The sequence below is a fragment of the Buteo buteo genome, chromosome 1 (genome assembly GCF_964188355.1).
Source record: "Buteo buteo chromosome 1, bButBut1.hap1.1, whole genome shotgun sequence".
Classification (NCBI taxonomy): Eukaryota; Metazoa; Chordata; class Aves; order Accipitriformes; family Accipitridae; genus Buteo; species Buteo buteo.
The window spans coordinates 30,830,042-30,974,220 of NC_134171.1; the positions used below are offsets into that span (position 1 = coordinate 30,830,042).

The window sequence follows — 144,179 nt, forward strand, 5'->3', positions numbered from 1 at the left end:
GTAAGCTTTGCTTCCTTATGTCCTTAGCATAAAAAGAGGCTCTTCTGCTCCCCTCCCCTTCCATTTCTGTTTCAGCAAGCTTTTTCTCTAACTTCCTAACACTTTTTTTCCATAGCAGTAGTGCGCTAGCCCTCAAGCTGGATGCAGCACAAGCCCATGATCTAACGTGATCCTTGTTCCCAAGAGCTTACAGTGTAGGTAAAGCAGAATTATGATACAAGAAACACACTTGGAGAGCATTTATAAAAAAAGCAAAATTCAAGTTCTCCTTCAATGAGGGATGACTGAAGTAAAAAGAATGGTATGTGGACAGATTTGGACCCTGCAATAACTCTGTCACTTTTTGCTGGCTCTCTCCTGAAGGCTCAAAAGAGAGGTCACTTACTGTTAACCAGGCTGTATTTTGCCATGTGGTCAGGCATGTCCTGGAGGCTATAGGTTTCAAGCTTTTCTTAGGAAAACATAGCTGTGAGCTTTGAAATTTGGGACCTTAAAGAAAGGAAATACAGGTGCGATAAGAAAAAATACGGTGAAATGCTGTAAATATTGAGGTTAGGACACATAAGGTTCATGATCACATGAGGAGAAAGATGGCTCTGCTCAAACCAGGTGCAATGGTTTCTGCCCTGTTTACAGGGAGTCACCGAATCCAGGCTCTTATCTTGGAACAAAAAAGACACCGAACCTACAGTTATTTAAAGACCTGTGTCATGAAAGCAGTAGGGAGATTAAAACAAACAGATTTTAAGCTTGTTGGCTTCTCACCTCCTTTTGAACCCCTCTGTTAAATTATGAGGCTCTATATTTTCCTTTCTTTAAAGTCTCTTTTCAGGTCCCTTTTTTGTTGTGTGAAAGACCCACACAGAGCAACAGGGGAAAACACGCCAGATAACGGATATACAAATAACACTATCTGAGGCACAGATATAAAACATTATCTTTTTATATCATTTCTCAGAATAACCTAAGCTTCATGCAGCACAGCGAGGTTTCTTAGAAGTCACAGGAGGCCCTGTGAGGGCGGCCAGGGGAGAAGAGCTACTTCTCCTGCTGTCCTCTCGCCATCCGGAGTAGGAATGAGGCCAGCGGGACTCCCAAGTCCTTCCTCTAGTTTCTGAGCTCCAGCAGCAACCCTACAATGACAGGCAAAGGAAAGAGAGATATATCACATGGTTTGGTATGCTTAATGGAGAGCTTATACAGCTAGTGTAAAAACATATCACAGAACAAAGGACTAAAAGGAATTAAATTTTCGCACCTATCTCTTTGGGCACCATATTCTGTGACCTTGGGGTGCTGCTTTTTTCATCCCCAGCATAATTTTCCAGACTATAACTTAGCTTGTTAAGTGTATAATCACCATGGCAATCACAAATAAAATTTTTTAACAGAACTAGTTCTGAACTGAGCTTTTTTTTTTTTCCAGCTTTGGTGCCTACATGTGCTGAGGTATGTTTTGCTTTTGAGACAGGGAAGGGGAGATGACAGCTCCTACACGGAAGGATTGTCTGTCGTGTTTACACTGCTATTCCTGTCTGCAGTTTACTTTACATTGGGGTGTAATAGCAACAGCCAAACTTAAAGGTCACTCTGCACAAAAAAATACAACAAAAAAGATCAACCCTACTCTGACGATCCCATGGTCTAAAAGCACAATGTAAACGGGACATGGGAGGAAGAAAGCATTACTCACAGCATATATGCATATTTATGGAGAACACATTTTTAAATTGGTGAAATGTCAAAACATGGTATTTCTTGCTCTAAGGTATATTTGACCCATATTTTGCAAAGTGGTTGGAAATGTGAGGTGTCTCTCTGTTGGAGTATCCACACAAAGACACCTTAAATAAAAATGTTTTTCACAAGGTAGCGATGGTCAGAGTAGCTTGAATATATCTACAGGTAAGCACCTGTAATAGCTCAGCCTGTCTCACCAGCTTTCTGATGTCTACCAGCAGTGAATATATTTCTCTCATGCCGGTTGCTACTGATGGTATTAACACTTTACTGAGCTAAGCAAAGTTCACCTTGTTTGGTCTGAGCTGTACTTACAGGCTGTTGCCAGCATGGATGTCAGTAATGTGAAAAAAAATCATATCCTAGCTTAGGAATAGTGCTGAAAACTCTACTGTAGATATAAGCCCAGATTAAAACAGTCTTTTTGCTAGCACAGTTTATCCTTGCTGGCAAAATAATACGACCTGAACTGACACAAAACCTCTTTTCTGAACATAAGCTGACCCACAGCAAGGAAGATGTACCGCTCTTAAAAAATAATTTTAAACATTTTCTAATATAACCCGGGTTTGGAGGCCAAATGCAGAAAGATATCTAGGTGCTTAACTCCATTAAAATTAGCTGGGAAAATTGTTTAGCATAGTTTCTATCTGCAAAGAAGCTAAAAGCGGCATGCCAAAGGTTATTTCTACAACAAGAAAACACCTTTAAACTAGAGATTGCAGAACACATACAAGCTTAAGGATATTCATTAGGAGACCTCAAATATTTTGACAACATATATTTTTGAGCTTGCAATATTCTTGCAGTATCTGCATAGGTTTCTCTGCACCCTGTTAAAGGCAGCATCAAGACTGGGTTTGCCTGATGGGAAAAATATCACAGGTACCTGTGTAACCTTAGCACAGTCCTGTCATCTCTTCTGCCTGTTCCCTCTCCTGCCCTGAGACTGCAGAAGCATTTTCCCTTCTCTGTCACTGCAAGTCGTGCCTCCTTCGGGCATGAATTTCTGGCAAAACCCCAATCCCCAAACCAGCATAAACCAGCAAACAGGGTGAGAAGAAGCAGCACTTGCACACTGACAACTTTAACCCCAGTTACATGAGGATTAGTGGGCTGAGTGGAAATGCCACATCTGCCGGTTTCTGAACGCAGACAAGCATTTCCTCAGTCTATGCTCCTGCAGCCGCTTCTGATTTGTCAGCCATTCACCAAAATTGCCCGGAGACCCCAAGAGGCAATAAACTCAAAACTAAGCAGGAATGACTGAAACAGAGAAATGAGAGTAATCGTGCACTGTGGCTAGGAAATCCTGGCTGAAGATATATCTGAGTTTATCTGATGACTCTCTGTTTTCAGTGTTCAAATGTAATTTAAATGGGGAAATTCAGGTACCTAAACATAATGCCTTTGGAGATGACGGCAGTTGCTGGAGTCATCTAAATGTGTTGGCAGCTTTGACACAGGATTTATGGCAGGATTTGTGCCCTGCTGGAGCAGCAGCTGCAAGCCAGACGGGCTTCTCAGAGCATCTAAAATGACATTAGACAGCTCTTCTTATATTTAGGCACCTGAATCTCTCTAAATGTTCCTTTCTTGGAAATAAGTCTTTTAAAATCCATTCAATGCTCCTTCTAAGTTACAGGAATGGTACAGTTGTGTAATCAAATACAGAACAGAAAATGACTGAAAGAAGGTGCCTCAGGCAGTCTTAACATCTCTTCTTGCAAGTATGCATCTTGACACAGTCCTTAGGATATCAGATGATAATTTTTCCTACAAAACCCATGTCACATTCAGGCTTCCAAAGGTAGATACTTATGCAAACCTTTCCATCTTTTAATTGCTGTGTACCTTTCAGACTCTGCAGCGAATATGAAATTATTAATTTCCTCATGGAAAATTATTAATGAATACCAATGAATACAGATTTACAGTGCCTTTCCCTAAAAAAATTACCTCAATTCCCATTTTACTGTGGTAGCTGTGATGTCAAAATCTTTAAAGTGAAAACAGGGACAGGTAGTGTGGACAAAGCACCTTGATGCTGCACCTGTGTTGTGTCCATACGGGTGTCTCTGAGAATACACTGGAGTTCATAGATTAACAGAAGGCTTGTCCGGTTAATGCTTCACAGTGGTAAGCTGCATGCTATCGTAACTTAATAAAGGTTTCAAAAGGTGTGTTATGTCACCTTATCCTAGAGAGTGATACTAAAAAAAGGGAATGATAAAGTTCAAGTCATTAAGTTTACATTTGCAGTGAAAGCAAATTAGGAGCTGGAAGACAAAATACTGCAATGTAAGAGATAGGATGGAGAGAAATGATTCAGGTGAGAGGAGGTGGGCAGGGAGAGGGAGGGACAGGAGGTTGATGGCTGTGGGAATGCTCACTTCCCATCTCTGCAGCCTGGACACGTTGGAGGACTTTGTGGTGACACACACTGAAATGGCACAGAGAGAACGTTTTTAAGTGCAGAACAGTACTGTGGTTTACCTCTGATTTGGTCCTGGAATCTCTGTTTCTAATATTAAAACGATTAGTCCTAAAAGCCTAGCCTTAGGTCCAAAATGTGTCTTATATTTAAAAGGTAGGGTGAGCCTCAGGGAAACTGGAGATGGTGGGGTGCAGTGTCTCAGTGGCAGCAATGAATTAGCAGAGAGGAGGAAGCCGAAGTGCCCGCTCCTGGTGAAACAGGAGATCCTGCCTGGGATGGATGCCCCGGCGTTGTCGCCGCTGCTGCCGGCACAGGGCACTGAGATGTTCTGCAAGACTCTGGGTGAACCCTGAGATGCCACAGACACTAGGTCCAGGGAGGATGGACAAGGTTAATACGCACAAGGCTTAAATCCTTTGTAGACTCAGTCCCTGTTTCTCTAGGGCAACATTGAACTGCCTCAACTGTAGCCCGTCCTTTTTGCCTGTAAACCACTGTCTCCTTCATGATAGGTCTTTCCAGTATCTTCAATGAATGAAATGGGTCCCGTGGGGTGAAAAGAAAGTGTTGCAGAGACCAAGCTATAAAGTATGTGCATAAAGGGAGTCAGATGAACGCTGTACAGGAACTCTTAATTTTCCTATTTCCTAATTTCTTCACTTAACTTTTTTGTAATGTGGTATTTGAAAGAAAAAAAAGCCATTTCCTATTTTTGCTCAAAAAAATTCCAGACAAACCACAGAAAAAAATTAATTCCATTATGCGACTTGGTCTTGACTCTTACCAGTGGGGTTGGGACCTTTTTAGATCCATAGCAAATCCTCCATCCTCTTTCTCTTTTTACATTAAGGTGAAGGATTTTGTCTGCCATCTGCACACTTCTGAGGCAGGAAAAGATTCAATTCCATGTCCAGGAGGGCAATAAGGTCTAATGGCCAGAGGATCCCTGTATCTCTCCCTGTCCTCAACCTTCCCTATGAATCCTGCACTGTCCCTGCCAGTGTCTGTCCCGTCTGTTGTTGTTTCTGATTAAATTGCTCTAATAATTTTTGTTGCATGTGTGAAGAAAGATTTTATGCCACATGTTGAGAAAAGACTATTTGTTAGATTTCTGTTTTCCTTACAATGTTACACTGTTGGCTTGGCGAAAGGCACACAGTGTTTGCTCCAGCAGCACATTTCCTGTGGCAAATTTAACATTGAATTAACAGGGGGCTAAATCCATACAGAGACTGAAGCTTCCCAATTCTCAGCGTTGCAATGACTGATCAAATCCCAGGCTTTTCCTGAGACCCAGAACAAGGGTCCAAACTGTTTCCACAGCCCATCGTGCTCTTAGGCTGTGATGGCAGCCTTGGGGTAGCCCTCCAGACCCTTGCAAGGAAGGGCCATCTCTTCTTGCTGACATTAGCACACTAGGACGTGTGAGGGCTGGAGACTTCACAGGGTGTCAGGGCCATTTACACCACCTGTAAGCGTGCATTAGCGAGAGGCAGACAGACACACCGCAGATTGTTCCTGGGAAAGTTCATGCTCTTTCTTGCTTTAAAAAAATGACAGTGGAGATACGTTTCTTTGTGGCTTTTATCAGACTCCCCTTTAGGTGCTTAAAGAGGAACTGAGCTCTTTAAAGCTACTGTACATGGTGTTTGGTACTTGCCTTTTGCTCTCCTGCCTTAGCAATTTTTCACTTGGTCATGTATTTCAGTGATTGCTGGGGCCCTCCAGGGCTACTGCCAAGAGGACCTAGGAGCTAAACCGCCTCCCAGTGCTTGCCTCAGTGTCACAATATATGTAAAACGATAGTCACAGCTGTGAAGTTTGGCACGTGTACCCCTGAGCAGTTGCGAGAACTGCACTTATTGCATCCTTGAGGTTAGGACCTGAGCCAGCTTCCTCACCAGGGGCTGCACCCTCACCACAGGGCTGCACATCCCTCGGTGGCAAATTACAGTCCTCTCGATGGAAGGGGCTGAGCAAAGCCTGCTCCAGCCACCCTTTGCTTGTGGATAGTGTGGGAGATGTGGACACACATCTCTCACCTAAAACAGGGTGGGGATTTGAAGCTAGCGCCTCACTGCCCCAGTGGTGCAGATAAAGTTACGTTCCTTGCTGTCATTTACGGGTCACTTAAATCTACCAAGACAAGGTAGGAGAAGCTCTGCAGAAAGTCTTGTTGGGAGTTCGCTGTGAACTAGGGCTAGTTCTCAGCAACTTCTGGCAATTTGTACATGGGCACTGGGAAATGTAGCACTGGCAAAAGCTGAATGTGGCTTTTGACATTCATCGGCAGGCTTCAAACTAGTAGATAAATACATTCGAAGATCCAGTGGCCAGAAATTGATGGTCAGCTTGGTAAGTCTTGAAATGTGTGAATTTTTAAAGGTGAAAGTGATAAACCACTAGAAAACCTTGCTGGAAGATCAGTGAAACCCATCATAAATTTTTATTTTTAATCAAGAGTACCTGTTTTCTGAAAGGGATGCTCTAGTTCAAACAAGAACTGACTTGAAAATGTCTGGTAGTTTGGTCTGGTAGGTTCCACAAGATGCCAGGCTGGATGATCACAACTGATCCTTGTTGCCCTGTGATTATTTGAGAAAGAGGCACTGGATACTTAGATATCTCTGGTAGGTTAGACCAGTTCTTCTTTGCAGCTTAAATGCTGTTGTGTGAACTCAGAGAGTGGTTTGAAGATAAGTATGTAATGTTGTGCTTATATCTTCCTGGAAATTCTTCAGCACTTCCTTTTGAATGTCCTTCCCTTAAGGTAGATAGCTATCAGCTACCACCAATTACAGGTAAATTTCCTTCAGTTCTTGCTAGTCGAAGTCCATCTCAATTAATGACAATAGATGAGAATTTCTCCTCTTGCCCCAACTCATCTGGCTTGTTTCCTCAAGCCCGTTTCCACTTTACTCAAACCTTGTTCTATAACATCCTTCTTCCTCCAAAAGGAAGTCACAAAAATTAATATTGAAGACCTCATGACTTTCTTTAGGCAAAAAAAATACAGACAGATTTCTAAATCTGATATGCTCCCCAGCTTTGTATTTCTTCCCTTAGATTGTAAAACTGAAATATCTCTGTGAGTAGAGGTGAATGTGTTATAGCTAAATTTGCTACAGACCAACTGATCAGGCATCCATGTGTCATCATATGAACCCGTGAGGAATTTCCTGAGTATGAAAGATACCATATCAACCCACATTTATTATTTTGGTGAAATATAAATGTGATATTTTTAGATGCCTTTTTTCAGTAATACAGTCCTGAAGTTTACTATATGAAATTCCATTTTTATTTGCAAGTGGGTAGCTAAAATAAGTTTTATTTTCCTTTTCTCTTTCCTCTTCAGCTTAAGTAATTGGTTATTACACATGCACAATCTGTGTTACTTAGCAGAATCGTACTGTATAATATTTGTAGTTCCATCTATAGAATTAAAGCAAAACCTGAGATCTTTGTGAGACCTTTTTCATGGCACTTATGGATAGCTGAACCATATTTGTTAATGTCCTGTTGAATTCCCCAAACAACACTTTCCTTCACATTAGAAACTGTCCTACCTATTTTCACATCAGTCAGCCAAGTTTTCTTATCTACGTGCAGTACAGTTCCAGGCCATGCAATAATTTCCAGAGACCTATGCAACACCTTTTCTCCATAGGAACGCTATTTACTTGAACCACATGGTTAGAAAACAAATTGTAGCGCATGTTAAAACACAGGTTAGGAACTAGATTAAACCCACTGTCCATCTAGTCCAAACCCCTGGCTTAAGAAATGGTCATCATGGCTTATTGAAAAACAGTGAAAATCTCCAGCAGGTAGCAATGGCGTAATCAGCTGATGACAGCAGTTCTATTTGGTGTTGGTATCCATTGCAATGCAGGACACAGAACAGGAAGGAATGCCTGAACCATTTGATTAGTTTCCTTGCACTCATGCAATCACATTCAGAAATGTATGAAGCTCCATCGTAAAACCAGTTTCCTCTTTCCCATCAACTCAGTTGCTGATGGATGCTGCTGGAGAGCCAATCTCGGCTGAGGATCAGCTTTCCTCACCTCTTTTAGCATCTTCACTAGCTGTGTCTGCCTTAGTGAGTTGGTCTGAAGCAACAGTACAGTTTGATGTGAATACTCTGATTGTTCCCATTTATTTTGTGTCAATTTGGTTCCTAAAGGCAACCAAAAGCATGAGAAGGAAATGATGCATGGGAAGGAACTTAAATGACAAACTGTGTTACAAATGTATTCTAATACTTGTGCATCATTTCTCCAAGGTAGACATATAAACTCCAGCATCATGAGATCCCCTAGGAGGTAAGTTCCTGTGACAGCTGATAGCCTGTGCTACAGCACAAGGACCAAGAGCCACACACACTTTACTTGCTGCTGACTACCAGACATCACCTCTTTATTGCAATTGGACTGTCTCTGTCACATTTGCCAACCAGACGTTGCGCCTAAGAGAATACCTGGTCTGCATCATGCTATATTGCTGTGTGGGGTAAAATGGCATGTAGGCACATTTTAAATCAACAAATTCCTGTTGGTTGTCCAGTGATGGGACAGGCTGGAGAGGCAGCCTGTTGTGTATGGCGAGATGATTGTGTGTTACGATTCCCAGTCCTCAGGCAACACAGCATGGATGAGACACACAGGGAACACTAGTAGGATGTCCCTGCTGTGCTCAGAGGCTCCATCCACTTCCTTGCAACACTGGAAGCAAGAGGAGATTCTTGACTTCTTCATCAGTGCAGACTCCAAAAGAAGGGATCCACATTGCCATGGAGGCCTGATCCCCATACTGGAGTGGGCACGAGGCAGGTACACGTGGGAGTCCATCCTGGAGGGAGCACTGCTGGAGCAGGAGGTGTTTCAGAGAGGAGAGAGGGAGGAGAGAGGCCAGGGAGACCAAGGTAGAAAAGGGCCCTGTTCCACCAGGGCTGGCAACAGCTCCTGCCCGCTTGGTGACAGACCAGCAAAAGCTTGGAGACGAGGTGTGAGGGGCAGCACTTCCCCTGTTTCTCAGTTTATAGCCCATGTTGCCCTTCCAAACCCCTTCCCTGACCTTAGGAGCTATGGACTACAGTGGCACCCAGTGGCACTGAGCTTTTCTGTCTGAGAATTTATATTTGACTGTAGGAGTTCCCCTGTTCAGATTTTCAGCCTTTGCTTAAAGCTACGTGCCCTCCTTGCCTGCGTGTGATGGCAGACTGGCAGGGAGCCAGGGCAGGTCGTGTGGCCCATGGGCTGGGTCTGCCCATGAGATGGGAAGGCCACTGTCATTCCCTGAACACCTTCAGTCTTTGCTTGTAGGACGGGTGCACAGCGTGTGGTCCAGGCAATTTTTGGGAAGCTAGTTCTTGATCTTTGCTTTACTGTTACAGTTTTCTTTCTTACCTGTTCCGCTTTCTTTCCTGCAGCTGGAGAACCTTTTGCTGTGTCTTTTAATATCCTTCACAGGTCTGACTCAGCTTGACTTTTGGCAATACTCCTTTTATTGAACGCAGATTTCTTTGCTGATCAAATGCTTTTGCAATATTTCTGAGCTCTCTGCTACTCTTAGTATGACTTCTGAGATGCTGACTCAGTTTGCTTAGTCTGGAGCCCTTCCTGAAAGATTTTCTTCTGCTCAGGATAAAAGTTGAAGATACTATGGCACATTTGGCTTAAATGCATTTCTTTCCATTTACGTCTTCTATTTCTTCAGTTGTTAGAATTCGTTTCATTACACAAAAGCACCCTTTAGACATTTAAAAACTTTTAAGTCTTCTACTGAATTTAAGCTGAATCAGGTTGTAATCACAAACTATTTTATAACCAGAGAATATAGAGGATACTTTATATTTTCTGACACCTTCTCTAAACACCTTTCCTAAGCAAAACATCAGGATCTCCCTGTAGCCCCTTCCCTCCCTTCCTTGCCCCATTGCAAGTGGTCGACGCTCCCCTCTGTTTCAATCCCCAGGGGTGTCCTGTGATTCCTCTTTGCTTTCCCCAGAAAATCCTGCCACAAAACCCGATGGAAAGCCTGCTGTCCTTCCCTCTGGCTGTAAACTGGGAGCATGTGATCTTTCATCTGTACATAGGAAACCATGTCTCTCCATAACATGTTTCCCAGTTGCATGGGCCAGCTGCAACCCACACTTGCATGCCGACCTGAACCCGCTGGCCTTGGAGCAATGAGCTACATGAACCATCTTTTTCCTCCCCACAGGTCTCCAACCCAAACATACCCTTATCCAGACTTTTCCTGCTTATTTCCTGTGGTCCAGTGCGGCAAGGCACGGCCTTTCCCACCCGAGGTGGGATTGGAGCTGGGGACGAGCGCTCCAGCTGTAAGACAATGCCAAGGGGGGCACAACATTTTTATCTTATTTCCTGATGCATCTACAAAGTCCCGATGGAAGATTGCGATTCTGAGGATGATGTCTCATCATTAGCAAATTAGATGCTGTAATCTGCTTCTAAATGAATCTTCTTAGGGGGCATTACTCAGGGTCAGATTAAAACTAAGTGAAGGAAAGACTGATTAAAATGTAAGGTGAGCTTCCGTTCCCCGCTTCTGGCGGGTGCAACACAAAACCCTTGAAAGGGCAGAGGTATTTTTAAACCACTTTTCTGTGGCCTGCCCCGGAACCGTCTCTAAATTATAATGCCTCACAGATCCCATGGTGATGTGCGTCTCCTCCTCTCCTCCGGGTGCCTGTCCCCAGGTCTGTAGGAGACCAGGTCTGCCCACGACCATGCCTAGAGAGGAAAAGACCGTCGCTACTGAAGGGGGACTTTAACGGCTGCTGTAGACACTTGTCCTGGGGCTGCAATCAGCAGCTAGAGTCCTTCCTGTACGTTTCTAGCCACCCTAGTGTTATCATGCAGGGTTGTGGGAACTTGGGCTAGCCAAGGATTTTGGTTACACTACTGGTGTTTCCCTTAAAATAAGGGATCCCAAGTTAGATGATGCATTGCTGAGGGAGGAAAAAACTTAATTCAAGGTCTTTCTGGTCTGCCTGTTCCTTTGTTCAGTCTTGCTCTGATTTCTGAGAGGGAAATAAACCAAACCAGCAAACAAGAGGCTGTGAGAGGCCAGTTGCACTTTACCAGAGACCCAGCTTATCTGGGGGCGTCTCATGGCTGCTTTTGTGCTCCCTGACCTAAATCAACCTTTATTTACCTTTTGTAATCTCAGATTAATTCTGACTGGATTCAGATGACTGGGATGCCATGCTGATGCCACTAGGGTAACATGAAGCTCTGCAAATAGGCCAATAAAAAAATACTTGCTTTAATTTTGACTGAAATAAATAACTTAGCGAGCCACTGTATTTCAAAGCTTTTCTATGGCAGATCAAAACTGTCCTGTTAATTAACTGCCATGTTAATTAATTAGACGTGCGTGAGCTCATGTTTAGCTGCAGCCAAATAGCAGCATATTTATTTTTCTCATGCTTTACAAATGGCATTAGCATTTCTGGTTTCTTGTCTCATATCCGCTGCCTCATTTCATGACTGAACATGAAGGGTGTTTATGACAAATAGTGCTTTAAACTATTCTGACATGCTCTCCTTTCTCCTCCCTCCCTGTCCGGTAGTACCAGGCTTGTGGGCTTCTTCTGGTCCATGCCCACCGTCCGTCCCACATGGCCCCAGCGCCGCTGGGATGGCCTCACTGTGTGTGCTGAAGGAGAGCTTCCCCGAATGCCTGAATACAGCCGCCTTTACCCAAGTTTATTACTCCAAGGCACCGATTCCCACCTGGTACTAAACTCTGTGCTTCGGTTTTCACTTCTTCCATTCCAGCCGCTAAAGCTCCTTGTAGTCTTGGTAACTGTAGGGGAGGTTGCCTTTCCTCACTGCCGGCCGGTCTGCATGGGGCTCTCCCAGCCGATTACCACTGCCTTATTTAAAGCCCTCCTAATCTAATTAGGTGTCTCTTGTGAACATACTAATGACAAAGGCCACACATCCAGAACTATTGTTTGATGCACAGAACAAAGCCCGTTTGGTGATTTTTCTGTTCAGGGCTTCTAATAGCCAAGCTCCACTTTTGCCGGGTGATACATTAGGTTTTCATGCCAGCGAGGCATGATCCAGCTCCTACTGGAGTCTATAAAAGGCCCCTGCTGACATTTGGCTGGGGCTCAAGACCTACATCTTTATCAGAAAGCTTTGTTGTCTGCCAGGTTTTTTTGAGCCTAATGCACAAATTCAGGCAAATGCTGGGACAACTGTGAGAAGCACACTAATGAAACCAGGCAGGTATATCAATAATCCAGCTTCAGTCTTTTTACCTGAATATTTGACACAACAGATTTTAGCCTTTTCTCTGAAATGTCTGAAAAACAGGTTTAAAATCTGGCTAATTTTCTAGACATCATGGCAGCATTACTATTTATTTCCAGGCTAGAGGATAATGTTGTTGCATTTAAGAAAAGACAAATTTCTGTGTTGTCTCTTGGTCTAAAATGAGGTGTTAGGAAACAAAAGCAAGATCTTACCAAAAAATGGTGATAGTTATTCAAGATTCAGTGTTTTCTTCTCGGAGTCTGCTGGAAGTATTTATCTCCACTGGGAAGTGCCTAACAGCTTCTGGTATTTCTGTTGCCTTTTTTTTGAGTGTGGATTTGAACTATATTAAAAGTTTATTGTGTCATAATCATGTACATAAAGTACATATAAGATGGGATCAAATATATAACTAGTAGGTGTAGAGGTGTGTGTTCATCACAAGCCTCTCTATAGCTCAATTTGAAGTGTGAAAAAACCAGCAGGGATATCAGCTATCAGGATAGGATGAGGACAGGTTCAGATGAGCCTGTGATCATGAAAATGGGGATAAATGGAGAGGGACAAAACCAGCTGAACTCAAAGAACAGAAAAGTAGTTCTTGTTAATAATATTAAACACGCAAAGACCACTAAAAACCTATCCACCAAACAAGGGGTGAGATTATAAGGGTCCAAGCTATTGTTAAAGGATAAATAAAGACAAAAGAGAAAAACTACTTCTTTCTTAGGAATACACATATAGGCAGACACATTCAAAATCTTAAGAGACAGTAGGAAATGCAGACTTTTGAAGGACACACTTTAGGAGGTCTGCAAACCAAGTCCAGGATGGGCAGTTATGTCCTGCCAGCTCTATGCAAAATGGCTAAGGCTTTGAAAAAAGCCCATTTTGGATACTTTTTTAATTGTATGTTTTTGTGAATATATGGAGGAAGGCAATCAGAGCATGCATAAAGCTTTCATGATCAGGTAATAAATGGTCCAGGATGAATTAATTAACTCTGGTAAATGATTGGAAGAAGTTACGGGTTGGTTTGCCTCTGATTTCTACTGGTATGAAGTAGGAATAACTGCATGAATGTCAGCAGGCTAAATTAGTGAGAATGGGAGAAGAATTAATGCCTCAAGAATGTTTCTCAGTTTCAATGTCCTACTACATTTCAGCAGTGCTTTGGGATCCAGTGAGATAAAATGTGCTGTACAAATGTAAATCTGTTTTATTATTAAGTGTCTGCTAATTTTATTCAGGGAAATAACCCTTGCTGCTCTGAGTTCAGCAGTGATTTGCATAATCTCAGGTAAGTGAATCAGAAACGTCTTTTAAGAAGGAGGCTAAACCCTAAAGATTTTAAAACTAGAAAGGACATTAAACTATTCAAACTCATCTGAATTGCCAGGTGCTTTTCTTTATATTTCATCTTTCCAGGGGCATCTTACTTCAGCTGGGTGAAAGGAATGGAGGAGAGGGAAAGATAAAAAACATCAACAAAACCCAAGCAGAATATTTGAAGGAGAAGTGGCATAAATGAAGATTGAAGAACTACAAAGTAAAAAAAAACACCTCTGAGAACAAGCATTGCTCACCGAGCTTTTTAGTATGTCACAGGGAAATTACATTTACAGTGTCATGGATAGATGGAGAAATTTTTTTTGAGGCCCCAAAAAATCCTTGAGCTCCATTCTAATGCCATCATTTTTGTTTTGGCATGTTTTCTGTTTTTTAGGGCATAAATACCCCTCAACCATCCTACCAGGTTCTGCCTCTTTCTCTGAGACATGGTGACTAACAGCAAGCACGAATGTGTGAGTGTCAGAACACTGAAAAGAATCCTTGAAATCAAGGACAGTACTCACCTTGACTTCAGCAAAGCCAGGATTTCATCCAAAGAGTAAGATTACTGAGCACAGCATAGCCCTTCATGTACCCTGGGTGTTCTTGCCATCAACTAATTGCTTTAGATTGGTTCCTGCAAATTTTACAAATGGCAAAGAGTGTCTATGAGAAGCTAGAAAGGAACTGTCTGGCTTCAAATTGTTCTTTGATGGTCTTTGAGCCAAAAAGAAAAGTGTTTGGGGTCTAGGTGAAGAAGGGTGTCCCTGTCTTGAGGCTCTAAGTATGCCTGGATGCTCTTTTGGGTTAGTTTTTCCATCTTTGACAAAGACCTTCTTGTCAACAAAATGCTGAACTTTCCTTTTTGCCAGTATTGTTTTAAAAGGCAAATGCTGGATACACTGGGAAGCTGTCTATTGTCACTTAGTCACAACAAGCCCATCTTAAAAACTTTAGACATCTTGCTTCCTTACCGCAACTGGAAAAATGTTCTGGGGCATCTGAGGATGAGAACTTGCTTTTTAATTCCCACTCCAAATTATTCATTGCCACTTTCCTCTGATCTGTCCTTGTGCCAGTGTTGCCATCTTACTTAAATACTTCTTAATTCTTTAATGACTACCTGGTGATTAGCCATTTAACAGATATATACAGAGCAATCATAACTGTATTCTAGTCTAAGCCACCCACAGTCTTTTATTCTGTTCTTGTGGAATAAGTACTCCACCTCTCTCCTCTTTTTAATGACCCTTCTTTGCCCTTGTCCCACCTGGAATTCACATTTTTGAGTACTGGCTTGTACAGAGTAGTGTAGATTGGGTCCTAACAGTCACTTGTACAACAGCATGAGCGTGTCTCCAACTACAAGAAATATTCAGCAGGTGCACCCCACAATTACAGCTGTATTTTTCTGTCTGCATCACACCAGTTGATCACATTCATCCTGTGACTGCCTAAATACCCAGGACTTTATTTTCCTCAATCTCTTTACCCTGAAAATTTTGGTTTTGTGTGCCCAGCCATTTCATCAGGGATGACATGAAGTGTAAGCATACAGTGCGTAGTCATTGACTTAGCTCCTTTCATACATGTCACCTGCCACTAATCTGAGTCTTAAGACTTGAATCCAGCCTAAGGAGAAGTTCATCATGGAATAGGGCATTTCCTTGTTGTGGCTGTACCTCTCATGAAGACGACACACAGTTCCCATTTCCTGGAGCCGAATGAGGAGGAATCACACACTAGAAGAAAGTTTCTGTGCTGGCTGTTCCAGACCTCCTTCCAGCCAGTGCAGAGGTCTCTCCCAATGTTTCTCCTGGGTTGCACAACAAATGCTGTCCATGGGGCTTCTTTGCAAGTCCTCCTTGATTATTTTGGCTCCTGCAGTGCTAAACATGTAGCTCCTCCAGAAAAATATCCACCTCCTGCACTTGCATGTATCCTCCCCCACTGAAAACCTCCTGTCCATCCAGCTCTGAGTAGTCTTGTCCCTTGCCTGTATTGTGGCTTTAGGTCTTAATGTAACTCAAAGAGGTCGTTTGTTATTGTGACTGAAAAAGTTCTGTTATGGGAAACCACAGAGGTCAGCCAGCCTTCATTTTTCACAAGGGCAAAATTGCAAATTCGGGCGAAGAACCACATCCCTTTCACTCAAAATGCTACTACCAAGCCACATGTACCTAGACAGGAACTGACGTGAGACCATGAAGAACTCAGTAAGTTGTAGCATCAGGCTGTACTGGTCATTTTAGAAGTTGTGCTGGCACTCAATCTGCCCTTGTGGAAGTCTGGGACTTTGGGCATGAAAGTTGTCACTAGACTAAGAAATAGGAAGAGGTTCTTGACTGTGAGACACTAGCAACGAGGATGTTGCTTGTACAGCTATCTCTAAATCCTGCTGCCTGATATTATGTTCACAAAGACTGGCCAAGTGCTTCATTTACTTTGCCAGTGTTCACATTGTTTAAAAACCTCATGCATGCAGAGGCTGCACGCTATCCCTGTTAAAATCCCAAGGCAGTACCCCTGGAACTGCAAGTGATAGATACTTGGTAGTTCAAATATGTTTGAGAAGATTTCCTGTTATCATTCTTCCTTGCTCCTGCTGTTCTGCTACCATGTTCTTACAACACAAGAGCTTTGGGTTCTTAAAAAATAAGGAAACCGTTATTATACTTTGGAAAACGTCCAGCATTGCTTCTAGGAATGTTATTTAGACTGAGCCTTAGGAGTCTAGTCCAGTCCTAGTGTAAGTCAAGGGAAAGTCAGATCTAGCTGATGAACCAATGCAAAACCAAGTTGGTAACTTGTAGTTAACAGCACACATGGTGAAGGTTGCAAAATGTTGATGAAGAAGATAAGCTTAAGTTTCTTCAGCATAAATCACAGTAAATGATAACCTAAGCAGGCCACGGCCACAGTCCAAAGCGCAAATCTCAAAGGAATAGTTGCTATCTGTTTTTTATAATGTCTTATTTACCCAGCCGTTATAAAGACAGTAATGATAAAAATGATAATGCCTTCCACCTGAAGCAATGCCAAGCATGAGTTTTAGGGAAGATAATGATCTTGATGGGAAGGCCATTTTGAAAGGAGCTGGTGGATGGAAAGGCCCATCTATGGGGTCTAAAGTACCTTCCAGATCAGAAATGAGTCCACTGGTGTGGACTTTATGTGATCAGATGTAGATGGCTGCAGTGAAAACATCTGTATCTGAGCTGGTTGTTAAGCATATTCATTGGAAGACAAGAAGCACTTCAGGTATATGATTCATTTAATCCTCAAGTAGTTGTAGATGTATACAATGCTTCTGATTAATTACTCCCTAAAAATCCTTCATTTTTCCTATTGCCTCTTAGGGGTTCCTAAACTGGCAGCCAGGAGGAACACATCTGTATTGTACATATAAAGATGATGAGTTTACCCTGGTGCCTGCAGCATATTGACAGTTCAGGAAACCTAGAATAGTTATTGCTGTTCCACAGATAATCTCCTGCAATATTTACCTAGTGAACAATAAGACCGTAGGACTTGCGCAGGATCTTGCCACTGTTTCTGCTTCTCCTGCAAAGGTACTGATGTGCTATAATTCATCAGGTACCATGACCTAATTTATTAGTGCATTTTACCCAACACACTTTCCTATCCTTCATCCAGACAGTAATGTAATTTTACACTGGAGCAAAGCAACAGACAATATGGGAAAGGCAAAAAGGAGTTTATGCTGCTTAAAATCAAAACAGATCAACAGTATTTTGCTTTTAAGACATCATGTGCATTCTTTCAAATGATCTCATGCTTCTTTAAAACAGCAAATTAAGTGTAATTTCAGATAGGGAAACAGGTTAAAGACATGATTTCCATAGTATGTCAGCTTGAGTACTGCATGGAGAAGAAGTACTGCACTGGAGTCACAGAAGCATATTCCTTAGCTGTGCTGCCAGTGTGAATCTACCATAAAACTTGCAGGAAAAGATCAAGTTACTTTGCCACAGCAGAAATCACAGAAATAGTTATGCTTTTCAGCAGACTACCGTCAACTGTTACACTGCAGTCCCAGAACACAGGTATTGTGGATATTGCCAATGCTTGGGATTTGCAGTGCCCCTTTGTACAGCAAGTAGCAAAGGGAAAAGAATAAACATCTCCTGCCAAAACCAATGTCACTGAGGCATAATGGGAAAGGTAATACACCACAAAAGAAATCCATACTGCAAACTACTGGCTATAGCTGAACAAGGGTCCAAATGGTACATCCACATACATGCTTTTGTCAAAGGGAAAAGGAAGCTGCTACTGTGAATAAAGCAAAGCTTAAGAAAACGAAATAGTAATGTTTCTTCTCTTTCATTTCTTACAGATGTGGCAGGTAATGAAAGATATTTGTCTTTGAGCAAAACTGTTGTTTCCTTTCCTTCCTCCTTTGGTTTCCTTTCCCCTGGATTTCCATCACATTTCAGGGTATTTTTCTTCAAAACACAGTGCTACTGGAGAAGTACCTCTTGAATCTCTATGTGTAGAAAGGGAAGTGTTTTTTTTCTACAAGTAGGATGGCACCACCTGAAAGCAAGGCCACTGACTAGCAGGGAGACGCTGTCCTTGCAAGAACAAAATTGCAAGGGAGTCTTGACATAACAGCTTCACTTCAGAAGAGAAGTGGTGAACAAACAGCTCTCCTATCAGCTGAACACCACTTTGTTGTCAGGGTGGGCCAGCAGCAGATGTAGGTGCTTGCAGACAGTGTGCATGGTGCCAAATCTTACCACAAAAAAAATAATCCAAACACAGAGAGAAAAATAATTACTATAAGGAAAAAGAAAAGATGTTGAGAGGATGCTATCTCTGAGTTCCCTGTACCTGCAAAGCAGAGACGTATGTTTTTTACTGATGGTGTGCCAGGTTACACAGGACAAACATTGCCTTTTCCCAAGCGTTGTGGAGACAGGAGGAGCCAAACCGACTCCAACAGCCTTAGCCCCAGGAGGAGGGGTCCATACTCACATGTCCAAAGGCAGGACCAGGGTCCCACCATGAGGATTTCTCCAGCTGGTCCGTCAGCCCCAGAAGGTGAGAACGGCCTTGTTTTCTGTGCTGTACATACTGAAGAAGCAACCCCAAAACTGAGGGTTCACAAATAATGCACTAAAAAAGGACAAACAAACACTGATCTACCAGTAGCTATAAAAACATAGGGTTCCTGTTATTTGTTATCCTCTTTTTTTCTGCTCTTTGAGGCTTACATTATATGCATGGCCCATATTTGAGCTTTTATCTACAGCCATTAAGACTGGAACTTTTCTTTTTTTACATGAATGCTGAGATTCTCACAAGAGCTGGGGAAAACATCAAATATCATGAGACATGTGAAAAACATCTTAAGTTGGCAGTACTGCACATAAAAAAAGACAGCGCTTGCCTTGAAGAGCTACAGTCCAAACACGAGACAAAGAGCAGTAGAAAGTAGCATTACCACAATTTTACAGATACAGCAAGATTAAGGAATAACTTGTCAAAGGTGAAACTGAGCCCAAATCTGCCGTGGCTCTTTAGAGCCTGAGTTATAGGGATACATTTCTTCTTCATTATACAGCCTTAATTGTCATAAGGAAAATAAAATATTTTGCATGTTGCCAGAGGATTATGTTTTCCTTCCTAAACCAGGCAAATTAGGCTATTGTTGTGACAAATCGTACTAACGGATTGCTTCAGCGGGCCATAAGCTTCACAGATAGAATTTGTTGTGTTATGGGATATTCGTATTTTTCAGTGAAACCACTGAAAACAATGTTATAGCACCCAGTGAAAGTAATTTTGAAATAGATTCAGTGAGTATTTCTCGGATTATTTGTGTGAGTGTATATATGTGTGCAAAAGCAAACAAAGCCACATGCCCCGCAAATCCTCGAAAGTGACAGACTGTGACCCTTCTCCTTGCATTGCTCTGCAGAATGTTATCTAAGCACTGACCAGAGCATGGCACATAATAAGCCCATCATTTTACCCATTGAAGTGACTGCATCATTTTCACTATGGGGTTAATTTGCTCCAGTTTGCCAGATTACTTTAATCAGAAACCTAGCCAGTTCTCAGCTGTAGTTTATTTTGACAGTCAATGACAACAGAGTGTTCCTTCAAGTTGTGGGAACATTGATTATGGTGGTTATAGAGATGAGATAAAGCTATATGTACTTGTTCTCTATTATTTAATGAGTCATTGAAATTAATAACTGTCGTGTTCTTATCTTGCATTACAGTTGAGAAACACACTGGTTGTAGCCAACAGTAAGTTGAAAAGCTGGTTGTTTTGTTAATGGATCTGTTGCACTTGTGAGCTGTACAGTCATCACTCAGTCCCCAGAATTTTACTGTCTTTGTGTTCTTTAAAAATTTCCCGATATCCAGAGGCTATTTTTTAATTACTTGATTATACCCTGTTTTAAGTTAATGGAAGTGCATGCATCTGTGTTAGTATTAACATAATTCAATTAATCTTATTTAAATTTATTTGCTGGTATTTGCATGGAATAATGAATTGACTAGCATGGCAGCATATGCAATCTTCATCAATGACTGACTGAAAAAATAAAACCAATACTGAAGTGAGGCCTTGAAGCTTTAATTTGTGTAAAATCTCTGAACATTTTATTGATCAATGATCTTACAATAAAACTATTGAATCAAACACAACCTAACACTAATTACACTGTAGCCCTTCACAGCACTTAGCACTCCGGTTTTTGTTGCAGGCTGACCCTCTTCCACTTAAGCTTTTATTTTAAGCATTGAATGATAAGTGTGTGAACTAAAACTATGTAATAATTCCTTTGTGCTGCTTTTTCTTTGTTCATGTTGGAAAATTGCGTCTGAGAGTTTGGGGGTGACCGTGTGACAGCCTCTGCTGGCAGGACATGGTGTATGAAACGCAGAGGACCCCCACTCCACCAGCAGCTTGGCCTGGGTGACACCAAATCTGCTTTGCTGACTTCATGCAGGGGAATTTGATGTTTTGAAAGAGGCCATTGCCATATCTTTCCTTCACGCACGGTCCTGCACAAGCAGGACTCATGGTTCCACGCTAGACTCCCTGATCAAAGCATGCGGGGAAAGACTTCTGAAGATAATGGAGCACTTTTAAGTCCTTTCTGAGGTTGGGTTTGTCTTTCTTTTTAGACTTAATGGCTAAGTACCTCTGAAAATTGTTTCTTTGGTTGCCATAGAAAAGTACCATAAAAAATCCCCCAGGGATAAATAGATATTTTCACACCAGTGTTCACCTGCCCTACCAATTTGCGCAGCCCAGAGCTGCTCCCGCCTCCCCATCGCCTGCACACAGAGCAATACTCTGGTCAGTCAGGAAATCTCGTCGCTACAAAGTAGGCCAAAGAATTCACTTCCCTCAAGGAGTCAATCTGATTGATTTTTCTTTCCGTCTCTATTGATTACAAACCTTAAAGAACATTGCTATTGTCATGGTTGCCTCAATAAGCGAAGATGGAAGGGAGACATAATAATAGTCTTCAGATATGTAAGAAGTAGCTGGAAGGAGGACAAAGCAAACTCTTCCTCTCATCTGGGGTGGTCAGGGCAAGAAGTTTAAGGGCTTAAATGGCAGCAAGAGTGTTTTACATTAGGCAAAAGGAAAACTGTTCCCAGTGATGAAACGTTGGAAGACATTGCTAAAGGAAGCAAGGGATCCCTAGAAATGTGCCTGGACAAACTTCTCTGACAAATTGCTTAGGGAAAGCTAAAACTGTCTTAGGACAGTGGGGTGGTGTAAATGACCTCTCAGGTTTTTTTCCAAGCCCTGGTGTCCAGTGGAAGACAGGCTACATCCTTGGACTCTGCTGAGGTTCCACTACAAGTTAATGTCAAAATGAACACGGCTCGCTTTCATCACCTGTGGCCAGATTTATTTTGCTGAGGTGTCACCACTGGTGGCAGTCAGGCAGCATGGCAGGCAGGCAAGGAGGTGGCTGTGAGAATTTTTACGGCCCCTTTTCCCTTCCCAGGGATAACTCCCTCGTTCCACAGCACCCACCCTTATGCCGTATGTTCCACATCCCACACACCCAAACCCAGGTTCATGCCCACTGCCAGCCCTCTAGAGCGGCAATGCCGCTTCCCTGCTTCCCATTGTGGTGGGCACCCTGGCATTTTGCCATCAACTTGCATGGACACAGGACAAGGAATCTAGTGGAAGTCATTACCTTTGTGGTCCGAAAGATAAGAGAAACCTTGCTTTCTGCACTGGACCATCCCAGCCCTCTGAGGCGGTACATGTGGCATCAGAACCGTCTCTGAATTTTTCATTCCACATTACAGCTGGGGAGACCTCAGCGCCTATGTGCTTGGTGGCATCGGTGCAGCTTCATGGACAACGTCATCTGGCAGCCAGGCGCCTGCTCCTTTCCCGACTGAGCACAGTGCTTTCCCACACCTGCAGCATCTGTGCTAATATTTTTCTGTGTTAGACCACGGGTTGGATGTTTTCATATTCAACGTGTCCTGGTTCTGGCAGTGAAAGTAGCTCAAACTGGGATGGTGTAGTGGCTGTTGTCAGACGTCTCAACGCTGTGTGTTGAAATGACATCTCGTCATCACATGCAGACAGGAAGCAGTAAGCAGGCGAGAGAGAAAATATAACAAAAAGGATTTCTCTGTCTGCCAAGGGAACAGTCCATGTGCAAAATCCTGGCTGCTGCAGAGGTAGACAGCAGTGTCAGAAATGACAGCTTTGGCTTTTTAGTGCCATGGTCTTACCTGAATTTTCATTATGTATCTATTAACTAATAACATAGAGGTGAATGCAAACATCACTTTAATATTTTCATAGCTTTCCACCAATTAATTTTTTCTAAATAGTATAGTATTTCTACATCTGCTTCTGCATTTATGCATCTAGGTTTTAGTTACCTCTATCACACTGGAAGCACATCATATTTTCTCTGTTTTTCAATGGATATGTTTTTTAAAAACTAGGTATGTTAAAAATGTGAATTAAAAATCACTCCTTTTTTTTACATTACAAGTGGAATAAAGATTGCCAACATCCTCCTCCATTTCTATTTCACCTCTGGATCTAAATTCACACATTCCTCTTTTGCTCTTAAAAAATTTCCATAAATTTACTTTGTGGCAGTTGTAGTAAACTGTAGCACTTTAGAGAAGACCTTCTGTGTTTTCTTTTAAGATGGATCCTGTTCCCAGTAAGATTTATGCATAAGCAAAAAAGAAACTCACGCTAGGTTTTTTGGTTAAAATTTTCCCCATATTTTAAGCACTAAACTGATCATAGCCTGAAAACTTCTGAAAAAATGAAAATCTCGTGAGTTTTATCCAACTTACAGCCTTCCAAAAAATGTTGCCATTTTTTGAAGCAGTGACTTTTGCAAAAAAAATTCTATGTAGAACTCCATTTTCCTTATGAAAAAGATTTGGATGTTATGCTTGTCACCTGCTTACCCAGTTCTTCAGGCACATTAGAAAATTATTCCCTTTAGTCAGAGATACTGAGGGTTTTGGAGAGGAATAAGCAAGCCCATTGCAGAAAACACTCTTTGGGGTAGGACTCAAGACTTCTCTCTGAGGAATGCTTTGTGGTGTTCTGTTGCTCTCTTCTGTATCTCCCTCATTTTATTTCAAGATCTATTTGAAGAGGGTTTTTTTTGTCCCAAATAGAAGATTTTTTTTCATACAGAATAGTTTGTGTGGGTATGCAGCTCTTTCAGTTACAGCTGGAAGACAGAAAATGCCATTTTGTTTTACACCGAGACATTTAGACACGACGAACACACCAAGCTGGTGTGGGGCCACGGACAATATCTGCAGCAGCAGCAGTGCAGCGCACTAGGGGTGAACTGCAAAGCAAATGAGTTCTGGTGCAGAGGACCTGATGTTCGTGATATACAAGTTAATGGAAGTTTGACTTCAGACTAGCTCTAGTCTGGTCCATTCCCCTTTTTGTGGGTGGAACCCCAAGGGGGTGCTCCTGATCTGCACCGTCCGGTTTAGGTTGATCCCAGAAGAACTCAGTTTGTGCTTTCCAGCACTGCTTCATAAAGGATGCTAAACTGGGATGTGCAGTTCAACAGCACCTTCCTGATCTGAGTGGAAACACTAGTGCAGCTGCACCCCGAGCTGCCTTGGTGTACACCTCAATGCAGGAGTAATGGGACCACCAGTAAAGTCCAGTGGCAAGTATAGGACATTTTATTCATGTAAGCTGTCCTGGCAAAAGTCCTCTTTCTTCCAAAATAAGCTATGACACTCTTACTAATGTTCGCTAATATGGTTGTCCTGGCTGTACAGCTATGTTAGTGACCCCTTTCTTACGCAGGTAAGGAGCGATCCTCAGTGAACACTGGTTTGGCTCCATCTCCAGCCTCCAGCAACACCCATGGGAAGCTGATACGAGGTAGGTGCCCAAGCACCTTTGTAGATCTCAGACATGCACCCTTTGGCTGGCATTAGGTGGTGGTTAGAGAATTGGAGTTGTGACCACCCTAAACCTGACCTTACCAGACCAGTGAAAAGTGAAATAAACTCCACATCTCCCACCTTCGTGGTGGCAACTCTCAGCAAGAAGCAGCAACTCTTTACATTGTGATTACTTGATCCTTTGTGTTCACTGGACTGTGGCTACATTTCATGGGGTCATCCACAATGGGAAACACCGGTATCAGCTAGTGAAAACTCTCAGCTGAGACTGAGGGGCAATTGCTACACCCACCAGTGAATTAAATCAAAATGCAATAAAACCAATTTCATTCCACATGGGAATGTCTACACAGGATTTTAACAAGGATTCACTCACTTTTCTCAGTTTACAGGTCTGGTGAATTTGGAGCAACGTAAACCCAACATCTGTATGAATGTATGCACACAGGCTTGCTCCCATCCTCTTCAGTAAGTGTGTAACCATACTAATTTCGTCCACTTTCTCTGGCAGTGGGGAAATGCAGCCATTCTGCTACAAATTAAATGAATCCTTCATAGATAAGACAGTCATTGCAGCTTCCTGCATGGAGCCCAAAATTTTCATCCTATTTAATAATCAGACACTGTAAAATGGCATTTTAAATGTACTCACAGCTTTCAAACATCTGGTGCGTACTGCTGATGTGCAGCAGATGACTAACTTGTATTTGTTTTGGAGCATAATGCCACAGCCTGACTATTTAAGAGAGAATATATGAGAAAGAACATCCCAAACAAAGGCTTATTGGTGAACTTACCTGCCACTGCCCTTTACTCATTTGTTGAAACAGTATTTGTACATTTGCATAGCTTGAGCTGCTCAGCAGCAATCAAAGCCATCAGTATCCTGCTATCATTAGTTTTTGCCTCGTTTATGCAAAAATCCATTTACATGGGTGAGCAACATGGATCTTACCTTTCCCTATATTTCAAAATTGATAGCAAAGGAAAGAAGGTTTTGTCAGAAGTGTTTAGTCATTTTGGAACCCAACAGCTATTTCTATAAGTTCTGGCTAAGCAATTTAAATATTTCTTTTTCAGTCTCAGTCTAAACTTGGGATTTCTGATGCTTTAGAGTTTCTGCAAAAATAGTAGTACTGCATCTTCTCCCTTTAATAACTTGTCTTCAGCAATGGTCAGTCTCATTACAAAAAGATATTATTTTAGTTTGACAAGATTTGTTTTCCATAAACCAATTTTGATTTGAAACAGTTTTATTTCTATCCTTAAAAATCAAGTCTTATACTCACAACTCAACATTTGTTTTGCTTCCAAATAGTTCTGATACGCTTGTAATATCCAGGCTTCCTGCTACAGGTTTTTAAAATACTGACATGCTATTGACTTTCTTCCAGTCTCCTGGGAACTACTGGAAGTTTTCCAGTATGCTGAAAATCACCATTTCTGCTCCTCGGTTCTCTTTAGTTAGCTGTCTTAAAAATCACAGGTGCAGGTTATCCAGACCTGCTGATTTTAAATGTTTAATCTTTGTAGATGCTGTTTAACATCTTCTAGCTCCATGCTTGGAATGACAGTCTGCAGAGAGAGCTGTGATATCACCACATTTAAAGTAGCACAAATTTGCACCCACACTGGACCAAAAGGCTTTATCAGAGGTAGCCCGGTTTTGAGATAAAAAGCTTAGCATTATTTCTGAGAGCTTAGACTGGGCTGGTACACTGATCTACAGCACACACATACGTCTCAAAATCTAGGTTGTCTTTCATTTTTGTAAATAAATAAGCCTTTTTGCTGTGAGAGCTGAAAGAAAATCCTGTGAATGTGAAATGGATGTGTGCCTGAAGCTGAAGGGAGCCTTGGGCAACTGCTTTGAGAAGCCAGAGGTATTTTAGTCCGTCGCAGTAAGATGTGAACTGCGATGTGATGGTGAGGGACACTAATCCTTATCTCAGCACAGACAATGAACTTGCTCTGGAAGAGGAGAGCCCACTTGACTTTTGTCAGAGTGTTAATATAACTACCCTGGTAGTACTTTCCATGAAGACAAGCCATATCAGAGTTATGACCCCAATGCACCTGACACAAAGGTCTGTCTCCTCTGGCACAGTCTCCAGCCACCTACCAGCAAAGCACTTTGAGCAGACACAGCTGAACAATTGCAAATGTCTTGAACTGGAGAGGGTACCTCACTGTCATATACCCTTTTTGATGGTGGTGTGATTCCACCTTCTCTTCCCGCTTGCCTTTGCAGGTATATTTTCCTCCAAGACGTGGTGAGGACATGGGTAACTTTGCACATGGTTGTCTTTGCCTCGCCAGTCAGAGTGGCCAGGTCCCTACTTGCAACATGACATGGGAGTCAGCATGTGTCCAGAATAAAAACCATATCCAGGCTTCTAGACAGAGCCAAACATCTTCTGTACTGCCCCTACTCAGACAAACACACTAACATTCCAGCATGTCGACAGTTAACACCCCCCTCCACCACACACAGAGTTTTATTTGCAAGCAAATAAGGGGAATTTAGTAAGTATATGGGTTTAAGCACTATTCTAGACAGTCAACACAGTGGTGACACCCCAATTTATGATGAGAAAAAAAATGACGGCTCTGGGTCACAGTTTAGGCAGTGCCAAATGTTACATACTGTTGATGCTATTCTAGCTTAATGTGGTTTACCTCAAATACTTAATGCTGGGCATTATGTATTGTGTACAAAAGGCCCAAAATGGCTCCTTTTAACATTCAACACAAGACATCTGACTTAAAATTCCCAGCATGCAGGTCTTGCCATAGCGTTTGTCTTTGAAGTGAAACAAAACTGTAGCTGATAGGGAATGTTTTGATGAAGCAGTTTCTCATGAGAAAATGCGGATTCATAAACATGGAAGATTTTCATGGAAACACATGGTGCAAGAAGATAGTTTAGGGCCAGGATAGAAATCCTGGGTCAGAGGGAGACTCCCACAACAGTTGAAGTGTTGGCTGGGACGGGAAGGATAAGTGTCTTTCAGGTACTATCCTCAAGTGTATCTTGGGTAACGAAATACACTCAGGCAGAGCCAGCACAGTCAAGTACTCATTCAGTGCTTGAAAATGGCAGTTAAAGTATTAGACAGGAAGTTTTTCAGCATAGAACTGTCTTTAGGTGTTGCTGATCAGCAGTGGGTAAATTTGTGGGTCTGACAACTAAATTCTGGTGAGAGTGAGTATTATTGAGGATTTCCTCAATAATAAGTTGTTGGCCCTACCCCGGCTAGGGAAACTTACCTTGTCAAGTAATGTTTGCCACCTGCAACAAAGCAGTAATGCATTCCTTGTCCACGTTTGCAAGTCATTCAACCACACATCATATCAAAGAGGCTGTATATCATGGAGGTGAGGACCATCATCAGGGATCAGTGGAGTGTGACTGAAGGTGTTCGCGGAGAGACCTAAAAATTAACATCATCAAAGATGCTGTGGGAAGGGGGTGGGAAGAAGCATATTATGATTTTGTCTTGCCGTGTCTTATCGAAGCAAGCTTCTCCGCCAGCCAGGCTCCCATCACGCATGCTGGTTCAGCCCATGAGCTGCTCAATTGTGGGGACGGAGGTAGCTGAGACCCAGAGGCATAGCCAGGACTGCACCACAGCAAATTAGTCCATTTGAGATGGCTGAATGACTTCTGTAGCAAAGCTTGGTTCTGTCCTGCCAGCTCTGGGTGCAGCCACAGCTAATGTGTGACTGCCCTCACCAAGCTAGCAAGCCCACAGATTTTCATCAAAGGACATCTGTGTAATGAGTCCCGTCTGATAAATGCTAAAACCATGGAAAAATCCATCTTCAAAGCTTTCCTCCAAGCCTTGTATCAAAGATAGTTGGAATAGGAAGCACCCAAGGCTGCATGTTTGTGGATTGATTCGAACAAGTCTCAGACTCCATAATAACAGGGATAAAACATATTAGTAACTTTTCTCACAGTTGGCTCCTATCCACATGGATCTTATTGCTGAACAAACTTCAAACAGGGGTACTAATAAAACAAAAATCATTCAAAAATCCCTCAGTCACAGCAAACTCCCATTTCCTGAGACATCTCTAATCCCTGAGATGTTCCAGAGCATCATTCCTAATTGGAGCAGCCTGAGTTGGCTCACAGTGAGGTCTCCAGGTGGGCAAAGGAGCTGATGCGGCTCCATGTCCAGCCGCACAAGACTTGTCCTGAATCTGAAAGATGGGCCCTTGGATGAGCTTAAAGCACTGAACTGCTTCTGGAGGTCAAAAAGTCAGTTCCCAGTTTCAGGAAGAGTTGACCCCTTTGGTCTCTGGGCCTTACAATTCAAGGGCAAAAGTATTGTCCTCTTGACAGCTTCCCTTCCTCTCTTCTTTCTGGGAGGATACTTGTTTAGAAACACAGTGTTTGTTTTCTCACCTCTTCAGACAAGGCAGTCAGCCTTTTCCTCTGGGTAAAGCCTCTAATTGCAAGCAGTTAACATCAATCATTGCAACTCTGTTAGACGTAACCTGCCCTTTACCGGGTGTTGGGAAGATCTGTCCCATTGTACCCTGTACCAGGTTGGAGTGTTGACTATCCATATAACCTCTTGCCTTGTTTATTTACATTACAGAAGGGAGTGAGTAATTCTGAAGACATTTCAAAGGTGAGGAATACCTCTTTTATTTGCTTAAGTCATGATTAATGCACTGCAATGTATCACTATCCAAAACAACTACACCTGAAAATACATATATAATTTGATATATGTTCATAATAAAGTGTATTTAACTACAAAGATATATATGTCTGATGGTATACTTGCTACTGGAAGAATGTCTGAGCCTTATTGCCACAGGCTCTGGAGATGCAGAAAATGCTGAGCAGTCCAGTGACATAATAGTGATTAATAATACCTGCATTTCTAAAGTATCTTTAACATACTTCAAAAAGGGTTGCTGGGAAGGCTCTTTCTTTGAAAATGAGGGCTCCTCTTCAGGCATGCAGACAGGAACAGAGAAGAACATGTCTAAAAACTTGGCACCCTGTGCATAAAATGTATTTATTTATAATAATCATAAATGGTATCAACAATAATTCTATTCAATTCACACAGGATCAAGTACAGAAATCGGATGTAGGAGATTTTGAAACAGCAAGAAAAATGAATGACAATAAGCTGTGTGTCTGTCAGAGACCTGAAGATGTTCCAAATAACAGAATCCTGGCAAACCTAGAACTCCCAAGGGGTCAAGCAATATTGATTTGGCTGAATTCATCAGTATAGGAAACCATGCTGTGAGTGTGTGTCTAGAACAGTTACAGAGCCTATAAACTTTTCTAAAAAGTCTTGAGTTCTCATGTCTGGACTGCACCTCTACAAACAAAGAATTACTGTGTTTTGGAAAGTTTTTCCCATGGAGGACGAAAGGCTTTTTGGTTGTGAAAACATTACAGATGTCCAGTTTGGTTATGCTTAAGGCTTGCAGTTTTCAATTTGCATAGCAATTTTTATGCCCAAGCTATTCTGAATTAATTTTGAGAGTAAGACTTTGTAAGGCTCTATATCAAACGTTGTTGCTGTTTTTAATTCAAATTACCGCTACCATGTTTTCTTCAGTTGCTAATTTACCAAAAGAATTAAGAGCCAACAAAGAAAAGCTATCAAGTTTCCCAAGCGAGATTTGATCTTTATGAGAAAATGCGTGCATAAGTTTCATTCTTATTAAACACTGTTGAGCATTCAAAGATAAAGAAAATTAGGCTATGTCTTCCTGATTTCAAATGTGTAACTCAGAGGCGAAGGGCGCTTTGAGGACATATCACACAGACACTGGATCTGGGAGCTTGACATTAATCGTATTTTTTATGTCATGCTTCACGCTTGCTGTATTGCTACATTATTTGCGTTATGCAGTAAGCCTCAGTCATAAACAAATATCTCTGAAAATCTGTATTGTGAAGGCTCAAGAACTGCTTGAAGACATAATTCATACTGCAACACTTAGATGCATCGGAAAACTGCTAGTAATTGCTGGAAACATTTTGAACTTTGCAGCAGTTTCACTTTTCTCCCACCTTTTCCTTCACAATCACATCCCTTCGATTGAAACTTATTATTTTACAGATGCCTGCAAAAAGCATTCTGCAAAACCATTATTATAAAGTTTTCCTCCAAAACTAGGTCTGCTGGAGACTCACAACATATGCAGAGGGAAAGTTAATAAATTACAGCATATCTGAATCCAAATATGACAGACAGTGCCAAAAGAAGCTGTGAATGCCTGGAAGGATCTTCCCCAGCACGTTATAATGCTGGACATGTTTGAATCAGAAGTTCAGTGGCTTTTCCAGACAAGTGGAGGAGAAAGGTAACTTCAAGTTTCTTTACAAAATTTCTGCAGGAAATAGATGCTGCAGAATCAAACTGCCCCAGATGTATGACAGCTTAATAGGCAGGAAAATGTAGGCATTTGGAAGCTAACCAAGCTTTTCTCAGGTCCCATGTTGGAACAAATGCCAGACTCGGGACTTGCTGCCTTACTGTCAAAACTGAGGGCCAGAGCCCAGCCTTTTGTAGCGTCACACAGATCTACCTGTGCTGAAGCTCTGAGAAGGCTTTTGGAAAGACTCTCTCCCACCTAGTTTCTAACTAGGAATTAGGAAAAGTCTTTCAAAACATGTTCTTTCTGGTGCAGGAGTTAAGAGAAAAATGAGGAAAGACCCTGCGTGGTTCACACGTACAAAGCAATTACTGCCACCTTTCCATGTATGCATCTATGTTCCTGGCAGCAGCCACCGGTCCTGCTCATTAAAAAGACCCCATAAAATTTAAATCAATTTGAGCAAATGAGATTCGAGCAATACGCCTGCCCACAGGCTCCACCATCACATCTGGAAGCATAGATGTAATTATTAGCTTCCTTTATTCCAACCTTGCACCAGGGGTATGAAAGGCCAGGACAAATGATCAGCAAGTCATTTACAGGACAGCACTGCTTTCCAAGCTCGAGTGAGCTTGTAGCAGCTCTTTGCAGGGTCACCAAACCTGGCAGAAACTCAGCTGTTTATGCTAATATTTGAGTTTGCAGCAGGATTCCCATGGGGAAGCTCCCGCAACTCTGTCCTATGATATTAACAATGAAACAATGCTGCCAAAGTGCATCAGCAAGAAAAGTAGCTGCTAGAATCGTTATTTCTATAATCTGACATCCATTTTAGTAAACTTTGTCTATCTAATGTGTCCAGTGAGATTTTGCAGAGGTTAAATCCTCGTCACACACAACAGTGGCCTTGGGTTTTGCTTGCAATTTAGAAAAATGGGGCTAATGTCATAGTTTCTTAATTAACAGCCTCCTAAAAATGCAAGCAGGAATTGCACCAGATACAGATCTATATTAATATGATCATAATATATATAATGTTACTAAATTAGTTTTTGTTATTTTCATTGGATTTGTGTGTTACCACTTTAAAATGTGTGCTGTGTGTTATTAGTATGCAACTTAATCTTTAGCACATTATCCATAAGATTTAAACACAATGCATGCTCTCTTAATTTTGGTTATAGCTTCTGTGACATTTATATTTACTTTCCCTTTTTCCTATGCTGATAAGTTAAAAATGCCCCCAAGCATTTTGCAGTTTGTCTGTGTGTTTGTTTCCATGGAATTACACATCTTGTGTTGCAAGGAAATATATTTATCTGGAGACTTAATAGCTGGGTTTTTTTTTTTATCTTGCAGATATCAATAAAACCAAATCTGTCTGTTTCCCTTTTACATTAAAAAAAAAAAAAAAAGTAATTCTCTTGCTGTTAATGAACACTATTAATGGTGTTTTCTGTCCCTCAATTTAATAGTCAGCTCCTGTGTTTACCACTCTTTCTTCACAGAACAAGGGCACAAAGCATCTCATATAGGGACAGCCTATGACAGATTGCCCCTTCGCTAATGGGGGCTCCAGATATATGACTGAAACATTTACATCAGCAATGGATTTCCTAGACCTAAATTTTTCCCACTTCAAAGCCTGAGGGTGACCAGATCAATTCACAAATATATCTTCCTTCTTTCATTTCCTTACTGTGTCATCATCACATGAAACTTTTACAGGGTTAGATCAGAAATAATTAGGAAATTCTTATTTATAATGGAGTATAGAAGCCCAAAAAAAAAAAAAAAGAAAAAAGATGAAAGAGACCAAAAAGAAACTGGGGGAAGTCCCCTCTGCTTAATAGATAGGAAACAGGTCAAACAAAGAAGGCAATTCATGTGTGTCTGGGAGAGATTTCCTAGGGTTAGCAGAGATGCAGATTTGCTAGGCATACTGGGAATAGAGGGATTTACTTTCTCCGATATATAGTCCAAGCCAGGATGGGGAGCAGTCTCTCACATTCAGTTCACAGCAGCATCCCACCCTGAATGCCTGCCGAGATGTTCATATTTATCAGGAGCTGAAATAACCTGGGAAAAGTCCTCATCACTTTCAGCTTTGAAAGTTACTATATGTCAGTGAAGCCGTGTGAAGAGAGAAAGGGCTGGAGAGGCAGATGGGAGGCTGGGAATGAGAAAGGAGAGGCTGGAATGAAAAAAAATCAGAATAAAGTGAGGCAGCAGGTGGAGGAGAGGAATGGGTAGGTCCTAGCCATCAGTAACGCGAAAGACTGAGCTCAGGTCTTGCCCCACCACAGAGCGCGGCTCTCCAGGACAGACCTGGGAAGAGACATCTTCCTGCAGCAGGAGCTGTGGACATGCAGATTAATGCAAGAGAGAGCTGAATGACCCTGTGAGCCTCCCCATGAGTCATGGGTAGTATTAAAGGTAGAGATCTAAGACTATAATTTTAGGCTTTGAATATTTGACTCTTTCTACAGCTAACCAAGCACAGTCATGTGCCTCTCATTTAGCTCATATCCAGTCTTTAATCAACACTGACTAGTGTCAGAGACATCAAAGTCCCCTATACTGCACCCTTCCCCTGGGTCACAGGTAATGCTCCAGTTCTTTAATACCATCCAGGGGAGGAATTCAACACTTAAGTTTTTTTGGGGGGGCTCTCATGTCTAAGCATCATGCTGAAGACAATACTTCCACAGGGGCTGAATTTTTGACCTGGGTCATCAATGGATCAATGGCTGAGAAATCCACACAATTTTTGGAGGATTTTAGCTAAATGCAGTTTAACCTTTCTGTGCTAGCCAAGTGTGAAAACTGCAGTGCTGATTACAGCAAGAGACACCGGTCATATGCTGTTTCTTTGTCTAGCAAACCCAAAAAGCAAGTTGCTTTTCAAAACTTTGTATTTTGCCACAGGCTTTATTCTCAGAGAACAATGTTATATTTGAAGAAATAGCAAAGTTATGTATAACTTACATATATATGCAATATGTGGCCCTTTAAAGGCATACTGTAAAGGAATTTAGGCCCAGCATGTAGTTTTGTAAAAGTAACTGGAGCACTGGTCTATTTACAAACTTAATATTCTACAAGGAAAAAACATTTGTTGCACATTTTCTGCATACTATTTCCACATGTAAAACTGAATGTCACTTCTGCGCTAATTCTGTTGGTTTAAGCTCCTAATCACAGCATTAGCTGGGTCCAAAATTTTTGCTGGAATAATGATGTCAAGGAGGAGTCAGTAATACACAGCTCTCAGCAAAACAGTCGTGCTCGGAAACGCTGCTGGGCTGGCAAAATTGTTCTTGGTATTGCTGTATTGCTGCTTCTGTTCAGAAAACTGTAACAAGCTCTAGTGGGAAATCACTTTATTTTGGTGCAAGCAGTGGTTCTTCATGAGGGTTTGCCAGAATTTCTCTACCAGAAAACCTCCACTTCTAGTGTAGACAAAGACTTCGCAGTCAATTCATTTTCTTTGCAGAGATGTCTTACAATTCTGCATTGTACTTGCATGTCTTGACTCTAATGACATTCTAGTTAAAAGTAAAAACATTCCCTGCTGCCTGGTTTGATTTAGCACAGAAATTAGATACAGTTTGTTTAAAAAAGAACTTTTAATTGTAGCTCAAAATAGAGTGAAATGGCATAAAAACTGATGTCACGGTCCAAAAATATGATTCTATTTTGAACATCTAAACGATATCTTGTCTTATAAGTGTTCAGCTTATCATAAAAGTAAAAGAGAATCAGAAGAACAGTGAAACTGCTCTTTTATAGATTGGGCAAAATCTATAATAATTTGCTTAACAAAAAGATGCCCTCTAAAGATATGCTTGCTGTTAAAATTGAGATACTGTTGCATACTTGGCTAAAAAGAGGTTAGGAAACATTTTCTTTTCTTATCCAGCTGCAGTCAATCAAATAGTGCGAGAAGGCTATGAATGAATACGAATTAAAGTTGTCTGTGGAAAACACAATGTACAAGTTGAGCCTTTTCAGAAACATCATACCTGAGACTGTACTGAAGTCTACCAGCAATTTGTGCACAAATGGTTCATTTCCATGGTCCCTCCAAGACAGGTTTACTCTGACGATGCTATTTAATGTAGTGACATCAGCATAAATAGGTCATACAACCCGGGGTAACTGCTTTCTGCTAATATCCCCTGCAAAGGGGATCATGCGGACAAGGCACAAGTAGCACTCGGTGAGCTGATCCAGATGTGAGAGCTTTGGGCGTACGTTGGAGAGCACTCAAAAGCTAGTGCCAGGAGGAAATCCCTTTCTGAAACACGTAATGCTGCCTGTCTGTTGTGCAGAGCTTCCTGAGGCCAGACCCTTGCTGCAGCTGTAGGAAAGGTAATCCTGTAGTATTTTTGACTGTTTGGGGAGCCATCTCCATCCCCTTCCCCTTCTCCTGTCCCAAAGTGCAGCCTGCTTGGGGATGCTCTGCACCTGCTGGCAGTAGATTCAGTGCAGATGAGCTGAGAAGAGAATTCCTTGTGTCTCCTTTAGTATGCCTGTGAAAACGGAGCTGCGATTTATCTCAAACATCTTTGGTAGAAGGAAATTAAAAAATCTATGTGGAACCACAGTCTAGCTGATGGAACTGAAAACTTTATCAGCAGCAGTGGACAGAATTTGTCAGCTCTAGGAGACTACGAAGACCTAGAAACAACTGCATGGGCTGCAGTCCATGATGCACCTCGCTGACAGCAACCCTGTTCTCCACCTCCCTTTTTTGTATTATAGCAATACTTCAGCTGGGCTAGTTCCCTGCCTGGATCCACGATGTGGCCACACACACCTTTGCCTAGCACAATGGTGGGGCAAGAGCCGAGCAAGAGTAAGTCACAGACAGGGCAGCACAACCACTTTGAGAATATGTGGTATTGGGCCATCACAGTGATGCAGGCATGCAGAAGGCTCTGGTACCCACTACTGCTGCTGGTCCAGCTTACAAACACCCAGCTACACCCCGCCTCACTGGGTGACAAGTACTCCTGGAGGATAAAGCATGGCAGTGTGCACCAGTAGAGGAATCCACCTACAAATACAGTTGCTGGGCTTGCTGACTCCATCGGGAAATACTCTTTGCTCCACACCACCGTTAATGGAAGGATGACCGTTCAGGCAAGGTATTAGTGGGAAGCTGAGTGGCAGGGCATCTGCAACCCGCAACCTTTGTGCTATGTTGGTTTTGATGCAAAGAAAGGAGCGGAGCTTCAGGGAGGCATGCATACCAGGCAGCTAACGAGACCCAAAGGCATACTGGAAATGAATGTGGCACGCACTGGAGATGCTCAGTAACTGCTTTGGGAGGCCAATACCTAGCTCTTACGGTGCCCTCATTAGCCACAGAGCACAAAGTATTTTTCAAAGGAGGTCAGTACACTTTATAGCTGGAGATGCTGGGGCACAGAGAAATTTCACTGAAGTTCTCCAGTGGGTCAGTGCAAGGAGGATCCCAAATCCCAGTGCCATACGGTAGCTGAAGACATGTTTTTCCCGCTGAGCAAGGAGACCTGCAGATGTGTTTAAGGCTGTGCCATTCACAGCTAAAAATGTAGCTGGTAGTGATGCAAGATCTAGACAGATCTGTGCTCGTGACTGACTCTGCATGTCTAAATATTTTGTTAGTACTGCTTTGGATTTATTTACAGAGGAAACTCCTCATTGATTGTATTTGTCCACCTTATTGTGTTTTAGGCGTCTAAAGGAAATGACTGTTAACCTTTGAGACTAAACAGCATATGCAACTTTCACATAGTTGTCTAGATTCCCTCTAGGGAGGAGAAAGACATCTCCAGGGGATGATTCATCCCACCTGCATCAGGTTGGGGGACTCTCACTCCAGAGGTGCCTGCATTTCTGCACTGGGTATAGACAGCATCTAGTGACCTAGCTTAGACCCAGATGAATCTTAGCCTCAGCTGGCTCATTTCAATAGGTATCCTACTGTCATTAAAGAACAAAGAGAAGCAAAACTCCATCAGCTGTCAATCAGTAACATTTTATCCAATGTAGCTGACCACACTGCAGTATGACATGAATACAAAATGTATGGACATTCGACATGCTGATCCAGGACCCTGTTACCGCTTTGAACATAGGCTGCAGTTTTCTATTTTATCGGTGGCTGACAGTATCGGCCAAACATTAACCCAAGGGCTGTGATGTGTTGCTAGTTCTGGATACCTCCAGTGTTTGTTTGCAGAAGGATTTCTGAAGTGTTTGGAAAGGAACTTGAGATGCTAATGTTCTTCCAGGCTTTCAAGGGTCAAAATGATACATGTTTCATCATATGATCGTGTTAGAGAAACTGTGAAAGAAGATGAAAGAAGAATTCTAAATATTATTTACACTTGCTGCATATTTCTGCTTATCAGCTGTACAGTGGTTGTGCAGTGAGAATTATTAACATGGCATCAAGGTTCTACAGATAATAATGCCCCAAGATTTAACCCCAGGTTGAGACTCTGACTCAGATTCAGCAAACACCACCTGTTAAATTTGCCTTTGAAAGGAGCTACCCTACCGTGTTATTTTGACTTCTTGTCACTGTCATAAATCCAGTGCACATTGTCATAGACTAATGAGTGGACGTTTGCCACAGCCACATCCTAATTGCTGTACTAATTTCATCCCCAAAGCCCCAAACAAATGATCCGCTTCTGACACATGAACTCAAGCAAAAGCTGGGAGGGAAGAGCTGCCCGCTCTCTGAGGTGTAGCGAGATAAGCAAGCTGTTCCTGGGCTGACATCTGTGTTAACAATGGGCCATATGTGGGCTGTACAGAGAGGGCTGGTAACACGTCAGAGATCATGCATTTAACAGATTGTACCTATAACTGACATCTTGTATAACATTTAATATACGGATAAATAAAGGCGGCGGCGGCAGCAGCAGCCCGGACTGGGCACAGAACAATCGGCCAGCTGATGTGAGGCAAGGGAAATAGCTCCGAGATAACCAAGACATCCACTCCTAGGAGGAGCCGTCTGCTGCCTTGCATTGTTTAAACTGCCCTGGCTATTTAGGTGTCCATCTACAATGGGGAAATCACCTGCAAGTACCTTCACACCCGGCTTCAGATAGAGGCATCGGGGCATTTACTTCGGTATTTAAAGGCCGGCTCCTGTAGAATAAGAGGGTTTGCTTTTGTGAGGTGCTGGCTTTGGCAGCAAGCCAGCGTGAGTTCCTTCTCACTGCTCGTTCTCATCGCTTTTCCTCCTTCAGTTTGGCAGTAGACCTGTTTGCAAAGCCACACAGTAAACCAGATCATGGACTAGATTAGGGGTGAAAAATAACCTTTTCTGCGGTTCCTCAAAATAGCTGTGGCAGCAAAACAAAGAGCGAGCAAGTTAAAGTGCCACAGCAGGGAACAGAATTAGGGAGAGAAGGGTCAGGACCTTCCTAAGCCTATTTCACGGCCAGTCTCTCGCAAACCGATGTGACAAACGCAGGCCTGAATGACACAGGGGTAGTTCAGGATGGAGGCAGACACAGAAACCACGCTATCAGCTGTGAAAGCCGAGTCCCAGTGGAAGCACATCCCCTCAGCAAGAAAGGCCGTATGCCTAGAGGGCTAACGGGCTCGTAAGCTGCAAAACTGACATTTACATGTGTATTATTTCCAACAAGGAGCAGATGGCAAAGGGACGCACCGTAATTTCTTATGTGAACCCCAAAGAATCCCAAATCTCAGTTTTCGTTGGACACTTTCCTGTCCCAAACCAGTCCTGTGTGCTGTCAGGTGACAAAGCCTCCCTCCCCAAAGGCAGCTGTCTATCAGTGGGGGATGGCTCTATGGGCAGTTAATTAAGGAACCTGAGACAGGGAAGAGAGGTTTTGAGATATAAACGTCTGTAAGATTTAAAACAGGCAGAATTGAAGGCAGGGCTTTTCCACTGCAGGCACAAAGAGCTGGTGAGCTCTGAGAACGCACCTTGGTGCAGCTGCTGGAGGTCACCTCCTAATAGCAGAGTCCTCTGAGCATGGGAACATGTACACAAGGCAGAGCCTGGCTTTATGCAGGGTCAGCAACTGGGATTAGGGGTTTGCCAGCAGTGCTCTTGAATTCGGAAGCAGAAACAACGCACAAGAGGGAACTAGATGAACACACCAGGATAAAAACAGATACAGTCTTTAGAATATACTTTTTTACACTGATGCAGATGTTTATATTGCATATCAGACAGCTATGTACAGAAAAATGTACACAAACATCTAGGTAAACATTGCACACCTGAGAAATGCATCATTTCAATATCAACTCCCTAAAAGAACTGAGATAAAATAGGAAGAGGGTCCCAGAAACCATACACTGAAATTCATTTGACTGAATTTGAGCATACTGAACTGATATGGCCCTACTAAATCTGCTTAAACTCAGAACAGGAGGAGAAAAAAGGAGAAGTAGCCATCCTGTTTAACAGAATATTGCCTCTTCAGGTCCAAATTCGCAAGCCTGCTAAAGCTAGCTGATTTCATGAATATCAGCAGGCTTTACAACACCTGTCTCACAGGGACAAATACCATTTTTACTCCCGGGCATCTTCATGAACTGATTTTTTCTTTCTGGTTATCCAGCCTGGACAAACTAATAAGTCATCAAAATGTAAATTCATCAAGGTGCAATCCCAGGCCTTCCCAGGATGCTGGGCAGCCAGCATCCATTGGGGAGGTGGTTGAAAGTATCTGCAAAAGCTCACTTATGCTATGTAACAGGCTACATATGGAAATTTCCAAAGGTGACTGCACTATCCCAGTTTGAAAACTCTTATCAAAAAGACTGAAAAAACATCTACAGGTGAAAAAAATAGAGGATCGGATGATAAATGTGATGGGTATGACCTTCCTAATGGGGAGGCACCTTTCACTGCCCCTTACTCTCCCAGTGGTGTGTATGTTTTTCCTGCCGTCTGTCAGCACTGTGGGCTCGGGGATTATAATATACACTGCATTCACAAACATACGTAGCTGAAAAAAAAGCCCCAAAGGCCTCTGGCAGTACGAGATAGCTGTATGAAAATGGAATAAGACTGATAGGAAAATAATCTCTTAGTGACTTCTTGGTTACCAAGAACTGTGAAGACAGATTGTAATAAAAACGTAAATATGTACATACCTGCTGTGCGGTCCCCTAAAACACCGCAGCATTGCCTTGGTAAGGGTTAGCTACCCCATACAGAAGGGCAACAACATCTACAGCATTTTAATTTAGTAGGGGTTACTCAAAAAGTTGCCGGGGCAGAAAGGACAGGCAATGCAAAAGCTGTTAGCTCTGTGGATACTTCATCCATCTGCTGCAAAGTGCAAGCCTTGCTTTACCAAAGTTGGGAGTTACCCACTCAAAGATGGAGATGCTAACTAAAAAGTGCCCTGCTCTCTAAGAAGTTCAGTTGCCCACAGCCACCCTGGGAATTGAACAAAACTGAGCAGAAACTGAGATAAGCTTTGCGGAAAAGCAGCTAGGGAGACCAGGCTTCTTGGTCTTTCTCTGAAGAATAGTAAATGGATCACATGTGCAGCCTGTTTACTATTTTAAGAACTGTCTTCTCTGAAGTGCTTTGACTCCAATAAATAACAGTTGCTTTTAAGGCCGGACACTGATATCCTTGTTCCAGACGAGGTGGCAGGGTTGTGACAAATCCGCCTTGCACTGTACAAGGAGACGGGCAGAGCAGGCACTGAGGATGGGACCGGGAGAGAGCTGGAGACTCATATGATGCTCCCCTGACAAAGGCTGAGCGCTCCAGGCCAGACATGTGAGAGAAGCACTGGCAGGAGGAGTCAAGAGAGGCCGCTCACCCATGAGGCACAACCCAGGTTAGCAACAAGTTTTAAAGCTGAAGGAAGGGGAACCGACACATTTCCGCAAACTACGCAAAGGTGTAAACAAAATGGGACCTAAAGAACTTTGAAGATGGCTTGCAAGGCTACAAAGGATCCAAGCAATTTCTGACACACCTAAGTAACGAAAAATTAAAATAGGTTAAAGAAAGATACTGTGAGAAGCGATGCGACAAACAAGACATGACAAAACAAACACGCTTTTCAGTTTATCTACTCAGGGAACACAGGCAAGACAAGCACCCTGTTCTCCACATCACACTTTTGACATATGTAATCTCAGTCAGGAGGGTTCTTTTGCTTTTGTTAGTTTTCTTCTTATTTGATCCTCAAATTCATACGCAAAATAGTGCAGTTGAACAAAAATGCCAAAAGAGTCAACTGGGTCTCATGTGGTTTTAATCACCTCAGAAGAAAAACGCCTGACAAAACCCCTCTCTAGCCATTTCTTTAGATTTCAGATACGGCAAAGCACTGTAAGAAAACACAGAAGGACTCTTTATGCACTGTAAAGCAAAGTTAGTTCTTGTCATGAGATGCAGAGCCTGGATATGTTTTCAGTAACCGTGACATTATTATCCTGTTGGGAGCAGGCAGAAGGGGCAAGGACGAGGCTCTCCAGGTCTGGAGCCCAGAGCTGCCATGCGTGGGAAGGCCAGGGAAGAGTGGGAAGGGCAGCAAGGTGGGAAAGGAGGACGCTTTTGAGGAAGCCACATCAGCTGTTTCTCCACAATTATTTTGATATGTTAAACTCTTTCAAAAAAAGCCCCCAGCAACAAAATGAAATAAGACAAAACAACACTTGAAAAGACCTAAGTTGCTGCATGGAGTCAGCTCTCAACAGTGGCCTGTGCAAATAAAGCTGCGAGCGATAAAGGCAAGAACCGTACTTGGCAGTTCATAAAGACAAATCTCTTTTCTTAGTAAGATTGCAGGCTATAAGCTAACAAAAAATGCTATCAAGAAGATTAGAGCCTTTATTTTCCACTTAAGCTTATACTGATAAGACAGTTTTTACAATAGTGTGCTATGCATGTGATAATACAAGATGTCTTTAAAAACAGCATATATTTCAAGCTTCAATGATGATTATATCTAGGCTCTTGACATTCGATGCTGGAAAACTCTTTAATTAACTAGGGTGGCAATGCTGATTGAAGATCATGGGCACAATGGGATTTAGTGACTATTTTACAAAATTGGATTAAAAGGGAATAAGAGATACCTCCCACTTTAGTAAGACTGAATGGATTCAGTTTGAAGGCTCATATTCCAGGAGGAATGAGATAAAGGTGTCCACTTTTGCTGCATTTATTTTAGTGTCATCCCTGCTAAAAATACCGGAAGTTTCTTCAGTTAAACTGCATGGAAGACGTTATAATCCTACCATCTACAGATCAAGTCTTAAGACATATGCCTATCAAATACTACCAGTTTTCTCCACTTACCCACCCCTACACGTCAGTGTGAGGATGTAGAAGATTGGACATTAATAAAACGAAATGCAATGTGACGTCCTGAAATCTCAAGGCTTCTAGAAAACAGGTCCAGCTGGATTACACCTTGCCATACGAACAGTTTAGACCAGCAGATTTCACATGTATTTTTTTTTTATTAATAAACAAGAGGCTCAGAAAATTCACAGCTACGGCTTTGTCGATTAAAATTAAGATACAGCAGAGTGCTGAGTACATATTTTTTGCACGGTGGTCATATGAGATTCCTGACAGCCACTCTTCAGAAAGGCTGTTTTAGATGAATGCACAAGGCAGAAATTTAACCACTTTTCACTTTAAAAAGCTTAACAAACTTTTATGCCAATGATTAGATAGCTTTTACAACAACAACAGTAAATCGATACGTGTTTCAAACTCTCATAATTTCTCAAAGCCTTCGGGAATCACAGAGGAGTTAATTCTGGAGCTGTCTGGCTTGCTGGGGCTGCCAGTTTACATGGAACAGCAATGCCCCAGACTAAGATCTATCAATCTGCAATTTAGAAAAAGGAAAGTATAACCTTATAGAAGAAGTCGTTATCACAGGGTTATCGGGAGGCATTCTAGTTGGCATTGATTGGCTGTATCAGAAGGGTATTTTCCTCTCTTCTCATTAGATATGTCATGCCATAGATAAAATAGATCCCACGGATTATTTCTGATGTAAAGATTTAAAATAAGAAGGTTTTCATAGCCCTGAGAAATAAACTGCTTGAAACCATCAAACTAGCTAATTTCCAACGCCATTTTCATTCAGATGCAGAAATAACCTAAGTCCTTCGTTAGGGCACCTGTTGTTCAGTGACATTAGCTTAATCTTACCAATATTATTGATTTATTCAATGTTTACTCCAGTAAGCAGTCCCATGGATGTGTAAAAGCAATCTTTTGAATTGACTGTTCAAAGGAGCTGGTCCATAAATGTTAAATCACTTCAAGGATTTCAAGCTGAAGGTAGCTTTCCAAATCCAGGGTTTCACATATTTCTCCAAGCCTACCATTCTCATCTCCAAATCTGTATCCATTGTCTCCAAAGGCTGTAGATCCTCTCTCTTTTTGTTCCCTCCGCCTAAAACGTCAACCTACTGCGAGTTGGTTCCAGCAGACGATGAGGAGAGATGGCATTACCTGTCCTAACATACTGCCACAATACCGCAGTGATGACTGAAGAGAGGAACATGTGAGGCTGGCTGCACATGCAGAGAAGACCCTTTCTGGCTTAAGCTCGCATATTTTGGACAAAGGTAGAAAAAAGACCTAAGAGAATCCTCCACTGCTTAAGAACCTTCCTTTTTCTTCTATAATGCAAACAGAATATGGACGAGAGAACTTACAGGATTCAGTGCAATACATTGGACAGAGGTGGAAGGGGCAACTGCATTTATCATTATGATTATTAAAAATAAATGAAGTGGCAAGGTTAAAACCAATTCACCTTTGTTTCCCACTTACGGTAGCTATTTATAGCCAGGCAAAGTACACGGAGAATATTGTTGCCGCTCTGATTTTGAGATGTCTAACATTCAGCTAATGCTTGTGAAAATGAGGCACATGATGCAGGGCCCTGCGGAGTTTGGCTTCATGTGATCAGGGATGTGCAGGACATAAAGGCAGGCCACTAACTGAAAGAGCACTAATCAAGAAGAACAGGGAGAAACCTGTCACAATAACAACGTCACATGTTCCTTGATAATGTTTCAGTGGAAATTTTTCGTAGCATATTGTGCGCAACCTTTGCATCTTTAAGAAATTAAACTGTAAATGCTCCAAGTGTTTACAGAAAAAATTTCCAACTCCCTTTTTTCTCCTACAAAAACAAAACCCAAAGACACCTGGAAAATCTGGAGTGCACTAAAAAATTAAGTATTTCAGCTATTTTTTTCCTCTACCTAGAATTAATTTGATGAGGCTAGCACCTAGTGAGAAATATGATTTAAAAACGATGTTTGATTTTGAAATTGTTGGTGTGCTAACAAAAATGTATTCCGTTTTGCAGCAGAGGAAGGATTCACCCATCAAAAGAGACTGGCTGTCAGAGATGAAAGAGAGTAAAGAAATGGAGAGAGCCATTTTAAACATATAAGACAAGACTTTCATCTCATGCTGGACCATATGGGACAGTGCTATTAACCTTGGAAAAAAACTGACAGGAATGAAAAAGAAAAGAAGATGAAGGAAAAAAAAAAGGAATAATTTACCTTCAATAACTTTTCTGATCTGTACCGACATGTTTCAAAAAGTCTACATCTATGCTTTTCCTCGGGTGAAGGTTTTGCCACGTGTCCCCTACATCTTTCTGTCCATCCAGAAGTGTTGGGACGGGTTTTCTGACAGTCTGTGTGTCCTTCCCCCACCTGCCAGCTAGGGTGCTGCCTGTGGATACCTGGGCAGAGCGCAGCTGGTGAACGCACGGATGACTCCTTTGCCTGGGTCACCCACCCACCTTTCTTTCACCTCAGCAGCGTGACGCTGACTGACAAAGCAGTGTTAAAGACAGACGTTTCTGTAGTTTGTATTATTTCTGCCCAAAGATCTGTAGTTTGTATTATTTCTGCCCAAAGAGCAGTTCCACTCCAGCTCTGCAGCTACAGAAGCGAGCGCTCCAGGATCCTCCTTGTCAATTGTCTCATCGGTGCTTAAAAAACTCCCTCTGTGGGATTCCACAATCTCTTCTCCGCAATGCATTTGTAGACTAAATTCTCCTTACTCTTTGCAAGTGCTTTGCTAACATTTAAGCTATTTCTTTTTTTTTTTTTTTCTGAGAACTAAATGGATTACTTTTTATCTTGCCCTTGAGGGACATGAAAAACAATTGCTCACAATCCTCTTTGTGAGAACGTTGTCCATGTTTAAGCTCCCTGTCAGCTTTCTCCTTCCCATACCGAGCCAGCCAGTTCTTTCAATCCTTCCTTTTGTGTCACACTTCTAAGTCTCACTTCTGGTGCTCTGACTGACCCTTAAGAGGTGGCAGCCCAGAGAGCGGGCACGGTTTGCGGCCTCGGGGGTGCGAGCCAGGGCAGAGGCGTGACCTTTGGGGCACCTAGAACCTGCTGTGACACCTCCAGGAGCTACCGGTGGGGATGTGAGAGCCAGCCAAACGCCTTTGCACCTGCCCTTGGAGGGATGCTCCCTCTCCTCCCAGGCCCCGTGCCCAGCCTGCCCGCCTCGCCAGCCAGCCCCCCCCGGGGCCGGCCAGCCCCCCCCGGGCTCACCCAGCCCCACCGCCCCGAGCCCTCCGCGCCGCGCTCGCCGGTGCCCAGCACGGCAGCCGCGCTCCCCCGCGGGGAGGGCGATCTCTCTCTCCCCCGTGACGGCACCGTGTGCACGCTCGGCCACCGGGTTTTTCTTCTTTTTTGAACCATTCTCTTTGGGGGGCGGGGGGGTGTCCGGGGTCTTTTACGGCGAGCCTCGCCGCGGCAACCGAGGACGCTCGCCGTGCCCCCGGGGGTTGGCGGGGGGGGGGGGGGCACCCTCTCACCTGCGCCCATCCCCGCGGCGGCGGGGCGGGGCGGGGCGGGGGCGCGGAGGGCGCCGCGGGGGGCCGCGCAGCGCGGCGCGGCGCGGCGCGGGGCGGGCGGCGGAGGCGGAGCCGGCGGCGGCGCGGCGGGGCCGAGCCGTACACTCCGCAGCCCTCCCGCGGGGGCTCGGGCATCTCTGCGCGCCGGGCGGTGGGAGCGGCAGCCGCGCCGCGCCGGGCTCGGGGGGTGGCGGCGGCATGGAGGGCGCGTACCTGGCCTGGGAGCTGGCGCACGCCGTGCTGCTGCTGAGCCTCTTCCCCGCAGGTGGGAGCCGCGGGCGGGCGCGGGCGGGCGGCGGAGCCCCGCGGGGCCGGGGCAGGCGCGGGCGGCTGCGGGGAAAACTTCGGTCGCCGGCGGCCCCTTCGGCGGGGGGGGGGGGCGGCGGCGGCGGCGGGGGTCGCGGCGGCAGCCCGCGGTCTTGCCCTGGCATCGCCCCGCGCCGCCTTTGCGGGACGCCCCGCCGGGGGGCGAGGGGGGTGGGTGGAAAAAAAAAAGTCCTTTGTTTGCAGTGCGCGGTTATCCGGGGCTGGGAGAGGGGCCGGCAGGGAGCCCCCACCCCCCCATCTCCGCGGGCCGGGCTGTTTTGACAATAAACTCTCCGGTAATCGGTACAAAATGTCCCCGCGGGTAAGTGCTCGCTGAACAATGGGCAGGGAACGAGCCGCCGCCGTCAGGTGTCCGGCGCTCCCCAGCAGAGGTGCAGCCTCGCCGGCGGGGGGGTTTGGGGGGGGGTGGTCGGCTGGGTGCCCCGCCGCGCCCCGCCCCGCCGGGGGGTCGGTGCCCCGCGGTCCCGAGCGGCCGGGCAGGCGGGGGTCCGCGGCAGAAGGCGTCGGAGCCGGTCCGCTCTGGCGCTGCCGGTCCTCCGCGGTGGAGAGGAGGGCGAGCGGTGCCGCTCGGGCCTTCGGGGGGTCTGTCAGGGCTCAAACTTCGGTGCGCCGGGTGTAAGCGCAAAGGTTCCTTCCCGCTGCCTTGCGGAGGTGCCTTCCAACCCAAACCGGCCTGCCAAAAGGGGGCTTCCTTGCCCGACCCCGCAGCCCTGGCGCGCGGGGGTAGCGATTTGGAAGACAGCGATCTGGCCGCAGCGCCGGGCAACTTCGCACATGGCTTTCGGAGTCGCCGTGCGGCTGGTTGCAGGGTTTGTAGGCTCGAGGGGCGTTTGGAGGCCTACGGAGGAAGGTGCTTGTCAGGGGGTCGCTGCTAGTGTTCGAGGAGTTGCACCCGGGGGGGAATTTGGCCCTGTGCACCGAAGTCTGAAAGCGGGTAACGTGAAAGGTTATTTTGCTACTTATCTAAGAGCAAGCTGAGGATCCAGGGAAGCGACGCACAGTGCTGGATGTTTACCGTCTGCTGCCACCAAGAGAGAGGAGCCTTGCAGAGCACCCTGCGGGAGAGCAGCCGGGGAGGGCTCTGCGAGGCTCTGCCCGTGCTGCTGGGAGCGAGTAAAACTAAAATACCAGGAGCTAACAGTAGCGACACTTGACGCTTCTGCATTGTAAGCACTTTACTTTGGGATGTGAGAGGGCGCAGTAGTTGATTGATGAACGTTTTTGTTAATAGCTTTGTTTGGGTAACTTTCTGGGTTTGCTCCCTTTTGTTTATTGGTAATCTGGAGTGTGATATCTGACAAGTTGGACTTTGCTATTTAGAAATACCCACATCCGTCTGCAAAATGCTAGTGCTGTGGCCACAGGGATGGGAAAGTCTCCTGCCAATGTGTTATTCCTCGAAATAAATTAAAAAAAAAAAAAGCTGAAATTATTAGTATGCACCAACTTTCTTTACTTCATGTATGTCTTGCCTGTGCTTGAAGGTTATCCTTCATCATATGGTTAGACTGTCCTTAATGAAAGCTTGAGAAACAGGTCAGACTGGCAGCATCTCCTGGAAGACATGAAATGCAGGCTCCACACTACTGGAGAGGCAAGGAGGGAACCTTTCTCATGGTCCTTCCTCTGGTTTTGGGTTCAAACGCTTACTTGTGGGAGACTTTTCAGCTCGGACGCATCAGACAAACTTGCGTAGACAAAAATACACTGTGTAGTAGGCATAAATGACTTGCTGTTGCAAAAGACAACTGTCTTGGGTATGTACGTGCATCATCTGTGTATCACGCAGATGTAGGAATAGTCTGGGCTAGTTTTGTGCTGGAGGAGGTATTACTGATGGCTCGTGTCCTGGCAGGGGCGCAGGGGACATCAGAATTGACAGGCAGGACAGAGCTGCTCTGCTGTGCTGGATTGCTCTGGAGCTAGCGTGACCCTGGGTTATTTCTGGGTTTGCCTCAGTGCAGACGCTTGGACTGGTTGATCTCCCACAGTCCCTATTGAGATCTCTCCTATCCTGTTGTTTATCGGTATACAAATTTATATTAAGTATCCTTCTTTGGCCTTTAGTCAAGAGCTCCTTCCTTTGGTTGCAAATAGGGAAGGAGGATCTAGAAAACAGAGCTCAGTGCAGTTTCTTGGAGGATAAACCATTCATCTCCTCTGTCCACAGCCCCTTCCTACTTTTTGTTTTCCTAACATAGGCCACCACTTTTCCTTCCATTTGGGGATTGCCTAGTCCTCATTTTATGCAGTATTCTGGAACGATCTCTTCTCTGTGCCTCTCCTGTCCTCCCCCAAGGCTCGCCCTGTCCCCCACCCCCCAGTACTCTGGCAGAGTCTCTGGGGCATTTCCATCCCGTGGTCATGGAAGACTGGACATGGTTCCTTTCAGCATCCATCAATACAGTCAGCTGCAGAGTAATAGGAGGCTCTCCCTGTGCCCAGAGGGAAGAATGTCTGTTTTCATAATGCTTCCTGCTACCTGTCAGCCACGAGGGAGGAGGCTTGAAGGAGGAAGATTGAACTTGATGAGGATTGTGATTGCTGTCACTCAGTCGCTGCCTTGACCCCCTCGAACCATCTGAGTATCCTCCCCTCCCTACACCCCTGTTTCTATCTCTGCTCTCTCCTCCTCCTTTTCCTCCCTGCCCTGTGGCAGTGCAGATTCTCCTGCACAGAAACGTGGCCCAAGGCCACTGCCAGGAACAGAATGGAAATGTCAAAGATTGCTCAATACTCGACTCTTTTTCCTTCCGTTACGACTGGGAACCCTCTCCCAGCAAGTGCCTAAGTGATTTTTCTTCAGGCTTTGTAACAAAGATGGTGATAAATTTGGCAAGAAGCGAGACTCCCATTTGCATCCCGTTTAAGTACCATTCATAGAGACTGGAGGCATTTCCATGCACTCATTTTGCAAGAGAGAGCCTCTCGTTGACAGATGACTGCAGCTGTAGTACCGTTGGGTTATACTGGCTCTCTGTGGACTTTCTACCTCACTTCAGCCCTCCCAGAAACCTATCGTTGATTGTCCAAACAGTAACGCTTCTTTGCAGGTGCCTGAATCGATCAAAGGATCCTGAGTCACCTCCAGAAGGGACATGCTGCACCAGGACACAGGTGGAATTGGAAAGGATATGTCTTTAGCACATGTAAACACGAGCTAGGATAGGTCTTAGCAGGAACATCTGAGTCATGTTCCAGTTGGTAGGAGTTTCTCGCAGTGAAACTTGTCCTTTTCTCTCTCTGGTCTGTTGTGAGAGGCTGTAATGATACCTCTATATTCTTTGGATTTCTGTCTGAACTATAATTCGTTGTTAGTGCAAGCTGTTCAAAAGATTTTTAAGGCATATCTGGAGCTGTCAAACTAAATACCAAATACTACGCATTCATAGTTTGAAGGAAAGCTGCTTTCTAGCCTGAACTTTCAGTAAACACTCTGGTGTAATCGGAAGGTAAGGAATAACAAATTCTGGATGAAACAAGAACCACACGGCATCAAAGAGTTTCAACAACATATATGTTTATCTACAATACACGACAACTGATCCTATCTCATATCAATCTTGTAGAAGAGAGGCAGTAATTGCTCAAGGTTAAGCCACTTTTCAGCTTTTTTCTCCCTGTCCGTGAAGATGAATGCCATTGCAGAGATCAAGCGTTGCACATTGTCTTGCTCTATGTATGTGACACATGTTTTTACAGATGTTGTTTTCTTTTTCATCTAGTACAAACATCTTCCAGGATTTTGACTCATTTCCTTAAGTCTCTTTCAGCTGTTCAGAGAATGGCTTGAGGAAATGAGATCTAATATCCTAATGCATTGCATTTACTGTAAGTACCTTCTCACTTTAAGTACAAAACTTTTGCCTTTTTGTAATTTCTGAACGTCCTTCTGAATATTCCTCTGCACAAGAAACAGCTTCTGTTTCAGAAACTCAGCTTCCCTGGTTAAGGCTCTTCAGCCTTAATAGAGCTTAAGTTATTCATTGTAACCTTAGGCAAAAGAGAAGAGCTGATGCTAAAGGCATCTAATGAAAGTGGTGATCCAGACTTCAGTGTGTTAGTCTTTTGGACATTTATTAAAAAGTCGGAAGAGAATGCACATACAGATTACTAGGATTTGGCATAAAAGGAATTTTTAAATTATTATTACTCCTCTGTGTTATTTTACTGCAGGAGTATTGTGCTTGGCTTTTTCAGTGACTTTTAGGAAACCAGAAGGGCTTGTTCTGAAAGGAGTCTCTTTGACAATGAATCCTGCAAAAAGTCATAAATGAACGTAATTTTACGCGTGTGAGCAGTCTCCTTGGCTGGTTGCCAAACCTAATGGCAACTGAAGTGTATTGTTTGTCCACCGGCCAAGATTGCTGCCGTTAGTGATAAAAGCGTAAGGGGAGTGTAAACATCTGTGTTTGAAGGGAGAATGTGACTCCTATTTTCTAGGGTATACCAATTAGAAAGCACAGTAAATGTTAATCTCTCAGTGGATTTACTCTTGGGGATTATGTTGATTTATTCTGAAAACATAGGTTTTCAGATATACCTTTAAATGGATTTTTAATGATCTTTTTCGTGTCGCAGCAGATCTTTTTTTACAGCATGTAAGGCTCTTGGCTACATTATCTTTAACAGCAAACAGGCATGCAAATAACAGAAAAGTTTCTAATGTTGCTACCATGCTATGCAACTCCCAGGCTGCTCCATACGGATCATTCCTGGAAATTGTAACTCAGATGAAGCATCATTTAGTAACATTGTCAGCTACAGGGGGTTTTGTCACTGGGAGGCTGACAGCATTAAATGTCTATGATTTTAAATGTCATCTTGACAGCTGAATCCTTAATCATGTAACATAATCATTAAATATCTGATATGGAGAAGAATCCGCTGGTCAACTAGGCACTGACGGTTGGAAATCTAAGTAATAAAGAGGATGCATGGGCTGATTTAAGTTAAGAAGAGATGAAAACTGTGGCAGGGAAATTTGAAAGAGAGATATATCTGTCACAGGTTCTTTGGAAGCCTGGCAAATGCCAGGTTAGTCCTACATCTCCTTTCTTTTCCCATCAGCAGTTGTCTTAAGCTAAGCAGTGCTCTTCTGCTCATGCTGGGTGAACATGCTCCTTGTGGCATGGAGTGGACTTCTTTTAAAGAAAGGCTTTGTGCAAAAGCCACGCAGGAAAAAGAAATCAAACTTGTTGGTTATAACCTGTCCTTCAGAGCCTGCATGTTTTTGGGGGGGAGAAAAGGTCCCAATGAGCTGTGTAATATAAGTGGTTTGGGTGTTCACATACCTAGGCCATTCATAACTAACTAGGTTCCTGCTGAAGGGTATCATGAGATTAAAAACTTGCCCCTGGCTCTCTTAATCTGTTTTTTGTTCAGGAGTTAATGGCTGCACCGACGTCACGTGTTGAAGGTTTTGTCTGCAGCCCTCAAGACTGGAAACTTTATTCTTTGCTGAATGCAATCTGGCTTTCTCATGCATTCACCTGCCTCCCGCAGCTGGGTTTCTAAGAGACGCGGCAAGTCTTAGGGAGCTCCCACAGAACTGTAGGAGTAAGGCTGGAGGAGACTTGCAGAGGTCATCTGGTCTGTCCCCTGCTCTCCCCTGGGCTCAGACGGAGCAGATCTTGCCAGGCAGACTTTCAACTAACCTGCTCTAAGGCAGACTTGTGGTGAAGAGTCTACCGCCTAGTACATAACTAGTAGTTAAAAGGTCAAAAGCTTCTCCTGATACCTAACCTAATCTCCCTTGCTGGTTGCTTAATTCCATCCTTTTTTTTTTTCCCTGCTCTGCTGGATACACTGAACTGCTGATCACCATCCTCTTTTTAATAACATTTTACACGTTGACAATTAATATAACATCTTTGACCTCTCTTTTCTATGATAAACCTTTTCCAGCCTTTTCTTTTGGTGCGTCTCTTGTAACTCCTCCTCCTCTTGTTCTTCTCAGCCCTCTCCAACTTGTTTGCATTTCCCCCAGATACGATGTGTAAAATTGACGTCTGACTCCAGATAAGAAACGTAGTGCTCCCAGGTTTAACAAAATAGTTACCTCCCCATGTACTATGTGCTTCAATTTGACTCAAAGCATTGTAAATCTGATCTTAATCATGATTTAAATCAGCCAACAGTAAGCCTCATTTTAACTGTTTTGCATTTCTACTTAATCATTTTGTAAAGAAAGGTTTAACCTCCTTTATTACCATTGAGATAGAGTTTTAATTAAATATAGCCTTTGCACTTAATGTTATACTTACTTTGATTAATCACTGTGCCTGTATTTAAGCAATTATGTAGGTTGTTATATGTACACTTATTCTGATTCTTTGTGTGTATGTTTTAATATGAAAATAGAAAGTGTTGACATTTCTCGTATTAGATAATTGATCTTTTACTAATGATTTGCATCGATTACAATGAAGGAAATGGGAATTCTGAAATGGTCTTCAGTTAGACAAATAACACCACATAGAAGCCAGCCAATTCAGAAGAAAAAACTCATTGAGAAATGTTTTGAAATAAAGAATTAATGTCTGAAAGGCCTATCTGTAGTCAAAACTGTGGTTTCTAATCACTATGCTGTAAAAATTTCAGAACTAGTCCATCTCAACCTCTTTTTATTCTTAGAATGGCAATGGAAAAAAGATACATGTTTTTTTCCAACTCCTGATCAGTAGCTTCTCTTTGAATGGACTAGTTGCTTAATTGAGTTGTACTGAATGAACTGAAATAAAGAAAATATTTTCCCTGCACCTGCTAGGGAACTCCAGATGCGAAGGCTGGTTTATCACTGTGACACAACCTGCCTAGAGGTGCTCAGTGACTGACTTCCATGAATTCAGTAGTTTGATTGCCTTTAAAATGTTGGCAGCAAATGTATGGCTTGAATATTTTTTTGCCTTTAATTTTTTGTAATGATTAGAGGAGTTGTAAGTTTACATTTATGTTGTTGTATTTTCAAAATTACTGTTGAATAGTTTTACTTTTAAAAAAGAAAATATTAATTATAAAAATCCTACATTTTTACTTTTAATGTAATATTAAATTAAATATGCAGTTTAATAGGGTATTTTTACCTGAAGTGGTTCTGTTCGTGTGCCTTAGATGCTCTTCTGCACTAGGACCTGGTATGGAGGCATTCATTTTCTGCTGCTCAGTGCCCGATTCTTTTCTCTACTTTTGCTGCCTCTTTGTTTGCTGTTTTACATGGCATGGAAGTGCTTTCTGTGCCTGGATGAGCATAACTTTTTAACTTTGAAAAGAAATTATGTTATCTTCAACAAAATAAAAGCTTCCTCCCAGTAGTGTTCATTGTAACACAAGCTGTTGAAGTTTCCTATTCCATAGCACGTCTGACTTCCAGGTATTATACATAAAATTGCTGACTTTGCAGTAACGCTAATATCATCATACCTAGGATTTGAGAGATGCAGCACAATAAAAGAGGTCAAATGGAAGGAGCAGAAGTAAACCCTATATTTCTGGTCTCCTCCCATAAACTAGGTACCATCAGAAGCAATGCTGAGATGGGATTCCCTGCTTAGGCAGGTACGCAGACCGCGCTCACAGCGCGATGCCCTCTTCTGTGTCGTTCCTGGGGTAGGAAGGAGGACCACTTTTTCAATAAGCAGCTATCTATGTATATGCCATGTATATGCAATTCGTGATAGGGCTTATTAATAAACTAGGAAATAAAGTACAATTTGCAAGCAAAAATTACAAGTGGGACTTCTGCTGACATTGGAGATTAAGTTCAAGAGCTGAGTTATGTATCTCCTTGCCAGAAGACTGGGGAAGTGAAACTGGATTGTCAGAAATATATCCAAGTCTCTGTATTCAAGGCGCTTCCAAGACAACATCGGTGACAGATCTTGCTGGGTGTTAGCGTGATTACCTGAGGCGAGATTTGTTCACCCAAGGAAGTCCTGAAGAACATGCTGATGAATCCTCCAGAAGTTATCCTCATCACAGTTTCAGAAGGCATGTGCAAAGATATTTCTCTAATACTGGGTCTGCCATTAAAAACATGTTTATTAGATTTGGGATTGTCTGTAAAACAACGCTTTTACAAGAATTTTTTACCAATGTCTTAGTAGCAAAGTTTGTGCACTAGTTAGACAAGGGAAATCCAGCTTACTGCAGGCTGATTGAAAATCACTGAATAGATGAAGTTAATTTATATGGACAAATAGGGAAATACTCCAAAACCTCCTTCTTAAATGGATGTGTGCCATGTGGTTGCATGACATGTGATGCAGTGACTTGTATTTCAGTAACAGAGCTATATAAATACTTCAGCTATCTTATTACTAAAACCAGGATTTTTCTCATGAATCTGCCAGTTCTTTCAGTGAAGGAAAAGAGAATACAAAGTAATACAGACATACACAGGTAGCTGTGTCTTTTCTGCAAAATTTGATGAACATATTTATTAATCTGAAAGTCTTGTTTATTGCTGTAATCTTCTAGGAGAAAGTACTGACTGAATATCTAGAGAAAGTAAAAAGCAGTGCTGCTCTTTGTGGTATTTAATGTGGTCCATCATAAGAGCAATGATAACGTAATTATGCAATTATTGGTATATATTCCTCTCTGGAGACCTTACGTAGATGATTACCAGTGCACCTTTTAATGAAATTGCTACTATTTGATAAAATTACTGCCAAGACTTGAAATAATTAGAATTCGCAATGCCAAAAGTCTTACATTGCCTTCCTCAGTTGAGCCTTTTCCAAATAGACATTAATTCAGATTGCAAAACGATTCACTGTTCTCCAGTTTTCTCATTTCTCTTCATTAAAACTACCTTTTCACTGCATTTCAGAAAACACGCTTTCAAGCCCATGTTGCTTATTACAAGGAACACTCGTTCAAAATGGAAGTTGAAAGATATTGCACCTTTTAATGTAAATGTCAGCAAAGAGAAGTGAGAAGAAAAAGCCATTAAAGGAATAGACTGGATGAATGACAGCTGAATTTGAATACACTATGCATTAGTGTGCTTTTTCATTCCTTCTAATCATTCTCTGTACTTACTTTATAATTTGTTTATTTATGTGTCTAACAGCTGATAAAACTAACTGTGAGAACAGCTGGTTAATAAGTAATTTTGGAAATTAGAGGGAAGGTGGCAATAATTCAGTAGGAGTAAGGATCAGTCTAAATGTATAAATCTCAACGCTGACAAGTGTTGTGGCAAACAGTTGCTCTTTTTTTTGCAAATCCTACTTATGTGTGTGTACATACTTATATATTTATTTGTCCTCTGTATTTTTCTTTGAATAAGAATTAGCCAGTAGTTGTTTTAAGCTTAGACCATTCTAGTTTAAAGAAACCTGATAGGTCAGTCATGCTTCGGGTTTGGTTTTGTTCATTAGTACATTGCCTGTAGATTCCTTCTGTGGTGGGAAGTTTAGGTGTAAGAGACCATAGCACATCAATGTGCTGTAATAAAATGAATTCATCACCTAGAATAGGTTATTGCTTATAGTGCTTCAAGATGAGTGGCTGGACTGCTGTAGTACATATGGTGCTCCTTCAAAAAACAAACCCCCAAACAACAGAAAAAGCCCCAAAGCCGTGATTTCCCAGAAGAAGAGGATTCAGAAAGGTATCATACCCAGCCATGGAAAGAGGCATGGCATTTGGTCCTGCTGTGGCCATTTAGTATGTGTGCTAAAGTAGAATTATATTCAGCTACATGTCTGCCTTTGACAAATGCCTGTTTAGCTGTATTAGCAGAGTGAGGCATGCCAGTCAGAAGGGGCAAGCCGCTTGGTAGGCAGGAAAAGCGGGCTGTTTACATGGCTGGAGTTTCCTCACCCCAGCAAAGGCAAACGAAGCGGCTGGGGGAAGGGGAAGGTGTACCTCTGTCTCTGGAAGGTGCAGTTACTGCCCCCAGCCCCCCTGCCTTGAGGGAGCGTTGCGCTTGCATGTATGGGGCAGCTCTCACATGTTTGTTCTGGAGGGCACGCGCAGAATCTGCTCTGCTAAGCCTGCTTCTGAAATAAGGAAGCAAAGTACGATGAGCGACATTGCTAATTGCTGCGACAAGCCCCTCTGCAGGAGCATCTGCTGGCTTCCACCCACAAGCAGGGGTTCAGCCCAGGTGCTCACATTTGTCCTGCCTGAAGATCCTGTGAATGTCTCTCTTGGAGAGTGGGATGTGCGGGGGCTAGAGAGCTGGCTGGATTTGTCTTCTTGCCACCTGCCTCTGATGCTGGCTGTTTCTGATTAACCACATCTCATTCAGAGGGGTGTGTAACCTCTCTTCAGGTGTAGCTGGGTGTCTCCTCAGTCACCCGAGCTGTTTTCTCTGCAAGGGGTAAGCGCCAAGTGCCTTTTACTTGTCACGAGGAGCGCCCTCCCAGGACCCGAGGTGTTTAGTGAGGCAGGTCCATGTAGGAGCAATCCCAAACCCTGGAGCTGAAAGCTTCTCGTGGGGCATCACTGCAAAGGGGGGTGTCTCACAGCCACAGTCAAGGTCCAGCTGCCTCTGTGGTTCCCCACACTCATGCCTCCACAGATGATAAAGACAACCTTTGTTCCAGCCTCCTTCTGCTTCCTCTCTTGGGTTTGCCGTGGGTGGGAATCATCTGGCTGGCTCTACGCTTGCTCTTTGTGTTGGGGGATACCCGTTTCTCCTTTATGGTGCCTGCAGATGGAGTTGGTTTGGCTGTGCCTTTGAGTGCTGGGCTGGTGAGCGCCCGCCTTCTGCCCTCCACAGTGCCCTTCCTCTGCCCCCTTCCCGTTCAGGCCGAAGGGTCTACGGCAGCGGGGAAGGCTGGGTGACAAGACAGTGGTTGCCCTCATGCAGCTGGGTAAATGTCAGAGCCCCCAGTAATCCTCTCCTCTGGTTTTCTGCTTACTAACATACAGCCTCTGAGGATCCAAAACTTCAGAGCAAGTGCAAGCACAGGAGCTCTGCATTTCTGCTTGGGAAACACATGGCGTTGAAGAGTCTGTTGGTCAGCAGATAGCGCTGACTCTGTTAGATGGGTTAGAAACAAACCACTTTGTTCTGCAGGGAAGCCTAATCAGTCTAGACCCTGTAATACATGCGCAGTGACAGTTATTTTTCAGTGTCCAAGGTGGAGCTGGGGCAGAGGAGCCAGTCAACGTTTCTATCAGCAAGGATTTGTGGCATTCAAATATGCCGAGAGTCCATGACACTTGCAGGGGACAATCACGTCTTTGGCCTTTTTTGGTCTGTGTCTTTGAGGAAGACACTAGCATGGGTGTTGGCGTGGATGGTTTCTTTCGTGAAGTAAGCGGCTATACTGCTAGCTTTCTTTTCCCCTGCAGCCTAGCTGAAATGGGATCTGATGTAGCTTTCAGATCAAATCATTTAAAATTGACATTTGCCATTGCTAAACTTTTCATCTAGCATAAGGGAGACTGTCTGTTTAGTGAAGTGGAACAAAGCAAGTAAGCATATGATAGCATCTTTCATTTGAAAAATCTGGGAGATTTTGTACATCAGAGTAAATTAAAGTTGTTTCAGTGTGATTAACATGCGAATTTGACACTGTATTTGTTGCCTTGGGCCATGAAATGGTAGGACAAAGAAAATATAATTGAAAAGGTCTTAAATTAATCTCCATCATAGCATATGTCAAGTGTCATAGTGGCTTTAACAAACAAGAGACAGACTTGGAAAGGTGATACTCTTCAGTTAGACCAACTAATACTGGAAAGAAGACCCAGCAGGCTTCTGGCTAGGACTTCTGCACTTGTGTAAAAGAGACGTTTTTGCTTCTGCTTTTCTTTCAGATCTGCAGGAGACCTGAGTGTCTGAAAACATACTCATTTTTCCAGCAGTGCTGGGTGTGCTGAAAGAGGATATTACCTCCCTGCAGGCCATGTCTTGCTGATATCCCTGGACCATTGCGTCTACAGCAGTGCCACTACTTTAGCTGATAAAGCTATCTCTTGTTTCTGCTCTCTTACAGTGGCGTAGATGAGAAACTGAAAAATGTGGTGAGTGAGGTCTGTGTGACAGCCCTTGACATGAACCCAGTGCCCAGAATGAATAGGCACTGAAAAGAAAGCAGTCTCTCTAATTGTATCCAATCACCACAATCTTACATGAAAGTCGCGGACATTTTGACCCTTGAAGTTTAGCTCCTCGGTGCATTTGTCATAGAAAAAACGTTAACTGGTTTAGAAATCATGGTCAGGATCAGGTCATGGTCAGGTCATTGTTTTCGTTGCGCAGTGTGTGTACAGCTTACGTGGGGACTGCTGCTGACTGTGAAGCTTATGGACAACCACAGGGGGAAGAGGCAGATGCTCAGAAGAGCCTGCCGTGCCCTTACGAGTGTGTCCCAGCCCTGGGACAGGCAGGGATAGGGATTTGCTCTTTCTGGGTAGCAGTGAACCTGCTGGCAGGTCGCTGCCAGTCCCTTGGGCTTGGCAGAAAGGCTAGTACTGGATACGACCAGGTTGTGGCTGTACTCTGAAGCTGCGCTGTGCCCCTGTCTTGGGAGATGTTTGAGATAAGTTTAACGTGGAAAGGGGTGGAATAAGGCACAGGGTTGTTTTGTTTTGTTTTGTTTTGTTTTCTCTGAAAGCAGTCTGTTGTGTTATAGAGCTGCCACAAACTTCTTGTTCCTTTTAATGTTTAGATAATTGTTGAAAGAGGAAATGGCCACAGAGGGACTAACCTGTTGGCCTAAGGTTCTGCAGGAAATCTGTGGCAGAGCTGGGAATAAGATCCACAGCGCTTGACTCTTCATCTTATTCCATAGCAGTCCCACGTCCTTTGTTTGCTTGGCAGCTGGAGATGATTTCCAGTTGCTTGTGAGCGTGATGTGGACTTGCACCTGATGTGCTTTTCCGTGCTACAGCAGTGTTGTGGCTGAGACTGAAAAGCTCCGGCATAAACCGTATTTTTTTTTCCCCAGGATGGTGCACTCCTTAGCCAAAGCTTTTTTTGTTTGCACATCCCTTAATTGTTACAGGAACATTCTGCTGTCCTTAATCATATCCCTGCAATTTGACCTGCATTTCCTATCAGTATTATCTAGAGCTGTTTTATTTTCTAATTCCTCCAGCCCTGTTTTCCAGATGTTCCTTCTGCATGCAGAAGTCACAACTGCTGTACTCTCCCTCTTTCCTCCCTCTCCCTTCATTTTTAAGTCTTAGGAAGCTGCTTGTAATATATTCATATATTCTGCTTCTTTTTTCAGTTACACAGCCTTGTTCACAAGTGATCCCGGCATTGTAGTTTTTAACTCAAATTTGTTATATTACAAGGAGATGCTAGGGTAGTAGAAGTGAGTCTTTTCAGCTATGGGATACAAATTTAGAACATCCAAAATGGATCTTGGGCTGTCCAACTCTGAGCTTTGCAATTTATTTTAAGTTTTTTTTTTCATTGTTGTTCATTAAATATTTGCCATTATCAACATATTTTGTTAGTATGTAATAACTACCTGCTAGTTGCCCCTGAGGACAACTGTAGAGGGTCATCCAGAACCCCGTTGTGGTACTCTGGCTCTGCAGTGTATAGGGAGTGTTGGATGTTTCGCAGTGGGATCCACAGTCTGTGACCAACAGTGGGAGCATCTGCCCCACTTGCCCGCAGGAGCCACAGGGGCAGAGGATGGGTTTCCTCTCTCCCCCTTCTCCTGTGGGGTCCCTGTGGTCAGGTGGGCTTCACTGAGGTGGGGATACTCAACCTGATATTGAAGTAGTGGTCCACCTCCTTTTCCAAGGTGGAAGGGGGGGGGGGCATGCCCAGGTGTGGGTCAGATAATAGAATAAGGATGCACACCCACACCTGGAAATCTTCAGTGGAGACATAACGACGGGTTCCTCCATCCTGTTGCTCAGAGAGTTTACAGTCTCACTGGTGAATGGTACAGTCATGGTCCTGCCTGGGGTGAACGTGGAGCCCTGGGAGGAGACAGCAGACGCTGTATCCCCTGGGGTTTGGCACTTGGAGATCTCTTACGATCCCTGGCGTATATTCTGCCGGCACAACTGATTCCCGAATTATTAGCGTCAGTGTCGTGGTTATGGTTACATGCTTATGACTGGTGTTACTAGAGTGCGCAAGAGCAACAGTGGGCCTGGAAGAACCCTGTCGTGCCTCAGGTGCGGCACAAATGGAGCAGTCTCGGATGTGAGGCTTTAGCAGTCTGAGGAAAGATCAAGAGATACCAGATGGACACGTGCTGTGGGGATTAGTACACTGGATTACAAGTTGTTGGTTAAACGCTCAGATTTCTGTTACTTAATTATTCCTCCAAAAAGAAGATACAAAGTCATTCCCATCTTTCTAAGCACCATTTTAATTCTTCTTTTTTAAAGACAGGCGATATTTAGATACATAATACCAAGCACATCTGATAGTCCTTGCCTTTACAACCTGTTGTCCTTACACTGCCATACTTTCCTTGAAGATACATTATTTTCAGAAGGCAACAAAAAACCCCTTTACATTGTGGGAATCCTTTGCACGAGGCATTAATTCAACTTGTACATTGTGTTGCTGAGAATTTGTAGGCTGCGTAAAAGGGACCGTAGCAACATTGTCTTGAAATATGAGTGATGGCTTCAACTCGAATATCGTGGACTGCCACAGTGTGCTTGTTCTCTCTTTGCCTTTCTTTCCCCACCTCTGGTACATAATGTATTTCTTGTACCTCTGGATGGAGTCATGCTCTGCTCTGTTGTTTACAACCTTTAAAAACTTTCCAACAACTTGCTAGATAATCCTGATAACAGGTGTTGAAAAATTTTTAACTCCTAGCCTGAATGGGTAGGATGAGTGCTAGGGGAAAGAGTAGGTAAAAGTCACAAACGTTGCATAAAAATATGAAATTCCGTTTTTCTTAATCTTTCTGGCAATTATTTCTGAGATGCTTGTTTATATGTTCAGTCATGTGAGTTTGTTTAGAGGATTAGTGGACCTCATGTGGAAAATTCCTGGTGGTGCTGGAAAAACAGGTGCTGGTGGACTGTCTGTTGGGGTTAGCACTGATAAATAAATCTTCATCCAAGAGAGATGGGGAGAGAATGAGGGCTCCCTCCAAAACCCAGACCACAAACCAAGTAATTAGACTCTGCAGGTGGTCTGACTGTCCTTTGCTTCCTACTCTGTGGTAGATTTGTCAGGAAGAGGAGCAGTTACCTGACCTGGTCTTAATCCAGTATATACCTTAAGAACAACTAAAGCTGTGAGATGAGTGAATTAAGTCTGGACTATATGACCTCATCCCAACTAATTATCCGATTGTTTTGCTTGAACGTCTGTTGTTATCTGTGTGGGTAGGGAAGTTCAGCCTCTGAATGGAGCTGCAGAGTGTGCTTTTGCATGCAAGTAGTATTCATTTTTGAGAAATGTTCCTCCCTGGCTCAGGCATGGCTATTATGCATCTAGTCCAACTGTGCGATACTGTGCTATGCATTAGAGGGGCATGGGGCGATGGTTATTTGTAGGACTAAAAAGCCGGCCTTCGGAAGGGGAAGGCTTTGTTGCTGCAGAACCTGTCAGCATTTGCACACATCACAGCAAAGTGTATGGTTTGGCAGACCTGCGCTCAAGTAGTAGGTCAGTTACGACATTAATCTATGCACTGCTACCTCCAATGTGTCCCTTTCCTCTGCAAACCTGTTGATGACACCCTACCTTTGACCTTCACGCGCCCTTGTGCCCTGGGGTTGGGTGGTTAAGTGGGTTTGGGAAGGAGGAGAAGCCCGATGGCTGGCCGTGCAGGACCTTACGGGCCGATTCTGTCTGGGCGGTTCGGAGCCGAGAGTTACCCCGCGTGTCGTTCATCCGCCGCGCAAATACCCGGGAGAGAAGCGGAGGGAGCGGCTCAGCAAGCCAGGCTGTCTCAGCGTTTCCCGAGGGGCGAGGAAGCGAGTTTGTTCTCCACGTAGCTGTGGGGCTCTTTGAAGGAGGTCGCCCCTGGCCGCAGCTGGGAGCGCGTCTCCGCTCCGGCGTGCGCACGGCGCGAAGGCTGCGGTAAGGTCCGCCGAGGGAGCATCCCCTGTCCATGCGCACGCGTTGGACCGCACGCCCGGCGTTTCCGCTGGCTGCCGCGGCCTTTCTGTCCGCGCGGCCGAGGTGTCCCGTGGGGGTTTTGGTGTCGAAGGGAGAGCGGCGGGTGGGGGCCGCGTGGGTCGGCTTTGTGCTTTCGGAGGCAGCCAGCCGCCAGCAGTGCCATCGCGGCGGTGCCGGAGAAGGGGGTGCATGGCTCGGGGCGGCGCGTCCGTCCCCCCCGCCGCCTGTTTTGTGCCGGGCGTTAGGAGCCGAGGCCGGGCTGCCGGCGGCAGCCCCCCTCGTGCTGGTGAAGGAGGGCTGCCCCGTGGCGTGAGGAGGGGACGCGTTGGTGTTTGCTCCACGGCTGGGGCTGTGGGACCTGCCCAGTGCCGTGCTCCTCGGTGGTGGGGCAGGGGGTGGGCAGCGGGGGCTGTCCCAGCCCGGCCATGCACACGCCTCCCCTGGGACCTTGCTGGCTGGAGGCGGGGAGGGATGCTGGCGAACGGTGTCCTGATCTTCTCCTTTCCCAGACTTCCTGACTCGTCTGAGGACCTAGTGCCAGTGTGGGTATGCCACGTTGCACTTTTGCTATTTATGCAGCTCGTGTCATTTGTTGTTCGAAGTACCCTGTGGTCTGTGGGAAGCAGCAGAGGAGTCCTCCAAAGACATCCCATGAAGGACCTGCATGGTCTTTCACGAGACCTTCTCAGAGGTCTTTGCCCTTTGCCTTCTCAGGTGCCAAAAGTTGCTGGCTCTGATCTGAGGGGTTTGCAAATCAGAGGTCTCCTTGCCTCTGCCCTGCTCTTAGGTGCCTCTATGTCCAGGGCAAAGGGTTTTTCCAGCTCTCCTACCTGCTGAGCCACTGCTGGCTGGGACCTGCGCTCCTCAGACCTTGGACTTTCACTCTCCTTCTTCGAGCTGCTTTATCACAGCTCAGGCTTACACCTGCACTTTGAGGTAGCAGATTTGAAATTAAATGCGGGGTTTTTTTCTGCCTTTTTCTGGCAATTATTATTTCTAGGATGGTTGTTTATGGTTCAGTTATGGAAGCATATATGCAGGGTTAGTGGACCTCATGTGGAAAATTTCTGGTGGTGCCGGAAAAATGACTGCCTGTGGGGTTAGCACTGATAAATTTTAATCCGAGAGAGATGGGGCGAGAATGAGGGCTCCCTCCAAAACCCAGACCACAAACCAAGTAATTAGACTCTGCAGGTGGTCTGACTGTCCTTTGCTTCCTGCTCTGTGGTGGATTTGTCAGGAAGAGGAGCAGTTACCTGACCTGGTCTTAATCCAGTATATACCCTAAGAACAACTAAAGCTGTGAGATGAGTGAATTAAGTCTGGCCTATATAACCACATCCCAACTAATTATCCGATTGTTTTGCTTGAACGTCTGTTGTTATCTGTGTGGGTAGGGAAACTCAGCCTCTAAGCGGAGCTGCAGAGTGTGTTTTTGAATGCAAGTAGTATTTTCAGTGGCATGACTCTGCTACTACATATGGATGTTGTACAATCTTGTACAACTGTGCTTCACATGAGAGGGACATTAGCTAACAGCATCACTATTGTAAGCTAAGGATTGCTTGCAGGACTAAAGAGCTGCTCTGAAAGGGGAAGGGTTTATTCCTGCAAGACGACCTCAATATTTGTGTATGTTCTTTTGATGGTCAAGTAGGTCCATAGTAGTAAGAATTTATCTGCTTTTTCGGCTATGAACTCCATTTTGTAGGTTCACTAAGATGTTCACATCAGGGGTATGCTAACTCAGCAACCCCCTGCTTGACTTACCTTAACAGTGGAGCCAGAGAAGCCTGAATGTGCTTCTTTCTCCAAGTACGCAGTGTAAGTTGGGAAGTGGTTGGGAATTGTGATTTGAAGCTGCTAATTTTACACACCTTTAGTTTCTGAAAACTTTTTAAAAGTTGCGTTATAGCATGTTCAGTGAAAAAGAAGCTAAGAGGTCATTTAGAGCAGCTTTGGTGACTGGGAGATTGGTGCCTCAGTGAAACTAATTAGGTAGCGTTGGGATGGAAGCTTGAAGAATATTTTCTATGAAATTTTTTGGAGGTAAAAAATGACAAATTAGCACTTCAACTAAAGAAATAAGCAAGTACGGAAAGCATGTGCTGATGCCTTCATTAAACTGGACATTTCTAATCTAAGAGTGTGAGTGGAGCTTCTGAATACATGAGGGAGCAGTTAAAAAAAGATAACTGTTGAGCAAGGAAACTTTAGTTCTTGGCAACATACTGAGTAAATGACAAAGAATGATTAAAAGTGCTGCCATGTAGAATCAGGCTCATATGTTCTTGAATTTAATTTTTAAATAGCTTGGGTCTGTTCCCATTCAAAAGCCAAACCATTGCAGAAACTGGTGCATGTGAAACTAGTTTCAAATGGTTTTTTAAAGACCAGTTTCAATGTGCAGTGGTTATTTACTCTGTGTGCTGAAGGTCTTATAGGCCAAAAGGTGTCTGTAGAATTGCACAATGCCATTGCAGCTTTGTATTTTTAAGAAATAACTCCCAAAATATTGACTGCATATATACAACTATAAATAACAATTTTGCTGCAGGAAAAAAGAGAGTTCTATTGACAGGCATTGTATTTTGTGCTTTTTTTTTTCCAGGTGGTTCACTGTCCCGTGAAGAATCTTCACTGGTTGTGAATAAAGGGGAGGAATTAAGGCTGAGGTGCAATGAGGATGGACCTGTGACTTGGAATTTCCAGAACTCGGACCCATCAGCAAAAGCAAGGAGCTCCAATGAGAAAGAGTGGTACACCAAAAATGCAACAGTCAGAGACATAGGCAGATACATATGCAAAAGCAACGGGAGTACTGTCACCTCTTTTTATGTTTTTGTTAAAGGTAAATATCAATGAAGGCATTATTTTTGCTTTCCCCCTCAGTTTCCCACACCCAAAATAATAGGGCAGTATATGGTGGAGGAGGGAATGAATTTGAGGTACAGAGGGAGAACACAGTCTGATAGAAGAAATCTTCTTCCCTGTCCATTAGAAAGAAAACTCACTCCCAGCTTTGCTTGCAATGGCCTTCGTCACCAGAGCAAAGTTCTGGATGAGTTTCTGTTTACATCCCTGTTGTTTTGTGGTGAAATATACCTGAGCTCTCTTTCTAGAAGCTAGCCAAGTGACCTGAATCAGTTGTATGAGTCAGTTGTACTGTGAGGAAGCAAGCAGTATGTAGAAATGTCTTTTTAATTCCATGCCATCCATCAGTATGGAGTCATGTAAGGTTTGGCCCCAAGCTCTTGATTTATTGAGGCAGTTAGCTAAAGGATTTGGCTATTTGAGGCTGCACTCTCAAGCTTCAGCCAGCAGGCAGCAATGATTCCTATGCCTCCAGTTCCTGATCTACCTGTGACTGATCAGAAATGTCTCAGATGGGAAAAAAATGCCTCTGCTCTGACACATCTTCACAGTCCTTTATTACCCTTCTTCTTTGTGCAGATTTCTTCTCTTTTGTTGGCTCCTGATCTACGGGTTCATCAGCTGCCCTCAAGCTGACAGTTTACCATGCCTGGCATTCCCTTTTCCTTTCCAGGGAAGACAGTTTGTTGTGGTTTAACCCCAGCCAGCAGCTAAGTACCACGCAGCCGCTCACTCACTCCCCCCCACCCAGTGGGATGGGGGCAAGAATCAAAAAAAAGTAAAACTCTTGGGTTGAGATAGGAACAATTTAATAGAACAGAAGGGAAGAAAATAATAATTATAATAATAACAATAATAAAATGACAATAATAATAATAAAAGGATTGGAATATACAAGTGATGCACAATGCAATTGCTCACCACCCACCGACCAATGCCCAGTTAGTTCCCCGAGTAGCGATCCCTCCCAGCCCCACTCCCCCCAGTTTATATACTAGACATGACGTCACACGGTGTGGAATATCCCTTTGGCCAGTTTGGGTCAGCTGTCCTGGCTGTGTCCCCTCCCAACTTCTTGTGCCCCTCCAGCCTTCTCACTGGCTGGGCATGAGAACCTGAAAAATCCTTGACTTAATATAAACACTACTTAGCAACAACTGAAAACATCAGTGTGTTATCAACATTCTTCTCATCCTGAACCCAAAACATAACACTATACCAGCTACTAGGAAGACAATTAACTCTATACCAGCCGAAACCAGGACACAGTTATTTTGCTGCTTCTTCACATAGCTCTGGTGGTCTTTCTTCCCTGTTGATGGAAAAAAGTCCTACAACATCCGCTTTCTTGGAGACAGCATTCCTTGTGCAACAGGGGTTGTTTCAAATAGCCTCCTGTGAACCCTGCCAGTCCTTTGAGAATTACTGCAAGGTTGTTCTCCAAGACAGGGAGATACCAGCACAGTGAAGAGTATTTTCCCAAGGGAAGATATCTTACATAGTGGCCACACAATTTAAAGAGTGCTCCTTTAACCACTGCTGAGTAGTCCAGATAGCCATGCAGCTACCAGGGATGAGTTTTCTTGACCTTCTGTGTTCCTCTGAGACTATGACTAAAGGAAATCTGGCATGTGTTTTACCTGTGTGTGACAAATATTGTTGACTTTATCTACCATGACTGTTTTCCTGAAGGTCATGGTACTTATCCCAGACAGCTGTGATCACAGAGATGTTTGTGCCTTCCATTAGGTGAGTGACTCCTTCACCTCAGGATAGCAGGGAACACTTCCACTGAGCATGATTACCAAAGCATCAGAGAAGTTGTGTGGCCCTCATGTAACAGATGTTAATTTCTTTGTCTTAATTGTGTGAAAAATGTGCAAGCTTCACATTGATGAGTTCCTGGCAGTAAAATAAGTATGTTTGTGAGGTGGGCCATCATTTTGCAATAGCCTGTGGCTTAATGACATCTTACATCACATTGAAGATGCTACCATGAGCTCAGCTGCTTGTGGGGTTGCCGCAAGCAGCCCACACGCTTTCTGCTTGTAAAGCTGGGAATGAGGAGAGAACAGGACCAAGAACCTTGATCCTGCACAGTCCCAAGTGGCACATAAAATGGTGGCAGCTGTTTATCTCTTAGGTCCATCTGGATCTGCTAAACAAATTTTCTATGCTTCTGTGACCAAGGATGACACAGTGTTGGCAGACTGCAGGTGCTTACCTCTTTCACCTTTCTGCTTTGGCAGAAAGTGCCTGTGTTTTGTCTATAGAAGCAGTTTGTGTCCCTATCCATGCAAGTTTAGTGAAGGTCAAGCTAGTTCAGACATCTGCATAAGAGAGAAAAATCTCGATTTTAATGTCATGTCTTTTCTGACGCAAGCACACATCTTGTGTTGGAAACCTGAGGTATGCCCAGAAAGCAAGTGCTACCCAAGACGTACCTGGGGTGGAAAGCCATGACGGGAAGAAGATGACCATGAGCAGCCTTGTTTCTGCCTGGATTCCCTACAGCAAATCCTTTCATGTATTATCACCCTGAGGTCTCCCTTCCAGAGGGGGATGGAAGATGGGAGGGGAGCACCTCAGCTATTCCGCTTACCCCAGCCAAGGCCTTCCCTGCAGTTTCAGCTGTTAGTGAAACAGGTCTTTGTTCCTTTCTTCTGTTTTCAAAAATGTCTTTTTTTTTTCCTGGGGAGCCATACTTTCTGCATAGTGAAGATATCTTGGCTCTGTCCATATTGGAGAAAAAGTGGACTGAGAGGAAACCAATCAGTTAAGTCTCTGTCAGCAGGGACATTTAGATGAGCTCTTCCAGTCCGTGCTCTTCCAGCTCAGGAGTGACAGCAACTCATAGTGTTTGTCTAAGTATCTCCATGTGCAAAACATCACACTTTGGTTCTGTTCAGGCATGCTTTACTTTTTCATTTGTTAGTAGTCTCCATCCACTAGGTCTAGACTGATGCTTCAAAGCTTTTAGTTTGTGGGGGCTTCTTGGATGGCAGTATCAAATGAGGTTAAAACTGTACCCTCACTCTAAGCTAGAAACCAGCCAGTAACTTCTGTGTTCAGTGATGAGCACCCTTTGACTTAGCATTTCCTAATTGCTTACATAAATGTCCCATGCTTCATTTTCAGCCTAGTACTTCTTGTCTTAAACCAAATGCTCATTGTCCATCATCTTAACCAAATTCTCTCAGTTTTTTTTGTTAAATCATGGTTTGTTGATCTCTAATCATTCAAGTTGTACGAAGGCAGTTTGCAAAAAAAGAAAGAAAACTTTTCCCTCTGTTTCTACATTTCTAATTCATGCTACTCTGTAGGGAGGGCAGATGGGAGCTGAAATAAACTCCTACGGAGTGTTTGTCACCACACCATCCTTTATTTTTGTGTTTGCTATTAATGGCCAGGTTCTTAGCATTTCAAGGTCATCACCTATCATGGGCTTCGACTTTTGTTGTAAAAGTGTTTTAAGTACTGTATGTTTGTGTGCTGTGGTGGCCGAGATGAAAAGCTTTAGAAAAGGTACCTTGTGAAAGATTACTTGATGATTTTTCAATCAGATATGCTGTTTGTATGCCCATTTTTTTTCTAAGGAGGCTAAAAATAACCTCTGCTTTCAGGGAGGAGAGAGAGAGAGAGAGAAGTTGTTTGGTGCTTCCTCTGGTAGCAATGTGTGTTCATTTAGATTATGTATTTTACAGAAGTGAAAACCATAATTTAGGTGCTTTTCAACTTCCATTTGCTCATAAATTTCTTCAAAATCCTCCTGTGGGCATGAAACCTTACAGCCCTGCCACTAGCTAAAAGCAAATTACTTTTAATGGTCTGTGAAAATCTGTTTACTGTTGTTGGGGGTGGACGCTGGAGGTTTTGGAGCTAAACAAGGCAAAAAAAAATCCCCATCTCCAAATAAAAATGCAGTAGGATTATTTTTAGTGCACATGATTCTGTAGTGTGTCTGGTATTGAATGCTACTGCACATCTCCTGTTGTGCTGCTCTTTTAGGACAAAATTTAATGTCCCTTGGTAAACATGAATTGGGTAATACTCGGTTTTACTGGCTGAGTGTAAAACTTTCTTTGATGTAAGTGCCCAATTGCAGAGTTGGGGTCATCAGAAGTTCCCTGTGCAATGTCAGCTTCTCTGACAGGTCTTTGCATTTCTTCACAGATCCAAATGTGCTCTTCCTTGTTGATTCTCTGATCTATGGAAAAGAAGACAGTGACATCCTGCTGGTGTGCCCACTAACAGATCCAGATGTTTCAAATTTCACACTGAGAAAATGTGATGGAAAACGTCTCCCCAAAAATATGACGTTCATTCCCAATCCCCAGAAAGGCATCACTATAAAGAACGTACAGAGGTCGTTTAAGGGCTGCTACCAGTGCTTGGCCAAGCACAATGGAGTTGAGAAAATATCGGAGCACATTTTCCTGAATGTGAGGCCAGGTAACACAGGATTTTTGCCTTCTTGTAGAGCACCAGATTTTACCCTTCACCTCCCAGGAACTGGTGGGAAGTGCTGTGAAGCCTCACCTTGTGTCCTGACCTTGTCATGGGGAGGCTGGAGGTGGCGGTCTCCTCTGGAGGCTTTTGGAGTCTTCTACTCAAAGCCAGAGGTGCTTGCACACCAGGGGATTGCTCTGGAGTGCCTGTGGCCGCTGCAGGCTGTCCAAAGGAAGGTGGTGGACTTAGAAAACTTGTTCTGGGCAAGTTGTGTCAGGGCACAGGTTGATCTCATGGCACTTGGCTTGTGGCTGTGCTGAGCAGGTTTGGCCATGATCACTTTTATTTTCTGTTCCTGGTGATTTCCAGGTGTTTTTTTCACCATTTCAAGAAATGTGGGTTGTGCAGTTAAACTTTGAGGACAAACCAGCGCCATGAGGTTTGAACAGGTTTGTGCAGGAAACGTGGAGATTTGGAAGCCTTACTTACATGTCTGTTGCCCGCAAGTGACAGCAGGAGAAACTGATTGATGACATTAAAGAAGAGGGATTCAGTGGAGGGGCAGAGCTTGGGGGAGCACAGAGCCCTTGTTTGTCTCCGTCATCATGACTGAGGATGGTCACAACAGCAGCAACGTGCCCAGATCATGATGAGGAGTGTGTTGTGGCTGAGCTGCCAGATGCAATGCCTAGCTCTGCCTGACACCCTACCTTTGACCTTCACGCGCGCTTGTGCCCTGGGGTTGGGTGGTTAAGTGGGTTTGGGAAGGAGGAGAAGCCCGATGGCTGGCCGTGCAGGACCTTACGGGCCGATTCTGTCTGGGCGGTTCGGAGCCGAGAGTTACCCCGCGTGTCGTTCATCCGCCGCGCAAATACCCGGGAGAGAAGCGGAGGGAGCGGCTCAGCAAGCCAGGCTGTCTCAGCGTTTCCCGAGGGGCGAGGAAGCGAGTTTGTTCTCCACGTAGCTGTGGGGCTCTTTGAAGGAGGTCGCCCCTGGCCGCAGCTGGGAGCGCGTCTCCGCTCCGGCGTGCGCACGGCGCGAAGGCTGCGGTAAGGTCCGCCGAGGGAGCATCCCCTGTCCATGCGCACGCGTTGGACCGCACGCCCGGCGTTTCCGCTGGCTGCCGCGGCCTTTCTGTCCGCGCGGTCGAGGTGTCCCGTGGGGGTTTTGGTGTCGAAGGGAGAGCGGCGGGTGGGGGCCGCGTGGGTCGGCTTTGTGCTTTCGGAGGCAGCCAGCCGCCAGCAGTGCCATCGCGGCGGTGCCGGAGAAGGGGGTGCACGGCTCGGGGCGGCGCGTCCGTCCCCCCCGCCGCCTGTTTTGTGCCGGGCGTTAGGAGCCGAGGGCAGGCCGACGGCGGCAGCCCCCCTCGTGCTGGTGAAGGAGGGCTGCCCCGTGGCGTGAGGAGGGGACGCGTTGGTGTTTGCTCCACGGCTGGGGCTGTGGGACCTGCCCGGTGCCGTGCTCCTCGGTGGTGGGGCAGGGGGTGGGCAGCGGGGGCCATCTCAAGTGCTGTAGCAAATTGAAGCAGTCTTTTTCCTGGTGTTTTGGACACTCTGATACAGTGAATTTTAATGAATAATAAATTTCAGTTAATGAGAAGAGAACAAAGGTTTAATCTGGCATTCTCTTTTGATGACAAAAATCAAGTCCCTTCTTGCTGTCTCTCTTGTTTGTTCTGTAACAAGTTTTTTTTTCAACTGTTTTTTCAGTGATGGCCAAAGAAAGAAAGCAGTTGATTGACATAGCTGACATTTGTCTGTCATAGGAGAGTGCAAGTTGTAGTATTGGACTATTTCATTTTTTTATGGGATAAAAGTCTGCACTTGCTTGATAGAGTGGTGACTTCAGATGGGAGGGTGCTGACCTGGCATCCGTCACAAGTGGCCCACTTATGGTGGGCAGCCGTAGGTGACCGATGGGACCTGGGTGCTCTGCCCACGTTCTCCATCTGGGGGGAAGTGTGCAGTAAGTGGAAGCATCTGCTGAAGGCCATCAGCAGCAAAGCAGCATTGTCATCCTCGGTGTTGTAATTACCGTGCTGTAGTGTTTGGTCGTTACTAAGTTCACCAGGTAAAACTCCCACTTTCTCCTTGGCTGAAGGTTTAAGTGTGAGACCCTTTGGTGGGCAATGTTTTTGTAATCATAACTGTGGCACTCAGACCCCCAGGCCTGAGCTTCTAGTGCAGAAGGGCAGAAGAGGCATCCATGAAACAGCGAGCTGTGCAGGCGTACTCAGACATACACCAGCCCTGCTACGATAGCACAGGGAGTGTTTATGTCCAGCCCTTCTCAAAACAATGAGGCTCTTTATGGCCTTACGGCTTTTTTTTTTTGGTTGTCCGTAGGTCTTTCTGGTGGGTGAGAACACAGCACGCCTTCTGCACTGGCTTCCTCCTGTCTCTTGGGTACTGCTGAATGCCGGGGGGGGATTTTTATGTGAGCCTTTATATCTGAAGAGAGCAAACATGTTTCTTTGTTCTCTTTCATAGCCGCTTACAGCACCATGAGGAAAACATTATTGTTAAAGTATGAATGGCTGAAAAGCATTGCGTTTTCCTAAGTTTCGTATAATTTACCTAAGACAACTACAAAGCCTGTGTCAGAGGCAGGAAGAGAGTCTGGAAGACCTTATCTGATATATGTTGCATTCACAGTTTGAAAGTCAGTCTTCCTGCGTAAAAGCCCTAGTGGGAAGTTCACTGGAGTCTCATAAATGAGGAAAATTTGAAGAAAGGATGAAGAAAGCAGAGAAAAATCTGTGGAGGGAACAGAGGAAGAGCTTTGCGGAGATAAGAGACACATAGTCCTCAGATGTACTTGACCGTTGACAAAAGACACCCTGAAGAAGAACAGGGATACAGCTAGCCCACAGCTGCTTGTAACCACCTACCTCTTGGGTGACAAACTTGTCCACGGTCTTGACTCGAGCCACCTCTGTGAACCATTACCGTGAGCAGAAGTTGTGGTGCTTTCAGGGGCAGGTGTGCTGAAGTCCTTGAGCTGTACCTGTCCTTCCTAGACTGTCCATCAGGGGCTTTTCAGGGACGTATCAGACAGTACTTCGTGTCTGCTGTAGTATTTTGTAATTAAAAGTTGCAGTTAATGCTAAGCTGCGGTTCTTCAGTGGCTGATCCTCACTGTGTTCTCGGTTCCAGAGTGCAACTTTTTAATCGCTGTCATGGAATGAGTCGTCTCATTGATGGTTCAACATCATTCAAGTTTCTTCATGCAAGTTGCTATGCTCCAACAAGTATTATCTAACTTTAAGTGTAATTTGAAGGGAGATTGAAGCAGTAATGTGCTTGTTGTAAAGGAACAACTGTGTAGTATGTTAAAGAAATTTTAATACCTCTCGGAGGCCTGAAATTTTATTGGAAGGTTTATGACTGTTGCTTTTTATCCCGCTTCGGAAGCTCTGCAGCTAATGAAAAGTAACGCACTTCTAAATTGTTTTCCAGTTCACAAAACTCTTCCTGTCATCACCTTATCCAAAAGCTACGAGCTTCTCAAAGAAGGGGAAGAATTTGAAGTTACATGCATAATCACGGATGTGGATAGCAGCGTACAAGCTAGTTGGATTTCTCACAAAAGTGGGGTGAGTTCCTTTAATTGTATCATTGTATGCCTCAGCACAGTACACAAACTCTGTAGACATTCACGTGCTTGACTTGGATACCTGATGCTATATTAGTTTGGATTTGTTGCATTTCCAAAGGTCCTGCATCCCAGAGACTGGTGAGGGGCCAGCAACAACTGTCCCATGCCCATGCGGATGGCTGGGAGGAAAAGCATCGGCATGGGCTTCTCTTCCCAAACAGAAATTAAAATTAGGCTTTTCAGTGTGAAGTTTAGGTGACCTCTGTTGGGCTGCCTAAATACGGAAGCACGGAGTGCCTACACATCACATTGCAATCAATGGGAGCTGCAAATATCAACACATGGACTGCAAATTACATATTCTAGTCGTTATCATTAACAGTAAAATACCTGCTAATTAGCATAGGATTGTGTGTGACAGGAATAGTAGTAAGCATTCACAGGAATGATTAATTCATTTAAATTACATGATGTGCCTTACTAACTGGCAAAGTTCTGAAAGATGAACCAGTGAACTGGCTTCTGTCTGTAGTGATGGATGAAGGTTCTGCCTGGCATCACCAGATTAAATTATTGGCCCACTAAGCGCTCCAGGAGAGTTTGTTACTGGCAGCACAGTTATTTTGCAGACAAGGGGCAGAGAGATCCCCTCCCCTGGTCAGCCAACATACTGCCAGCTCTGCCTTTGAAATGAGCAGCAGGCACTGGGTTGTTTTTAAGGATGCCTCTTGGTCTTCTGAGTATACCCTGAAATTTAAATTAATTAAAAGCCCTTGGGAAGACCTGTTAGTAACTCCTGCTGTATATGCTCCTATGCTAATTGGCTGGTCTTTCACTGCTAATGGTAGTGACCAGAATACATAATTCGCAGTCCATGTATGTATGGAAAAAAGGCTTCTGTGATGTTGTGGTGTTTGGCTAAATCACATCTCCTCAGACAGATAGTGAACGGGAGGCCCGTTCCCTGGGGCCAGGCATGCCATGCTTAGCTAATCCGCTGGCTGTGGCAGAGCTGCTCTCGCTAAGTGCTTGCCGCTTCAGAAATCCCACCTCGCAGCTCCGAAGGTTGAGGAGGTCTAAATGACATGAAGGCAGCGTGGGGCATGCAGATGGGGCTTTTGGTCCTGTGCCAAGGTCAACGGCAGGTCTTTCATCTGAGAACTTCATTTCTTCTCTCGGTCTCCTCCCTTTTCTTTGTTACAGTGTGATGAAATCAGGGCATTCCCTTAAGTTTTTGTGCTTTATCACTTTTCATTTTATGAGTAAAAGCTACAAGGAAAATATTTTTGACCAAATAAGTTTGACCTTTCTGTCCTTTCTGGTAAATAGCAGGGTATGCTATCTTTTAAATATTGACTATCAAATTAAATTTTGTCCTGAAACAGAATACATAAAATTCATGTTTAAATAGATGCAGAATTACGTTTTGTCCTGAATAGGTCGGAGGGAAAAAAACCAAACCAGGTTTTCCTTGTATGACTGAAGTTATCACTGCTTTTGAAAATTAGGAGACTTGTTATAAGCAAGCACATCCATACAGGACAAACTTCTATCTGTGATTATTATCGTTCAGGAGGAAGCAAAATTACATTGAGAAGATAAAATTTATCTAGAAGCTCTTGGAACCTCCAAGAATTGAAATCATTGTACTAGAAAATCATTAAAAGTCCAGGTCTGCATTTGGATTAATCAATGTAAATTTATCTGTCTTTCCAACCACACTGAGCGTTCTTACAGAAACTGAAGTCAACACCTCAAAGCATTTATTTTTTCTATGCATACGGAGGCTTAGAGTCATGATATACTTAATGCTTTGAAAAAAGAATGAAGTTTCCAGTTGCCTTTAAGATTAATAAATCTAGATTGCTATGGACCAAGAATCAGAGTGGGTACCAGAGGAAGGATGCTGTGTAAAGCCTGCTGCCAGCAGGTCTTTCTGCAGTATAGCTGTAATCAGGAGATGCTGCGGACTCAGGGCATAGAGCAACCCAATTTAAAATGAAGTTCCGGCACCTTAAATTCTCTCTTGTTCAATGTGAAGCATTGCAACCATTAGAGACCTCGGTGATTTTTAGGCACCACTTGAGTGGTGAACCACACATCAGAGTTGCAATGACTTTTTACAATAGCTGCAGCTTCTGAGCATTAGGAAAGTCAAGACCCAGTGGTCACTTTGCATCAAGCCCTACAGCTAGAAGGGTTGTTAGTGCAAATAAAACCTTCTGTTGGTTCCTCACCTTCATCAGCATTAGAAATGTAGCCCGAGTGAGCTGGATATGACCTTGGGCACAATACTCTTTTCTTCATATGATTGAAACATTTGAAGAAATTAGAGTTTGAGCTTTGTGGCTTGGGGTGTTCTCCCCAGTTGGCACTCTTGGGGGAGGTGAACACACACATACGCACACATGCATGCACACACACACACACACACACACACACACACACACTTCAATGGAGCTTGAGGAGGACAAAAATAAAGAATAAGGGGAGGGTATGGGACTTAGGAGAGGACCTTATCTCCCAAAGACAGCTGATCATACACTTGTTTTGCATGGAGAGATTCTAGTGACAGGTTTGTCGTGCTGGCTTATTATTCCGGTTTAAAGTTATGAATATTAATATAGCAAAGTTATAATTACTTCTATTTTTAATTTATCTAGGAAAGATGCTGCATACACAGTGTTTTAGATGTTAATTGTTTTTTACCGACAGATTGTTACAAGCAAAAGCAGAAATTTGGGTGATTATGGATACGAAAGGAAATTAACATTGAACATCCGTTCAGTGGGAGTTAATGATTCTGGAGAATTCACATGCCAAGCAGAAAACCCTTTTGGAAAAACCAATGCCACAGTAACCTTGAAAGCACTAGGTAAGTAGTTCCTGTAGAAATCATAACATCTCTAAGAGTGGGAGGTGGAAAGTGAGAACACTGGGGAGCCTTCTCTTTCATCTGTTTCCTTTCCCCCAAACTTCAATAAGCAAAGTTGCTTTATTAAAAGGTTATTGCTGACTGGTACCATATGGGATGGCTCAGGAAGTGTTGTGGTGTGTGTGACTACTTTAATTTCTATAACCCTTTGCATGTTGTTGGAATGTGATATTAGAACAACCACCCAACCGTGTTTCCATCTCTCTGGTTTGTCTCATCCTTCCAGGTTTAATTTTAAATTTAATCCAGTCTTAACAAAGCAATTAATTTACCTTTGCCTGGTACTATCCCTATGCTTAAGTAATTTGGCAGCAGAAGCACAAAGCGTGTCTTTAATACCTGCCTTCCAAGCATGGGAAATTTTGCTGACATCGGCATGTCAATGTTTTTTACATAGAAGCTATACATGTACCTCTATTTAAAATAATGCGGTGAGGAACATTGCAGAGTGCGTAGACAGCATGAAATTGTTCCGGGGCTCACCCCCGTGGTAAACCCACTATCCATCACTTCCACAGGTTTTGGATTGTGTCCCTTAACAGTGAGCAAACTGTCTCCCTCCTCTTGTTTAATAACAGACTCGATTAGAGCCTACTGTATATTAACTTGGGTGACAGACAGTGCCTTTTGAATTTTAAAGCTGCTGAAACCTGCTAATTCAATAAATTAAGGACAATTAAGGACATGTTGGTATAGTTAATAAGATAATTCTGAAGAAGTCTGCGTAGTTGGCTTCAACTGTTTCAGTTCCTTACCATTCAAGGGTGTAGTAACTGAGGGTAGTGTAGCCTTGGATCCTTTTTCATTTTCAAGTGTGTTTTTCTGTTGCACAGATACTCCTGCAACATTCCTTGTTTTGCTTTCTTTGGTATCTTAAAGAAAACAGAACTGTTTGACCTGTGTGGGTCAGGTCGTCAGCAGAGTGGCAGAGGTTTGAATGCCCTTAACCTTGCTCTGCCATTCAAGGGCGTAGGGTTCATAAGGACAGGGATGTTTTCCTCTTTTTTTTTTACAGGAGAGACTAAATTCATATGTAAAAGAGTGAAACAGTGTGAAGTATGAAAGAAAATCTTTTCCCCAAGAGGAGCAATATGAAAGCTTTTATTGTAAGAGGAGGGAAGTTCTTAACTACAGAAATTCTTAGGACTACTATGTATGCAAATATGGCTTTAAAAAGAATTGACTTTGGAAGGTCTGGGGGCTAAAATAGAGCATGACATTATAAAAAGTAGATAATAAAGTAACAAGTTTGTATTTAGTAAAATGCAAAGTTTGTATTTAATAAAAAATGCCAGAGAAAAGCTGGAATCTTTCCTTTTTGAGATACTCCCCCCACCCCACCCCCCGCCCAAATTTGACTTAAAATAAACTCTGGCTTCTGGATGCCTTTCACCATTCATTGTCAAACTGACTACATTTACCTGAATTGTGCCAGCTCCCAGGGTCCTGGGAAGTGATGTATCATGTGTACTGGAGAGATCCTGGGATTGTATCAGATACTAAATAGCTGTGGCTTTAACGTTAGCCAAAAAGGTTACAATATATAATGGGTATTTTTGGTAATTTTCCCAATTACTTTTTTTAACAGTTAATTTATCTAAATGTAAACAGTTTCTAAAACTGCATTTGGGGGACTGATAGTGCAATCATAAAATTTTATTTGCAGGCTCTTAGGTCCGATTTTGAATCTAAGTTGCATAGGGGATCCTGTATTTATGCAGAAAATAGAAAAAAACTCTGCGAAGGAACTAAAAATCTTTAGTTTCCAGATTTAAAACCTTTTTCTCTTTTCTAGCGATGGAGAGCATTTTAGAGCATACCTGCCTGCTGCGAGTTTACTTCATCCTTTCTTCTCCAAAGCATCTGTCAAGTGCTCTGGCAGCTCCATATGCTTTCACCAAGCCCCGCTGTCTCTGGTTTTCCAGAGCTCAGGTGCCCAGCTGGCCACAGCAGTTTGATTACTAGAAAGTGAGAAGAAGCAGGGATCAGAGATTGACTTTTGGTCTAAATTCAAGCTCTCTCAGTAAATGTGTTTCCTTGTAATTGCAGTCTGCCTGTCAAACTGATAATTCCCATATGAATTTGTGTAATAGGACTGAAAAATTTGCCTTTTCAAAGTGAATAATCCTGAAGCTGATGAGTTTATTAATGAAATTGAAATCACTGCGGTAAGGATGCTGCTCCACATGATATTTTGGAGCGGAACTGCACAATGATAAATGGTATCTGCCAAATAAAAGATTAAGACCCAGCAGTGGATGCACAGAAATGCCTTAGTTTAAGACAATTGGTATCCAGGCCTGTGGACTTAGCACATTTTTCTCTAATTACAGTTTTCAATAGCTTCATTTGTAATGTTGTTCTTAATTACACTTGACAAAGAAACCTTAAATACTCTAGTATATTGTCATAAATTATCAATTGATCTTGCTTTTTTCTTAGTGTTTCTTTTATACCAGACAGTTAGCAACTCCGATTTTTGGAAAAAAATATAAATACTTGAGTAGAATCAAAGACGTGCTTGCATTTTTCCAAAAGCAAATAGGGTGTATTTATCACCAGAAGACGGAATTATTTCTGTTAAGGCACTCAGGGGTCCTTTAAGTCCTGTGCCTCATTGCTATATATAGCTAGTGCCCTTGGTTTTGGCAGGTGAGGGTTCAAGTTCTGCTTTGTAGATGAGGTTTCCTGTTTCACAGTTGGATGTTTGATCACTGATCTTGAAGTAGTCTTAAGTGTGGTTAGAGCCCTGACAATCTTCTAAATGGCCCTGAAATTGTTTTTCTTCTCCTCTTATGGCCGTCAGCTAAAGGATTTGTCCGTTTGTTTGCATCAATGAATACCACAATAGATATAAATGCAGGACAAAATGGAAATTTAACAGTTGAATATGAGGCATATCCAAAACCGAAGGAAGAAGTCTGGACGTACATGAACGAAACATTACAGAATTCATCAGACCATTATGTCAAGTTCAAGACTGTGGGCAATAACAGGTAATAAGAGTGACTGTAAGTGCTATCAATTTCACTTTGGAACAGCAAACTAGAGTCTGCTCTGGAAAGAGGAAAGTGGAGATGGTGAGAAAATTGTGATTATAAAAGATCTTGTAGTACGCGTGGCTTACCACAGTAACTGGTGCAAAGTCTGCTAACCTAGATTTGGAATAGTGTTGAGCTAACCACACCATCTGAGGACCAGTGTGCCACATACTCACGACTCACCTACAAGATGCCATTCCTGCCCAATAAGCAAAAATAAGAATTTAAAGTTGTCTGTGTGCGGAGACTCCCTCTACCACCGCAGCAGAGCCCAATGCTCTGGACAAAAGCTTATGCTTTTTCTTCTGCTGTGCACTGTTCTATCCCGAGCCCTGGTCCTCCAAAAATCCAGTGAAGCACATAGCATGTGTGGCCTGGGTTGTGCGTCTGGGTTCCTTCCTCAGCGAGAAAAGGAGCAGGGGTCTGAGCCTGGTGCTGAGCTGTCACCCAGGCACACATTCTAACACCCTGGTGTTAGAAGTGGCAAAACTTTTGGATGCTGTAGTCCAAGGGCAGTCGTAATGCAAGTGTCTGCATGGACAGCGTCTGCAGAAGACAACAGCACGCTAATAATTCACTCCTTAGCTTCCACGCATCAATTGCGTGTTCACTGCAAGTTGCGAGGATCAGTAATGCTTAATTTTTTTCTTTACAGTTATACAAGTGAACTTCACCTTACCCGATTAAAAGGAACAGAAGGAGGCATTTACACATTTTTTGTGTCCAATTCTGATGCCAGCTCCTCTGTAACATTTAATGTCTATGTGAAAAGTAAGTAAAGTGAACAGTCTGAAATATTTCATTATCACAGTCATTGTATTTTATACAACATAATGTATGCACAAGATGTCACAGTGTGGTTCAGCATATGAGAGGCTTTCTGAAGTGAAGCACATGCTGGAAAACTATCTAAATGTCAAGATATAAAAGTGCAGAGTACTTACACAAATCCACCTACTATCCAGCATGACCTTACATTCTAGTGAATGTATTCCAGAGGCTACCAGAGAGCAGCTAGATAGTTTATACAGGAAAAAAGCTGTAGCACCTGGAAGCACGATCTCAAAAATAAGCATCTACCATAAACCTTTGATAATTTAAGGTGGAGCAGGATATACAGGGATTATAATTTGCATTTTTGGCAGCCAAGTTAAGCTATTAATTGTCTTTAATTTGTTTGAGTTGGATGCAGAGTTTGAAAGCTTGTCAGGAGAATTACTCACTTGTGGCTTTTGGCATCTAAATACTTCTGTATAATAATATAGATCACCATTGTTTTAGAGAAACTGCATAGCTTTACAGACGCGTGTGCTGTCATCTTCGGGGCGTGCTTGTTAAAAAAGAGCATCGGTCTCAGTTCCAAACAGTGTTCTTCAAGACAAAAGCTAAACTTCAAAATGAATTCAATGAAACCTTCAGGAAACCCTGTCCTTCTTAGCAGAGCCATCCTGTTAGAGGGTTTATGCTCTCAGCAGACAAATATTGGCAGCTGCTAAAGGCCAAGCTTAAGGAAAATTAAACCAGGAGGGAACTGCAGGCAAACTGGAGAAACTAAGGTGAGGTAGACAATGATGCCTTCAAGCCCAGTGGGAAGAACTGTATAGAAAGTAAGTGAATGTGCTGCAAATACAGTTCTGTGTTGCTGCTCTGCTTCTCCAGGCATAGGTTTATGCAGAGGACTGTTGAGACTTCCACAAATGCCCCAAATCCTAGATGTTAATTTCTGAATTCTTCTTATTTATCACTGAACATCAACATTTGTAGTGTCACTATTAGCGATGCCATATTTCGGGTCTAGAAATGTCCCTTGGTCTCCTTTCAGCTTCCTTGATCTGTGAATGTTGTCATTTGTATTCTTGTGCCTTTTCCATTTCCTAGCTGTGATTTCTGAGATGAGGGCACTGGCAACCTCAGATGTCCTTTGCCTCCGTGGATGAGTGTGGGTTACAGTCAAAAGGGATAATTCTACTATTTTACAGATTAGCGGAGCAAATTGTTGAGCCAGAAGTTTAATTTCTGGGAAGGAATGGGAGAAATTGCAGGCTGCCTGTGGAACTGTCAGTTCACACGAGGCTGGATGGTGTTTTTGACTTGCAGCATCATATGTGTGCTTGGAGCGAGGGGCTGTTCATGGTCCTCCCAGCTCTCCCAAGCTCTGCAGGCTGCTTGGGAGCAGTCTGGGCACAAGAACTAAAAAAAAACCCGACCCACAGTTTTTTCATCATCAGGTGTCAGTTCTTGGTGCAGAGCTCCATGTTGCTGCTTTTGAGGAACGTGCTGTTTGATAAAAGCTGAAAATCCCTGTAGATCGTGGTTAGGAAATCAGACTAGGAAGAACATGGTGAAGCAGGATGGCCAAGGCAAGAGAGAGCATACAGTTTAGTTTTTCTGAATGGCTTGTCCATACAACCAGCAGTATACAAGTCTTCTTCACTCTTGCTTCAACTACTGGTCTTGTAAGTAGTAAGATCAGTCTTGGGATGCAATGAGGACATTTAAGCAGTCTAAAGAGCTCACGTTACCATGTGCTCTGTCCCTGGGTGGACTGCAGCCATTGCCGAAGCAGATGGATTTGGCACACTTGACTCAAAAAGAGTTTCTTTTGGCATTTAGACTAAGCTCCTGCAAGTATTTTTTTGTTTGGAAAAGAGGAGGTGAAATAGATTGATCCTTCTAGGGGTTTGGTTTTAGCAAAACTGACCTGTTTTCAGTGGCTTGTAAAATGGTCATCATTTAGGTATGAAACACAAAGTGCACGACAACATACCAAATTATTTGACATAGCGGAGTAACTGCCAAAGGTGAGTCATGAGGGTGGGTCAGATTCTGATCTAATGGTGCATCCTGACCTGGCATTGTTGTCAGCGGGGATTTCACATAAATTGCTGAGATGTAGCTCATGATGTTTACACATCTAGCTTGGGCAAGTAATCAGCAGAAAGTAATCAAACAGGTAAAACAGGATTCATAATCAGGAGAATGTCTTCACATAAACAAAAATCGATGCTGAAGCATTTGCTGAAAGGAGTGAAAAATGCAGTGTAGAAATACTTACCTTGGATTTAAACACATTTAGCAATTGCATATGCTAATCTGAAACAATACTAAATTGCTTTAAAAAAAAAGAAGTAGTAATTCATAGTAAATGTGACATAAAGTAAGGAAGGAAGGAGCTCTGAAATTAGGAGCCAAAAAGAAAATTACAACTTGACAAGCAGCATGCTGAACTAAGTTACAATTAAGAAATTGTAGAAATCTCCAGAGTGGCAAGGTACGGCATGTCTAGCAATTAGTAGAGGAATCTTCCAACTAGTATCGGATTTTAGTGAAAAATAATATCTGGGCATAATTATAGTCAACAAAATATTATCTATGCAGTTGGGGCTCATGCTGCAAAGAGAAAACTGGTCACGGTATTATAGATCGATCACATGAAGCCAAGCTCAGTGGTTTTCCTGTCATTGGACTATGCAGTGAACAAATGAGGAGTCACCATGATATCATAAAAAGGTTTGTTCCAATCCAGAAAATGTAGCTCCAGGAGGAAAGCCCTCTCTCTTTGACTGCGATGACAGACAATACCTATTAAGTGTTACTTTTTAGACATTTACTTTGTTAATGATGAAAAAAAGGAAATCAGTAATAGAAAGCAATTAAATGCATAATGTTATTATACAAAGCATTGAATTAAAATAGGAATGACCTCTTATAAATCATCTTTGATACATTCAGAATCAACATTAATAAAAGCTGAAAAGCAGTTAATAGACTTAGTGAAATTAGAAGTTGAAGACATCTAATGACTGATTATGGAAGGCAATATGCATATATGACGAGCAGTGTAATGAAACATTAAATATTTAAAGGGTTAAAGCCAAAACAGTAAGCAAAGTCTAATCATTAAGAGCCTGTCTGATGCGAGGGGTAATTAGGCAGTGAAAGTCATAAAATCTAGCACAGTAAAATCTCTTTTAAGAAGAAGATGCTCGGTGACAGCTTGGCATCTGTTTGCGCAAGCCGGTCCATCTTTGCTCCAGCATCCCCTGGAGCACCTAGGCTGGTGGGTGAGGAAGATGCTCTGGCTGCCAGAAAGGGGTGCAGGTGCTGAGATACGCGCGTGGCCCGAGCCGGCGAACGGCACAGGCCAGGGGGACAGCCCAGGGGGACAGCCCAGGGGGACGGCAGTAGCAGCCGCCTCCGTCCCCTTGGGTACGGCCTGCGGGGGACTCTTTGCAGCCGCAAGTGAAACGCACCCCTTAGTTTCTCTGAGCCGGAGAGGCTTGGGAGCCCTCCGTGCTGGTGCGGAGATGCTGATCGCGCTAATCGCCACATCAAAGCACTTCGCCAGGCACATCACGGGTAGAGCTGCTCTTGGGTCGGTGTTTCGGAGGCTGCTGACGGCATGCTCGGCTTCCCATGGCACCCGCGCCGGACCGCTCTGCCCGGGCTGCTGGAGGCGTTGACGCTGCGCGGCATCTCGTCTCCCTCTGCTGCTGCAGGATGAGTCCCCCTGGAATCGTGGCCATGTAGACAGGCTTTTATCGCGCTAGGTTTTTACAGCGGAAAAAGCCTGACTACGTGGGCATTTTTGTTTCCCTCGCTCAAAGAGGGAAGATGGTAGATGCAGCCCAGCTCTGGCACAATATTTTTTTCAGGGCTTAATGTTCATATCCGTTTTTTATTTGATTTTTCATTTCTTTCATTTCTTGAGTTACATTGTGTAGTAACGTTGCCTAAAACTTAGGATATACCTAAACAAATGGCACATGGGTAGTAGATTAGCTAACTACAATTTCACAATCCAGCCATTTTGATAGGAGTTTCGGAAATGTGAATTATGTGTATTCCATGAGACTGACGCTGGGTGAAATGCTGTGCACTGTCAAAAAGTTCCTCACCAAATGAGTAATGCTGAAGATCCGTCTCAACATTTTGCAACAATGTTTGGTTCTTGGTGGTTTGCATAAAACAACATGCGGATTTAGAAATGAAAGAACATTCAGTTCCTGTAACATGAGTCATGAGGAGATGCTATGTGATTGAGAATATACGTGTGCTTTATTGGCTCTAATTTAATCAGCAAGTAGAATATTCATTAAAAACTAACAGCGTGCAGTCTTTGTATGTGGATTTTATCTGAAATAAATCTGCGTTTTCCCACTGTAGTCTGTACAGCTTCACTACTTTCTAGAATATTAGTTCATCTTACATTTCTGTAAAGTTGTATTAACTGATAATGGACTCTTAACTTGTACCTGTCAGGTGAGCAGCATCATTGCAATATAGTCTGTTTTTTCCATTAACTTTTTTTTCTGGGTGATTTTGCAAGGAATCTAAGGTAGTTATGGGGAATAGGGCCTCAAATTCAAGTTTCGCCAAGAAAAAACATCTCGCTGTGTTGGTGGTGGTTGGAAAGACATTAGACTAATGACTGTAAAATCTGTCTGATCGCTCAGGTTTCCTGCCATACTTGAAACAGCAGCTCCTGAACCAACTGCAGGACTAGCTCCAGTGCAGGACGTGGCAGCAGGCATTGGCTGTCTAGATTGGTTTCTAAAGTACCACAGCAGTCACGAATTATCATTTGGAAAGCTAATATGTTCAGCCAAATATTAGTTTCCTCTGCGTGCAATGTTTCAAAGAGTCAGTCAGTCAGATATTTCAGTAGCGGTATCTTAGAGGGACGTACGTCCTCTGTGGGGTCGGGGAGGTTTGTGCTGGTTGCCTTGCACTGTAGTTCCTTTTCTGGCTGCGGTGGTAATATTTAATACACAGGGCAGATGTAAGAGAGATGTGGTTTGACAGATTTAGTACGCTTATAACTGTGAAGAAACTGTCATTTTTACAGGCGGGTAAGGTCATGCTGTGCAGGAACAGGAACCACACTGTTGTTCTAAGCACACGCTTCTTGGGGTTGTTTAAGCTCTGGGCTTTGCTGGTTTAGGATCTTTCATCAAACCAAATACTCAGGGGAGGTAAGGTATTCTTCTGAAATCCAGCCCAAGCATTCAGTGTAAGAACTGATTAAACTTTTACAGATGGTCAGTGCTTGCAGGACACCAATTCAGACCTGGACACCCTTGAACGTGTGAAGCTGTGTTCACCTGAATAATTCCATGAACACCGATGCACACGAGTTGCTGGGGTGAAGAGCAAATAGCAATGCAAATTCTGTGTTCCCCTAACGTGTGACTCTCATTTTTGTTTATTGCAGCAAAACCAGAGATTCTCACTCTGGATATACTTAGCAATGGTATTCTCCAGTGCGTAGCAGCTGGATTCCCAGCCCCTACCATATACTGGTATTTTTGCCCAGGAACTGAGCAGAGGTGAGTTAAGTAAACCAGAGTTTCCAAAGGTTATTCTAGATGCAACACACTCAATTTATAATTAAAAATTAAGAACATAAAATGACTCGGTAACAGTTATGTTCAGATGTTGCATCAGTGTTTTCATAATTTTCGGCATTGCATTATTTGCAGTGGTTTGAGGGAAGGCAGAGGTACGTTTCATTATTCCCCTTTGCATTCTGTCCTTGCAAGGGAAATAACCAACATTTTCTGCTGTGGAAAAGTAAAAGCCAAACTTTCTCTCTGCTGCAAGCTAGCTAAGGTTTGTATCAGTTTGGCCGCAAATGACACATGTTCTGTATGCAGTTTCACAGAATGACAGTCACAGCATCACTTGTGAATATGGCTGTTATCTTTTGTTTTATTGTGTAATGATATAATTTTTTAAGGCATAAACTAATTAGATTTCTGTTCACATGAAGTGTACCACAAGTAAACAAGTCCGGAGTTACTATGAATAAAACCTGATATCTAGTTACCACATTTCTAAAAAGACTGTAGAGTTTCACTGTGAAGTAAGCATTTGTGAAGCACGTTTTACAGGGTTTTTTTGACTTCCACCATGGTTGTAGATCTCATACTAGCAAGTCATGGGTCTCCCACCCGTGTAATTTGTTTTATGCCTAAAATAATTATTATTTCATTAATGTTTTTCAATAGCACTTTTTTTAATCTTAATTGCATGCTCATATAGTAATGACGTGACATATGAAGGAGAGGCAGCATCTTGAGAGAACAGAACTGGCTATTTTCTGGCTGTATATAAACTTGATGGTGTTGTGTGTACATCATGGATTTTTTTTGTGCTGTAATAAAGCGCTGCTTAGGGGAAGTTTTCAAGAGCAGGTAATAGACCACAACTGCTCAAAGCTGAAGTTGGAGATGCGGGTTGAATGGTACAAAACCCGTAGTGGACTGAGAGGCCCATGGGTATCTCTAGCCAAAAGCAAACGCAAAGACCTCATCGTGTCCAGCTGGGTCAGGCTCGGTGTATGTATTCATTTCACCCACTACACAGAAGACAGTGAGACATCGTGAGCAGGCTAATTTTCGAGGATAAGATCTTCAGCTGAACCCCTTTGTAGAGCGGTGTTATTTAGTTATCTGATGGTCTGGCAGTGACTATCTGCCTCATCAGCAGGACCTGTCATTCATTCCAGGTAGCAATCCATGGCAGGTAATTGTCAGTATTGTTTCTCCCAGGTGTTTTGATTCACCGACAATATCCCCCATGGATGTCAAAATCAGTTACGCAAATTCATCAGTGCCGTCATTTGAACGAATCCTGGTTGAAAGCACCATTAACGCCAGCATGTTGAGGAGCACTGGCACCGTGTGCTGCGAGGCCTCCAGCAATGGGGACAGGAGCTCTGCTTTCTTCAACTTTGCTATTAAAGGTAACGGCTGGAGTGAATGAGACCATAAAATGTGGGTGCCGTTCAGCTCTTTCTGTAAGAGGACTTTAAGTGGTTTACCTTTGCCATAAGAAAGTTTACGGTACTGTATAATGTATTGCGCTACATGTTCTGCCTGTCAAAGCATTGCTTCAATTTTTCACTGAATACTGTGGTATGGTCTTTTTACAGCTCCAGATCTGCAGTGCAGCAGGTAGCTAGTTTTTTTCTGTCTGTGCAGCACAGGGGCAAAACCACCTACAGCATTACACTGGCTTTCCCTCTCTCCCTCCCTTTTCTTTTCCTGCTGTTGTCTGTTTTGACTATTTAGGCCATCACTTTTTTTTTCAAGGAAAGACTGCATTTTTTTTTATTTTTTTACAATGTCTCAGGAAATGCGCAGTCCCAAACTTGCCTAGAGCCTTAGGGCCCTGCTATTGTAAAAGAAGTAACAACAACATACTGTAAAAGGGCTTACGAGTTTATAGCAGTATTTGTGGGTTTGTGGGGGGAAAAAAAGCACTAGAACATAGATGCCTCAAAATGTGTTTGTAAATCTGTGCCCTTCTTTGCAAAATCAAATGTTCTGCTGCTGCTTTTTTCTCTGTTACACCCAGATATAACATATAAACAAATAAGCCAGATTTGGGGCAGATGGGTTTTACTGGAATGGTATTCCTTTGCTACTCAGCATAACCTCTACTTGTAAAGACTGTGCTGTAGAGATCATACTTGGGGGGAGGCAGGGGAGAAAAGAAGTTAGGACTTCAGAAAAAGGCTTCTTTCTTTAACCTAACTTGACTGAGATCATGCAAACCCCTTGCATTAATTGATCTTGGCGTCACGCCTCCAGAATTGATGAAACTGAGACTCCCAAGGCAACAAACTGGATGGTTTCTGTGCCAGCTCTGTCCCCCACAGCTCATTGAGGAAAGCCATTCTCATGTACCTGGAGCACATCTGGGAAAGTCAAAACCCCAAACCGTGTTTCACAAGGAAGAACCAAGGAAAGGTTTTCACCTACATCTTTTTAAGATAGTTTTGCTTGTTCAGTATTTAAGCAGAATTTTCTTTGTTTCTTTCCAGAACAAATCCGTACCCATACCCTTTTCACCCCTTTACTAATTGCGTTTGGAGTCGCTGCAGGACTGTTGTGCATCATAGTCATGATCCTCGTGTACATACATTTGCAGGTAAAATCAGAAGCCCCTTTGCCTGAGTTAGGAAAGCCTGTGAGCTGCCTGTGGAGGCTTCGGTAGTGACAGCCATTCCCTTTCTTTTCCAGAAACCCAAATATGAAGTTCAATGGAAAGTTGTTGAAGAAATAAATGGAAACAACTATGTTTACATAGACCCGACACAACTTCCTTATGATCACAAATGGGAATTTCCTAGAAACCGGTTGAGTTTTGGTTAGTTTAGATTTATTTAACTTCATCTGCAAGGTGAAACCTTCAGGTCTCAGATGAGACTTTGGTCAAACACAGCAGCGTTTTGTCAAAAACATGTTGTGCAATAATGCAAATAGTGATAATTGCTCATACTTACCTTGGGACAAAAAGCAAGCAGGCATATCTACAATAGCTTCCTTGATATCATAAAATAAAATGTTGAACTCTTCAGGAAGATGTGCTCCAAGTCGCTACAGACTATATTGTTTTGCTTTACTAGGTAAAACCCTTGGTGCTGGAGCTTTTGGAAAAGTTGTTGAAGCAACTGCTTATGGTCTGTTTAAATCTGATGCTGCTATGACAGTAGCAGTAAAGATGTTGAAAAGTAAGTTGCTCTAATATACTGTACAATTTTTTCTTACTTCCTTCTGGTCGGTGTGTTACGTACTGAACATTGTGCTTTGCCTTGCAGCAAGTGCCCATTTAACAGAAAGAGAAGCCTTGATGTCAGAGCTTAAAGTGCTGAGTTACCTTGGAAACCACATTAATATCGTGAATCTGCTTGGAGCTTGCACTATTGGAGGTGGGGTTATCAATAGATTATTGATTATTTCTGTTCCTTTTGTATTGCCAGAAGGAGGAACCTTGTGAAGAAGTATCCAGTGCTACTAAAAATAGAAATCTTAAATACATTTCTTGCTTATGCTGGTTGCAGATCATCATGAATATCACCTGTGAATTACTGAAACTAGATTTTAGGCTTATCCTAAAAGCAGTAAGGAGACCCCTGTAGCTGCAGCTAAACAGGAAGGTTGCTGTCGTTCTCTTTCATGTGAGCCATTGTGCACTTTCTTCTTGAGAGATGACAAAAAATGAGTTTTTTCCTCAACCACACTTTATCACGAATGAGAAAAGATACATGAACTGGCTCCTTGTTGGTATCCAAGGTGAAGTCAACAGGCCTGTCTTGTATAGTCTTCCAGCCTTCTGTTTAAACTGTTAATGTATCTGGTAAGGCACCACTGAAGTTACAAATTCTAAGCAGCAGAAAGTTGAGAAAAAGGATTTTCCAAATAAACTATTGCACAACCCAAGTGTTTCACATTTAATATTAACTTAATAAGTTTGTGTTCATACATAGTAAAAGCTACAAAACAGCTGAAGCGTCAATGCAGAAAGATACAGACCTGTATTTTTAATTTATGTGCATTTTAATATGAAAGATGGTGTTGCTTCTTACACAAATATTTGCTCTTTAAGTTTTTGCTTCATTTTTCAAAGAAAAGGAGCTTGTAAAAATTCATAGTTTTAGACAGAGGCAAAACATTGCTGGCTTTCACATTTAATGATTTAAAAATAGGATGAAACAGTTTTGTTTAAGCAGTCAACAAAGTAGACTTACTGGCCTGAATGCATGACTGTGTCACAGCGGAAAAAATGTGGCATCTGTAAGAAAATCCCACCACAAACACTGCTTTTGCTATTACAAAAGCTATAATTTTTAACTGCAGAAAAATGGAAATAAACTAGTGAGGTTAGGAAACGGTGGTACAGAATAACCTTACAGATGAAATAACACGCAGTGCAATTACATATTCAAGGGCCATAGCTGGAGTCATTCACTCAGAAAACATATATTTGATCTATAAACATCCGTGCTGGAGATGACTTGATTCTCCTTTCCGATTTCATTTTAATATTCTAAAGACCTTGTGCAATGTAGTTTTCTGTCACAGCAGGCTGTTCTGTTTGAATGATTTTTCCTATTATACTGCAGAATATAACACTCTACATCATTTCCAAAACATTACTGAAGGAGTGTGAAGCTCTACTGTAAACAGAAGTGAATCAAAAGGATTAATGTTTGAAGCTTGAATTACTCTAACGTTTGGAACAAATAACTTCCTTCAGGAAGTGAGCAAAATCAAACAGAAGTGTCTGGCCAGAAACATTATCACGTGAAGAAAGAGAAAAAGACTTATTTGTTTAATTTTTGTACAATGCAATGCTGTTGAGGCGGGGAAAATTAATTGGGAGTGACACAGCTTTAGCTGGACCATAGTTGCTGATCTGTGAAAGGGAAGATGCTGGGTTACTTTTCTATAACTTTTCAAGTCTAGACAGTGATAGGCAGTATGATTTTTAATAGCCCAGCCTGTGTGCTTGGCTGAGTGCTGTCTTTATGTAAGGTTTTCTGCTTTAAAAACAATACTCACCTGCTTTCTAAACCTCACATACAACTACAGGTCCCACTCTGGTGATTACAGAATATTGCTGCTATGGTGATCTTTTAAATTTTCTGAGACGGAAACGAGATTCATTTATTTGTCCAAAACATGAAGAACATGCAGAAACAGCAGTTTACGAGAACCTTTTGCATCAGGCAGAGCCTGCGGCGTAAGTATGACCTGCTGAAATGTACTTGTGTTTTTAGAAGATCAGGAAGGAGGAGATATCGAAGTTTATTAGGGATAAGCGATGTGGAGAAACCTTTCATGCAGCAGGCTTTGAAGATTCTTTGCTGTGCAAGGAAACAATTTAATTAAAGAGACGATTTGTACAGTGGGTGGTTTATTCTAACAGAGTGCAATTGATTGTATACACTCTCTGTTTTACTTCTTTATCAAATTTCCTGTAGTTATTTCATGCAACTCCTTGGCTCCAATCTTTGTACGTATTTGTGTTTATCGTTCCTGTTAAACATTGGCAGTGCTCATTTAGCAGCTTGAATGACAATTCCCCCAGTGTTGGGGTGTTAATACTCTGAGCTCCTCTAAGTTCCTGCCTTCAGAAATGACTTCTTACAAAATCAGTCCAGCACCTTACAATATCACAGGCAAGCTGCCACCGATAGCTCGCTAAATTTTGTGATGACACGACCCATGTCACGATTCTGAGATTGCTCTTGCACTTAGGTTTTTTTCAGTTACTTCATCTGTATATTTTTAACCGCTCTGTTTTAGATACCAGCCCAGAGCTCTTTCCAAGTACGTTTCCAAGCAGATTTCCTGCTCGCTCCTTCCCTTTGCAAAGTGAGGGAGACATAGCTTACCAAAACGTAGGACCTGTTACAATACCTGCCCATTTTTATTAGTAGTCTGTTTATTGCCCCAGTGGGCCCATTACTTTGTGTTAGCAGACACAAAAGAACCAGGCAGGCCCTTAGGAGGTGGTAAAGTCCTATGTCCCAGCAGGACATAGTACTGGTGAAACTGTTTGTGCCGTGGTAATATACGGATAGCTAGTGACGCCCCAGAGAGGTTGGGACCACTGAGGTGATGAACACAAAGCTATGATTTGCTATCGGAGGTGTGCCCTCTTTTCAGTGAAGGAATCTCACTGTTTGAGCACATTTTGTGAATTGAGGTATTAATGATGGAGTATTTACCAAATTCTCATAGTGGTATTTAGTGTAAAGTTGCAGCTGCTAAATGTGTGTCATGGTTAAACCCCCGCCATCAACTAAGCACCCTGCAGCTGCTCCCTCACTTTCCCCCCACCCAGTGGGATGGGAGAGAGAATCAGGGAAAAAACCCCAACAAAGCCTCATGGGTTGAAACAAAGTCAGTTTAATAGGACAGAAAAGAAGAAAATAATAATTATAATAATAGTAATAATAGAATGACAGTAATAATAATAAAAGAATTGGAATATACAAAACAAGTGATGCACAATTGCTCGCCACTCGCTGACTGATGTCCAGTTAGTTCCTGAGCAGAGATCCAACCCCCCAGCCAACTCTCTCCAATTTATATACTAGACATGACGTCCCATGGTATGGAATACCCCTTTGGCCAGTTTGGGTCAGCTGTCCTGGCTGTGTCCTCTCCCATCTTCTTGTGCCCCTCCAGCTTTCTCGCTGGCTGGGCATGAGAAGCTGAAAAATCCTTGACTAAGTCTAAACATTACTTAGCAACAACTCAAAACATCAGTGTTATCAACATTTTTCTTATACTGAACCCAAAACATAACACTATACCAGCTACTAGGAAGACAATTAACCCTGTCCTAGCTGAAACCAGGACAATGCGTCAGATGTGTTTCTGGTGGTGACTAAAGCTGTTGGTGATCTCATTACTCCTTTCCATGTTAGCTGTGTGGCTGTATTTATTGTTCATAAGCTAAACAGATATTTCGGGTTAAGGAGGGGCTATGTATATGAGTTCTAATGGCAATGACATGAAAAATGCCAGAGTATATCCATCATTTCTAAAGGTGCCTAACTGTATATTTATAAACCATATAGTATGAAAATCTGTACATCTGAATTATATATAGCAATAAGAAAACTTAACCTTAAAAAATGTAGCAGATGCCTGTCCCAAGCCTTGGCTGATTCTTCGAAATACATACAAATCCCCTGTGGAACTTGGGAATCTCTGAATTTAACATTTGTTACCATTTGTCTTCTGCATTTCAATTGCCACTTGAGTTGCTGAAATATTCTGGTAGAAGTTGGCCTAAGCAGAAGAAGGAAGCACTAGCAGATCCTGTGAGACATCTGGATGTTAATTTATAGAGAGTGAAGTCTGTATAAACAGTATATGTATGAATGGTTTTGTTTGCTCACCTGAGCCAAACTCCAAACTTTGAGACGTATCGTCAGCTGTACTGACAAACCTCTCTTTCTGCACAGGCCTTTCCTCATCTTTTTTACACACCCATGAGTTTCCAATCTACTGATCATTTGTAAAGCGTTATATTCAGGAGGTTGGTGTAACCTTGGCTTTTTGTTTGGATGGCTTTTGAGATCTTTTTCATTAAACTATGTTTCATTTCATCTGCTGCTTCTACAGTGATGTTGCCAATGAGTACATGGACATGAAACCAGGAGTGTCGTATGCAGTCCCACCAAAAGCTGATAAAAAACGACCAGTGAAGTCTGGTGAGTACAGTGACAAGGAATTCTGTTTGCTGGTGGGAGTGCAGGGAGAGTGGCTTCATGGATTTTTTCAATTTTATCACACTTTTGTCTCATGGATGGGGACAATTAAAACTCATTACTAGATATGGGAAGGCTTGAGAAATAACAATATGCTAAATTACAGTGTCTTGTATTTCTCCACACTTAAATGGAGTATCAGGATTATTTTTTGCTTTTTGGTGATGGCTATTTACATGACTCTAGTCTGGTACTTAATCAGATCACTGTTTTGTTTAATGTTAAGATAGCTCTCTTTCTAAATGATTACACTTGCTCCACTCAAAGGCTGTTGTTGTTTGTATTGTGCAGGATCCTATACTGATCAGGATGTTACCCTTTCTATGTCAGAAGATGATGAACTTGCTCTAGATGTTGAAGATCTACTAAGCTTTTCTTACCAGGTGGCAAAGGGCATGAGCTTCCTTGCCTCCAAAAATGTAAGTTAAGAATTTTTCAGAGCTGGACAGAATCGGTAGATTTCTGATTTCCTTTAGCATCACTTTCAGTGTTTTAATGTGATCCACATGTTCTTTCTGTGTTCTTTTCAACAAGCACTGCAAACTTGTATGCTCCTTCTTGTACCTGAAGCTTTGGCTACTGTTGGAGTTCTGTACTGTGCTCACTGGCCAAAAGTGGCGTTTTATATCCCATAAAACAGAATATAGGGTGCACAGTAGTCAGTGTGAAGCAGTGCTATTGCATATCCACAGTTCAGGCTAGTAGAATCAGTGGCCTTGCTCATGAACAGAAACTAGTCATAGAGAGGTCAAGAGAAGAGACAGAGGAGAGGAATTGCAGCGAAGTATGTTTGCTGCACCCTGAGGCTGCACTGATTAATAATGTCATATGTTGGGAGACGGCAAGTGCAGTTGAACCCTGCCTAGCTTGGGTGGTGGCTCTTACGGGTTTGATCTCCAGCCATTCCTTTGTTTCCTGGAGCACACAGGTGGTTTCGTCAGAACTCCTGATGGCTTTGGAGGCAGTAAAACCCATAGAAACCCCAAGGAGTTATTTCTTCAGTCTTCCCTGGTGTATAGGAATTAAGTGGAATTCAGGAAAGAACTGGAAACCCAACATGTGGACACCTTCACAAACAATTAAATCTCAAGAGTTTAGGATATATTCTCTGTGGCACTGCTGGAGAGTTTACAAACTAAAGAACAGTATGAAGACTGCTGCAAATCTATCTATTTGCATGAGTTTTAAACAACGCTGCACTTGCGACTTCTCTCATGCAGAATACTGCCTTAAACATGGGAGCTATCACATCGTGTGCTTTTTTCTTAGCAGTGTGGCTTAATGCTCCCGGGATCCTGTGTTAGTATTGGGAAATGTGGCTCTAATTCTGCTCCAAAGGAAGTCCACGTTAAAACTTGCACTTGTTTTTTTCCCCACTGTTCCTCCTTCCAAAGCCCTTAGTTTATTTTTTCATCTATCAACAGCTTTAAAACAGGCCTGACAGGCAAACACATTATATTACAGATTGTAATGGTTTTCACCAGGCTCCTGCATCCTTCACTATTGAGGACATCCAGTGCTTAGCACACATACTTTTTATTTCTTCTTATTTTCCTATAGAGTAGCCCCAGGATTCACTATGTATTGTTCCCACTGACTGTTTTCTTTATAGCCTTTCCATTGATAAAAACAGACACAGTGGCATTGAGTACCAAAGGCAATAACGAACGTAACACCACCTCACTCTGAGATTGGGAAGTAACGTGCAGTATCGCTTTGGCAGTGCAGAATTAACGGCTTTGTCACAGAGTTAAGTTGCACTGCACTAACATATTACTGTGCTTGGTCCTCTTTGGTCATTGCATACATACATGCTTTTCAGTCCAACTAGTAAATGCAAAGTAGTGTGGGCTGATGGATAAGATGCTTCACATTGCCTCATACCCTCGGGGAGGGAGGGTCCACACAGACCAGCAGTGCAGAGTACCCAGCTGCTCTCCTGCAACTTGTGTATCAAGGCTCAGAAGCATAAAAGCGCCTCTGTGTAGGAGTCAGGATAGGAGCCTGTCCTGGGGGGATAATTCCCTTATTAAGCACACGGTGCTTTAATCACAAGACAGGACTTCCTCCAAAGGACAAAGTCTTTATTCAATGCAAACTGCACTGATTCTGGAGGAACAAGGCAGACACATGCTGAATGCTTGGCCATTCCTTCACTTTACTGCTTCAGTACAGTAATTTTCATACGCAAAGTGAAGAATGTGTTGGATTGGGAGGTGAAGGAGAGTCCTCTGAGACAGTAATTGTCATTAAAAATAGTTCCTCGTGTAAGCATGCAAAAGGGACAGAGATTAAGTTGCTTATGCAACTTGCAGTTATCATTTCCTGAGTTTGATTTGCATAATTCTTGATATTTTAAGTCATTTTTTGAAGGGAACTCATAAAGTTTTGTATTTCAAGGAAAAAAAATGAAGATAAAATTGAACTGTCTTCAGCTATTTTTTGGAAAGCTGTGGCCTGCATACTATATACCATCAGTAAAGTGGGACCTTAATGCTCTCCTTTCCAGATGGAAAAAGAGATCATTTTGTTAGAGAACTAACTCCATTCTCTAACAAATGCACATGGGCTCCACAGTTGCATACAAAGAAAATGCAACCGCTGGGAATCTCGGGCACACTTCTGGAGCTGCAATTACAAAGACATACACACTTCTGAAGTGAAAACAGCAGTATAAGCTAGCTAGGTCACTAAATGCTCGACTATTCATTGAAAGATACTGGCACGTGAAAATTTCCACGATCTTCAAATACTTAGGCCTACTTATAAAACTCTCCTAGGCACTTAATAATTCAAGTCTTCCAGAGGAGTATTTTTGAAATAGGATTCAGTTTCCTGACTTCTGTGCTTTTGTTGTTGTTACCATAATTTTCCCTATTTTCAGCTTTTCAACACGTTCCCCTCAAACACAATAGCTACTTCATAAAAGGTTGGAATTATTTTAGAAGCAAACCACATTTTCTTCTTACGTGTCCTGTGTTAGGAAACAAGCCAGTGATTTTTTGATAAAAAGTCAGAGAAAAAGTACATTAAACTTTAGCTGCAAACGTGAAACACTAGAAAATTCAACGTGACTACAAGTGGTCTTTTCTAAAATAAATGCATAGTCAAGCTTAACTGTGTGGATCAATGTCATGATAGCAAAGACACTACACCAGAATGTTTAATCATCTGAGTAAGCTTATCAACACGTGGCTTCATTATGACTTTCAGCTTGCCATAAAATGCATAATGCAGTAAGTTATATAGCTAAGTAAACATGTAACCAAGCAACAGCCTGTTCAAGATATTATAAAATAGCTTTGTTTGTCTGTTTGTTATTTAGTGCATTCATAGGGATCTGGCCGCAAGAAATATTCTTCTCACTCATGGTCGAATAACAAAAATCTGTGACTTTGGCCTGGCAAGAGATATAAGGAATGACTCAAATTATGTGGTCAAAGGAAACGTAAGTATATATGATATTTTATCCACCTGTTTTAAGTTAGGGGAATTCCTGTTGTCTTGACTTGGAAAGAAAAGTTTTTCTTAGTTAGGCAGAAAGCTAGGTTTCCCAATTCTGATATATATGCGTGCTGGTCAAGAACATTAGGAGGAGCGATTCCTGATGTAAATGTGTGTGCTGATAAAAATCCTTGGTATATACATGTTGTTACACTGGAAAAAATGTGCTGGCATCTGAATGTATGTTGTAGTGGAAGAGATGTTTTTGCTGCACCAATGTAACTCCCAGTCTTTCTGTTGTATCTGAACGTACTAAAAGTTACAGCTCTCTGAGTAGTTGCAAGTTTTGCCATTGGAATATTCTGGTAGCCCTATCCTAAGTATAATTATTTTGAAACTTTTTCTCTGGGCATTGCTATATTTGTCCATTACTGAAATAGTTTATTTTAAAAATATCTACATAATCAGGGGTTTGCATCCTGTTCTTTGCTATAAAGCATCACTCAGACAGTGGAAACTGGATCCTGAAGTATAAATTTATTGATTGGGGCATAGTGGGAGGCAAAAAAGCCCTGGTTTTCTCTGATTCCATATACAGATTTTAACCTTGTGTATGTAACAAGTACAGCCTTAACTTGCAGCTATAGTTCAAACCCTGTAACAGGGTTGGAACAAGACACTATATTTTGACGAGAAGAGTTTAAAACCTCCCATGTAGAAGAGTATCAATCACACTAGTACCTACTAAATCACACTAGTACCTACTAGACCTCTGGAGGGGTACAAAGACACTTTGAAGTGATGCAGATTACCTTGGCAGCACTCGAAGTCCCCTTTAAAGTGCTAGTACAGTAAAAGGAGCCCTACTACAAAAGAAAATCGAGCTTGTCTGTGGTTAAGCTGGAGAAGTGTGCCACGAAGTATAGGTATTTTGCACCTCAAACTGATTTGCGCTGCCTGGATTAGTGTTTTAAATCTGTGTCAGTAACGTGCAGCAAGCCACTGCCTTCAGAGTACACATGCTTTCACTTGCACCATTTTTCAAAGGAGAGAAGATCACGTTGAACAAGGCAGCCCTCCTCCCCAGCCCAGCTGAGTGCTCCATGGTCAGGAGCTGGTTGTTAGTTAGGGACTTGACAACACATGAACTGAAGCTTGCCCATCCTGGCTTTGGGCAAACTTGGCTAAGAGAGAAAATCCCACACCTGATCATTTCTCACCAAAGTGGTTTGCCACACTCAGTTAACCTCGGTCAGTCCATGGCATCTCAGGTATCTGAGATATCTCTGCTGCTCTGCTGTCACCCAGCAGCCTCTGGTGTCCCAGGTACCTACAGCATCCCTATTTTAGGCTACAGGAGAGATGGGTTTATTGGTTGTCTTCAAAGACAATGTTGGTACCAGCCACTGGGTGCCTAGAAGTTGAGGTTAGGGAACAATAGGAGCTGAAACAATTCAGGAATGGCTGTCCTGGCAAGATACTGAATGCCATTTAGTGTAAGAAAGCTGCTTTCAGGCTCAAGGTCAGGTCAGGAGCTGCTTGATCATTCAAGGCTCCTGGGAGTGGGAAGTGCAGACCAGCAGCTTAGGAGGGAAGTGGGCAATAAGTAATTAAGTTTTACTTGTCTAGGCTACCCTTTAAGTTTCCTGATTTGCCTGAGAATAGGATTTTATGTAGCCTGAAAGGGTCAGAGGAGGATAGGTTGCAGCTGCCTGGGGAGAGAGGAAGCAGTGGCTGCAGGAGGCGTTTAGTTGCATCTGGCCTGATCTTAAAGCAGATCAGGAGCGCTGGGGCATCACTAGCCATGGACGCTGCTGGGAGGCAGTGCTGCTGACAGCACCTGGGGGCTTGGCCAAGAAGAGTGCTGTCTGTGTGGTTCAGGAAATAAACAACTCTGGTTGCCTCTCTGGTGAGCCAGCCCATGGCAAATGCTGCCTTTCCTCCACCTCATTTCTTTTTCTTTCCATTTACCTCCTTTTCTGTTGGGTCTCCTTTCCTTAGAAGACATCGAGGGTCTTTTCTATAGTATGGATGAAATATATCTTTGGCCACATCACTCCAAGACCACTTAAAAGGAAGAGGCCTGCTTTCCCCCACAGCAGGACAAATGCTTAGGACAGAAGCCCTTTCCTCTGCTCCAGTTAGCATTCCGAAGGGATGTCTGTCCCCACACAAACTTATGAAAAATCATAGTCATAGAATTGTTTAGGTTGGAAAAGACCTTTAATATCATCAAGTCCAACCATTAACCTAACACTGCCAAGTCCACTGCTAAACCATGTGCCTAAGCACCACATCTACATGTCTTTTAAATACCTCCAGGGATGGTGACTCAACCACTTCCCTGGTGTCCTGGTTTCATCTGGGATAGAGGTGATTATCTTCCTAGTAGCTGGTATAGTGCTATGTTTTTCAGTTAGGTATGAGAAAAATGTTGATAACACACTGATGTTTTCAGTCGTTGCTAAGTCATGTTTAGACTAAGTCAAGGATTTTTCAGCTTCTTGTGCCCAGCCAGCAAGAAGACTGGAGGGGTACAAGAAGTCAGGAGGGGACACAGCCTGGACAGCTGACCCAAACTGGCCAAAGGGGTATTCCATACCATGGGACGTCACATCTAGTATATAAACTGGGGGAGTGGGGGCAGGGGGGATCGTCGCTCAGGGACTAACTGAGCGTCAGTCGGCGGGTGGTGAGCAATTGCATTGTGCATCATTGGTATATTCTAATACTTTTATCACTATTTTCATTTTATTAGTGTTATCATTATCATTATTATTTTCTTATTTTCTGTTCTATTAAACCATTCTTATTTCAACCTGCGAGTTTTACTTCTTTTCCCGATTTTCTCCCCCATCCCACTGGGTGGGGGGGAAGTGAGTGAGTGGCTGCATGGTGCTTCGTTGCTGGCTGGGGTTTAACCACGACACCTGGGCAATCTGTTCCAGTGCTTGACAACCCTTTTGGTGAAGAAATTTTTCCTAATATCCAATCTAAACCTCCCCTGGCACAACCTCAGGCTGTTTCCTCCTGTCCTATCACTTGTTACTTGGGAGAAGAGACTGACACCCACCTTGCTACCACCTCCTTTCAGGTAGTTGTAGAGAGCGATAAGGTCTCCCCTCAGCCTCCTCTTCTCCAGACTAAACAGCCCCAGCTCCCTCAGCTGCTCCTCATAAGACTTGTGCTCCAGGCCCCTCACCAGCTCCGTTGCCCTTCTCTGGACACGCTCCAGCGCCTCCGTGTCTTTCCTGCAGTGAGGGGCCCAAAACTGAACACAGGACTCGAGGTGCGGCCTCACCAGTGCCCAGTACAGGGGAACAACCACCTCCCTGCTCCTGCTGGCCACACTATTTCTGATACAGGCCAGGATGCCGTTGGCCTTCTTGGCCACCTGGGCACACTGCTGGCTCGTATTCAGCCGGCTGTTGACCAACACCCCCAGGTCTTTTTCCACCGGGCAGCTTTCCAGCCACTCTTCCCCAAGCCTGTAGCGCTACATGGGGTTGCCGTGACCGAAGTGCAGGACCCAGCACTTGGCCTCATTGAACCTCGTACAATTGCCCTCAGCCCATCAATCCAGCCTGTCCAGATCCCTCTGTAGAGCCTTCCTACCCTCGAGCAGATCAACACTCCCGCCCAAAATATGTATGTCAATATGTATTTCTTTCCTGTGAATTTTCTTTTTTTTTTCTGGTACACTGAGAAGCTAAAGCAGATGTCTTAACTGTTGATTAAAGCATTGAACCATCTTGACTATGTGAATCTCGTCTGTGTGCCTATGGTAGCAAGTCCACGGAAGTAGACTTGCGTGTTTATGTAAGGAACCATGCCATGGTCATATACATTATTTTGCTCTGACTTCCTGCCATCCCTTATAAACAAGACAGAAGGAATCACACAGTATACAGAAAATCAGAGTGCAAGGCACTGCACAAGTTTGGTAAACCCACAGAAAGATGGATCAGTAACCATGCAGCACTTGGAGACTCTAAAATGCTGAGATTTCCATTTTTGGTTGGATACTTCTATTTCTTGTTTTAACAAATATTTAAAGCACATAAGAAGTAGAAAAGGTTAATTTTATCTTGTAAATTTTGTGTGCCTTATGTCCATTGTCTTAATTTATTCCCTTTTCCCTGGAAAGGCTCGTCTTCCTGTGAAGTGGATGGCACCTGAAAGTATTTTCAATTGCGTCTACACCTTTGAGAGTGATGTCTGGTCTTACGGGATACTGCTTTGGGAGCTCTTTTCTTTAGGTAAGCTCCTTCAAGATCTGTACTTCAGAGGATTTCTGTTTCATCTTGGTTTTACTGCAGATGCAGAAATCATGTTGCTCGCATGCTCTTTCAACAGGTAGCAGCCCATATCCAGGGATGCCCGTGGACTCCAAGTTCTATAAAATGATCAAGGAGGGATACAGGATGTTCAGCCCTGAGTGTGCACCGCCTGAAATGTAAGTGAGCAACTAGCACCTCTAATCACCAAACACCAGCAATGATGCAAAGGAAGGGAAGCTTCCATTCTTGCAATAGGGCTTATTGCACTGCCCCATTGTCTTTTTTTTAAGTTCTTTATGTTTTAAATAATTCATATACTCTAACTATATACTCAGAATACATGCCTGTGTTGTTACAAGCAATGAAATACACTCATGCCTTGTACCATCTGATCACTTTGTCATGGCATCTGCTCCATATCAATAAATTATTGATGGATCACAGAACATAATTAAACATTTTTAATTCAGATAGAGCAGTCAGTGAGATGTATCACCAGACTGTACAGCATCTGCATTTGTGCTGTACTTCCTGACAGCAAGAGGACTGGCTACTGATCTTCGTTATGAGCCATCCCTAATTCACTGTTTTGTGAAGGGGTTGGCACTTAGCAAGCTGTCAAAGAAAACTATGTCCAGAGACTCATATTAGTACTGAGTCCTTTGTTGTCACAAGCACAGGTCTTAGCAGTACTATTTCCATTCTTAAAAGTCATTTAAAGAAGGTGAACTGTGGAACTGGGTCACACTTTTCTTTCAAATAATAATGGAGGCAAGATAAGAGCTTTAAGGATTTCCTCGTGAGCGGTACTTAACTTCAGTATCTTTGCAGGTATGACATAATGAAGAGTTGCTGGGATGCTGATCCTTTACAGAGACCCACATTTAAACAAATAGTACAGCTGATAGAACAGCAGCTTTCAGATAATGCCCCTCGGGTAAGTTACAGATCATCAGTTTTTTGGAGTCCATGCTGTTTCAAGCAAGACATTAGACTAGAGCTGTGAGGAGCAAAGAGCCTGGGTGCCTCATCATTTTTCCAGTATTATTTATGTAGCTTTGCCCTATCAGTTTGGGTGGTAGGAATGATGTCTGGGCCTCTCACTTCTTGGTTGTGCCATTAGACAGTAGCTGTCTAAGCCCATACCCAAAACACACCAGCTGGAGAAGATTCTTTGCATGATTGATGTTTCTTACTCAACCTGACACTATAATTCTGATGTTACAAAATGCAATGGTACTGCGTAAATTCATCTTATATTAAACTATGAAAGATTTTATTAATCTGGGAAACATCTCAGAAGTGAAGTATATTTAGCTTTTATTAGAAAAGCTTTCTGGATGAAGAGGTTGAGCTTTCGGTGCTCTTCTGCCTCTTCTCACTTGCTTCCCGTAGCTCTATATAAGCTTGTACGTATGTTGTGACAAACTGTATTCACTGCTCTTTCGACCATTCCCTAGCAAAAGCTTTTTCTGAGAGGGTAACTGGACAAAACAGTCCAAAGAAAAATTGGAGGCACATCAGAAACTTGGGTTTTCTCTCACAATAACATTGTGTGTTACTGGGGTTTAAAAAAGTAAGTTTAAAACCTGGTTTAAAAACAAAGCTTCCATTTACCTTCTGGATGCCTTGTTTGGGCACAGAGTACATGGCTTCCTGACAATTTTAGAAAAGAGGAAACTGAAAGCTGCTGGTGTTCGATTGCATCCTGTAGCATGTTTTTGGCAGGTGGAGGAATTACTAAAACAAAAGCAAGAATGTGAAGGAAGTATTAGTGAGGTTTCTGGGGGAGTTTAGTAATAACCTGATCTGCATTTTTTCAAGCTCAGTTGAAATTTGGTATGCAGTTGGAAGCTGTGGTGTTAATAACTGTGATTGAGGTTCTTGATTCTTTAAAAGAGCAGTTAAGCTCAAGACCTTTTGAAACTCTCCTTACATTTGCAAAGAAACACCTGAGCTGGAACCCTTCCACGGCGGTGTGTAGTACACAGTGGGAAAAGGCTATGAAAGGAGGGTTCTCCAAGTATGCGCGAAGGGAGTGGTCTGCAGAGTATTGACACTGGTCTTTGGCTTCTTCAGGTTTATGCAAACTTCTCAACTCCACCTTCCAGCCAAGGAAATGCTCCAGATCACTCGGTGAGGATTAACTCGGTGGGTAGCAGTGCTTCATCTACTCAGCCTCTCCTGGTACGCGAAGATGTTTGAGTGGCATCTGGAAGAAGGGGAGGCCAGATGTATTAGCTGTTTGTATTGTGCAGGGGGTGAGAGACGGACGACTTCAATAATTTCTCTTACTTTTACTCACTACTACCACTGTGTAGCTGAAACGTTGTTGTAATACTGTCCTTCACCACACACTGTTACACATAAACTTAATCTGCTGAGCACGGTTACAGGCATCATTGCAATGTTAACTGAAGCTGTATATATTTTGCTATATTGTGTGTATTTGCAGTAGAGAGCCAGATCTGAAGAAAAAAAAAAACAACCAACAAAAGAAATCCTGAGCCAGGGTGTGGAACAAGATGACTGCAGATCAAACCAAATCTGCAGTGATCCTTCTATGGATCTGTGCCTGGAAGGCGTACAGTCATTTTCTGGTTAATCTTGTTTTGCTGAATTTAAGAAATAAACAAATATGAAGCTAATGGCTTTGCAAACCCCTTTCCATGTCCAGCCAAGCCTGAGAAGCTCTCCCAGGTAGGTATCATAGGTTGGAGGCCAGCGAGGGTGCTGGATGTACCTGGGCGAGAGAGGTGAAGGGACTGAGACCTTTCCAAAGTTGGTCTGCACAGCAGCAAACCCTCCCGGGAGCCCTGGGGTTTGAACCAGAGGAGGGAAGAAGAGTGTGAATCTTCATCTTTATTTCCCACCCACGCTGTCAGCCTTGCAGACGGGTCGCAAGGTTTCTGTGGGTGTATGCACTACTTCCCACTGGCCCTTGCCCGCCAGGGACGGAGCTGCCCATCGCTGGGTCTCACCCCACCATGGAGCCTGAACTGCTCCCACCCCCACCCCCCCCACCGCCTTGGGAACCCGAGGGCTTCGATGCTTGTTTTGCTAATAGTTATGTCCAAAAGTGTTCACCAAAGATAGGTGGGCCCTGCCAAGTTAGTCAAAATAGGGGAGGAGGGCTGCTTCCAGTAAACTGTGTGCCTGGAGGAGAGGCCGTTTAACGAGTCATCTTATCTAGGCAAGAGCAGAGGCAAAAAATTCTCTCCTGGGGGCCCTTTCTTTATCTTCTCCTACCCAGGTGAATCTTTCCCACAGGCAGGCTTGGATAGTGCTAACTGGAAAGGGTTACTTTCCCCCCACCCTGAGTCTTTTCATCTTTCTGTAGTAGTCCAGAGATCATAATGAAGAAGAGCCTAACTGGGAAGTGCTGAATTTAAAAATGGGATGAAAGAAAGAATCCCTTTGGTCTTGTTTGACAGACGTGAGGCTTTGGGGTCAGTATCTGTTGAGCCTAGGGTTGTGCTCAAGTATCTTCTAACCCGTTCCCATAGGAAACACTGCTAGTTCTTTTCTTCCTTTGTTTCTGTCCCCTAGAAATTAGTAAAGGCATTGAGAGAAGCATTTGTCAGAGGCAGAGTACTAGTTGAGTACCTATTTATTTACAATGCACTTAAGCACTCTGTAACTTATACTATACCAGGATTTTGGTTGAGTTTACATGCAATTTAAATGTGTAACTAACTGCCCAAATGCAAGGTAATTGTAAATACACACACTGGTAGTATATTTTGAGTTATGTTGAATACCACGCTCCTTCTATGACTGTGCATTTGGTTTAATGTTACAGGAATCTGTCTTTCAGAGTTAAGTAAAAAATTAACCATTTGCACTGAACTTACTTAGGCTGTTGCACCTTTCCAAAGTTAGCCAGTTGTTTGGAGGCACTCTTATGCATACTTGTTGTTGAGCATTTTCAGTTTAATGCTATAAAAGCTCTTATGTAACGTGTTGGCTTTCAGAGCAACTGTAGACAAACTAGTTGTTATAATTATAGATGTCTCGGTACTTTACGGACACTTAGCTGAAAGAGGTTTGGGTTTTTTCGTTCTTGAAATTTATATTTTTATAATTTGGGGATTTTTGAAACTTATTTTGCAATGGCTTGGTGTTTTGAATAGGTTTATGCATTGTTTTTGTAAATATGGAAATGTAGCAATAATGTCCTTTTGACTATTCTCAGTCCTTGAGTCTCAAAAATATTTTTTTATATATATATATATGCAAAAACTATATGTATAAATATGTAAGTGTTTGAAAGTTTATGAAACACTTATGGATATGTTGCTCGGTTGTAGAATTGCAGTTCAGAAAAGTTCAAATAAATCTGTAAATATGTATTCAAATGCTACTGACGTGTACTATGTTAAGATGAATATTTTCATGTAAGTCTTAATAAATTCTTGGGTTGAAGCAAAATCTCAGTGTCTGGCCACACAGAGGTCAAGTTTGGCATTCTGAAACATTTTTGCAAATATATGCCAGAAAACCTTAATGTTTATTTGTTATGAAAGTTCTTTACCTGTAAATAGACGGGACAAATACTTGGAAACTTGGATGCAGCTTCATTCTGGAAAAAACTGCAACTAGAAGATTCATCCTGTAGACTCTTGATGCAGTATGTATGTCATGAATAGTATTTAAAATTGAACAAAAATATCTCGGTGTTATTGAGGGTATGTCCCCTCCTGCATGCTGGCACTAAGGCTTGTGCTGGGCTGGCTGAATGCAGCACTGCAGGGGAGGCAGCGTGAGATACCTAGCGCTGCTTTGGTTGGCGAGGTCATAAAGAGAAAACGTAATGCTTCCCTTGCTGAGCAGGTACCCCTCATCTTAGTGGGAGACCCTCTGCTTTAATTACTCCAGGTTTGAAATCTGTGACTCACTTGCTAACATGTTTTCCTCTGCTGCATAAGGCTTTGCATCAGCATGGTTGGTGCATGGTTTGATAGTAGGTACAGAGCATATAAGCAAAAGTTTCTAGAATTATCCTACCAAAACCCCCTACTGACTCATGTGAGAGACAAACGGTGACTGTTTTGGTCCTTAAGCATTTCTGTTCTGTCAACAGACATCCCTGAAGAGCTCCCCTCCTTCAGAGTTTCCTTTTTAAAACAGCTTCCTTTTTTTTTTCTTTTTTTGCTTCCATCCAGGTCTTGGCTCTGTTTGTTAAAACTAATTAAGGAAATTAAAAACTAATTTTGTCAGGAGCCAGGAGGTGCAAGTTTTGCCACAATTAGCACTGTTACCCTTTTTATAATAATGCTTCAGAAGATACTGAGTTTGTGGCTGATTTTGGACCATTTTTTCTCTTGTCTTGTCCACCCCCCCATTCAAGCAAAGTAGACTTCATACTGAGGCATTCCAGTATCTGAACTGGTACAAATAATTCGTGGATTCACATTTAGCATAGCCAAAGGAGCTATTTTATATATTTATTCAGTTAGCACATCACTGATTTTATTTTCCTGAAATGTTTCCCCTTCTGAAGCAACCTAGAATACAGCATCTCTGCTTTCTGAAAAAAGCAGAGCTTTCTCCTATCTTCTTCTTACAAGGCCTGCAGGGATTACCGCCTCCGTTCCTGTTCATGGTCATACGGACCATTTCCCCCTGAATTATTTTCTTGTGCCAGTTCTAAACAACAGCTTACATGGAAAAGCACATCAGGAAGGCATTTAATATGTATTTTAGCTGTCCTTCAAAGCATTATTGTACCCAGATATAAAGAGAAACCAGCACCATGATACCAGCATGGAGCCTCGGGACCATGGACCATCATGGACTCAAATATCTGAAGGGAGGGTGCAAAGAGGACAGAGCCAGGTTCTTTTCAGTGGTGCCCAGTGACAGGACCAGAGCCAATGGGCACAAATTGAAACACAGGAGGTTCCATCTGAACATCAGAAAATTATTTTATTTTTTTTACTGTGAGGGTGTCCGAGCACTGGCACAGGTTGCCCAGTGAGGTTGTGGAGTCTCCATCCTTAGAGATATTCAAAAGCCATCTGGAGACAGTCCCGGGAACCAGCTCTAGGTGGCCCTGCTTGAGCAGGGGGCTTGGACCAGTTGACCTCCAGAGGTCCCTTCCAACCTCAACCATTCTGTGATTCTGCAATCAGTTGTGGCACTTTGGAGAATCTCAGCTGTAGCATTCACTTGGCCAGAAGTAGAAAAGAAAAATCCCACCCTTGTACTGAATGCTATAGAATGATTCTTCCTCCATTCTCTTTACTAGCTAGAGAAGAAAATACTTGTAGGCTCTGTGAGAGAGAAGAAGATAGATCATGGAAACACAACAGTATACATAGAGTTAGTGACCTGTATTGTATGCGTCACCACCACCAGATTTTTTTGTTTCTGGTTCTCCTTCACATCTGTTGCTGTATGGGTCTTTGGGGAAGTTGTCTGTAAATGGAGACACGATGTGCCTGGCCACATCACCAGGGAACGACCAGTCATACCCCGGGCCGAAATGTTCACAGCGATCGCTGAAGAGATTGGACAATAGCATCCTTAATTCTACTGTGTTGTAGGCTGAAACCGAGAGAGTGAAATGTTTCCCTCTTCCTGTATGTGGATTAGGAAACTTCCTACTTGTCCTGTGGGGAGGTCTGAGTCTCAACAGAAGACAAGGAGCAGTTGCATAGACCTTTTAGCCCCCGAACTGAAGCTATAACAAAAATATGAAAACCCACTCTGCAGTTCTTGTGGTTTCCAGAAACTTCTGTAACTATGAATAATGGTTACAGATGACCTTCAATTGCCATGTTTCCTGAGCACTAATTTCTTAAAAGATTACTCCGTAACTAATAAGTTTATGTCCAAAAATTGCTCTAAGGCTATGTTTTCTGAAAGATTGTCCATATTTCATAAATTGATTATCAGTCACTCTTTTTGGTAATAACTATTATCTGTCAGCTGCCAACCAGGCAGCAGAGGTTATTTACTAGCAGCAATAGCTCTAGTGACTTGATTTTTCTGTCTGTGGCCTGGAAATCATTTTAGCTAAGTTGTGACAGGCAGTAGAAACCAGCTGACCCTACAGGGCCTGTTGGGCTTCGAGACTGCACTCCTCAATAAGCAATGTCAGCAGCAGCGATGAGGGGTTCACGTAGCATGTTTAACGCTATCCAACCATCAGGTCCCCAAGCGGGAAGGCGCAGTGTGTAGCTTCCCCTATAGATCAATACACATCAGTGTGTAGTGCAAGTTACCCCAGTATTTTCTCTAGCTGCAGAAAGTGCAAAATAATTTTTGTCTTCCCCCAAATATGTACATTTTGAGAAGTATCAGCACCAGTGGTTGGCTGCACTTCTGTGAATTACACTGCACTTGCTTTTGGCTGGTCTAAATATCATTACCAGGCAGGGGGCCTTGCTCTTAATATGTCGTTGTGGGGGGTTTTGGTGTGGTCATCAGAAAAGAAGTTGGCTTAGTGGCACATCTGAGCACTCAGGTTTGGTGACTGAAATAACAAGTGACATTTGACTTGCCTGCTCAAGGTGGGAGGAGGGCTGCTGAGCAGGGCAGCAGACCTGGGTCTAGCTGCCTGGTGGGCTGGGGATGAAAGGAGTGAAAGACATTCCTCATGCCTCCAGCCTATTCAGTACATTGAAAGAAAATTTTAAAAGGGCAATAGCAACCTCCCAAATGCTGTTTTTGGCATTTCCTTTTCTGAGTTAAAATAGCAAAACAATTCAAACTCATTTATGAGATGAAAACATTTTTGTATTTTCCCCTTCAGTCATTTTTCATTCAAAAGCTGTTTGCATTTTTCTTCTTTTGATAGGACCAAACATTAGCTAGTCATGTGGTCCCAGAAATTAGTATTATTTGGAAATTTCCAGAGTTCTTGTGCAACCTGTTTTGGGTTTCAACTCACTCTGGTAGACAGGATGTCTCTGGACCTAAGCACCAAAGGAAAGACTTCTCCTGGACTAGAAACAACAGATCAAAAATGACAGTTGTTCCACCAAATGCAGTAAGTAGTTGCACAGGCCCTTGCCTGCCTGAGGATAGCCGTGAGTTGCTGCACGAAGCAGCAGAAGCACGATGTGCCTCTTGTGCTGGGTACCAGCACGTGGCCGAGCCTGGCAGCAGCGGAGGAAGAAACGTTGGCTTTAGCCCTTTGTAACTCAGGCCTTCAAAGGTGTCCTCATTCATCCCAGTGTTTGCAAGTGGCTTCGTTCCGAGGGAGGGGAGGAAACTTACTGGTGTAATACATTTTAGCTATTCTATCTGAAAGAACTAACACTAAAAGAGGGGAAAAAAATTAAGTATGTTTTAGAATACCTTCTGTCCTGGTTTTGGCTGGGATAGAGTTAATTTTCTTTCTAGTTGCTTGTACAGTGTTATGCTTTGGATTCAGTATGAGAAGAATTTTGGTAACACACTGATGTTTTCAGTTGTTGCTAAGTCATGTTTAGACTAAGTCAAGGATTTTTCAGCCTCTCATGCCCAGCCAGCAAGAAGGCTGGAGGGGCACAAGAAGTTGGGAGGGGACACAGCCAGGACAGCTGATCCAAACTGGCCAAAGGGGTATTCCATACCATGCAACGTCATGCCTAGTACATGAACTGGGGGGAGTTGGCCTGGGGGGATCACTGCTTGGGAACTAACTGGGCATCAGTCGACGAGTGGCGAGCAATTGCATTGTGCATCACTTGTTTTGTATACTCCAATCCTTTTTTTATTATTGTAATTTTATTATTATTAATGTCATTTTATTATTATTACTCTTATCATTATTAATTTCTTCCTTTCTGTCCTATTAAACTGTTCTTATCTCAGCCCAGGATTTTTACCATTTTTCCTTTCAATTCTCTCCCCCCATCCCACTGGGTGGAGGGGAAGTGAGTGAGCAGCTGCATGATGCTTAGTTGCTGGCTGGGGTTAAACCATGACACTTTCCCTTTTAATAATAGAAATAAATGTTTGTAGAGCATGTTTGTCAGCATCCTTTGAACTGTCGTGATGAGACTAATTAAGTAGGATAAAATCAAATTGCTTCACTACAATTAGTTATATAACTAATTTTGGAAGTTTTATTCTTTTCTTTTAGAGGTTCTGGCGTTTGGGGGCATGAAGAAAGTATACAAATATGAGCAGCACCTGCAAAAATCCCCCAAGGAAATTAATAGAATCCCAGGATTATAATTACTTTTCAGAAGCTCATGGTTAAGCCACTGGAGATTTCAGAGGCCTGGGGCATTACTGGGGAGCGCCTGACCCTGGGAATGGGGCAGAAGTCTAGCCCTGGGTTACAGGGACGTAGCTCCAGCAGCAGCCCAGAGGCCACGGCTGACTGGCACCTTTCTGCATCTCCTCTGGTCATCAACTGGCAGCTCATTAGAGACTTCCTAGGATTTCTCAGGCTCCTCTGAATGGCAGCAGTTGTTTGGGTTTCACTTATAAACTTGGAGCAAAAAGAGCCAAGCTGATTTTGGCCACTGTCGTGGTTTATCCGCAGCCGGCAGCTAAGCACCACCCAGCCGCTCGCTCGCTCCCCCCCCCCGCAGTGGGATGGGAGAGAGAATCGGAAGGGTAAAAGTGAGAAAACTCGTGGGTTGAGATAAAAGACAGTTTAATAGGTAAAGCAAAAGCCACTCACACAAGCAAAGCAAAACAAGGAATTCATTCACCACTTCCCATCAGCAGGCAGGTGTTCAGCCATCTCCAGGAAAGCAGGGCTCCAGCAGGCATAATGGTTACTTGGGAAGACAAACGCCATCACTCTGAACATCCCCCCCTTCCTTCTTCTTCCCCCAGCTTTATACGCTGAGCATGATGTCATATGGTCTGGAATATCCCTTTGGTCAGTTGGGGTCAGCTGTCCCAGCTGTGTCCCCTCCCAACTTCTTGTGCCCCCCCAGCCTTCTCGCTGGTGGGGTGGTGGGAGAAGCAGAAAAGACCTTGGCTCTGTGTAAGCGCGGCTCTGTGTAAGCGCTGCTCAGCAGTAGCGAAAACATCCCTCTATTATCAACACTGTTTTCAGCACAAATCCAAAGCATAGCCCCATACTAGCTACTATGAAGAAAATTAACTCTGTCCTAGCCAAAACCAGCATGGCAACTTAAGTGGAAAACCAAAACAAACCAATATTTTTGTCATAAAAATATTTTTGCAAGATCCCTCCAGCGACTGCACGTCACACTGCGCTGCCTGCACTCTGCTGCACGGCCCCTGCAGGGATGCCTCTGCAGGACCCGGGGCGACAGGAGTACTGGGATCCCAGCACAGGGACGAGCATCCCCAGCAGCACTGGCCCTGGGCTCACCAGCCAGCTTTTCTCGGGGGCCACGTATGGCACTTCAAGGGTCAAGGAGAACATCTGCACTATATTCCGCCGGCCCCTTGCAGAGAAGCCACCAGCACTTGACAGGGGATGGGAATTTCTCTAGGAGTGGTAGGAGTTAACCCAGAGGATTTGCCTCCCAGGTGGCCTCTGTTACTCTGCCAGTTCATCCCAGCAGGAAGCGTATTACCTGCTTCCTTAACAGCCTCTGTCCCAAAGAGCTGGGAAGAAAAAAAATATTTTATGATATTTAATGCTTCTTTGCTTTCTTAATTTTTTTTTTATTGCTCCTTACTACAGTTGCCTCACCAACCTCAGCATTTGCTGCGTTTAGTATTTTTGATTCTTCTATGACGGCCTATCAGTACAACGTTGGGGAAGATCCTCCTTTTAGGCAAACTGCTCAAGGCCTCTCCCTCGCAGCGAGGAGGCTCCAGCTCCCTTCCCTGGGCAATGTGTGTGCGTGTGTATTTGTTAGCGCAGGGCAGCTGCAGAACGCACCGTCCTGCAGGCAACACGCTGCTGAGGCAGGTGGCGCGGTTTGACACAAGCCCCTCTGGCCTCCTCTTTAAATGGCTTTAGGAACAAATCTCCTTTTAATCATCTTCGTAAGCTATTGTTGCAACTACGTTGCCCAGGCCGTGTGATGGTCATGTGTGCCGATCACCACCCTGGCACTTTTCTGATCACAAGTAATAAATAGATGGATCTACTTCCTTGGGACCAGACCATCGCCGTCAGCTTTGCGTTTAAAACATCAGTTCCTGAAGGGAAGGTGGGGGGAGCGAGGGGGGAGGCTGAAGGAGAACCATGTTTTGTCACATATGTCAAAGCAGAAAATTACTTAGGACTAAATACATCACACCTGCTTTCTCACACATTAGCCTTAGGTCAGGGAGAGAAAAATGAGGGTCCTGATAGAAGGTCAAAGTATTTTGCATTGTACAGTGCAGAGCTGTTAGTAATTTAATTATAAATGATGAAGAAAATGACTGTTAACCGGTTGGAAAGTAAGAATTTCAATCCCCTCATTTACCATCTAGTATCTGGACAGTCCAAAGAGCCGTTTCTATTACATGAGTAATATCTTCAGAAATAACACCACAGTATCACCAAGGATATTTTCTGGCCTGATGCCTGCAAGTCTCGTAGCGCAACACGCAGCCGGCGTCACCAGCCCAGAGAGCACGTGCGGATTCATCATCTTTTCAAGATTTCTTCTTCTGATACCGAAAGCCTCTTTGGAGCAGAGCCTAATTTTTCACCAGAGCACATGGATGTGCACAAATTAGGCCTGTGGATGAGTATCAGCACACCTTGCTTGCCCACCCACGCCTTCTCCTTCCAATGGCAGAATAGATATGAAAAGGTTGCAGTTTTACATTTGCGTGCGGCCGGTGTGAAAGCAAAGAAGATGGCACAGAAAACCGTGGACCCCACTTGCGCTGTGCTGTGAGATCGTTACAGTCATATGACGAGCTATCTAGATTGTTTGGCACCCGAATTGTAATCTGTGGTTAAGTACAAGCCTAACCACAGTGATACCTGCAAATATGGTTAAAGCTGATCTACAACATATCAGCTGGAGAAGGAAACGTCTCTGCTCCTTTGCACAAGGAACTTTAACAAAAACTGTTTTGTTTCTCCTCCATGACAAAAAAAACAGCCTCTGGGGCTCAGTGGAACTTTTAGAAAACAGGCAAAAAACCAGCTTTCCTACACTGAAGCATTACTATTCTCTGGCGTGGCTCTTTCTCCAGTTACAACTAGTAAAAAGCTCGACTCTCAGGTAGATGGTTATTTTAAATTAAAAAGAGTAACTTTTCTGGTGGCAGATTAAACTTGAATTACACACTGGCACACATTTGTCTAGGCTCAAATTCGTCAAAATACAAAATTGTGCAGTGCATCAAGAAGTGGAAAGAAGAGTGTGACAACCCAACAAAGACCCAAAACATGGGGAGATCCAGCCTTAAAGCTTATTGTCTGTATAGACAGGTTACAGTGATCACAGAAAGGGGAGAAAACTCAGAGGGAAGGGAAAAGGCTTTCTCAGCATCTGGGAGAAAGTTAGAGCTCCCATGCCCTGGGTGCTGCTGGCTCAGCCCCTGCCGTCAACAGCCACCATCTTTCAGGGCAGTCACCGGGAAGGGTCAACCAGCAAGAGCAAAGGAAGCAAAACCAGACAAGGCTGCGTTTGACGTTTACATGGGCAAACACAGCTGCAGATGGTCACTAGGAGCTTCAGATTCAAGAGCTGCTGCAAGGGCTCAGGTTCCTTCCCTGGCTGCATCCTGCTGCTCTTTGCACTGGGCTTGGCACCACATCAGTCTGTGCTTCGTGCTCGTCCTTGTCCTTCGTAACTCATGACAGTGGCAGAAACTAATGGAAGCAGGAGAGTGCGCGTTTGGCTGCTAACTCCAGCAATCTACGGCACACAATACCAAAACCAGGGAAGTGTTAGAGATGGGCACCCTCTTGAGTGTTGGTTCTTTGGATAATTACCCTTATTTGCATCCTTTGAGAGCCCTTGTTGGCTAGGGAGGAGGGATGGTCCCATCATATGACACCAGGACACTTATCTAGCAACATCTGAGACTCCAGCCATTTCCCTGGGAAATGAATGCTGGCATTTAGCGTTGCAGTCCTGGGCAATGGCCCCATCAGCTGCTTCAGGGGAGGTTGGAAACAAGTTGCCCTTCACATGCACCTTGGGAATAGCTGCCTCATGGTGGGGATGTGTCGTCTTAACTCAAGACAGTGACTGATGGTTGGTACCCTGCAGCATGAGGCGGGATATTTCTTCTAAATTTCTGTCCTGCCCGGTGTCATGGTGGGTATTTGTGATGAATATCTTCTATGAACTTTCTTTTCTAAGAGACCAAAAGTAAGCAAAACCTTCTTCAAAAGAAAACAAGTCAAATATTTTCCTACTTCCCTGAGCAGTTTTGTGCAGACTTTATGCAGTTGGTAATGAGGTCCCAGGTCATTTCTTATTTTGGGTACCATCTGCTGCAGTGGGAAATAACAACCAAATGTATTTTATAAACACCATATGAATACGGTTCATTTTATCTAATAATGTCCAAATCCTCTCTCCTGGCTAAGTATATGCTGTACTTGAAAAGACCATTCCTGAACATCAGTACAGCTTCAGGAAGTCTATCACTTCCAAGCAGGCACACTCAATATAATCCTTTTGCGATAGATTTTAGCATTTGAACCCAAGTGTAGAAAGAGGGCTGTACAGGGCTGCTATGACAGCCAGCTATAAGTCTATGTGTTATGACTTATGCATATTATGCATATTATGACATGACTATGCATGACAGACTTACCGTGGAGACTTTACAAGAAGAACTACTTCAGAATTTGCATTATTCTTCCACCTAACCTGTGTGCAGCATTTTTCATCTTGCTGTCCAGGCCTTTTGTCATGAAAAAAGATGTGATTGTTTTTGAGAAGTCCTTCAAGAGAACTGTTTTACCAACTGCCTGCAGATGCAACTTGCTAAACTAACTGGTTGCCTCTGAGGATGCTCGCTGTTACTAGGATGGCGCCTGCCAAAGCACCTTCTTCATTACATCCCCACCAGTGTTTCCAGCACCCACCTGTAGCCCTTGCGCATCTGTTCTCCTTCTCCTCCATGCCTGCCGCAGAAGTACGTGGGAAGAAGTATATAGAAAGGATAAAAGTAGGTAGACTAGATGTGCTGAGGGCTCAGAAGGCACTGATTCTACACTATTTTGTCTGTGCAGTCTGAACAAGGAAGCTCGAAGCATAGTCACACAGCTCCTGAGACAACCTGGCACAGGCATTGCAGCCAGACATACAACCCCCTTGGCAGGCACCCTGTGGGTTTGATGGCACCCAGCTCCACCACCTGAAGGACTTGCTTCGGGGACAAGGAGACAGAGCAATTTGGGGTAATCGCACTGCTAATTTTGGCTGGAAGGAAAAAAATCTTCCTGGCAAAGAAATAGTTGACTTTAACTACTGGCAGCAGCATAGTAACGTACCTTCCAGTTTTGTTTTTTTCTGCAACTGTAATTAATTGACTCCTTTGTAAAATTCTAGATCATGAATAATGAAATATATTAAATAAAAACAGACCTAATACTGATGCCTGTGCTGTTCCATTAAGGGCCTTATTGAAACAGAGGTAGTTCCCATTACATTTTGTTTAAAGAATGTTTCAATTCACTTTTAGACACAACACAAACTAGCATCTGGTCCTTTAGCAGGTAGGATTTTGTGCTGCATGGTACAAAGAACCAGTTGAAATCAAGAAGTAACATAGCTCTTGCCTCCCACTTTGTTTCCTAACCTACATTTACCTGTTGTTGAGGGAACAGGAACCTGTGGCTGTGACTAGAGGCAGATCATTTAAGGATTTTTTTAACCATATTTCATTATATTCTAAGGTTTGAAATCAGGTAGAAAATGACTGCAAAAATCACCTCTTAAATTGGGTGGTTAATAACTGCATAGATTGCTTCTATTTTTTCTTCATTTTTTTAAGCTTGTCTCCCAGGATTTAGCATTTTTATTGAAATCTTTCCCATGGTCTCAGGGGACTGGGCAGAGGCAGCACAAGGAGGAGGCACCGCATCCAGCCAGGCTGGGAAAGATGCCTGCAGGAGCAGGGGTGAAAGCGGGTCCTCCTCACCTCCCACCCAAAAAGTACAGGGTCACTTCTGAGCACCAACCTCCTCCACCTGCCAGGCGCAGATTCTCTTCTTGATGCTTTTATCTTTAGTCTGCATGCCATGACCAGTCATACCTTTTGGGGTGTTTCCTTCTCCTTTTCCACCCCAAGTTCCTGTTTAGAAACAGATTTTAAGTAGCGTCTCACTAACCAGATTGGCCACTTCTTTCCTGCATTTTCCTCTCCAGTGCAACATTGCCTTGTTTTCATTTCAATGTCTTATTTACAAAAAAAATCCTAGAACAAGGTCATTCTCCCTCTTTTAGTCTCAGACATTACTTCATCTAATTGCAACACCCTGAATGAGGATGTAGTAAGTGGGGTTGAGTAGAAGGGAGCCCATTTACACTGCTGACTACATCTGGTCACAACTCGCTTTCCGAACCCTAAATTACCTCCTACCTCAGGCCTGGCCATGGTGAAAACACACTTGAATAAGGGAGAAGACAACTAGAAAATAATGTACCCATGTCTCCACAAAAAATAAAGCACTTCGCCCGCTGTTTGAAAAAAAGTAGGTGGCAAAACCAAGCAGGAGTTGTCAGAATCTGGTAAAAAAACAACAGTCCATGGTGCAACCTGATTTCCAGACAGCATCCTCCTTGGGGCAGAAATGCTTGTAGCAGGATGACGTACCGGCTGTGCTGGCCCTCGGTGTGCTCAGGGTGGATGTCCTCTCCGGGTGGGCTTTCCCCACCGGCATCGTCCTCTCCTTGAGGTCCTTGCTGTACGACATCAGACCGGGGGGTAAAGTCTCTTCTGCAGAGAGCTCCGCCCTTGGATTTGAGCAGGGAAAGCACACCTAAGCGCTTAAAAAGAAAGCTGGTCTGGGCAAGGTTGTAAACTGGGGCCTTCGCCAAGCCGTGGTCGTGTTGGTACTGAAGCAGGTGGAAACAGTCAGTTGAAAGGTGATGACTTTCGAAAATCTTAGGCAGAGTATTTTATAACAACCCAAAAAGTGAAGCAGATAAGCTAACTAGCTGCAGATTTGTCCTGCTTCCTACTGTTGGATTTTTTCCTTTTCTTTAGGGAAAAATCATAAATTTTTCTCTTCTTTTATTTTAAATTTTTTTTTTTTTTTTTAGTACTTCTTTATCCCTAGATGTATTTTTGGATTGGTCCCATTTTGGACGTCAGGTTTTGTGTAGTCCATTACTTTCCAAATCATTACCCAAACAGGTCTTCAAGTACATTTCAGCCTAGCCAAGATCACAAATTATATTTATTAACTTTTATTTATTTACTTATATTTATTTACCTACCTTTGTTTGTTTATTAATTTATTTATTTATTTGCTTTATTTATTTAATTACTTATATTTATTTAATGAAATTGGCACATACTTAAAAAACTTACATAAAATACTGTCATGCCGGGGCAAAGAAGCAGAATCAACATTTAAAAACCAGATTTGAAAGACAGCACATGTTTTTGCGGGTGTGTGTGAATTTGTATTTTCTGGGTGCATAATTTTTCCGTTTTGGCAGGGTGTGAAGCTAATTGTAGTGCACTGAGTTCCCTGAACATGGTCTTTGTGTGTGGATTTTCCCCTCCTGAGTATAAGAACATTTAGGCTGCATGTATTTTTAAAGTAAAATTAGATGCCTGTGGAAGGTTTACAGTAATTCACTTTCAATTTAAAGCTGGTTTTTGAACCAGAACAAATAGATGAGCATCTGTTGCCCTGAAAATGATACAAAATGTAGTCACCAGGCAAAAAACAAACATCTCTGAAAATGATTATTTTGGCTACATAATCAAGCAAGCAATTATTGCATTATCTGCAAAGTATGATCATACATTATTAATACCTTTTCAGAGAAAAGGGTTTTAGTAAATGCAGTTTTTTTCTGGCTTTTATGGTACTCAAGACCCAAACGTAATTCTAACTGATCGAAAATACTTCACAGCTTGTCATTTCCCAGTTCAAGATGCAGTTGGGTTGAGCATGAGAGACAGTAAGGAGGGAGCAGGAACAACAGAAGGATATGGACATTTGTGTAAGCGATTACAGACATCCTTCCCGTGTGTCATGCATATCCCAAGCCAGAGAGCCAATTTTCCAGTGGAAGAGGATTTAATGAATGCAAACAGTATAGTGCACTGTGCTTTATGCAGGACATCGTACTCACAAGTTCAGATACACAACCAGGCAGGCATTTTTCACCCAGAACCAGAGTTTCATGTGATACAGAGAGGATGTTTTCAGAACTGGGAAAAGAGCCCAAGTGAGGTGCTCACTGACCTTTGATGTTCCGGGCTGTTGTGACTTTACAAACTAATTCCCATCTTCAAAAGCATCTTAAAGTGGATTAATTTCAGTTAATTTTGGCTGTCTGAAATTTAGGCACCCTGGCCAAGCTCCCCCCCTCCCCAGTTTATTTCTGCAGCTGACAGCGAGACTGTTTCACCTGTCTTGGATGCTTACCCTGTGATGGGATGAATCACTCCAGACTACAAAGCTGGCATTTATGCTGCTGAAGCTGTGGGAGGTGAATCCTTTAATCATTAACAGTTTCAGTCAGTTTGTAAATGACTTCTGGAAATAGAAACTAGGTTTCCAATTAATTTGGGGAAGTGAGTGTTACCTCAGCCCTGTTGTGACTGAGCTGTACAATCTCCTTGTTGAGCTGCATGCCATAATCTAATGCCACCAGCTGGAAGAGAGATTTGCAGCCTGGTTTTGGGGGCAGGATCTCTCTGGGTCCTATTCTACTTCCTTTTCTAAAAGGTGCTTGAAAGCGTATCCTAAAATGTCAGCAGGAAATACTTGCACCTTATGTGCAAATAGCCCAGGCTGCTTGGGGACTCATCATTCGAGACTGCTTTACAGATAAACTCCTTTAAAGGAAAACATGAGCAAGACCTAGCGAGGAAAGATCTGCCCAAAACTTGTGCTAGTGCCAGAAAGTCTACTAGAAAGAACTTAATGTAGACTATGTGCATGTGTGTGTGTGTGAAAACATTGGCAGGCAGGCCTCGCAATAATTAGTTATACAAATTACCACTAATGGGTGACAGTACCAAACACCATGGGATAAATTCATCCTTGGCATGAGGAGGGGTAATTAATCCTAAATGCACCCTTGTGATACAGGTAAGTATTATTATTACCCCAGTTTGACAGACACAGAGAGGTGGTGTTTTGCCCTTGGCAATTCAGCTTTCCAGAAGACTGACTAACATAATTTATGATGGAAGATTACGCTATCCTCTTCAGATGAGATTTCTTGTAATATCACAACACTATCCCATAAAGAGATGCATGGAGTAATTAGAGATTTTGGAAAGCTGATCCCCAGCTAGAAAATTCAGCAAGCATGTTCATGTTGGGCTGAGCTGGAAAACCTTTAAGTACACAATGTGGTAGTGTGTATGTGCTGGTACAAATGCCTTGGTAAGGGAAACTTGCTCTTCAGCAACAGAAACTTTCTGAGTGTCTTTTATCCTTTGAAAAGTCACACTTTTGGTGTATAAACACCAGCTCTGCTCAGCATTTGAGGTTTTCTATTAAACGGTCCCTGCTTGGGCTATAGGGCCTTCCCTGCAGCATGTAAATCATGCTAACGTAGGGCTTGAGCCTGTCCCCCTCCCCAGTTTGTTTTCTGGTAAAGACGGACACTCAGTGACTGTCGTCTCAATGTGCCCGATGAAAGAGTGCTGCTGTGCATTGGTAGGTCTCCCCAGCAAAGGAGCGTTTTAAAGTCATGCTTTCAAAGATATGCTACTCATAGCATGAGAAGACTTAAACCATATACCATATGTTTAGCATATAAAGGTTTCAACACATAGCAAGTTACAGCTGGACAGACAGATTGTATGTTCAAGGAATTTCCTCTGTAGTCATCTGTAAAGACCACAAGCTATCTGCATTTCCTATATGTTTTCATTCAGTGCCAATAATTTTAGATGATAATAATAATCTTCTAGGACACAGAAATCTAACTTTCTTGACTGAGAATGAAGCTTGGGAACAAACAATATCGAACAATCTAAATTGGCTGGAATTTAAGCAATGCTTTTGGTATATGTTTCTAATGCTAGGTCGTTGTGGAAAAAATAACATCTTATTACAAGACAAAAACACAAACAGCCTGAATTATGGCCGCACGATCTTTATTTGATTACACAGGAAAAAAAAAGAATTAAAAAAAATATATTTTCTACACAGAGTTCAGCTTTTAATGGATCTGAGTCAAAGAGTTTATCCCTTAAATTTTGAATTTCCTTAAATTTTAAAATTACTTAAAATCTAAAAAATAAAAACTGCTGATTTCTTTTCTCTGAGAACTGTTGCTTGGGACAATTCTGAAGCCCTCAGAGGCAAATAGTCTTTCTTAATTTTGAAGCTCCATATATGGGATACTGTTTTTTTGAACTAATGGGTATTATTAGAAAAGGTCTTACCAAAAATTAATAAAGAGACACACCAAGATACATCTTATCATAATGTCCTCATGAGTATGTTCCCTTCTGTGGAACAGTATGAGGGTCTTCATGTACAATGCAAAAAAATTTTTTAAATTAGTCTTTGGAGAAGTCTTAGGAGCTGGAAGCATTTAGGCATGTATTAAAATACATTAAAATAAAATGCCTTTTTATACATGCAGGTATCTGATAAACTAAACCCTGGCATTATACACTTGGACAAATGCCCATGCCTAAAATCACCTCCCCCCCTGCCCGCTAGGCTCTCCTCTCTCCCCAGAGGGGCAGGGGCTGAGATCCGCAAATTCAGGCTGGTGCAGCTTAGCGTGATGGGCAAGTGCCAGGGACCTCTGGAGATGGCACCTGCCAGCCCCTTCCCCGTGAAACACGTGGCTCCCAGCAGGAGTGCCTGGGCTGGCCGCGGTGTCCTGCGAGGAGCGAGGCAGGCGCTGGTGCCCGGGGACCACAACACTTAAGGCTTCACAGATAAAACCCATCCCACAAATTTCTCCTTAAATAAGCTGCAAACCAGGCTTTACGTGCCAGGAGACAGCACCTGCTGGAAAGCAGTGAGGCTTTCCCCATCTCCAGCCGGGGTACCACTGCCAGCTGCCACCCTGGGAGAGGTGGAAGACCCCCACGTCGAGAGCCTGAGCATCCAAAAGCAGCCCAGCTCCGGCTTCTGCGATCCCCTCTCCGAGCTCCCTCAAACCATGGGGAATGGAGCCGCTCGAGTGCCATTTCTGTCCCTTTCTGAGCCCCCGTGGTCGTGCGGGGGACGCTTTGCCGTCCGCAACGTCAAAGACCGGGAAAGGCGCGAGGCTGCCGGTCCCGCCAGCCGCAGATGCTCAGGAAGCCGAGGCGCTGGTGCGGCTTGTGCATAGGAAGCGCGGCCCTCCCCGCGTCCCCCCTCGCCCCGACCCACAGCCCCCGGCCCCCAGCCCCTGCCGCCGTGCCAACCCCTGCCGCTTATCTAAGGTATGACCGGCTTCCTCGTACCCCGCCTGGCGTGTGGCAACCTGCCGCTGTTTAATTGCATAACGAAGCAGTTGCATAAGAGGATCTTAAGAAAGCGTCAAATAATTAACAGCGAATAACCGCCACTGCGTGTTTTGACAATCTGAACCCGGAGAATAGTTATGGGGGGAAAAAAAAAACCAGCATGAGAGAATCTGTTTCCTGAAACGGTGCAGGGCTGATTTAAATCCCATATCACTTTTCCCAGCCAAAGACTCAGCCTTAATTAGTCCAGACCAAACCAGCTGGGGCTTAATCATTTGCCTATTTTAGGAGTAGTTCTCTAATCTTCAGGGACGGGCTTTTATCTAACGATGGGTTATCTTTCACAAGCCCAGGATAAAACACGGCTCCTTGCTGTTGTGACCTCTTGCACATCTTCTGGGTCCTGGCCCAGCGCAGCCTGATGTGGCCCTGTGCCATCCCTCACCACAGGACCAAAGTGATGCTCAGCTGGTCCGCTGCAGAGGTATTGCACTAAGGTGACCCAAGCGTGACTTGGTCAAGTACGACTCTGTACCAGGTTAAGAGATACAGAAACTTGCCCAGAGACAAGATAAATTGCCGAAGGCATCAGGAGGGTCTTCTGCCTCTGAAGCAGAATCATAGAATCATAGAATCATTTAGGTTGGAAAAGACTTTCAAGACCATCTAGCCCAACCATTAACCATGCCCACTAAACCATGTCCTGAAGTACCCCGTCTACATGCTTTTTGAATACCTCCAGGGATGGTGACTCAACCACTTCCCTGGGCAGCCTATTCCAATGTCTGACAACCCTCTCAGTAAAAAAATTTTTCCTAATGTCTAACCTAAATCTCCCTTGCCTCAACTTGAGGCCATTTCCTCTTGTCCTATCTCCAGCCACTTGACAGAAAATACCAGCACCTACCTCACTACAACCCCCGTTCAGGTAGTTGTAGAGAGTGATAAGGTCTCCCCTCAGCCTTCTCTTCTCCAGACTAAACAGCCCCAGTTCCCTCAGTCGCTCCTCATAAGACTTGTGCTCCAGGCCCCTCACCAACTTGGTAGGTAGCTGTAGATGTGAGTGGCCCCTGCACTTGTTGAGAGTGTGGATGAGCACAGGGGACATATTGCAGCAAAACTGGCTTTCCAGTTAAAGCACCACAGTGGGGTCAGCATGCAAAGGTTCCCTTTGGTGTCCCTACCCAGGTGACAGAACTGGGCACAATTTTATTAATTTCTCTGTATCACCATTTCCTAACCTCTGTAAGAGAAAGAATAATATCCCCAAACTTTGTGAAATTAGACAGGTGAGTTTGCAGACACTCATAGGGTAGTTAGAAACCCTGGAAAGAAGACACGTTGGAAATAAGAAGATACCTCATACATGGGCATTCATAAAGACTTGTCCACTACCGTGTTACAGCAACTTCCATTTGCAAAGCAAAAAATATTTCTCATTGTAGAAAGCAGTCTAGCTCCTTGAACAAGGAGATTTAGCTCATACAGTTATTGATAATTGCTGCCAACTTGCAGCACAAAAGAGAAATGCTCTTTTCTGCTGATGAAGTCCAAGTCTTTGGATGGGATGGTCAATGGGGTCCATTGGTAGGAACCCAAAAACGGTCTAACTGGAAACCCAAAAGCGCATATCAGTCAAGAGCCTCCTGATGTCCCAATTGCACCCCCCATAATTTTTGTCGCCCGAGGTTCTGGCAGAGGACCAGCATACATTTGGGAGTCTTCTTCAGCCTTTTGGGAAGGGCAGAGAGAACTCCACAGAAAACTAACGCAGGATGCTGCCCTTGCCTCAGTGCGAGGAAGGAGCCGTGCGCCGAGGTCTGGCCAGTGGTGCTGGGCAGGATGAATACTCCTTCCTGGGTATCCTAAGGTAGTGCTCAGCACAATAAGAAAATGTTCTGTTATTATTCATCATCCATAATAAAATGGCACTAAGTCAGAAGCTGCTATTAACTCTTTAGTGGCTGTACTCAGATTCTTCCAGCATGAGTTACACACTAGTGCAAAATGCATTATGCTTTTATGGTAAAATCCCACCGACTGCACCAAGAGGTTAATTAAACTGGAGAGAAGAAAATAAAGAGGCTTTTAGAATGAATTATTCAGGAGATCATTAAAAATCAGGCACACATGAGAAGTATGATACTTAGAAATACTAAATGTAAACACACATTCCTGGCTTAATGTAAGATTAAGGAATTAAATAGAAGTTATCTATGCATTGCTACTATCTATTGTTAAACAGCAGAGTTAGCCTGCATGCCTTTAAGAACCACTTTTAATTGTGAACAACATTTTTGGTGCAGAGGACTAAGGAGGGTGAGATGGATGCTCTAAGGGGAGCAGTACCAGATCCCAGAAGGCTCTTCACTCTGTGCTGACTGCTTAGGTCTCCCTTCCTCACAGACGTCCTCCTCCTCCTCCCCACTTCAGGTAATGCAGGTTGGTGTACAGCAAATGCAAACAGGATCCTAGCTCTACTGACATCGAGTCGCCGAGTGCCATGATCCCTGGGGCACCGCCTGGCAGAGCAGTTGTGGGGTGTAAGCAGTCACCACCTGCCTTTGCCTGCCACTGATCCCTTGGTTGCACGGACTCGGATGTTCCTGCGGCCCAATGGCAATGGTTGCTCCACGATCGAGAAAATCAACACGTCTGGAAGCCCAGATTTTCTGGGTAGAGGCAAAGAAAGTGGCGGCAGCCTCTCCGCTGCCTTGGCCCCAGCCTGGGCCCTGGTCATGCGGCGTGGCTGTAACAATGGGGCCATTTCTCTTTCTTCCCGCTCTCAGAGCTCGTTTTGACCAAAGTTGGCCAGCTTGACTCTACACCAGCCCCCCAGTCTGTGAGTCACCTCCTGAGCTGTCAGATGTATGAGAAGTCTCAAACACAGATGCTTTTTCTCTGACAAGACTTTGCTTGACGGATGCTGGGGAGATCAGCAGATTCACCGAGACTGGCCCTTGTGGTATTTTCTGAAACACTGAATGCTTTATTTGTCTCCTCCTGTGAAGCTATGGGGCTGCCACTGGGATTTTCAGCTGTACAACTGCCATTTTATACTTTGAAGAAACAACGAATGCCTGAATTAATGTGAACTTTCTGGCCTGAGTCTCATAGTTAGAAAGTCTCCACTGGGGCAATGAAAAGTGAGGTTATAGTATGTATAAATTATACTTATGTCCCATTTGCGGTCCCTTTACACAGTCAGAAAGATATCAAAAGGTACATGAACATCAGGCCTCCAGTCTAGATTGCATCTATTTGAGTCAGGCAGGAGATGGAAGGAATGTGCAATGATAAAACATGGTGCTTAGCTCTGGCTCCCTGAGACCCTTTGTCTTGAGCTGTCTTGAGGTGCAGTCTGCAGTCTGCAGATCACTTTTAAAGCTGTAATAGAGGGGGAACAGGGATAATGCTATATCAGCGTTCCAGCCTGGAGCCAGGCTCTGCAACCCTTCTCTCTCTATGTTTAATAGAAGGATTTGACAATACAAACTCTTGCATGCAATTTCTTTTTATTATTAACCAGCTGAAAACAATTACTTCTTTACCTTAAAAGTAATTCCCTTCTATTTCATTGAGAAATGGCTACTGTGGAGATAAAAAGAGCCTACTTTCTCCAAGTCAGCTCAGATATTTGAAAATAAATACTCCAGAACGTTTACTTGAATTCTTCTGAAAAGACTGGGTTTCAGGTTGAAGGGCAATTAGACAACAAGGCTTGGGGATCCCAAGGAGGTTATGAACTCTTGTCCCAGGGTGGCAGTTCAAAATGACAAATGCTTTGCAAGTTCAGGCATCTATGTCAAGTCTCTGCCATCATGAGGGAGGCATTCTTGTAAGGTCAGCTGCTGTCATGAGATGTTTGCTGTGATCCTCCCTCTTAAATGGATTAACATGGGCACTTCCTCAGCCTGCATTTGGCCTGTAAAGAACCAGAGGGGTAAGTTTCTAGGGGAAGCCTGAACCCAGTGTCTCTGATGTGAGGTTTCAGGGTTTAGCTTTCTCTGATTTATGATAGTGTTTGGTGATATTTCACAAAATCTATACTCCACAGAAGAATAATTACCTACTACTAGAGAAAAACCTGCTTCTCCATCAAGGCAGAGGCATGACCTTTGAGTTTTGAAGAGTCTTTCTTTCTGATCACCTTTTCTGGTTTCATCTGGAATTCACAAGTTGATTTGTGTTTCAACTTGTGTTTGAAGCCAGCTAACACATAGTCCCTGCTACGATGACTGACAGTGTCATCTGGGAGACAAACCACTAAGTGCCAAATAATCTCCTTGGAAAACAGACTCTTTGCTCCTGAGTTCAGCCCTCTTTGCCAACGGCGGCCACACTGGCTCAGCAGGTGCTGTTGCGGAGCTGGCAGGCTCCAGTCGCCGCTCCGAGACCGACCGGCCCGTGCAGGGTCCAGCCACCACGCAAGGCACCCAGGCAGCCCGAGCAGTGCCGAGGGGTGTGGATGGGCATGGAGGGTGGTAGGGAGGATTTACAGGAGGCGTTTTGGTGGCTGCTGCCTGGGCTCCTCCCAGGTGAGCTGGCCGAGGGGGAACACATCCCTGCCAAGCACTTTCCAGGTCTGCAGGCGAAAGCAGTGGACAGGAGGGAAAGGAGACTCAGCTCTGGGGGAGCTCCTCTAAAGCTGCCACCCTTCCCACAGGTCTTGCTTTGCACAAACAGAAACGTTGTTTTGCCCCACCAAGACCCGCACCTTAGAGTTATTTCCAAAAAGGAGCCTGTGTCCTCTGCCAGCCTCCCTGTGTCCTGCTCAGCCTGGCACAGCCCACTCCTCTGTCCACTCTTGTGGTACTTACCCTGCCTGCTACATCTCCCCTCGGCTTCCCAAACGCATCCCACTTTTATACAGCTCCCCCCACAAATTCTCTGGCAGGTGTGAACTGCTGGTTCACACGCACCACCCTGGTCCTAGAAAGCATTTCCTCCAGACCATGAACAGCCAGGAGAATCACATAGGCAACTTCAGAAGCATTATTAAATCTCTGCCATCTCAGTTACTGCTAGCTTTTACGCATCTTAATCCAGAAATCTTTGCCTAGTGTGGCAGATATCTTCAGTCTATGCAATGCTTCTGCCTTAATCCGTGTGACTGTGATCTTAAGACTCCCTGGTCTAGTGAGGGCAGGGCACAAAGCACTCTGTGAAAGTATGCCCTGGCATTTATTTTTTGAAGGGCACAGACATCTACATTCCCTGCTATTGTGGCTTTAAATGCAGATGTCTCACAAATATGCAGAATTTTTTCTCTCTTCCTCTGAAAGAAAAAAGGCAAGTGACACGACATGTGCTGTGTGCCAGGGTTTGTTTTACAGGAGAGGATAGGGACATGTGCCAGGACAAGGTGTCACCGTTTAACTAACTTTCCTGAATATTCAGATGAAGCTGGTGGCACATCAGCTCCCTGCTCACTCTTGGCATCAAGCTGTCCTGCTCGGTAGCTCCCCATCTTCTGCTCATTTGCTGACGAGTTGTCTAAGCTCATTTGTCCCCTCAAGACGGTGTGAGCCACACTTACACTGTTTTTTTCTGTTGAGATTTAAAATTTTAAAATGAGATTTTAAAAGAGTTAAAATAAAAAATCAGCTATTCTTTTTCACTAGTGTCTACTGTTAGCATGGTGCAGTAGTTGAGCTAAATCTCTTACGCCTCCTTACACCACTGACTATTGCAATGGAAGTAGTGATGATGGAGTGTGATGGACACTTGGAGTGTGATGGAGTGTGAAAGACACTTTTGTTTGTTCTTCCTTGTAGGAAGACAATCAATCCAGTCTGCAGGCAAAGTGAGATGGGCTTCTCTTGCTCTTCCAAAGTATGGGTTTCCAATAGTGGTGACACAGTCAAGTCGGTGCAGAGCAGTGGGTGCTGGATACACTTGATCACAAGAGAGCACAGTGTAGCTGGCTCTAAGCTGTGGTTTCACAAGGGAGAGGTGTCTGCAGCTACCGAGGGGCTGAGGACGCACCTTCCCCTAAAAATGTCTCTGCTGGAATGACTGCCTGTGGCACTGCACCCAAAGGCTTTGCTGGAGCCAGGCTGCCACGCCAACACAGCTGCTCTCCCTGGTGGTGATGGCCGGGCTCTTCTCTCTGATGGCTCAGTGATGGTGTGAAACAGCAGCAATTGCTGGGGACCACACAGGGCAGGCTGCTCGACGTGGGATTTGGAAGACCCATCACAGTGCCAATGAACAGTATGGGTTTCTCTGGGAATCCCTGTTAAACTGGGATAGCGGCCCCATTTCTAGTGTGCGATGGGTTATAGAAATGAATGCTAGAAAAAAACACTGAGAGCTCATCCAGTCTGTTCTTCTACCCCCATGCAGAATCTGTGATTCCTAATTTGTTTCTGGGAGACATTTGCTAACCTGTCCTTAAAGCCCCTCCAGGATGGCGTTTCAGCAGCCTCCCACATTAGTACTGCAGTACTTCACTGGGTGGGTAGAAAGTAAGGAATAAAGTTTAACCTCAGTTTCCTTTGCTGATATTTCTTGTCCTAATCACGAGGCATTTGGAAAGTAGTTTTATTATGGTACCTTTTGCAATGATCTTTTATTTGGCATTTGTTTGGCATTTAACTAAGCTAGGCAAAAACTCCTCTGTAAAGCTCTACAGTTAAGAACCAGCGTGCACATGCAGTAGCACAGTCTGCACAATCTGGAGGCAGTGGGCTCACTGTATTTCAGTTGAAACTGGCTCTGAAGGAGGTTCCTGCCATTCCTGCATTATCTTGTCTGCTTTGGGTTTGCTATTCAGACTGGTGATCAGTCTGAGGCTGGTTTTGGGGAAAAAAAAAGGTATGTGACCACTGAACCCCCTCTGTGCAGCAGCAGTCACTCACTCACCTGCCGGGTTGGTCATGTGTGGGGAGCGCAGGGGAAGGGGGAGAAGATCTTGCCACTGGCTACAGTGCCGGCTCCTTGCCTAAAGGAGACAGTTGCAGAGAGCACATGAGTCCAAGGAGCCCTGAGGCTACAGAAATGCCTTAAAGGAACCTGCAGCTGAGGCTCGCCTTTCCCCAGACTGTCACTGGTGTGAATCTAGAACAGCTTTGAAAGAAATTTCACTTACCTTGGTATAATACAGCTCTTAAAATACCAAATATCCTTCTTGGTGTTAAATAGATACTTGTAATTTCACAATAAATGGTTCCTCCACAGCGCTGTGTGGGCTTGTAGGAGAGACATGAAGGAATAATACCACTGGATATTTGTAATGATAATGAAAAGGGACATCTGGTGCACTGTAGAACAAAAGAGAGAAGCTTCGCCTTCTCTATTCCAGTATTTATAACTAAATCAGATGTATTTGAGTCATGTGAAAGCAATGCACTCAGCAAGATGTAGCATCTACAGAGAAAGAGCACATGATCCTATCCATAGGGTCAACATCACAACACAGAAAGAACTTCCCCCAGAAAATATGTTGTTATAATTCTGGCATTTCTGACCTTTTGAATGCATGAGTTTTTGCCATCGTAATAATGCCATTTAAACGTGGCGGGGTTGTGTGCATGAATGTAAGCCATCATTTCAAAGCATGAAGGCAATAAGTTTTCTTGAGGGCCATCGTCTCTTTTTGGAAAGAAGGCCAAGCATTTCCTCTCTTCCTCCAGCCTCTCCAAATTCATTTGGAGAAGGTGGACTGCCACCCTGGAAAATAACATCCTCAAACTGACTGAAATTCAGCAGTCTTTTAAGCTACTGAAAACAGATATTATAAATACAGTTCTTGAATGGCCCCAGTAAAAGGTCATGCTATGGACTATAACTGTAATTTAGAGAACAAAATCAAGTCTTCAAAGTTAGGAATAGTGGAAAAAACCACCTTAAAACATAAGTATCATGTTAATTGCTAATTATTGCATGTAGGCAATGCTGGTGGGACTGGGAAACCCAAAAATTCACTAATAAGTGAATTCACCAGTAAAGGCTGTGAAATCATAAGAATGGTTTCAAAGCAGGAAATTAAGAAGGCAATATCTTTGTCATTTTTATCAGTCCAGAAATGTTTTAATGCTACCACATCACCTTTCCAAGTCTAACTGCAGCTCCATGAAAAAAAAGGAAAAAAAACCATCCATGTATCAGGAGATTCACGATAAAATTAAATTTTTTTATATTACTTATCATGGTAGATGTCTGCACTGTAGCACACTGGAGTAAATTGATTTTTAATAACCAGCTACTGATTACCTCCCATTCCTTACATACCCATGTGATAGGAACATTAAAACAGCAATATCCTGCTACATTTCAACCTTACACTCTGCTGAAGCACAGCTTGCAGTCATAGCTTTTCAAAAAGTGCTGCACAAAATTAAGCCTCTGGGCTGTTTGTTGTACATAAACCCCCAAAGTAGCTGATATAATAGTTCCGAGTGAGCTTTAGAGAGGGAGCCAAGAGAGAGATGCAGAATCTTAATAAATATTTCAGTGCATGTTTTAATTAGTATACAACTTTGCAAATAACATATGAAATATTTTTGAAAATCTTTGAAATAGAAACCTTTGGGTAGTAAGCATTGCTGTTTTCTTCATGACAACAACCTCCTTTTTCTTCTCCTCCCCTTTACTGAGATCACAGATGTTAAATACAAGATCTTAATACAATATTTACATTCCCGTTCTTTAGCACAGAAATACAGACTTTTCCAGGCACATGTACCTCACTTGAGGACATCTTTCTTACAGGAGCTGCACAGCAGGATCCTCTGGTTGAGGTATTGATGGAGACTCGAGAGCGTTGAATGAGCCATAACACGTAGGTGCTTGTGCTGGGATTTTGCTAGGGCAATTTAAGTCATTCAGGACTTTTTGAATTCTTGAGAAGAGGAAAGAAAGTGGATAGGTGCTGTCTTGGCCCAACATGTGAAGAAATACACTCAGGTTCATGTGTGCCACAGGACAGGGTGAGCGTCTATGCATGAAAGCATGAGGCAGATGATACACAGAGAACTCCACTCTCAAGCCCTCCACTGCTTGTAAGTCATGAATCTGCAACAGAGCCACGCAGAAGTGCTAAGCCCAGTCCTGCATATTTCTACAGACTTTTTCTAACATGCTGATGCTATTAGCCAAAAGACACACAGCAGAAGACACTCACATTAACAGGACGTTAGAAGGGCTCTGCTCTACTTGGGTCTGGGCCAGTAACAGGGATGGTGAATAAGCTCTGTGCTCCAGGAAAGCTACTGAGCATCTTTGATTCCTGCTTGTCCTCTTTAGACCATGCCTTACATTTGGCTGTATTTATAAATCCCTGTTTTAAAAATAGCTGGTTTCCTTCCTGACTGGGACACATAAACGACATTTATTGGCTGTCCTGCATGTTTTACATTTGGTTTCTCTAGTCACATTCTCATCAAGTAAATGTGTATGTATAGGGTGGCAGGGTAATCACTTCCAGCGAGAGTGTGCTTTTGTTTCTGGGAACCCATTTGTTCACGTGTCAATACATTCACTTGTGTGTGAATAATACTTACTCATGTAAATAAAAGACTCTTCACAAATATCTATACAAACAATTGCATGAAGGCAGGTGAAAAGGATGCAAGTGTGGCAGATTGAATTGCGAATCCATGGGAAAACAATTTTCCATCAATCACCCAACTCCATCCACTCAGTACTCTGAGAAGCAGACACAGTATCAGTGGACACGGTAGCTCTACACGACTTATCGTCCTGTCACATGCTCTAACATCAGCACCCTCTGACCACCGTTCTTCAGCCCCAGTTTAGCAGTATCTCTGCAGCACGCGATGAGCAACCCACTGGTATGGTCCTACACCAGGCATCAGCACCGACTTCTGCCCAGAACCGTTCATTCTCCGTTGTTTCCTGGTCACAGGAGGATGCAGTCCCCGTGCCACTTACAGTGTGGTCCTCAGCTTTACAGGGCTGGCTTGAAATAGTGGACTGCTCTCTGGTATGCCAGGCGCCATGTGGTACAACTCCATTAAGCTGCTCAGAATCACCAAAGTGTTCAAGCTTTGGTGCCTCTGTGCAGACCTGGGGCCATCCAGCATGGTACCACCGTCACCGGCCGTGGGCCTGATGGGAACTCCTACAGTGAGCTCCTGACTGTCCCGTTAGGAAGCTCTGTGGCTTCTCTTGACTGGAAGGCTCGCTCGACCAGAGCATGTATAAAAGCATTATTTTAATTTCCCATACGCTGCTCTCAGTCAGAAGTGATTATTAAAACCACTCATCTTGATTCTTTAGTGCTGTGGCTACTCTGTGCCCTTTTACCCCCAAATAAAGCGTGCACAGTATGCTCTGTTCTTACCCAGCTGTTAATTGTTGTATTACTTCTGGAGGGGAAGATAGTTGATAAGGAGGATGAGCAGAACGATAGCATCAAGGGTCTGTAGTGAGATATCACTTCAATTTTGATTAACTTGCAGAGCAACACAATCTTGGTACCCCAACCCAGAGAGCTTGTAGCCAAATCAAGTTCAGCCCAGGCACAAACTGTGCCTAAGATTTGAAAGGAGGGGAAACAGGCTTAGCTGTTCCTTAAGCTCATGCAGGTACCTTTGACATTTTTTAAAGCAAAATTATCATTGTAGAATAAAGATTCTCACTAACTGAAGCTCTGGGAATAGGCAGGCTCTACCTGCAGTGCAGATTTGTGCCATTCCCACCTCAGATTTCTCATTAAAAATCTGACACGTACCAAGAAATATAAGGATCCACAATGGATATTGTTTACTTGTTTGTAGCATTTTAGGAGCAAAAGGGAATTGCGATGGATTCAGTACGATTTGAGTTAAAAAGCCAGATGATGCCTCACAGGCCTTTCAGACTGATAGCTAATCCCTATGAAAAGGGCTATGAAATGAAATGATAGTCTCAGGGCTAGTTCCGTTTGCTTACTTAACCCAAAAGCCTTGTTAATGCCTATTAAAATGAAATCCAGTGAACAACAGGCTCTCATGTTTATTGGCTGTCAAGTTAATTTCCATATAGCTGCACTGTCTTCCTTGTCATTGTTGGCCAAGGGTTAATTCACTGCAGGAAAATGTGTGACAAAATACATCACTTTAATCCCTTTCTTCTGTAAAGATGAAGCAGTAGAAAAGGAAAAGTAACAACTGGGAAAATGTTAAGATCCGGAATTTTTTATGTAAACTTGTCAGCCGATCCTGATGTCCGCAGTAATAAACACTCGACAATAAACAGTGGGGACTTTTCTTAAACCTCTATAACGTAAAAACTTTGAGAGGAAAAAAAAAAATTTTTTCAAAGGCTTTTTCTGAACGCATTTGCATTTCCAGGCTTTGTTGTGTTATCTACGTAAAATGAAGCAGTTACTCTTTCACCACTTAACCCTTCACAGGACACTCTTCAGCGCTGAAGCAGAGTCCCATGGCTGAGCTTGGTAGAAGTTGTCAGAAACTGTGATATCCTGACTGATAAAATCCTGGCTTTTTGGAAGCTTTGTGCCAAAATCATCCCAGACTTTTTGAGTCTGCATTTCATCCTCCATTTATTTCTTTCACCCCTGCAGTCTTTTTCTCCAGCACTACTGTACTTTGTGCTGAGCTGAGGCTCTTGATAAACCAGTATTTCCAAAACCACTGGCATTCCTTATCCCCTCCGTAATCCCAGCATCACACACCCCAGCTGTCCTCCCCCATACTGAATCTCGTCATACTTCGTATAGCCTCAGTCCCTGAGCGGTTCCTGTTTTCTGAGTCCATGTCCTACCAAATAAAAGGCAAAGGATCTCTACACCAACATTTGCTTTTTCTATTATTAACCAAGAGGCTGCTAATGCTTGGGCAGCTTTTGCACCAAATAAACCAAATGAATGAATGAAACGTTCAGAGGCCCAGATGTTTTCAGAATAAGATGGGGCGTTTGGTTCACACAATTGTTCTGCCTTTTTTTTTGTTTTCCTGCATGGTTCTTTCCTGTGGAGCGTAGGATATATTAACTTGCAGCCGCAGAGTACTTGAAACGCATCTACTGGATCAGCCTAGTACATCAGTGAAAGATGGCTAACAGTCTTCCTTTTCCTGTGCAGCTGTTGTTTGCAGAAAGGGATAATTTTTAAGTTGATTTATTTACCTTAGACTTTTTTTTTCCTTCTTCTCTTAATCAGTGAACATCAGCATGCTAATTGTTACTAGTAGCTTTGAAACAATGAATAAACCTCATTGATACAATTAGGATTTTAATAGAAAAACATCCTTGACTTGCAGGTGGAAAGCTAAGGACTTTTGTCCTCAGGAATGTTGATATCACAGAGTTCCCAGTTGAAAAAAAAGGAACAAAGGTCCATATATTCAGTTAGAAAAAAACCCAGCAAGTCCTCAACTTGGTCTTTTAATATAAGGGACAAAATTTATATATGGTTTTAGTAAATCCCTACCTGCTGTAAATTATTGCTCACACTCTCTTTAGACTGCCCACCATGCTAGAATGGAGTGGTCTCCACCGACAAAGTCCCTTGGTTGCAGAAGGTGGGCTCAGGAATCCCCCAAGCTCTTCAGCGAGGGCACAGAAACCTTCAGGATAGGTACCACTGCTGCTCCAGTCCTGAGAACGAGCTGCTGCAAAGACACCATTGTCATTTCACACCAGAAAAAACTTCTTTTTTTGCCTTCACAGGTCAGGGAAACTTAACCTTGTTACTTTATGTAAAACACCTCGCTGAAGTGCAGCCTCCACCCACAGTACAAAGCACAGGGGCACTTCAGGAGCAGGTCAGGCACAGCCTCACATCCCGACTACACTGTCCCTATTTTTCCATTTACTGATGCTTCCTACAAAGCTCCTCTTTCCCATTCACTGGTTTGGGTTTTTTTTCTCTTTCTGTCTTGCTGGCAGAGGCTGCCTCTCTGTGGCAAGAGCTTGAATGCAAGGAGGTTCTGCAAAATCCCCCTGCCTGCAGCCTCTGAAACGTGCAAGGGCATTGGTATGTTCGTGGGACAGTTTTCATGAACTTGCAACAAAACATTGGAAAGCACCTAAGAAACTCCCCGTTGTGCTTTGAGGAGCTGAGGGCTTGCGTATCGGCTGGTTATTAACCGAGGAGGACCGCCCCACATTGTGTTTGCCACAAAGACACAGTATGCATGGGCTTTACAATTGTCAGGAGGGATCGAGACACGTGTGGGATTGAAAGCAAACGTAAGAAAGTGAGCTGGAAGTCAGAGTTCAGGCTCTGCGTGACTTTGGGTGAGAGCAGAGGAATGGCTACCTGCAGGCTGGAGAAGGAGGCAGGAGCGCTGCACGGCCACCAGCCAAGCCTGCTCCAGGAATGAAGCAGCACGGACTCCCCTTTGGGGCAAAGGCTGGGCTGCGGACTCTGACCTCCAGAGTAGAAAAGCAAAGTCCAGACCTAGGCACCTACCCTCCCATCTTGTGTAGGGAGAAGGTGAGGTGTCTTAGAAGGGCAATCCAAACCCAGCTGTACACAGATTGGGGAGCAAAGTTTGGGAGATTAACTTCCATTCTGGCAATTGAAGTCCCACCAAGCTTTGCTCTGAGCTGTGGCCCTGAACCTCTCTGGGGCTATAAAACTGATAAAAAGTTTTTCGGCAGCCTGAGATCACAAAAAACATTGATGTTCTGGGGAGGGATGGGGCCTCCTTTCTCCACCTGCTGCAGCACATTTCACTAGTAAAAAATTTCAGAGCAACTACACCATCAAAGGGACAACATTTCACTATTGCAGTAGAAACCCTTCCCGCCAACCAAAGCTTTTTTGGCTTTTAACGTACATCTGCTTTTCAGGGATAAGTTTGGCTGTAAACAGATACGAATCGACTTTCCACTGAACTGTCTTGCATGGAAAAGTGCCCAGAAATCAAGATGGAAGGGCTTCTCAGGGAACATGTCCGTTCTGAGATCTCACTTTGTCAGTGCCGCACCACTTCTTGCCCACTGGCCTCAGGGGCTTCTGGGGCATTCAGGCTGTCCTGGTTTCGGCTGGGATAGAGTTCTTTTTCTTCCTAGTAGCTGGCGTGGTGCTGTGTTTTGGATTTAGGATGAGAATAAGGTTGATAACACACTGATGTTTTAATTGTTGCTGAGCGGTGCTTTCACTAAGTCAAGGACTTTTCAGCTTCTCATACTTGCCCTGCCAGCGAGGAGGCTGGGGGGCACAAGAAGCTGGGAGAGGACACAGCCGGGGCAGCTGACCCCAACTGACCAAAGGGATATTCCAGACCATATGACACCATGCTCAGTATATAAACTAGGGGGAAAGCTGCCTGTGGGGACCACTGCTCGGGAACAGTCTGGGCATTGGTCGGTTGGTGGCGAGCAATTGTTTTTCATGTGCATCACTTCTTTTTCTTGGGTTTTATTTCTCTCTCTTTTTGTTAATTTCCTTTTCATTACAAATTATTATTATTATTATTATTATTATTATTAAATTTATTTTATTTCAATTATTAAATTGTTCTTATCTCAGCCCATAAGTTTTCTCACTTTTACCCTTCCGATTCTCTACCCCATCCCATGGCGGGAGGGAGTGAGTGAGTGGCTGGATGGTACTTAGTTGCTGGCTGGGGTTAAACCACGGTACCCATGGCTCCTGGTCAGGTGATGGTCTCTGTCTCTAGCATGCTAACTTCGATTATCAAACTACAGAGGCTGATAAATATCAGGAGATTGAGAAAGAAGGCCCAGTGAAACAAAGTGTATCACTGCTTGCTGCTTTTTAATGCTCTTGGTTGATCATTATTGGCAGGATACAGCAAACTGAAGTGTTAGCTTCTCCCACGAGCCAGTTTTTATAATTTCAAAAGGAAAAAATAAATGGGAATAGCAGTTAATTCTCTGCCAATAATGAATAGCTGCTGCTCCGCCATCTATGAAAGGCAGAACTGTCTGCGGCACAGCGGGCGTGAGGACTTGGCAGGAGCCACCAGGACCCTTTATCTGTTTTCCCCTCTCAGAAGAAGGAAAGCTGCTGTTTTTCCCTTTCCTGCTTCTCTGCTTGAAGAAATCTGTTCCTTCCCCCGAGATTTACATCCTGACCTATGTAAATCTTTGGACTGCTCTCTTTAGCATTTCACTTAGGGAGGCTCCTTGCTGAGAAACGAGGCTTCAGGAGCATGAGATAGCATTAGTTATTCATCTGACATTAGTAACCGATGACGCAGCTTTCATCAAAAAATTGCTTAGTTTTGTTTGTGCTACAGTCATGCAGTGTTACTCACAATATGGGGTGATTTTCTTTAATTAAATCTCCTGATATTGTTTAAAACAATGGCCTAAATATGCTAATACTGTCTGTCTGATTCCACTTGTTTCTTAAAACAAAATTTGGTCAGAACTGAAAATCTTTTTAGGTATACTTCTTAATGTATGTCATATACAAAAAGAAGTGATGTATGTAATTATCTGCATTCTGTGCAGGCCAGTAGTGATTACATTGTAATACCATGATCATGGACAGTTTAATAATGATTAAATTATTCACTATGAGGATGTAAAATGTTCAGGAGAGGAAACGAAGGAAGAATGTTTCCCGATTCAGAATACTCACACACACATACATGCACGGATGTAACTTGTGGTCCTAGGTTAATTTAGCTCACCCGTGAAAGTTTTTTGGGTTTTTTTTTTTGGTTTTTTTTTCTTTAAATCAGGGCACAAATGATAAATATCTAAGAAAAAAATGCAGTTCTTTCATGAAGAAGAAGCTTTGTCGTCAGCCTGTGACCATGGAGCATCTCTACTTCAGGTCTCGTGCAGGACCCACCGTTAACAGAGACAGAAAGAAAAAGAGGGGGATTCTTGAGAAAGGGCAGCAAGGATTCTTGGTTACGCCTGAAAGCCCTGTGAAAGAAAGGTGCAAAGCAAAGGAAAGGTGTGCTTCAATTAGTAAGCAACTAAGAAAAGTACAGCCCCATGAAGAGAAAACCTAATTGCTCTTTACTGTTAATGAGGGTTCTGCACATTGGTACAGCTGCCCCTGGGAACCACACAGGTCTTTTGGGAAGCATCTAATGCTGGGGAACCTCCCTGGGCTTGGGTATGGTCAGTGGGCAGCATGTCCTTCATCTCACCCCGAGACCCATATCCCTGCATTGAGGTTGCAGGTGCTGCAAGTGCCCAAGTGCCGTCTGCCTTCCCCTGCTCACCTCCTCCCTCAGGGGCAGACCAGGGGAAGCCCGGGGAGCTGGGGAATATGGCCCCAGCCCAGCATGGGCCTCACCAGGGTGGAACTACAATTCAGAGTGGGCTTTGCTTTCGGGAGATGCCAATAACTTGTCAATCACCCTGCGCTAGCTCTGAAGTGAAGGCATGCCATGAGTGCTGCTGGAGAGACACGCTTTCTCAGTGGGTTATAAATATTTGAATTCCGACGTTCAGGCAAGTCCTTTAGTTTCCTCTATTTAAGCCCTCTGGGAGTTTTGTTCTTGTTCTTGGGGTCTCTGATTCCTATTCCTGTCAGTAAGCAGTGGAGAAATCTGCTCTTTCTGAAAAGCTTTTTGGCACTGTATTGGTTGTTGCTAATAGCACCTTCTGCATTACTCTTGTAAGAGTTGTACCTGGTCGCCTTGAGGAGGGACTAGATATCTGGACCACGTTCATTTTGCCTAACATTAGACATTGACTGCAGTGGTAGCTGCCTGCATCTGAACTTGGTGTCTAGGTACCCATTCTGCCAGAGGAGATTTCATCAGCTGAGACCTCGTAATCCATCTGGCCAAATCTAGTAGACTACTTTAGGCAAGAGTAATTGCGCTCTGTATTTCATTAACTCTGCTGACTCTAAAGGGTGCTTAGTTGCCAAGCTGGAATATAGATGTGCCTCAGAGGCACCTAAAGTCAGGTAAGAGTCATCTCTCTCTGTTATTACTGCACTCTATATAACAATTACCTGATTGCTGACCCAAACATTTTAAAATCAGAGCTTCTAGCCTGCTATATTTACTGAATTTTGTTTAAATGTTTGACAATCGTTTGTTTGCTTAAAAATGCCCAAGTCCAGTGCAAAACTCACCAAGTAATTGAAGCTTGCAGTGTAGGAGAAGCAGTGGCAGTCCCTCACACCAGTTTCCTACTTTTGGCAGTTCTGCGGTGCTGCTCGGTTCCACTGGACTCCATTGTGTTATTCTATATCTCCAAAATATGTTACAGTATGTGGGAAAGTTGCAAGAGGCTCCTAGGGCTTGTGTTTCTCTCCTTGCTGCAGAGTGGCAGCTGAAAAGCTCCAGAAGAATGGCAGGGAAACTCGCTGCCAATAATTCTTTATTAACTCAGAAAGACTCAGGGCTCTGGTTACAAATGCTTATTCAGAATCACTTCACTCCAGTGTATTGGGAGAAGGGAGCATCTGCTGCATGGGGCTGCAGTATTGCAGTAATACTCCTGCATTAGCTGTTGACATTGTCTGAAAGACAAAAGACGTCGTTTCCAATGTGCTGGGCTTTTAACTAAAAATGAGCAGTGATCTGCTACCATATCCTCCCTCCTGCTACCTACCCCATACCCTGCAGAGAACAAGGGCACGAGACTATAGCCTGCATAGTCCAGTCATTGTTTCCTTTTCACGGGAAACAAGACTTGTCCGTCGGCCAAACAGCATTTGAACATCTCATATGACCTAACCAGACTTCCTTGCACCATGTGGCCATGACCCAACCTTCAGGTGCAGAGAAAAGAGAACAATCCCCTACCTCGGGGACACATCCAGAGGAGTGAATTGCCATCCTGGCTACACCGGCTCATGTCTCTGCACAGAGATGCGTGATGCTGGGAATGAAAATTGTGCCTTGGTGAGAAAAGGGGAAGAGAGTTGACTCACTACAGCTGGTGGGTCTGTAAGGATCTCAAATGGGCCAAACAGACTTTGCTTGCAAACCAAATGTGATTCCTGGGAAACTCTGGCATCCGCTGCAGTAAGACCAGGCTCTTAGTGCCTGGTAGTGACAGCAGGCAGGTCAAACACACCCTGCCACTTTGTAGGGAGAGGAATGTGGTACCAGATAGTATGAACGGTGGTTATATTACCACTATCATCTCAATGGCTTGTTCCAGATACTGCTCATGTTTTGACTGATATCTTTACTAATCATTTCTGAATAAAAGAAATTTCATTAATCTCTTCATCTGACCACTGTTGCTGGAAAGAAAAATGTTTACACACACTTCTTTCCAGCACATAAATTGATGGGTTTGTCTAGCCAGCAGTGGCAGTAAGACTCCTTAGTGCTACCTGCCTCTGTTTTAAAGAAAAACAATGCTAGTATTTCAGGCTATGATACTGATGTAGATTTTTCATGGTGAACTAATTCCTGTTTATGACCAAAGGTGCTAGTAATTACTGAGGAACAGTCACAATTTATTCCAGCTCAAGGACCCTATTCTTTACAAGAAGGATGATGACCGGTGCTGGCCTGGTCTGAGCACAGGGCTCTTCCCTCCCAAGAGATGTCACCTGGTAGGGAAGAGACTGTAATTCAAGACATGAAGGTAAGCTACAAACAGGGCAAAAAGCAGTGTGGATTCATTGAAAGGCAGGTAGTGCCACACTAACCCAGTACCTTCCTTTGACAAGACAGCTGACTTTTCCCAGGAGATTTGCTCTGTTTTGATTTCAGTGAAGCATCTGACATGGTGCCATACAAGAAATATCAATTAAGAGAGGAGCTATACCAGAACTGTGACTGCCTAAGAAGCTTGCTAAAGGGAGATGAAACACAGGCTGCTGAGATGGAGGAAGCACGAGGCCACAGGGCAGTCACTAGAAGGGTTCATCAAGGATTGGTCTTTAATTAGTAGCTGCAGATTCCAGCAGTGTGGGAAGGCCACTGCCAGTGCCATCGAGAGCTCAGGACTGAGCTTTGGTAAGATGGGAGTTAGGGAGGGATTTGGGACTGACCAGCAATGGGTTCACCAAGGCGCCTGCCGTGCCACTGGTTCCTGCACCACTCATGCTGGGCAGAGCATACAGTCAACATAATCCACACTGTCAGACCATTGCAGACATTTCATATGCTGATCTGAATACCTCTTCCACTTTGGATGCCGCAAGAGCTTCCCCCTTCAGCAGCATGGGGGAAATGCCAGCAAGCCAAGAGCTGATGGTGCTGCTGGCTGTGGAGGTCTCCTGGCCGCTGGCTTGCCCAGCAGGTGTGTCTAGGAAGATGGAGTAGGACCTGCTGTCATCTTTTTTGAAAGTTGGGAGAGCTCAGGTAACATATCTGGCATTACACGGTGTCCTGGGTTCAGCTGGGATAGAGTTAATTGTCTTCCTAGTAGCTGGTACGGTGCTATGGTTTGAGTTCAGTATGTGAAGAATGTTGATAACACTGATGTTTTCAGTTGTTGCTCAGTAGTGTTTAGACTATAGTCAAGGATTTTTCAGCTTCTCGTGCCCAGCCAGGGCACAAGAAGTTGGCACAGGACACAACCAGGGCACCTGACCCAAACTGGCCAACAGTGTATTCCATACCATGGGACGTCCCGTCTAGATTAGGAACTGGGGAGTGGGGGCAGGGAATCACTGCTCAGGGACTGGCTGGGTGTCGATCGGCAGGTGGTGAGCAATTGCCCTGCGCATCATTTGTACATTCCAATCCTTTTACGATTGCTGTTGTCATTTTATTAGTGTTATTATCATTATTAGTTTCTTCTTTTCTGTTCTATTAAACCGTTCTTATCTCAACCCACGAGTTTTACTTCTTTTCCCGATTTTCTCCTCCATCCCACTGGGGATGGGGAGTGAGGGAGCAGCTGCGTGGTGCTTAGTTGCTGGCTGGGGTTAAACCACGACACCTGGTCACATTGTAAATACAGAGAACTTGCCTCCAAAGAAGGTCCAAGGGGTTTCCATGTATGTGTGCTATAGACAATGTGCAGAAATGTAGATTTTACATTGATAATTACATTTCCCCTCAGTTATGTCACAGCAGCAAGGATAGGAAAGAATAAGGGGGAAAACACATTGGTTTTGCTTATATTCTTGTAATAATCCATACTCCTGTTGTCCAGGAATTGCAAGCCGCTCTTCATCAGGGTTTTCCAGATAATAGCCTGTGGTTTAACCTTGTTTTCTGGTCTTAAACTTTGCTTTCTTGTCTTTCTTCAGCAACAGATTAAGCTTAGGTGAAGGAAAAAGCATGGGAGGATATAGCAATACCTTCTCAACCTCACTCTAGCCAGAAACATCAGGAATCCAAAAAAAAAGCTGTAAGGCAGAGACTTCTTATGTCCCAATAACCCAGTGAAACTGCAGCCTCTAAAGAAAGGCCTGGATTAAATGGATACTTTCATGTACCGGTGGATGCTGTCAGGCAATTACTGGCACAGCATGATATTATCAAGGTCACTGGCACCTCTGCGGTACCTCCTTTCTCCCAAGGAGTGGTCTGCGGCAGCTGGTGCAGAGGGAGACAAGGCCTCCAGTGGGCAGATGCGCAAACAACCACCTTATTTTTCTCTTTTTTGTGATCTGCTAATGTATTCTGTCTGTAAGGCAGTTGTCTCTCTGAAAGTGCATCCATTCCCATGGTACTAAACTGTCCTAAAAACTATTGTGAGCCAGAGGTTTGTACAAACACCTTTTATTTTAAGATGAGACAAAGGAGTGATTTTTTTTTTCCAAACCAGTAATTTCCAATTAATAAAATTGCCGATTACTGGGTAGCTAACACAAACAAAAGCTAAGACAAATTAAGATATTTTATTTAAACAAACTATGCCTTTTGGTAGAATAGCAGTGGAGGAAGCAGACGTCTTATTTGCATCACTGCAGAGGGTCCAGCATCTTCCACTCACGAACAACATTTACAGTAGTTCATACTCCTACGAGTAAGGGCTCCCCTTTCCAGGGCCACCATCTGTTTCATATTCCTCCTTTCCCCCGGGACACCCCATTTCTGCCCAGCAGCTGGACACAATACAGCCCCAAAAGGCAGCAGCCAGTGCTGTGCTGTGCCTGGGTCTGCAATGTGCACGCGTTTATTTATTGTTTGCCCAATACCTGCTTATTGCCCAGCTGGTAGACCAAACCAGACCAAGAACAGCTGATTTCATTCTATGACTTGTCTCCCCATGGAGATACTCATTTGGGTCTCTTTCCTCCACCTAGTGACTGATTTTCATGGAACATACAGAAATTTCATATCCTTGAGATTGCTAGCCTTTCATCAAACCCAGCCAGCAGGTTCAGAAGTTATTAGTGGGAGACAGGCAGTGTGATCACACACACTTTGTTTCTTAGGAAACCAGCCCAGAAATAAACCATGTCAGTGGAAATCTGAGGTTACCCACCTTCTGCCAGATTGCTTTCAAAATCCTGTTGGACTTTTTATTTACAGATGCCTAAACAGAGGCATGGGTGATAAATGCCTCTCTTCATCTAACATGGATATTCATATAACTCAGGTAACTATATCCCTCCTATGATCAGACCATTTCAGCTCTCTTCTTGGGTGGCAGCTTGTCTGTCCTTTATTTCTTCATAATTTCCAAAGTGGATCACTGAAATCTGCTCTAGCTGGAGTTGAGTATAAAAGGCATGCCTCTGAGGTCCTGTCTTGTTTAGGATAGAGCTGCCTGTCTTTGGAGGTCATGTTGGATAACATATACCACCACACATCAAAATGAAACACATCACCAGTAGCCAAATGTCAGGCAGTCAAACCCAGTTTTGAAATAGGGAAGCTTTCTAGCTCCAAACTTTTCATTCTTTTTTTAGTTGTTGATTAATAGACCCAGGACAGTCATCTACATAAACCCCTTCTGTTGCCTGAAACAAGTACTTTGGTCACAAAATAAAACCATACCTACGTTTAGCTAACCTGTTCTCCAGCTAGTCTGTCAAATGACACAAATTTATTCCACCTCTAGAGTAAGCATTATCTTATATACAGTGAGCTGAAACATTCTGTAGGAAATATGCACGTGCATATACATGTTACATATAGAACTCCTCCTACCTGGAGGGCCACCAGTGTTCATGAGCTCCCCGGAACTACTCATAATATTTCCTACTTGACCCCGTAGTCCTGTTTCTCTGAGCACCCTGCACTCAGACTTCTCTTGCTGTATTCTGGGTTTTCTGCAGCCCTTCAGACTGTTTCTACCCCACCTGAGGTGGCCACTTAAGCTCAGCACCAGCTGTATCACCTGTAAGGCACAGGCAGCCCTTGTGCTGCCCCGATGCGGCACTAGTGAAGACTTGGCTGAAGCAGGGTCCAGCAGTGCCATGGCTCTTGGAGAAAGGGGTAGACAAAGAGACAGCTCAGGGCAGAGCAGAAAGCATGGCAAAGAGGTCCCACAAACCCCACTGGCCAGCAAAGACTGTAAGGTTTGCACTTGTTTTGTATAGAGAAAAAGCAGCGGGGGAGGCACATCCACCAACAGACAAATGTTACACCAAAGACAGTACTGGTCAAATGCCTCTGCTTTTTCCAAGGCAGGATGAGAAGCAGCCACCTAAATTTGAAAGAAACAGACTGAAGCTAGACTTGAGAGCAAACTGCCCAAGTGAAAATGAGTAACCACAGGGGAAAGGCTGGCCAGAGAGAATAGGATATTCCTACCTTTGGAATGGGGATGTTGTGGATGTATTTAGGGACAGGATAGACCAACATCTACTAGGGCTAGCTTAGGTATAATTGGCCCCTTAGGTGTTGCAGAGGGTTGGATAAATAAAAGAATCTTTGCTCAGCTCCATCCTTGTATATTCCATCCTAAGGAAGAAACAAATACAGAAAGTTGGCCCTACCATCATTTGTGTATGGGTATAGGGCAGTCAGTGTTGTCAGGCAGTCCTTTCATGCCTGAAAATTTCTAAAGACTGAAAAGAAAAGGGAGAAAAAAGAAGGTATTGCAGAGAACAAAAAGGAGCCTGAGAAACGCTGATAAAATCTTTGAAGTATGGAATGGGCAAACGTTTGGGGAATTAAGAGTAAATGGGAAGAAATTATGTATGCGGGAATCCTGCCCTTCGACACTAGATGGCTCTGCAACCCCGAGGAAAGCTTGCCTTGCTGGTCATCCTTCCCTTTCCTTGGGAAAATAAAAGTGGCAAAGGGACACAATGCTCCCAGTCTGTCTTTAATAAACAGGGGCAACGCTGCAACTGCAGATGTGCTCTTCTAGATTAAGGAGTTTAGTTATGTTAATGTACTTTGACTGCATATGCTTCGTGCTTCATAACAGCCTTTAAAATATTTTACTAAAGGTTATTG

At 43.5% G+C, this 144,179-nt stretch overlaps 1 protein-coding gene across 1 annotated transcript; it reads left to right on the forward strand.

Annotated features, from left to right (window-relative positions):
- The first annotated feature begins 45,681 nt into the window (after window positions 1-45,681).
- On the forward strand, window positions 45,682-104,982 carry KIT (KIT proto-oncogene, receptor tyrosine kinase). Its single transcript, XM_075025999.1, has 21 exons — window positions 45,682-45,756; window positions 64,454-64,693; window positions 68,890-69,168; window positions 72,624-72,760; window positions 75,478-75,637; window positions 78,504-78,693; window positions 79,394-79,509; window positions 84,953-85,067; window positions 86,292-86,485; window positions 87,569-87,675; window positions 87,768-87,894; window positions 88,154-88,258; window positions 88,346-88,456; window positions 90,120-90,270; window positions 92,670-92,758; window positions 93,107-93,234; window positions 96,141-96,263; window positions 100,407-100,518; window positions 100,616-100,715; window positions 101,371-101,476; window positions 102,619-104,982. Exons 1-21 carry the CDS (start codon window positions 45,690-45,692, stop codon window positions 102,742-102,744), a joined length of 2,883 nt encoding a protein of 960 aa, XP_074882100.1. The 5' UTR covers window positions 45,682-45,689; the 3' UTR covers window positions 102,745-104,982.
- Window positions 104,983-144,179: the final 39,197 nt, after the last annotated feature.

Bases quoted from the DNA above. Each gene is read 5' to 3' on its own strand.
- KIT (XM_075025999.1), top strand. From the start codon at position 45,690: ATGGAGGGCGCGTACCTGGCCTGGGAGCTGGCGCACGCCGTGCTGCTG. The intron at 87,895-88,153 runs GTTAGTTTAGAT...TTGCTTTACTAG, and splicing joins TAGAAACCGGTTGAGTTTTG to GTAAAACCCTTGGTGCTGGA. The intron at 100,519-100,615 runs GTAAGCTCCTTC...CTCTTTCAACAG, and splicing joins TTGGGAGCTCTTTTCTTTAG to GTAGCAGCCCATATCCAGGG.